At 35.6% G+C, this 138,947-nt stretch overlaps 9 protein-coding genes, 1 long non-coding RNA gene and 1 other non-coding gene across 22 annotated transcripts; 7 read left to right on the forward strand and 4 right to left on the reverse strand.

Moving 5' to 3' along the window:
- Positions 1-19,753: 19,753 nt before the first annotated feature.
- LOC112770464 (uncharacterized) lies at positions 19,754-21,790 on the reverse strand. The gene has a single exon (XM_025814817.1). It carries the CDS (start codon positions 21,788-21,790, stop codon positions 19,754-19,756), a length of 2,037 nt encoding a protein of 678 aa, XP_025670602.1.
- Positions 21,791-36,096: 14,306 nt separating this feature from the next.
- On the forward strand, positions 36,097-38,168 carry LOC112772246 (ras-related protein RGP1). The gene is made up of 3 exons (XM_025817145.3): positions 36,097-36,534; positions 37,183-37,678; positions 37,815-38,168. The coding sequence occupies exons 1-2, from the start codon at positions 36,308-36,310 to the stop codon at positions 37,640-37,642; spliced, it is 687 nt and encodes a 228-aa protein (XP_025672930.1). The 5' UTR covers positions 36,097-36,307; the 3' UTR covers positions 37,643-37,678; positions 37,815-38,168.
- Positions 38,169-38,422: 254 nt separating this feature from the next.
- Positions 38,423-39,260, reverse strand: LOC112772245 (thaumatin-like protein). Its single transcript, XM_072224250.1, has one exon. It carries the CDS (start codon positions 38,993-38,995, stop codon positions 38,423-38,425), a length of 573 nt encoding a protein of 190 aa, XP_072080351.1. The 5' UTR covers positions 38,996-39,260.
- A 2,153-nt stretch (positions 39,261-41,413) lies between these two features.
- LOC112770926 (clustered mitochondria protein) lies at positions 41,414-57,212 on the reverse strand. Of its 2 annotated transcripts, none has more exons than XM_025815409.3 (28): positions 57,011-57,212; positions 56,624-56,919; positions 56,411-56,472; positions 55,692-55,881; positions 55,453-55,593; positions 55,173-55,335; positions 54,897-55,090; positions 54,703-54,807; positions 53,397-53,532; positions 53,103-53,231; positions 52,141-52,513; positions 51,621-51,725; positions 51,275-51,393; positions 50,740-50,848; positions 50,560-50,658; positions 49,463-49,597; positions 49,146-49,316; positions 48,591-48,677; positions 48,079-48,213; positions 47,717-47,863; positions 47,043-47,111; positions 46,133-46,291; positions 45,485-45,541; positions 45,364-45,404; positions 45,002-45,121; positions 44,479-44,788; positions 44,296-44,403; positions 41,414-42,238 (listed from the first exon to the last, which is right to left on the reverse strand). In XM_025815409.3, the coding sequence occupies exons 2-28, from the start codon at positions 56,910-56,912 to the stop codon at positions 41,765-41,767; spliced, it is 4,227 nt and encodes a 1,408-aa protein (XP_025671194.1). In that variant the 5' UTR covers positions 56,913-56,919; positions 57,011-57,212; the 3' UTR covers positions 41,414-41,764. The 2 variants fall into 2 exon arrangements, with proteins under 2 accessions (XP_025671194.1, XP_025671195.1); XM_025815410.3 differs by having other exon boundaries at positions 55,173-55,329; positions 57,011-57,188.
- Positions 57,213-77,952: 20,740 nt separating this feature from the next.
- Positions 77,953-81,701, forward strand: LOC112772262 (uncharacterized). The gene is made up of 7 exons (XM_025817168.2): positions 77,953-78,386; positions 79,401-79,574; positions 79,660-79,752; positions 79,824-79,892; positions 80,472-80,678; positions 81,170-81,295; positions 81,401-81,701. The coding sequence occupies exons 1-7, from the start codon at positions 78,144-78,146 to the stop codon at positions 81,545-81,547; spliced, it is 1,059 nt and encodes a 352-aa protein (XP_025672953.1). The 5' UTR covers positions 77,953-78,143; the 3' UTR covers positions 81,548-81,701.
- Positions 81,702-82,486: 785 nt separating this feature from the next.
- LOC112772264 (uncharacterized) lies at positions 82,487-88,659 on the forward strand. 6 transcript variants are annotated; one of them, XM_025817173.2, is made up of 3 exons: positions 82,487-82,630; positions 87,776-88,125; positions 88,289-88,659. In XM_025817173.2, exons 2-3 carry the CDS (start codon positions 87,819-87,821, stop codon positions 88,303-88,305), a joined length of 324 nt encoding a protein of 107 aa, XP_025672958.1. In that variant the 5' UTR covers positions 82,487-82,630; positions 87,776-87,818; the 3' UTR covers positions 88,306-88,659. The 6 variants fall into 6 exon arrangements, with proteins under 6 accessions (XP_025672958.1, XP_025672956.1, XP_025672957.1 ...); XM_025817171.2 differs by having other exon boundaries at positions 82,490-82,630; positions 87,767-88,125; XM_025817172.3 differs by having other exon boundaries at positions 82,491-82,630; positions 87,773-88,125.
- On the forward strand, positions 82,489-87,542 carry LOC112772261 (putative pentatricopeptide repeat-containing protein At3g08820). Of its 6 annotated transcripts, none has more exons than XR_003187437.3 (3): positions 82,489-82,630; positions 83,517-86,137; positions 86,494-87,542. XR_003187437.3 is itself a non-coding variant. In XM_072224252.1 (2 exons), the coding sequence occupies exon 2, from the start codon at positions 83,696-83,698 to the stop codon at positions 85,724-85,726; it is 2,031 nt and encodes a 676-aa protein (XP_072080353.1). In that variant the 5' UTR covers positions 82,490-82,630; positions 83,380-83,695; the 3' UTR covers positions 85,727-87,542. The 6 variants fall into 6 exon arrangements, 2 of the variants coding, with proteins under 2 accessions (XP_072080353.1, XP_072080354.1); XR_003187438.3 differs by having other exon boundaries at positions 86,794-87,542; XR_003187439.3 differs by having other exon boundaries at positions 86,850-87,542.
- Positions 88,660-96,617: 7,958 nt separating the features above from the next.
- TRNAM-CAU (transfer RNA methionine (anticodon CAU)) lies at positions 96,618-96,701 on the forward strand. The gene is given in 2 exon segments: positions 96,618-96,655; positions 96,666-96,701. It is a non-coding gene; the product is annotated as a tRNA-Met (tRNA).
- Positions 96,702-104,372: 7,671 nt separating this feature from the next.
- LOC112770465 (uncharacterized) lies at positions 104,373-104,951 on the reverse strand. Its single transcript, XM_025814818.1, has one exon. It carries the CDS (start codon positions 104,949-104,951, stop codon positions 104,373-104,375), a length of 579 nt encoding a protein of 192 aa, XP_025670603.1.
- A 1,290-nt stretch (positions 104,952-106,241) lies between these two features.
- Positions 106,242-106,686, forward strand: LOC112772655 (uncharacterized). The gene is made up of 3 exons (XR_003187590.2): positions 106,242-106,355; positions 106,449-106,504; positions 106,583-106,686. It is a non-coding gene; the product is annotated as an uncharacterized lncRNA (long non-coding RNA).
- Positions 106,687-116,823: 10,137 nt separating this feature from the next.
- Positions 116,824-131,801, forward strand: LOC140181469 (uncharacterized). Its single transcript, XM_072225069.1, has 11 exons — positions 116,824-116,921; positions 121,651-121,883; positions 121,966-122,534; positions 122,599-122,755; positions 122,837-123,011; positions 123,144-123,321; positions 123,613-123,681; positions 123,856-124,212; positions 124,441-125,105; positions 125,280-126,042; positions 131,766-131,801. The coding sequence occupies exons 1-11, from the start codon at positions 116,824-116,826 to the stop codon at positions 131,799-131,801; spliced, it is 3,300 nt and encodes a 1,099-aa protein (XP_072081170.1).
- Positions 131,802-138,947: the final 7,146 nt, after the last annotated feature.

Below are 138,947 nucleotides of genomic sequence, written 5' to 3' on the forward strand. Positions count from 1 at the left end.
TGGGTGATTTTAATGAAGTACTATTCTCTCATGAATCTAAGGGTTGCCCCTTCTCGAGTCGTCATGCAGATCGGCTTGCTGCCTCTCTAGGGGATAGTAATCTGTTTGACTTGAAGACTATTGGAAGACAGTTTTCTTGGTACAGAAGGGTTAAAAATGGTGTTGAGGTGGCGAAAAAACTTGACCGGGTTTGTATCAATAGTGGCTGGCTATCTCTCTTTCCAGAGGCTTACGCAGAAATTTTAAATAGGCTTCAGTTTGATCATTGTCCTATCCTAGTACGCTGTACAGGTCGTCCCCAACCGAAAAAGAATAGACCTTTTCGGTTTATTGCAGCTTGGGCAACTCATCCGGGGTACATAAATATTGTGAACCAGTCATGGCAGGCTGGCTACAGAGAGATGCATGGCAAGCTTTCAGAAGTGCAGAAGAACTCTTTGGAGTTTAATTCTAAAGTGTTCGGCAACATTTTCGTTAGGAAATGCAAATTGGAGAGACATATTAATTTTCTTCAGAAGCGACTTGAAGTAATGAAAGATTTGTCTATGCGGCAAAAAGAAAAACAGCTAATTGAGGAATTTAATAACACGCTTGTGCAGGAGGAACTTCTATGGTTTCAAAAATCCAGAGAGCAGTGGGTAAAATTTGGGGATAGAAATACCAAGTTCTTTCATGTCCAGACTCTTGTGCGGAGAAAGCATAATAAGATTCATGGTCTCTTTCTTCAAGATGGGGTGTGGGAAACGGACCTGGATGTCCTTAGAAAGGAAGCTAAATCCTTCTATAAATGCCTATTCTGCCAGTCGGAGGATGTAGACTTAGGTTGTCTTGGTGATGTGCCGCTGCCTTCCCTGAATGATGAAGCCTGTTGTAGCCTCACAGCGCCAGTTACTCTGGAAGAAGTTAAGTCGGCTGTTTTCAGTATGCATTCTTTTAAGGCGCCGAGCCCTGATGGGTTTCAGGCTTTCTTCTTTAAAGAATACTGGAAGATTGTTGGTTTTGATGTTTGGACTATGGTTCGTCATGCATTCTCTGGTTTGGATATGGATCCAAGGATGATGGAAACTCTTGTGGTTCTTATTCCGAAGGTAGAAAACCCGGTTTCCATGAAGGATTTCCGACCAATTAGTCTCTGTAATGTGGTTTACAAAGTTATAACGAAGGTCCTGGTCAATAGACTTCGTCCCCATCTCAAAGAGATTATTGGGCCCCTTCAAGGAGGGTTTATCCCGGGGAGAGGAACCCCTGACAACATCATTGTAGCACAAGAGGTTCTCCATTTTATGAAGAAGACAAAGTCAAAGAAAGGCACCCTGGCCTTTAAGATTGATTTGGAGAAAGCGTACGATAGAGTGGATTGGGGATTTCTGAAACAAACCCTGGTGAGTTTTGGCTTTCCTCCTTCGACAGTCAATCTGATTATGCGTTGTGTCACTGCTTCCTCACTGTCTATCCTCTGGAATGGGGATAGATTAAATAGCTTTACTCCGAGCAGGGGTCTTAGGCAAGGAGATCCTATATCACCGTATCTGTTTGTATTGTGTATGGAGAGATTGTCCTGTTCTATTAATCAGCAAGTTGATAAGGGCTTGTGGAAGCCAGTTGCGGTTTCTAGAGGGGGTCCAAGAATTTCTCATTTGATGTTTGCCGATGATTTGCTTCTTTTCTGTAAAGCTGAAAGACAACAAGTTCAAACTGTAATGGTAGCTTTGGAAAATTTCTGCAGAGCCTCTGGGATGAAGGTTAATGTGGAAAAATCTAAAGCGCTATGCTCCAGGAATGTTTCAGCGACAAGAAAAGAGATTTTCACTGGAGTCTCCTCCATCAGATTCGTCCAGAACTTGGGCAAGTATTTAGGGGTGAACCTTAATCACTCTCGGGTGACACGTGCAACTTTCAACGATGTTTTGGACAAGATTCGGGGAAGGCTAGCTAGCTGGAAAGGGAGATTGCTTAATAAGGCAGACAGACTCTGTTTGCTCAACTCGGTAGTGACTGCGATTCCTACTTATCGCATGCAAGTATCTCTCTTTCCTAAAGGGGTAACTAATAAGATAGAATCCATGATGCGAAACTTTCTATGGAAGGGTCAAGCTGATGGTAGAGGCCTGAATCTAGTTAACTGGAAAGTGTTGGTCACTCCTAAGAAGTTTGGAGGTCTGGGAATTAGAGATCCTTTTTGTGCCAATATTGCTCTTCTTGGAAAACTAGTTTGGCAACTTTTTCACCATTCCGACAAGCTATGGGTTCAACTGTTGACGGAGAAATACCATTCTTCTAAGGCTGATTGTTTTAGTCAGTCTCGAGGAAGGGGATCTTATGTTTGGAAGAGTATATGTCGAGCTTGGGATATCCTGAAGGAAGGTTTTAGTTGGTGCATTGGGGATTTGGAACAGAACTTTTGGTTTTCTAAATGGAGAACAGAGGGGCGACTATGTCAGGAGATGGATTATGTTTACATTTCTGATTCGGATCTCAGGATCTTGGACCTTTGGTCATCTGGACAGTGGAACCTTGAGAATATCTATTCTCATCTGAATCAGTCTCTGCAGAGCAACATTAACTCTTACAACCCAGATGTTCAAGCTGGTTCAGAGGTCGGTTGGTGTTGGACTGGTGCAGCCTCAAAGGTTTATGATGCTCATAGTGGTTATTTGTGGCTCAGTAAGAAGATGTTTAGTTGGGAGGATAGGGGTAATTGGCTTTGGCTTTGACGTCAACATGTTCCAGAAAAGCACAAATTTTTGGCCTGGCTATGTCTTCGGGAGGCTCTTCCTACTGCTGCATTTCGTTTTAGGAGGGACATTTCGCACACGGATAGCTGTCCACGATGTTTCTCAGGTCAGGAATCGGTTTTACATTGTATTCGGGATTGTCCAAAAGCCCAACTTGTTTGGCAAGCTTTAGGGATCTCCGATCAACCAGTGAATTTGATGAGTTGGTTCTTATATAATAGCAAACAGCGCCCTTTTAGATTCTTTTCTGGTCTCTGGTGGATTTGGTGTTCGAGAAATAACGAGATCTTTCATCCTCACGAGCATTGGACCACAGACAAGGTGATTGGTATGGCTTTGTCCTTAGAAAAGGAGCTCCGAAATATTTTTGAGTTGCAACGACTATCTATCCCCTCAACCATTAGTGGCTCTTGGATTCCCCCATCAGTGGGTACCTTTAAGATTAATTGTGATGCTAGCTATCCTGGCAGTGGTGCTCGAGTTAGTTTTGCTTGTGTTAGCAGAGATTGGAAGGGAAGGTGGCAACGAGGCTGTCTGGGAACAATTGAGAGTCGTAGCATTTTGCAAGGAGAGTTGTTTGCTATTTGGAGAGGCTTTCTTTTAGCATGGGACTCGGGACAAAGAGACATTATATGTGAGACAGACTGTGTGGAGGCATTTACTATTGTCAATAATTTACAAGATTGCTCTGGGTTTATTAATCCTTTGGTGTTAAAAATCCGAGATATTATGTCTTGGAAATGGCGTGCTGATCTTCGGTTGATCTTGAGAGATGCAAATACAGTAGCAGACATCATGACAAAGACTGCAATGAGGACTATTTCTCCCCAAGTGGAGCTTCCATTGCCTTGGAAGGAGTTTGAGAGTAGTATTCAGCGGGACTGCCTTTCTTAAGCAGTTTCTTGTTTTTTTTTTTCTTTCTTAGTTTTTGTTTATTTTCTTTTAAGTCACCAAAAAAAATTAATATCCATAATAAATTAAAACGCTTAATTTTTTCATAACAATGAATAACACAATTAGAAATTCTATTACTAAAAATATATCAATCGATAAGGTCTGCTTCTGTTTTTTAAAATATTTTTAAAAACTTTAAAAATGTCTCTAATATTTAATTTATTTTAATTTTATTTTTGATGTTTCAATTATATTTTAAATATATTTTTTATTAATTTTTTAATAATCAACTATTAGTCACTATTATTTATTTTAATCCTGATCTTAAATTCAAAATTCCATTAATCTATGAATTTTTCAATTTAGAGTAAAAATTAAGGTTAAAATTAAAAAAGGTTAAAATTGAAAAAAATATACCATTAAAAGAGTAACAAAAGAGTATAATTAAAAGATATTTAAAATAATTTAAAAAAAAGTTAGTTATCTAATCTAATATTATTTATTAATTTAATACTTATAAAAAATGGAGTGAGATTGATTAAATTGCTTAATTGAAAAATTGTTTACATAATTTACTTGTCAACGCTTTTGTTTTTCTCTCCCCTTCCAAATGTAAAACAGCAATGTTGGCTTTTTTATTGAAATAAATATAAAAAAATTATTATTTCCTTAAATACCATGAATCAAAACTTTTTTTAAAATGCACAACACCAAATCATGAGAAGCACCTACAAATTGAAAATAGCCTCCATATCAATGCTGATATTTATAAAATGATAGAAGTACCCACAAATTAAAAATAGCCTCCATTTCAGTGTTGGCGTCCACGAAATGGTGGCAGAAATCCATTTTATGTATGGCGCTCACGAAATGGACTTTTCAGGTACAGCGAACGCGAATTCGGCCATCACAGAGGTGATACCCACGAAATGGAGACAAAGGAGAACTCAAGGGGTCAGACGCGAATTAGACCCAATTTATTGGTACCAAACACGAAATGCAACAATTAAGTTGTAATAATCTGAAAGTATTGGCTCTCCACCACTGTTTTCACGTAATGATTTATCTGTTGAAAATATTGACCATCATCATTTTAAAATAATGTTCTATCTGAACTAGGGGTATTCAAATTCAAACCGATCCAAATTAAACCGCTCATCCAATCCAATCCAAACCGAAACCGATTAAAATAGCACTAATTCGGATTTGATTGGATTCTATTTTTTGCAAACCGTTGGATCGGATCGGATTTCAGATCTACTTTTCATAACCGATCCAATCCAATTCAAACCGCACAATGTGCTATAATATTATTATTTTATTATTATATTTACAATTATGCTTATAACATGTTCAATTTGTTATACATTTTTATATTATTCATGTATTATTATTATTTAATAAATATTTTATGATCAAAATATTATTGATTTGTTTATTTTAACTAACCTATAATTTTATTTCTATTGTTATGTTATCGTTGGCTTTTTAAGATATTGTTGAGACTTGTTACGTTATTGTTAATTATTTAAAATTTGATGTTGAGACTTGTTATATGTATTAATTTTTTTAATTTACAAAACCGCAAATCCAATCCAATCCAAACCGCTTGAAATTGGATCGGATCAGATCGGATTTTTTTTAAAACATCATCCAATCCAAACTGCACCGCAAGTAAATTAGTGTTCGGATCGGATGAGTTTTTGACTCAAAACCGATCCAAACCGCACCGCGAACACCCCTAATCTGAACCACCTGTATATATTCCTTTCAGTTTTTTTTTTTAATCATTTTATCGCTATATTTTTATTATTAAATTTGTATGTAACATTATATGGTATGAAATTTTAGTTTTAATTTTATTTTTTTCACATGTGATTTTATTTTTATATAATTTGCTATTATTTTTATAATTAGTTATAGCAAGTTCTTGACTTCAATAAAGGAAGAGAGAGTTCTAATAGGAGTAAAAAAAATAAAAAAACAACAACAAAATATACATTAACACACATTTCACATTTATTTTTTATTTTCACCTACCATATCATATACAATAAAACATCAAACACTAACTACACAATAATTTATTTAGCATTGCCATCAAGATTATTGTGAATTAAAATTTTATTATTATTCACCACATACAAGATCGAACACCGTCTTCCAATGATATTAAGTGAGAAGAACTAATTGCCTAAAAAATGAAACTAATAAGAGAGCAAATAAAGAATCAATTGCTTAAACGATTGTAATTCCAGTCACGCACTTAATTAATTAAAGGAAAAGTCTAGGGAGCCAGCAACTTTATTAAATTCTGGCCAGCATGTAACCAGCAAAGAAAAATGAGCCATTTGATGAAATCTCAAACCAATCTCACACCATTAAAATCGTCATTGATGGCTACTTGATGGCTAAAAATCACAAAAGTTGCTGTCACCTATCACTCCTCTTAATTAAATTATGTAATCTTTGATCTACCGGATATACTATAGTTTAATTAAGTTAGTTAAACCACCAATTTGATAATTTGAAACGTTGATTTGTCAAAGATTAATCTTTCTTTGTCATGGGATTTCTGGCTCCTTAAGAATTAATTTTGTTTGATAAGTACATTTAAAATGGGGGATATTTTTAACAAACTATTTTTTTCCTATTTAAAATACTGGTTTTAATAAAATTAAAACGAGGAAGTCCATTTAATATGTGCCAGAATTGGAATGGCCCAATTTATGTGTGCCGCCATTGACATACCTATTTCTTGGATGCCATTTATGGAATGTTCGAGCGCAGCTTTAAGATAGAGGCTATTTTTAATTTGTGGGTGCTTTCATGATTTGGTGCTGCGCATTCTTCTATGCGTATTTAGAAAAATAATTTTTTTTTATATTTATTTCAATAAAAAAAACCCAGTAATGTTCCCTCAGCATTAGCCATAATCACTGTTTTCTCTCTTTCTCCAAGAGAAAAACAACGCCGACATCATTGCTTCATTCATACACACTACTCGAAAGATAATACCGTTTGCTGTCGATCTGTTCCTCCGGTGACCCTACTCTAATGCCGATGAACATTCTCAAAAAACAAACAGAAAAAGAAAGAAATTTGAGATTCAAAAAGAAAAAATGAAAAGGCAGAAAACACTTTTCACTGTGTCTGAAGAGAAAAAAAATCCAAACAAGATAATGAAGAAAGAAATGACGTCATCCAGCTCGTGGTGATTCCACCGTCGTGACGATCGCCTCGAGCACTGCCAGGGTCAACTCTTTTGTTTTTAATTTGTAATTTTGAACAAATTTTGTCGAGTCAACTCTTTTGTTTTTAATTTATAATTTTGAAAATCAGTTTGTTTATAGATACTTTGTTTCTTTTATTGTTTATAGATACTTTCTTTTATTAACCAAATGCATGCTACTTTTAGTATCTTCATTATGTCGGTCTATCCTAGAATGGAATTTTGAAAATGAAATAGAATTTTAAAATGAAACATAATTTGAAAATAAAAACTTTCTATTTTTTTATAATATAATTTAAATTGACACACTCTGTCTGAAGCTTATATAAATGCTATATCTAAAAATAAGAAGAACTAAGTACTTTCTCAACGATGGATCCTTGGGATATGATAACCTAGATGCGGACGTGAGTAATAATCAACCACCTCAGCTACAGCCGGATAGAAGAAATATGGTAGAGCAGTGTGCCATTGACGTGGGTGGCAATCAACCACCTCAACTACAGTCTCGGTCCCAGCCCAAGTCACAGCCTGATGTAAGGGAGATTACAGATCAGTTTTTCACGGACACGTGTGGTTATCAACCTCAGCCTCAGTCTCATTCTCGGTTCAATATGGTTGTTGCCGGAAACTATGCAGCCTCAACCTCAGCCTCAGCAGCTTCTCACTGACGTATGTGGTTATCAACCACCTTGGTCTCAGCCTCAGCTTCAGTCTCAGTCCCACCCTCATCCTCAGCAGTTTCTTGCTGACGTGTGTGGTTATCAACCACCTGAGTCTCAGCCTCAGTTCCAACCTATGCAACCTCAGATCTGGACTTGGAAGGAAAACAAAGCTTTTGAGTCATTTATTGTCAATTGTTTTCAGGATGCTAAACACAACCGCTGGGAGTTGGTGGCTGCCCTGGAAAGACCCCATCTCTAGACCCCGGCTCAACTGCAAGAATGCTTCAAGAAGCTGATGAACAACATCAATGTCATCCATAACAGTTATACTGAAAACACTTTTCTAAATGCTGTAACAACAACCCTGTCTCCATCCCATCATCAATGTAACAACAACAATCCCACCATCACCGCCTCAGGTTTGTATTCTACATATTTTCATTTTCTTTTTATTTCATTATTTATTTTTAGCCTATACATATTTTCATTCTCTTTTTCTACTCTCTCTCTCTTTCTTTCTTTCTTTTTAATTACTTATTCTATATTTTTTTTCTTATAAGTTTTATGAACAAACTGTATAAACAATGAACTTTTTTTTCCTTCGATTTGTTTTCTGAATAAATAAATTATTTTAAAATTACAAAACGGTATATTTTTCTTTACAAAAAGAGTCAAAATAATCTTATATCAAAAAAAAAAATTTAAACTGACAAATTTTGGAGTACTTGGTAGTCAAATTATTTTATCATTAAATAATTTGCAAAGTGTTAATAAATAACACAAACATTTGTTTCGTTTTTTTTTAAAGAAAAAAATTATATTGTTTATATAAAATTCATTTATTATCAAATAATTTGTTTATTTCTATCATGGCAGGGCGGAGGTAGTCGTGGCCGCAACGCAAATGGCAGCACCAATGGAGGCAGCAACAAGGGAACAAAACCAATCTGCCAACACCAACAATACAAAGAAATTTTCTTGTTGGACTGAAGATGAACATAGGTATTTATTATTATTAGGGATAAATATTATTTTGGTCCCCAACGTTGAGGGTCCGAATCGAAACCGTCCCCATCGTAATTTTTGATTTAAAATCATCCTTAACGTTTTTTTTTCGTATTAAAATCGTCCTTTTAATTTTTTTTGGACAAAAATACCCTCACCACTACCAACACAATTACCTCCTCTACCACCATCACCAACACCAACAGCACCACCACAACCACAACCAACACCAACACCAACACCAACACCAACACCACCACCACCACCACCACCACCACCAAACAGAAACAGAAAGAACACCAAACAGAAACAGAAAGAACACCAAACAGAAACAAGAAAGCAGAGGCGAGGCAGAGGCGACAAGGCGGCGAAGCAGAGGTGGCGAGGCGGCGAGCAGAGACGGCGAGGCAGAGGCGACAAAGCAGAGGCGGCGAGCAGAGACGGCGAGACAAAGGCGGCGAGGCAGAGGCAGAGGCGGCGATCTCCAATGACGATGGGACCACCACGGCGACGGCGGCTCCAAGCTTCGCCGCCGCCGTCCCCCACCCCCACCCCGCGTCCTTTCCCCTTCCCCCCACCCCCACCCCGCGTCCTTTCCCCTTCCTCCTTCATCGCCGCCGTCCCCTTCCCCCCTTTCCCCTTCCCCTCCCCCTCTGATCTCCCCTTCCCCCCACCCACACCCCACGTCCTTTCCCCTTCCCCCCCACCCCAAACTCGCGTCCCCTTTATTTTCTTCCTCATCTTCTCCAGCTTCTTCCACTTCCCCTCCTCTCTCTCTTCGACGCCGGCGCTGTCCCCCCTCCCCCCCCCTTCCCCTTCCCCCCTTCCCTCCCCTCCCCCTTCGAATACCCTCCCTCCACCCCCACGCGTTTTCTTTTGTTTTTTTTTTTAATTTTATAATTTTTTTTATAGGGGTAGTTTATGAATAAATTAAAAAAATTTATTAGAAATGACGATTTTAAATTTAAATACGACTTTAAGGATGATTTTAAATCAAAATATACACCAGGGACGGTTTCGATTCCAACCCTCAACATGAGGGACCAAAACAATACTTATCCCTTATTATATTATTATTATTATTATTATTATTATGAAGAGTGATAGGAGCCAGTAATTTTTGTGTTTTATAACCATTAATTTGCCATCAATAATGTTTTTAATGGTATGAGATTATATTCAATGGTAAAAAATCACTCACTTTTTTTTTGATGATTAAGTACTGGCCACAAAATACAAAAGTTGTTGGCCCCTAGACTTTCTCTATTATTGTTATTATTATATTGCTTCTTTTTTCCTTTTTTTCATTTATTTATTTATTTATTATCTAGTTGAATATTGGTGTTTACACAAAAGAAGAAAGTGAAACAACTAGTATTAGCATATAGGAGCACTTCTCTTGTTTTAGATATATCTCTACTTTGTTTTACGTTGCCTACAATATATAAGTCTAACATTCTTCTTTTGTAAATCCGACTCTGCTTCACTTCATTGTTTTCTTCTTAATCAAAGCTTTCTTATGTACCTCAGTACCTGTGCATCAATAACTACCAATTTGAAAGAGCTCTAAAGTAATTACAAATGAGGCATAGTTTTGTTGATTGCTAAGTTTGTTTTGTTTTGACAATGGTTGACTGGTTGACATAATAACATTTCTAGTTGGACTGAAAACCAAAATAGAAAAAAATTATTACTAATTAAATAGTTTATGTTTTTGTTTAAAAATTTTTAGTGTAAAATTTGTTAATACTTATTTCAAAAATCATGTTTTGATAGATTATTTGTTAGAGGATACCAAACAGAAGGTACAAATTGGTCAAGAATTTTCAAATATTATGTCAAAACAAGAATTTATCAACAAATTGTTAGTCATGCTCAGAAATATTTTATACGTAGAAAAAGATTAGCTAAAGGAAAAAAGTTAAGAAAAAATATTTATGATGTAATTTGATCATTATAAGTCATTTCTTTACTCTTAATTAGTTAGACTAATTCAATTTTCACTAATATAAGAAATATTAAATTGGCTACTTTAAACTCTCTATTACCCATGATAGTTACACTATTTTATTAGTTGTTTTCCAATCTAGAAATTGTACCCTAATCCAAAATTTTTAATGGATGGAGGATTTGCTTAAAGGAGGAAGAACATGTAAATGGAGTAAAGATTTTTATTTAGGTTGAAAAATGAAAATATAGGATAACATGTATCTAGTTCGAATTAGTTATTAGCTTAGTTTTCTTTAATTTTTTATGATGTGAATGTGTGCCAATTCCAAGGCATTATAATAGCTTAGCTAGGTTTCTAAAAGCATAGTTGTCAGAACCGAATCGGTGATCGAATCGGTCAAACTACTGGTTTATTGGTTCAACCGATAAATTATTGGTTAAACCGATAAATTATTGGTTAAACCGATAAAATCGGTCTCACGTAAATATAAAATATAAAATAGTTAAAAATTTAAAATTAAAATTTGAAATACATATCTTCACTAACATTTTATGAAGAATCAAGTCTCAACTTCTAAAAATAACTAATATAAAAAAATCATAAAATTTATCAGTAATACTACAATAGTATCTTAATTTGACACAATAAAAAAATAATTAATTCACAAAGCCTATTATTTAACTATAATATCAGTAGATTTTAACACTAATATCAAAACAAATAACCTTAATCACAATACTAGCATTGAAATAGATCAAGTAAATTAATAAATTTTTAGTGAAATTTATATTTATATTAATAATGGTATATAATTAAAATATAATTAATTTAAAAAATAAAAAAACAAAAATTAAATTAAATTAGATATTTATGTATTTGTCACATATAGTAATAAGAAGCGCAATGACTAAGTGGCAAGTGGAAGACGCTTTTTCTCAAGAGGTTCTTGGTGGAGACTTTTTAACAAAATTTTCAAGCCGGTTCGGTTAGACCGATTTGCTCTGGTTTTCGTCGGTTTTGATCGGTTTGATCCGATTCTTATCGGTTCACACCGATTTTCTTTCTTAAACGGTCCAAATAGTAAACCGAACTGAATTAGGGTTCGGTTCACTAATTTTTCGGTCGAATCGATCGGTCCAATTCGAGTTTTATAACTATGTCTAAAGAACAATGAGGTAGGAATATGCGACTTGTCTATGAACAGGAACATTTTAGATGTAATTGTAATTCATAACTTTTCTTATTAATAATATTCGACTCCCTAGCTCTCCGGCTTTGATGGCAATGCCGAAGGGAACGATGGGCTAGTTCGATAGTTTCTATCTAGAGTCTTGATAGCTAAGCCGAAGGGAATTTTGGATGGGGGATTATTTTTTCAAAAAGTTATTAGTTTACAATATATTAATTATAAGAACTTTTTGAAAGTATTTGATCCATAGAAATTAATTATAAAATATTTTTATATAATTTTTATACTGTTATTAATGATTACTTTTTTATATTTTATTTGCTTGTCATTTGAAAAAAGAGTTGAGAGTTAGTATAAAAAGAGGTTAACACAAATTAGATTATAGACGAAGTATGACACTAATTAATTTGTTAAGTATTTATACAATTAGTGAATTACTCCAACTTACTGTGATGTATTTACATGGTATCACTAATAAAATTTTGTTTTATTAATGTTATTATTGTCTCTTTTTCATGAATCAAAATAAAAAAAAATATTATTTGTACATTAAAATAAATAATTTTTGTAATTATATTTTTGTTCTTACTTATCGTGAAGTCTGAACCATATGTATCATGGCAGCCTTAAATAAATAAATGAAAGCAAGATATAATAAAAGAAGAAAATGATTTTCATTCCACAAAAAGAGAAAAGAAAAGACATTCATAGAACAAAAGTTATACTAGTAGGTCACCGGTACATTCGCATGGCCTTAATCAAATTATTTTCTATTAAATTTAATTTTAATAATTGTAAATGAAGCGGATAGAATGACTAAATTAGTGTTATGATTGATAATAATAATAATAACAAATATTTGCTTCATAAGAGTAGTCCTATATTAGGATACAAAATTACAAACCTTCTTTCAAAGCATTTGTTGTATCAAACACCGTATCCTTAATTTAAAAAAAACACATAAAATATCGCTTTTAAAATAAAAGTAGATTTTGTAGTTGACTTTATAAGATAGCAACTTGTACATTTTATTTCTATGTGAAGTAAAAGATAATTTAATAAATCAATTTTAAGATAAAATTAATATAAATTCTAACAAAAAAAAATTATTTTTTAGTTTAATTTATTATTATGATTATCTTATCATATTTTTATTTTTTGTTACATATTTGTACAATTTAAAGATAAGAACTTATATATATATATATATATATATATATATATATATATATATATATATATATATATATATATATATATATATATATATATATATATATATATATATATATATATATATATATATATATATATATACCATAAAAAATTTATAATTCACAACTATTTATCTTCTTTTTCTTCTTTTAACAATACAAGTGTTTCATAGTTTTTTTCTACTTCTTTTTTTTAACTATAGAATGCATGGAGGATAAAAAAATAGTGAAAATTATTTGCCACCACTTCCTAGGTTATACCAAGAATTTTGTAAAAGCATTTCATTAGAATAAATTGATACTTTTTAACGTTGATGTGTCTCATGAACTAATCTTTGTAAATGAAGAGAATTATTTAAAGATAATCAATATCCAATATTAGACGATAGCGACTTTTATATTCCACAGCGTATTATTAAATTTTTTAGTTATATCTACTGTACGCAAAAGTTTTTCTATGAAGATATATTTCAAGAACTATTTTTTGAAAGAATTTCATCAAAAAGAGTTTAATGATGTTCCTAATGATCCATCAACCAATGTTGTTCCAAATAATAAGGTTTATACGTTGCATAATTTGTTTTATTATTTTTCCATGATTTGATCTGTTTATTTTATTTTATTTTAAATCTCTCGAATTTCTTTTTCAAATTGTAATTTTTGTTTTATTAATGATCTTGCCTGGAAAATAGATCGGCTTTCACTCCTTGAAATCAGCCGAGCTATATGTTACAAGGTTGGACGTCTGTCCCTTCAGGGTCCGAGCTTCTGATGTTCGTTGTAGAGTATAAGAACGTGAGCAATGCAGAGGAGGTGGAGTGTACCTGCAAGGACATTCCGATGCTTAAGTCAGTAATGGTGTCAAGTTCGGAATAATCAAAAGATACTTTACCTTCTCTTTTATAGATATTTACTCGTCCGTTGCATCTTTAGATGACTATTTGTCCGTTTCTGATGATTGGTTTGGTAACCGACTTTATTCTTACCGTTTGAGACGTCGGTTATAATAATATTGATTTTGCCGAGTTATAGCTCATAAGGGCCGAATAATAACGGCAGATGACGAGTTATGATGATGGCTGGTTATGAGGCCGAGTTATGATTTGTATTAATGGTGACCATATCACAGCCCCCAAGCTTAGCCTGAGGAGGATTTTAATGAAGCAGGTTGAGCTTTATTTTTGATGAGTTATAACTCGGCTTGTGTGGGTTAGTGGATGAGCCCCCAGATCAACTTACTTCATTAAAAGATGGTTAAGTGTTTTGAATTTTGGGTACGTGGGGAGTCGTGTCCGTTATTTTTTGAGGAAAGAGAAAGAATGATGGTTGCATTTAAGTTTGCTGATTCCCAACGTTGGGTTTACTGTTTGATGTGGCTTTGGGAGTGGGGGTTATTATTTGGAACTTTCTGTCCTTTTAATTGCTTGAATCCCTTCAGATCTCTCGTTTGTCTTTGTTTGCTGTTTGTTATATGCTTGCTTCTTTGAAGAATGAGCAAGAGAGGTATGAGTCTTCTTTTCTGGTTCTGATCCATTTCTGCGTTTTCTTTTTTCTTTCTTCTTTCTGCTACTGTCTTTGACTCTAATGGGTTTTGAGAAAGAGAAAAAGGATAAGGTGGATTGGTCCTATGATTGGGTGGGGGAAGATGTTAAGTCACGGGTTTCACTATTTTTTGATGATGCGGCGGTGAAGGAGGTGGATGTGAGTAGAATAGTGAGGGCGGGTTCTGGGGTGAAGGTGGAATTGTTACCATGTAGTGTAAATGATAGGATTTATCACCGAGAGTTGGGGTTTGGGTTCTTCTACATGCACAGTTGTGTGCTTGAAGAGTTGCGGGTTAGGCTTCCGTTTACTGAGTTTGAGTGTCAGATTCTTAAGCAGCTCAATTGTGCTCCTTTACAGCTTCATCCTAATGGGTGGGCTTTCCTGAGATCCTTTGAAGTTTTAATGGAATATCTAGAGGAAGTGCCGTCTGTGGATTTATTCTTTTCTTTATTTCAAGCTAAGGGGGTTTGGAAGGGGGGGTGGGTGAACTTCAATAGTACTCCCGGATTTGGGATTTTCAAACTTTACAAGTCTTCTTTTAAAGACTTCAAAGAGATGTATTTTAAGGTTAGGAGTGCAGAGGAGGATTTCCCATTTTTTATTGATGAAAATCTTGCTGAGAAATTTCCTCTCTTTTGGTGCTCGGAGCCGCAAAATATACTCGGCCCAGAGGTGATTTCGCCGAGGAATGAGTGTCTGATAGAGTTTTTGGTGGAGAATGTTGATCGGAAAAATTTGATATTGATGTATGAGTTGCTGAAGTGGGAGGATGATAAAATTGCTGTTGTAGAGTATTTAGGTGAGTTTTTACATTAATGTCCGTCCCCATTTTTGTTTTCTGAGAATTCTGACACCAATTTGTTGTTGTAGGTGGAAAGTATCCAGGTGTTTCTGCTGCATCTTTGAGGACGCGGTTCAAGAATAAGAATCTTGAGAAGGAGGTATCGTCGTCAAATGCCAAGAAGGTTGTTGCGACTGGCGAGGTTTCGCAGCCTCGTCAAGGGCGGAGGAAGGTGATTGTGAAGAAGAGAAAGAAATCCGACCTTGTGGAGCTATCAGATGATTCTGATGAAAAAGAGTTAGTTGTCCCTCTGGAAGAGATACAGGCCTTTATGGGAAATCAAAAAAGGCTTCACGAAGTTTCTGAGGAGAGCGAGGCATTTTCGGTGTGGGAAAAAGAGTATCCGTACATGGCTGTGGTGGACGAGTATTGCCAATCGTCTGCTGATGTGACTCTTGCCAAGGAGGTCGGGGATGTGGCCATTGGTCAATATATGCAGGTAATAAGTTACTGATTTTACCTTATTTTTCGTTTGGTAATCTTATGAGTTTATTTTGCTTTCTAGGTTGTTGGGTTGCGCCTTGCAAGTCTTGGGCGAAGTCAGGAGTTGAAATATAAGGGAGTTGCTTCTGAAAAGGTGGAGGTGTCTGTTTTGAAGGAGGAGTTGGTTAAGTGTAAGAATCTTGCTGCTGAGCTTCAAGCTCGTTTGACTGAGACTGAGAAGTTGTTGAAAGAGACTAGGGAAAGCTATTCTAAAGATGTTGAGGATTTGAAGAAAAAGGAAAGCGATTTGGTGAACGTGCAAAGTCGTCTGATTGAGGTGACTGCTCAGTTTAAGGATATGGAAAAGAAAAAGGCGGATGAGATTTTGGATTCGTTCGTTGAAGGTTTTGAAAGGGCAAGGTTGCAGGTTAAGTTTCTGGTTCCTGAAGCCGATATTTCTGGCATGGATCCTGGGAAGATAGTTCGAGATGGTCAGCTTATTGAAGATGATGGGGACGCAGAGGATGGGGCTGACAACGTTTAGAAAAAGTTTCTTTTGAACTTGTTTTGTATAAGTTTAATTTGAATGTGTTTTGTAAGTTGATAACAGTATGGCTCCTGTTTTTTGAACTTTTGTTAGATTGACTTGTATGAATGTTGAATTTGGTGCTTTTTATAAAAGCTGTTTGTGACTGTTCGGATTTTTTCCGAGTTTATTGGTATTTCTGGTTTGAGTGTGTTATTTGATTTGTAGCTTAGATGAGTAGTGGTATTTGTCCGAGCTATATGGATAGATTGATAAGATCAATTTGATAGAGTAGCAAAGATAAAACATTAGTCGTCTCATTTATATTTGAACCTTTTACATACAAAGGTGCAGGTAGGCTAGCCTCGTTAAAACTCTCCAAGCAAAACCCTTTAGGATAAAATCTTGGTAGTAGGAAAAAGAGTACAAGCCTGTCCCTGTCTTTTTTAACTATAAAATTTCTTTAGGGAAGACACGTTCCATGTATTAGGCAAGATTTTGCCATCTAGTGACTCTAGTTTGTATGCTCCTTGGCCGAGTGCTTTGGATACTCGGTACGGGCCATCCCAATTGGCTGCGAGTTTTCCATGTGTTGGTGGTTTCCGAGCAATTTCTGTTTTGCGGAGGACTAAATCTCCTGTGACGAAGGATCTGTTTCTGACCGTCTTGTTGTATTGTCAAGCTATTGCTTGCTGCGCTGCGCGCTGCCTCAATGTGGCGATTTCTCTGACTTCTTCGATGACGTCGAGCTCGGATCTCCGAGCTTCCTCTTGATTGTTGATATAAGTTCGGATAGAGTTCTGGGAGATCTCCAGTGGTATCATGGCCTCTGAGCCATATACCAATCGGAACGGCGTCTCCTTTGTTGATGTTTGTGGGGTGGTGTTGTATCCCCAAAGGACTTCAGGTATTAGCTCGGCCCAGAGTCCTTTGGCGTCATCAAGTTTCTTCTTTAGTGCATGTAAGATGACCTTGTTTGCGGCCTCAGCTAGTCCGTTCGTTTGAGGATGTTCAACAGAGGCGAAATGTTGCTTTATTTTTAGATTCTGCAAAAAGTTTGGAATTTCTGATCGGCGAACTGGCGACCGTTGTCAGTTGTAATATGCTTAGGTATGCCAAAACGGCAAATAATGTTTTTCCAAAAAAATGTAATCATTTGTTGTGATGTTATTTTCGCTAAAGGTTGGGCCTCCACCCATTTGGAGAAATAATCAATGCCGACAATAAGAAATTTTACCTGGCCCGGTGCCGTAGGGAATGGCCCGAGTATATCTAGACCCATTGGTTAAATGGCCAACTAATGTCCGAGTGATGTAACTGTTCGGCAGGTATGTGTATCAGTGGTGCATGTATTTGGCAATTGTTGCATGACCTGATTTTCTGTTGGCTGTCCTGCTACAAAGTCGGCCAGAAAAATCCAGCTCGAAGGATCTTTGATGCTAAGCTCCGAGCTCCGGTATGGGTGCCGCAGATTCCTTTATGTGCCTCGGCTAAAGCAATGTCCGATTCGGGTTTGTTAAGGCATTTGAGTAGGGGCCGATTATAACCTCTTCGATATAGTTCTCCATTGAGGATTGTAAAGAAGGATGCTTGCCGTCGAAACTTTTTATTGTTTTCGACCCCGTCTGGTACTACACCTGTTTCTAGAAAGTGTATGAAGTCGTTCCTCCAATCTGTTACCTGTGACACACTTAACACGTTTATCAGAGTAACAGTGGGTGATGTTATTGTGAACTGTTGTAGTGTAGATAGTTTGGACTGGGTACTGCCGAGCTTAGATAAGAGATCTGCTCTCTGATTTTGTTCACGTGGAATGTGTTCTATTTCAAATTTGACAAATTTCTATGATAATTTCTTTACTAATAGCAAGTATTTAGAGAGTAGAGGATCTTTTACCTGAAAGAGGTCATTTACCTGCTGTACGACTAACAAAGAATCACAATATACCTTGATCGTCGATATTTGAAGATCTAAGCAGAGTCTGAGTCCGGCGAGTAATGCCTCATACTCGGATTGGTTGTTGCTTGCTTTGAAAGCTAAGTGTATTGAGTGTTCCAAGATGAATCCATCTTCGGCTTCGAGACGAATTCCTGCACCACAGCCTCCATGATTTGAAGAGCCATCCACGTATAAAATCCATTGTTTTGCATGATCTTCCTCGAATGGTATTGTAAGCTCGGCAATGAAATCCGCCAAGAATTGTGACTTGATAGGTCCTCTGGAGTTGTATCTTATGTCAAACTCGGATAATTCGACTGCCCATTTTATTAGTCGTCCTGCAATTTCTGGCTTGTGTAGCACTTGTCTTAATGGGTGATCGGTTCTGACATGGATAACGTGGCTCTGGAAATAAGGTCGGAGACGTCGCGCCGAGAATATAAGTGCTAACGCGAGCTTCTCGATCCTTGGATAATTGAGTTCGGCCTGGTGGAAAGTTTTGCTAACAAAGTACACTGGATGCTGAACTTTGTTTCTCTCTGTAACAAGGGCTGAACTTATCGCCCAATTAGTAACTGACAGATATAGAAATAGATCTTCCCCTTGTAGGGGTTTTTGTAGAATCGGCGGTTGTGAGAGTGTTATTTTTAATTTTGAAAAGGCCTTCTCACAATCGTCGTTCCACTCGAATTTATTTTTCTTTTTAATTGTTTTGAAAAAAGGAACAGAAGTTGAAGCAAGGCAAGGAACAAATCTGGAAAGTGCAGCGAGTCGTCCTGTTAGGCGTTGAACTTTCTTGACTGTTTTAGGGCTGTCCATTTCCAGCACTGCTCGGCATTTGTCTGGGTTTGCCTCTATTCCCCTACATGTTAGTAGAAAACCTAAAAACTTACCCCCTTGAACGGCGAAGGCACATTTCTCGGGGTTGAGGCGCATGTTGTACCGGCAGATCTGGCCGAATATTTCTGTAAGGTCGCTGATGTGATTATGTCCGGTTTTCGTTTTGGCGACCATATCATCAACATAAACTTCGATATTCCTGCCGATTTGTTTGGCGAACACTTTATCCATAAGGCGTTGGTAAGTTGCACCTGCGTTCTTTAATCCAAATGGCATAACTTTATAACAATAGTTACCGAAATCAGTGATAAAAGCTATTTTATCTTGATCGGAGGGGTGCATTAATATTTGATTATACCCTGAATACGCATCCATAAAACTTAAAGTAGCATAGCCTGATGCATTGTCTACTAAAGAGTCTATGGATGGTAGGGGGTAAGAATCCTTTGGGCATGCTTTGTTTAGATCTGTGAAATCGACGCACATGTGCCACTTACCGTTTTGTTTTCTTACCATTACCACATTGGCTAGCCATGTAGTGAATCTGATCTCCTTGATAAATTCGGCGTTGATGAGCTTTTTTGTTTCTTCTAGTGATGCTCTCTTTTTTTCCTCGCCGAGTTTTCGTTTCTTCTGTTGTACTGGTCGGACTGCCGAGTTTATTGCTAGTTTATGACTGATAATTTGTGGATCGATTCCGGGCATGTCTGATGGTGTCCATGCAAAAAGGTCGGCATGTTCTTGCAGGAAAGTTGTTATTTCTGTAACTCAGATGCATTGAGTGAGGTACCTACAAATGTGAATTTATTAGGGTTATTGTTGAAATACACTTTTTGTAGTTCATCAGAGGGTTTTGGGCGATCGAGGAAATCAGCTCTTGGGTCCAGTTTGGCTAGCGTGTGCTCTTTTTGGTTCAGGCCAACATTGTTGACTTGTTGCGTGGAGCGATTTTGGAATTTCATGCTGATGTTGTAACATTGCCGTGCCTCTTTATGGTCGCCATGAATTGTTCCAACCTGGTTTTCCTGCAGAGGAAACTTTACACAGAGATGAACTGTAGATACAATAGCGCCGAACTTATTTAAAAAGGGTCGGCCGAGAATAATGTTATATGGGCTGAAACAATCGACTACTAAATATTGAATATCATTAGTTTTTGAAAGAGGTTGCTCACCCAGTGTGGTTTGTAACCACACTGATCCGAGTATTGGAACTCGTTCTCCTGAGAAGCCGACCAGGTCTCCTCCTGTTGACTGTAACACGTTGTCGCTGAGCTTCATCTTTTGAAATGTGGAATAAAACAGAACGTCGGCACTGCTCCCGGGATCCAAGAGCACTTTTTTTACTAATAGATCCCCTATCTGGAGGGTGATTACCACAGGGTCGTCCAGATTTTGTATATTGGATTTAAAGTCGGCCTGTGTGAAAGTGACTTCTGGTTGTGGGTTAGTGATTGCTTTGTCTTGTTTCGGTCCTTTTACCGAGCATATTGCTCTGAACGATCTTTTCCTTGCTGAGTTTGTGTATCCCCCACCTGCATATCCTCCTGAAATACAATTGATTATACCTCGTGGTCTTTCGTATTGGCCTGAAGATGCCTTCTCTTTTCCTCGGTGTTGTTCAGAGAGGTCGTTTGTTGTGGAACTATGGCCGCGTTTTTGGATGTGACCACCGATGTATTTATCTAGGTGACCTTGTCTTGCTAGTCGTTCTAAGAGATCTTTGGCGATCACACAATCATCGGTATTGTGGCCATGTTTCTGGTGGAAAGCGCAGTACTTTGACTTGTCCACGTTCTTTGCATCCTGGTATGTGCCGGCCTTTCTTGGAGGCTTAATTAGTTTGGAGTTCAAGATCTCCTTGATTATGTCTTCCCTCTTAGTGTTAAACTGCGTATAAGAATCAAATCGAGGTGTTAGTTTAAAACTTTTCTTAATGGTCGAGTTCTTATCTTCTTCACGGAAGTGTGACTTGTCAGACTTCCGAGCTTGTCTGAGCTCCTCGATGTCAATTTGTCCTTTCGCTTTCTCTCGAAATTCTGCTAGGGTCTTTGGTTTTGCTACTGCGATTGTTTCCTGGAACTTCCCGGGTCGGAGGCCACTTTTAATTGCGTGCAGATGGACCTCGGGGTGGGGATCTGGTATGTTGATTGCGATCTTGGTAAAGCGAGTCATATATTCCTTTAAGCTTTCGTTTGGTCCTTGCTTGACAGTGTTCAGGTAATCAGAATCGTGCAAGTATATTGCAGATCCAGCGAAATATTCTTCAAATAACTTCGCCAACTGATGAAAGCGCGAAATGGAACCTGCAGGCAAAGCACACAACCAATCAAGTGCAGGACCGTCTAAATAATTCGGAAAACAACGGCATAAAACTATATCTGATGCACCATTGACGATCATTATTGATCGGAATTTCTTTAGGAACTTCCTCGGATCTCCGAGTCCATCATAAGGCGTGAGAGTTAACGGCAGAGTGAACCTCTTCGGCAGTTCGAAGTTCATTACTTCTTCTGTGAAGGGGCCTACAGGGTCCTCGGACTCTTCTGTCTCGTCTTCGGGCTGCTGCCCTTCGTGTCGAGCAGTTTCTGAAACATGAGTCGGTTGCGACTGATGTTCCTCGTCTTCCGCCTGTTGGCGATGAGTATCGTTGTGCTCAATCCGAGCATGATTTAGCTCAGCAATTTGAGCAGCCATTATTTGGTTCTCGTCAGCCATTCGTTGATTAGCTTGTTGTAGCTCAGCTACCATTTGCATAAGTTCGGACAGTGAAGGAGGCGGTACGTCAGCCATGGATGTAGATGGAAGTGATGGGACCAAAAGAAAAAATGTGATTTCCTCGGCCCCACGGTGGGCGCCAATTGATCTTGCCTGGAAAATAGATCGGCTTTCACTCCTTGAAATCAGCCGAGCTATATGTTACAAGGTTGGATGTCTGTCCCTTCAGGGTCCGAGCTTCTGATGTTCGTTGTAGAGTATAAGAACGTGAGCAATGCAGAGGAGGTGGAGTGTACCTGCAAGGACACTCCGATGCTTAAGTCAGTAATGGTGTCAAGTTCGGAATAATCAAAAGATACTTTACCTTCTCTTTTATAGATATTTACTCGTCCGTTGCATCTTTAGATGACTATTTGTCCATTTCTGATGATTGGTTTGGTAACCGACTTTATTCTTACCGTTTGAGACGTCGGTTATAATAATATTGATTTTGCCGAGTTATAGCTCATAAGGGCCGAATAATAATGGCAGATGACGAGTTATGATGATGGCTGGTTATGAGGCCGAGTTATGATTTGTATTAATGGTGACCATATCAATTAATAATTAAAATTTCATGTTCACAATAGTTGTTAGAAGAAAAGGTGATGAACAAGATATCAACTTGGCCTAGTGGAACAGTATTCAGGTTTGAATTTCATAGTTGCTTAGCTTATTTTTTAGTTTAAAAATTGTCTTTCAATTAGTGATAATAAATACGGTTTTTTCACGCAAAAATAAAAAAAAAAGAAATAAATTAATAGACAAATTACTGAAATAAAATAAATGGTAATTAAAATTACCCATATACAATTTTTACAAAAGATTACTCATATACTTTTTTTTTCATAATTATATGTAAACCGTTGTAGGGTATAGCAGTTTCTGAAAGAGGTGAAGCAAACATAAATCATTGGAGGCAACAACGGTTTACATTAATATGTTATTCATTGCTGCACTGTGTAGCGCAGATTATACACATGTTTATAAAGGGTATATGGCTAACAAGTGTATTTTCTTTTGTGTTGTTTTGGGTATATAAAATTTGTTTTAGTTTATCACCGTATTCTTCGTTCGAGTAGGCCAAGAACTAATCTATTGCTGTGACTAATCCATTGCCATGCATAAGACAATTTAAATTTCTAACGGACTAATGAGCTAACAACTAGACCAACCTAACTTAATTAATTTGTAACATGAATTAAAATTAAGTTGTTTTATTAAATTTTTTTATAATTATAGAAAAGTGTATACAAGTAATCTTTTTGAAAAAATTATATATGGATAATTTTAATTGTCATTTATTTTATTTAAATAATTTGTCCTAAATTAATGTGCTAACATGCTTATTTTACTTAATCCTCCTATAGTCCTATGTTACTATAGTTTTAAGGTGTGGTTAATTTTTGTATTTATATCTTAATACTAATCTTTTTATAATCGTAACAAATTTGATAAAAGGTAGAGCCTAAATGCTTGTATATATTACTAGCAGGTACTTGTTCAGTTACTTTTCTATTGTTTTTAAGAGATTAATTTTTATATTTTTATTTTTAAAATTATAAATTTGATAAAATAATTTTAAAATTTAAAATAAATACTATTTAAAAATAAATATAAAAATTTTAAAGTTATTTAAATTTTAGAATATATAAAATTTATAAATTTAAATTAAATAAAACATTAAAAAATTTTATTATATCATTATTATGTGTAACAAAATAATGATAAACATTTATAAAGTAATTATTTATAAACATTATATAAGTTTATTTATTTATTTTTTCAACAGTTAGGATTGAGATTCAAATTCAAAATCTCTAGATGAGAAAGGAGAGATTATGTCATTCGAGTTATGAAGTAAAGATAAAATATTATATTCAAAGTGTAAATCCCGCTAAAATCGGTAAATAACTTGTTAATAGATTAAATTTTATTAGGAAAGCTAAAATACAAAACTAATATCAAAATAGGATAGAACTCGTCGAAACGAGAATTTTGTTATCAATTTTGATAATTTGGCCCAAAGTTAGACCGAACGAACCGAACCAGTCGAACCGGATCCGAACTGGACCCGTGGGCCCAACCAACTCACTATATATAATGAGCTGAAGCTCATTTCATTCCATTCAGCATGCAGAACACGCTGGGCAGCAACCTAAATGGGGAAGAACATGTTGAAGATTCCAAAACCCTTGATTTCATTCAAATCCACATAACTTCTCGCTTCGAGCTCCGATCGTCACACCGTTTGCGGCTACGCGTCCGCGGCGTCGAGCTCTACAAAGCCCATAACATTGAAAGGTAAGAAAGCCACATTTTCGTTCTCAATTTTTCTATTTCTAGTTCTGAATTTATTGGGCTTTGGTGTTGAGATTTTGTATAATTTGGTGTTTTAGGCTCAAGTTAGCTTCCGGGACTTATGGGCTCAAGCTATTGAGTACATGGGTATGGTAAGGACACTCTAACCCTAGCTCAATCTTGTATTTACTATGAAAAAACTGAAATTGAAACATGTATATGTATTAGGTGTAGATTAAGTGGGTATATATGCATTGGAATTGAATTGGAAGTACTTGGAGGCTTGTTGGTGGTCAAGGCTTATTTTGGGCTGTTTTGATTGAGCTTGGAGGGGCTGTAATTTTGTGTTGTGAGGCTGCCTTGGGTGAACTAAGTGATCGGCCAAGGTATGATTTAAGTTTCGCACGTTTAATATTTACGGTATTGTGAAAACTTAGGTTAGAGGAACCATAAGATAAGTTGAATTGTTAATTGCATTTAATGAGTAGTTTGTAATGCTGTTGGAATAAATTATTGATGAGCATAAATTGGAATTATGAGGTTTGAGGTTATCAATTTCATGTTTTTGGACTTGCTTATAATGGGTTGTGCTGATGTTGATGTTGATGGATTATGGTTGGTGATTGTTAATAAATAGATGTTATCTCAAGTTGATGTTGATATGTGTTAATGAAGGGTTGGGTTATGTAATGGAATTTATTTGTTATAAGTGTTCTTGTAATCATTAAAGAAGAATTGATATATCTTGATATATTGGGATCATTGTGTGGATTTTATGGAATGGTATGGACATTAATGTACTAGTGGTTGGTTATGATGGAGTAAGACTTGTTATGTTGTAAACTTGCAGGTTTTGCGAGTGGAAAATGAGAATTGGTGAAAAATGGGGTTTAGGGTATTTTTGTTAAAATATAAATTTTGATGAACTTTGGTAGTCCATATCTTGCTCTACAAATTTTGAATAATGATGAAGTTTGTTTTAAATTAAAGAGTGTTTTATAAGCTTGAAATTGATATAAAGTTTGCGGAAAATCGAATTTTGTAGAGGAAGTTATGGATGCCGGAAAGTTGGTGCGAAAAACTGAAATTTTAAAGGTTGCAGCAGAACCAGGTATTCTGATGTGTGCCCACGCACATAGCTGTGCGCCCGCACACCTGGTATTTTTCATAAAGTGTGCGTACGCACACTCTTGTGCGCACGCACACGCCAGGGCGAGTCTTCTGTTGGTGGCGCCAGCACAGGTGGGGCGCTCGCACACCAAGTGATGTGTGCGCACGCACGCATATGTGCGTATGCACACGTCCTGCTTTCTTTTTCGAGCTTTGTGCACGCACAGGTGTGTGCATACGCACACGCCCTATTTTTCAGCACTTTATTTTTCTATTCTAAACATGGTTTTAGACTCTAAAACCCTTATTTTTGCCCTGTTAACCTTAGATTCTACTAGCATGCTTAGTAACTAGCAGAAGTTAGGATTTTAGGGTAACTTGGGAATGAAGAAAGAAGTAAATATGATAAGTTATGTGAAAGGGAAAGTGACTATGGAATGAAGTAATGATGCCATGGCTTGATACATGACTGAACAATGATTATGAATATTAAATGGCTTATTAAGAATGATATCTGAGATACGAGTTTTCCTGGGTAAAAACCGTGGCTCGCCACGGCGTGTTCCAGGTTGAATCTCGATACTCTGTTGACCCTACATCGTAAGGGTGACCGGGCACGTATAAATTTCCGGGTATGGATAGCCCCCATTGAGTGATTTATATGATGATTGAATGTGAACTCTATGCATAGACTCTTGGGGATGCGCGACGGGGGACAGTCTAAGGTTTTCGGACTTGTCGGGTTGGCTAGATAACTGACAGATGGGCCCCATCAGCCATAGGACAGGCATGCATCATATGCATTTGTTTGTTTTGATTGCTATGCATTTCCTGGGTTTGCCTAATTGATATATATCACCTGCTACCTGTTATACTTGCTATTTGTACTATCTACTCATTACTTGTGCGTGAACTTGTTTGGTTGCTTGTTTCTATTGCATTGTGGATGATGGAGGAAAAGGAGAAATGGTTTGGTGTTAGATTAGGATTGAAATTGAGTAAGTTAGGTAGATTTAGAATACCTACCCCTATTTATGGTTTCTGTTTAGTAATTAATTTGGATAACTGAATGAGGGAGCTCTAGGATTGCCTATGGCATTTTCAGAACCTTATTTATTATACGCGTGGCACTTTTACCATGCTGAGAACCTCCGGTTATCATCCCATACTATGTTGTTGTTTTTCAGATGCGGGTTAAGAGGCTCCTCGCTAGGCATCTGGATCTTGAAGCGAAGTAGTTCCTGGATGTATTTTGGGTTTCTGTTTATATTTATGTATATATATATTTAGCTTACTCTCCAAGTAACTTGTGTATGCTGCTCCTCATAGAGGTTGAGGGAGAGATAGGGGCTTATTTTGATATTTTGGTATAATTTTGGGATGCCTATGTATATATATATGTATATATGTTCTTCGGCCAGCCTTGGCTTCGCAGGCTGAGTCAGGAGCTAGTTTCATTGTATTCTTGGCTCTCTTTTCATTCTTTTGCTTATTTATATCTATAATCTTTAGGTTTTTTAGCACGCAAGTAATACTGTTCCCTGAGTGTTGCACTTTTTATTTTGCGATTTTGTTTTACCCTTTTTCAAGGCTCCTAGTTAAGTATCTCTTTTCATATTATATATATATTTCCATCTTTAGAGGTCGTAATACCTTACTTTCTCAGTCTTATGACTTAAGCATAAGATTAAGTATGGTAGGGTGTTACATTATGGTATCAGAGCAGTTCGTTCCTATAGAGCCTGAGGACGGACTAAATATGCTACTGTGCATTCTCTGTGTATATGTCTATGTGCTAGTAGGATATCTAACTGATATAAGTAGCATACATGTTCATGAGCATGCATTTGGGACTGTTAAGCACTAAACTTGAGATATTGAGACTGATCACCTTAATATCAATTGTTTGGAGTGAACAGGGACCAAATGTCGACTCGCGGATCCGAACGAGGTAACCGGAGGGAAAATCCTAAGACTGAACCGATGCGAGGATCCCGAGATGGAAGCTCGGGTGCTGGTACGAGCAATATAGGTCAATACTATAGGTCCATGACCTTTACTGATTTCCTCAAGAGTGGTCCACCCCGGTTTAACAAAAATGCCAATGCATTAGAGGCTGATCGGTGGTTTCGAGATGTGGAGAGATTCTTATACACTCAGCACATACCAGAAGTACAGTCGGTGAAAATAGTGACTTACATGTTGGAGGGAGATGCTCAGAAATGGTGGCAGGAGTTATATCACACCTTGCAGATGGAGTTAACAGATATCCCTTGGAGTAAATTCAAGATGGAATTTTACGGGAAATATTTCTTACATGCGATTCGCATTGCAAAAGAATTGGAGTTAATGTAACTTAAGCAAGGAAATATGGCTGTTACTGACTATACCCATGAATTCGACAACTTGTGTCATCTCTCAAGAGTTTGTCAAGAAAACCCAGTCGACTATGAGGCGTGGAAGTGTGTTCAGTATGAGAAAGAGCTTAGAAGAGACATCTTCAACTGCATGAGTCCGCAAAGGTTAACGAATTTCCCTGAATTGGTTATGAAAAGTCAATTCGCAGAACGTTACTCCATGAAGTCAGCAATATTACAGGAAGGCCATGGAGAGACTACTCCGGATGAGCCGCATAGAGCCGGACTATGCATATGTTGCAAGTGTGGGAAGCCGGGGCATATAGTTCGAGACTGTCCACATAAGAAACGTCGGGACGCAGTCGAATCCGATCTTCAGACCCGAGGTAACCATAAGCTAGCAAGTTGAGTTTTTAACTACCTTGCGTATCATTAATATATGTATGAACCATTTGTGAAGCACAACAAGTTTTGATGATCGTGGAGTCCGAGCCGATGGTTAGTCAAAGACTACTAGATGTTGAGATGGAGCGATACTTAGCTAACTTAGATGAGAGGCTACGTTCTTGGAAGATAAGAATCAGAATGACGAAATGGAAGCCGGGTGAATTATACCTAAGGAATTAGAACCATTGAGAGCTATGTGGAGTTACCGTTTGAAATCTAGTGACGTTAAGATTTCAAGGAAAAGGAATAGAGCGAGTTCAACCTTTAGTTGTTAATTGATTGAGAGACAAGTAGAGGTGAGACCGAATTCCTATACGAGAGAGTTTCCAAGACTGTTATTGAAGATGTACCAGAATTTTCACCTTAGAGAGAGCGTGAGTTTGCCATAGGCGTAGTGTCAAAGATCGGATCAGTGCTGATTGCACCACAAGTGAAGACATTATTAGAATCAGTAGAGTTCAAGACCGAGTTAAAGAGAGTACTGGAAAAGAGGATCGTCCAACTAAGTGTTTCTTTGCGAGAGCGTGCCAACTAATCTTCACGACTTAATCTAATCTTTCTCTTATAGCCTACATTGAAAGTCCTATCCTGAACCTTCTTCTGTAAAAGCCCAACTCAATGTTCTTCCGATCTTGTTCCTTACTCGTACAAAGCTTGTCTCTTTTGAATTCAGCCTGAACTCATCCTAATATAATTACATAATTCTTGAGTTCTGGTTATCTGCGGTGTGTGAAATTGCTCCCTTGTGGGAACTCGCATTCCTTTCAAGCCAACTAGAACCTATACAATCCGACATGCCTTATTCTTTCTATTTAAGCTTTGATTCGAACTTCTTTCCTGAAATGCGACTAGGTTTCTCTTCTGGTGTTAGTTCTGTATAGCTCTGGCTAATTATATGCAAGATTCTCTTTTGAATTCTTGTAAACACCGTTCATATACTCGTTCGTCTCTTGAAACATAACATTTCTTTGAAAACTCAACTCGTATTGGATCTTGCAATGCGCGTAACTCTTAGATGCAACTATCAGAGTATCCATCCTTTAAAGCAAGACTTTTGGACACGGAAGATGAAGCATGTAAGTGTGTGCCATCAAAAAGAGTTTTGGAGCTTTAAATTCTTGCCGACCACAAAGCCTATGATTAGTTTACCGCACTAGAAATACACCGGTTACATGGAAACTCGAATATGAAGAGAGCTTTCGAACTCAGAGAAGGATTAACCCCAATTCTAGTAATCAGGATACTCAAACTTATTTAACAACTTGGAAATTAGTGCAATACATTCCCAGAGGGGTTTAGGATACGTATAAATATAACATCGTGAAATGGTAACGGACATCATGAGTGAAAAGTTTCTGGGGAAATGCTTGGATATAAATTTCAGAGGAAGGAAGGCTAGGTAAGTTGGAACTTTAAATTGGATATCAAGGGTGTAACTAAAGGAGACAATCTAAATCTATTGCGGTCTTAAAATGTAGCAAGGACGAAATGCAGAGGTGTAAGAAGACGATAAAGATCTACCAAAGATATCAAAGTCTAGTAAACAGAAGGGAATTATGAAGAGATTTATATGCCTAATGCAGAAATAGAGATTGTAAATCGAGGACTTAGGGAGCACAATATTGATAATAAGGAGCTACTAGGAGTACCAAAGCCGGTTGGATCAAGAAGACACCAAGAGAGGGTTATGTGTCGAAATCGGGAGTTGGAATGAGAAACTGTTGTTCGAAGCTACAAGAGAGGATTTTTTAAGTTACCTTGAGGTTCCTAAGATGTATCACGAATCCAAAAAGATATGTAGAGCAGCCAACAGTGAAGAACAGAGTGACAATATACGTGACTACATGTTCGACGCATGAAAAGGAAAAGAGAGGCCACCAGAAGTTGTGCAAAATGCTACAACCATCGAAGGCTCTACATTAAAGATATCAGAGAATAGCCATCAATTTCATAATAAGTTGCGGAGGACTAGGAAAAAGTTGATACTATTAGAGAATCGTGGATCAAGTGACCAAGCCCATTTTGCCCATCGGAGCAAACTACTTATTAGGAATATCAACGAGACTATACATCAGGGAGAAGGTGAGACTCTACAGTACGTTAAACACCTCTGAATTAATCATAAACTGAAACGTTGAACATCTTAGTTCCTGAATTTGATAGCCGAGACAACGGAGACAAAGCTACGCAAACTTGAGTTAGGATTCTCATTATAAAATCCAACAAAAGAGCTAGGCAAATTTAAGAAGAAGACTTCTGAAGTTGGATGGAAGAAGATACCTATCTCTGAAGATTACTTCAATGAACTAGAGTCGGATAAGCAATCAAAAACAAGGAAGTTAAAACCCACTTCCAAAACAAATTCATGTCTTACAACCTAAGCTAGCTTAAATAAAAGGAGATGGACGTTTCGAGTGACGAGATCAGTTTTAAGAAAACTCTGAATATGTCGAAGGACTACCCACACCTCTTTTCAGATAACTGAATCTGAATTTTGAGGGCAAAATTCCAAATTAGGTGGGTAGGATGTAAACCCCACTAAAATCGGTAAATAACTTGTTAATAAATTAAATTTTATTAGAAAAGTTAAAAATGCAAAACTAATATCAAAATAGGATAGAGCTCGTCGAAACGAGAATTTTGATATCAATTTCGATAATTTAGCCCAAAATTGGACCGAACGGACCGAACCGGATCCAAACTGGGCCAGTGGGCCCAACGAACTCACTATATATAATGAGCTGAAGCTCATTTCATTCCATTCAGCATGCATAATACACTGGGCAACAACCTAAATGGGGAAGAACATGTTGAAGATTCCAAAACCCTTGATTTCATTCAAATCCACATAACTTCTCGCTCCGAGCTCCGATCGTCGCACCATTTGCGGTTACGCGTCTGCGGCGTCGAGCTCTACAAAAGCCATAACATTGAAAGGTAAGAAAGCCACGTTTTCTTCCTCAATTTTACTATTTTCAGTTCTGAATTTATTGGGCTTTGGTGTTGAGATTTTGTATAATTTGGTGTTTTAGGCTCAAGTTAGCTTCCGGGACTTATGGGCTCAAGCTATTGAGCACATGGGTATAGTAAGGACACCCTAACCCTAGCTCAATCTTGTATTTACTATGGAAAAACTGAAATTTTAAAGGTTGCAGCAGAACCAGGTTTTCTGATGTGTGCCCATGCACATAGCTGTGCGCACGCACCCAACAGAAGCGAAAATCTACCTGTGCGTACGCACGCCTCTGTGCGCCCGCACACCTGGTATTTTTCATAAAGTGTGCGTATGCACACTCTTGTGCGCACGCACATACCAGGGCGAGTCTTCTGTTGGTGACGCCAGCACAGGTAGGGCGCTCGCACACCAAGTGATGTGTGCGCACGCACGCATACGTGCGTACGCACACGTCCTGCTTTCTTTTTTGAGCTGTGCGCACGCACAGGTGTGTGCGTACGCACACGCCCTGTTTTTTAGCACATTTATTTTTCTATTCTAAACATGATTTTAAACTCTAAAACCCCTATTTTTTCCCTGTTAACCTTATATTCTACTAGCAAGCTTAGTAACTAGCAGAAGTTAGGATTTTAGGGTAACTTGGGAATGAAGAAAGAAGTAAATATGATAAGTTATGTGAAAGAAAAAGTGGTTATAGAATGAAGTAATGATGCCATGGCTTGATAAATGACTGAACAATGATATCTGAGATCCGAGTTTTTCTGGGTAAAAACCGTGGCTCGCCACCGCGTGTTCCAGGTTGAATCTCGATACTCTGTTGACCCTACGTCGTAAGGGTGACCGGACACGTATAAATTTCCGGGTATGGATAGCCCCCATTGAGTGATTTATATGATGATTGAATGTGAACTCTATGCATAGACACTTGGGGATGCGCGACCGGGGACAGTCTAAGGTTTTCGGACTTGTTGGGTTGGCTGGATAACCGACAGATGGGCCCTATCAGCCATAGGACAGGCATGCATCATATGCATTTGTTTGTTTTGATTGCTATGCATTTCCTGGGTTTGCCTAATTGATATATATCACCTGCTACCTGTTATACTTGCTATTTGTACTATCTGCTCATTACTTGTGCGTGAACTTGTTTGGTTGCTTGTTTCTGTTGCATTGTGGATGATGGAGGAAAATGAGAAATGGTTTGGTGTTAGATTAGGATTGAAATTGAGTACGTTAGGTAGATTTAGAATACCTACCCCTGTTTATGGTTTTTGTTTAGTAATTAAGTTGGATAACTGAATGACGGAGTTCTAGGATTGTCTATGACATTTTTAGGACCTTATTTATTATACGTGTGGCACTTTTATTATGCTGAGAACCTCCGGTTCTCATCCCATACTATGTTGTTGTTTTTCAGATGCGGGTTAAGAGGATCCTCGCTAGGCGTCTAGATCTTGAAGCGAAGTAGTTCCTGGATGTATTTTGGGTTTCTATTTATATTTATGTATATATATATTTAGCTTACTCTCCAAGTAATTTGTGTATGCTGCTCTTCATAGAGGTTGAGGGAGAGATAGGGGCTTATTTTGATATTTTGGTATAATTTTGGGATACCTATGTGTGTGTGTGTGTGTATATATATATATATATTCTCCGGCCAGCCTTGGCTTTGCAGGCTGGGTCAGGAGCTAGTTTCATTGTATTCTTTGCTCTCTTTTCATTCTTTTGCTTATTTATATCTATAATCTTTAGGTTTCTTAGCACGCAAGTAATACTGTTCCCTGAGTGTTGCGCTTTTTATTTTGCGATTTTGTTTTACCTTTTTTCAAAGCTCCTAGTTAAGTATCTCTTTTCGTATATATATATATATATATATATATATATTTCCATTTTTAGATGTCGTAATACCTTACTTTCTCAGTCTTATGATAAGCATAAGATTAAGTATGGTAGGGTGTTACACAAAGCATTCTTTATCTTCATGAATAATTCTAAATCTTTATATTCAATTTATTAAATTATCTTTAATTTTATTACTTTGTTTAAATTATTAATTTATACTTTTATTATATTCCTTCATTGTATTACACACTATTATTTCTCTTACTATTATTCTTTATACACATATCTATCATTATCTCAACACAACTGTTATATTGCCTTGTTCTCCTTTTTCTTTTTTTTTTCTCCTCCCACATTTTTTTCACCTGATTGTAATTAATTATCACCAAGTACTATTATCATAATTTTCAATATGATCTATCACTTTGATCTATAACAATCCATTATGTTAACTTTTATGAGTTGTTAAAGTGTTATTAAAAGAATTCGTTTTTATTTCTTTTGAATATCTAGATTTATAAAAATAATATTTTTTATTGGCGTGCGTGTTAAGTAATTTTATTGTTCTATTAATAAAAAATTTAAGACATAAAGCATTAAAAAATTTTGTTCAAATTATCAAAATTTAATGTTGGTAATCTTTAAAAACTAATATAAAAATATATTAATTTTAACTAATATAATAAAAATAGTATATTATTGTAAGTTTTTAACTAATAATTATAAATTTAAGTTACAATTTAATAAAATACCTTAAAACAGATGGTTGTCATTACTTTTCATATTTGACTGCTATTATATAAATCTTATGTTTGCTTTGTTGTGCACATTAATTAAACTATACTTTATTATTTCATTTTGTATGTTTTGAAATAATGTTATCGTACTATAAGGATGACATTAGTTTTTATAACTAATGCGAATTTTTTGACTATTTTATTTGTTATTTAAATACTATTCATAAAAAATAATTACTTAAAGTAAAATACTATATAAAGAAAGATAGGAAACTTTTGAATTTATCATTCGAGTTTGTTTCTTAATTCTCACTTGATATTACTCAAATTTAATAGGTTGATGGTGATGATTCTTTTTATTAGTTAAAAAAATTTAACACCCTCTCTCTCTTTGGCTCTCTTAATTTTATTAAATAATTTTTTTTAGATTAAAATATTTTTATCTTCTTCTGTAATAAGTATTTTTTAAATAATCTAATACATAAAAGTTTATTATATTATTATATATTATTTTTATACCACAAAATAAAAGGTAAAACTTTATATCTTTTTTTATTACTTATTTTATTTTATTTTGGCTATTTAAATTAGCATGTATATGATTAATATATTTTCTATTAGTTATGCAATATTTTTACAATATTTTTTTTAGTTCAAATCAATATACATTTAAAAAATTATCTTTAAATCCTAAGCCATGTAATTCAAAAATCATTGCATTCATATTTTTTTAAATTTCAAAAAAATAAATTTTTTTGTATTATTATAATTAGTTGAATGGAGAAATAATAACAATCACATCATAATTTTAATTAATAAAGTAAAATAATTTATCAATTTATATTAAATTATTAATTTTAGTTACACGTAAAAGTGAATAATACTTTAAAAATAACTAAAAAAAATTAAAAAATCTTATGTGAATCAACATGTACATAAAATATTATGTGAAGATAAGTATAAACATTATGATAGTTAATAAGTAATTACGAAAAAATAAAAAATAATTATAAATTTTAAGAGTTGAAATAGTAAAAAGAATGAAGAAGAAAAGTAGATATTTATTGGTTATTCCTCTTGAATATGATAGAATTGAAAAAAATATAAAGACAAAATTAGAACATAATTTGAATACTAAATTGATAGTTTTTTTAAGAGAATCCTCGAATAAATAAAAAAATAATATTAAAATAATTAAATAAAAATTAAAGAGAAAAAATACAAGTAAGTAATCAAAAACTACTTTTTAAAATTGAAGTTATTTATTCATAAGTATGTTATGTCACCAAGAAGAAATAGATTATTACCCTCAAACATATGCAAAAGTACAGACATAATAATAAAGTTGTAATTTGAATATGGAGTAAAGTATCATTTTTGTCTCCAACGTTTGGAGTATGTCCCAAAGTTATCACTAATGTTTCAATCTTTGTATTTAAGTCCCTAATGTTTCAAAATTGACTCAATGGTGTCCTGCCGTTAGGGATCCGTTAACAGAATTGACGGCGGGACAAAATTGAGACGATTTTGAAACGTTAGGGACTTAAATATGACGAAAACGTTGGGGACAAAAATGATACATAGAAATAAATTTTAGTTTTATCCTTCAATAATATCAATTTTTTTACTGTACATAGTATTCAATTATTTTTTAATCACATCTAAGGAAATTATACTTAATCATATTACTTTCTTTCTAAATAAATTTATTTTTTTATAATTTTACACGAAAAAAAAATGACAGTTGTGGTTTTCATCGAGAAAGAAAAAGAATAGTCATTCATAATGGTGAAGGTGCGCTTTGGAAACGTAATACGCGTGTTAACACGCTTTTGTGGGTGAGGGTAGCTTTTCTATTGGGTTTGGTCAACTTGTAAGACTTGTAAGTCAAAAAAATTTGTATGCGTAGCATAACTGTTCCACTAATTCCATAGGAAAAAAATTTGCCTAAACAAATTTTTAATCTTTATAAATTGTTTAAAATTCGTTTTTGGTCTTTGAAATTTTATTTCTAGTTATTGATTATAGAAAATTCAAATTTTTTATTATAGAATTTATTCTTAATTTATTTCATTAAATACTAATGTATAAATTACATGGTGATTACATAATCAACTATAATTAAATTCAATTAAGTTGGTCTAATAATTTATTGCCACAACAAAAATCTCCCGCACATGTTTGCGTAAATTCACGCTTCTTCTTTTTCTTAAAAATAAAAATTTAATATCAAATTTAATATATTAAAATAAGTTAAAACAATTAAAACGAAATTAAAATTTAAAACACCTAAATTTTCTAGGATCAAAACGGAAAAAATACAATTATAAAGACTAAATTAAAGAGAAAAAAATTGTTTTTTTCAAAAGAATTTTATTTTAATTTTAATGCACTGATAGTTAAAATATTTTACATAATAATTCAATCATATCAGTTTTTATAAATGGCTATTAATACCATCAATATCAGAAATAATTATATTTATTGATGCCACATTATATAATTAGATATACACCTAAAATTGATTTGTAATAATTATGTATCAAAATTAAATTCAGCTTATGTAAGTCATAAAAAAATTGAAAATGAAAAAGCAACGCTTTCCGTGGCAGTAACCGTTGTGAGAAAAAGAAAACACGGAAGCGTGATGAAGACACGAGAAAAGGAGACAGAAACAGTGTGATATTCCACTTCCCATTCCTTCCCTCCGTTTCCTTCTCAAAATGCGTATCCAACTACCGCCTTATAAAACACTCTCTCTGTGGCTTCCAACGTGTTCTTTGCTTTGTTTTCGAAAGGCGCCATGGCTCACTGGCAAGGTGAATTGGAAGAGGGAATCGATTACATGTTCAAGATTGTGATGATTGGCGACTCTGGTGTTGGCAAGTCTCAGCTCTTGAATCGCTTTGTTAAGAACGAATTCAACTTGAAATCCAAGGCCACGATCGGGGTTGAGTTTCTCACCAAGACGGTTCTCATGGATCACAAAGTTGTCAAGGCACAGATTTGGGACACTGCTGGTCAAGAAAGGTCCATTTTTTTCTCTTTGATTTGTTCATTTCTTTGCTTATTAGGGTTTTATTCCATGAGCTTTTTTGTGATGAGCTAAAATGATCGTATTTAGATGGATAGAACTATGAATATAGCTGAATTCTGTGCAAGATCTTATCTTCTTTTGAGATAAGAAGACCATCCCTGTAATTTTAACAAGATTGATTAGTGCTGAGACTCATTTTCCTGCTCAATTTTGTTTACATTTTACATCTTTAGAACATAGCTCATTTTAATATAATCAAATCGCAAGACCCTTGTGAATGATGGTCATGGAACATAATGTTCATCAAAGCTCTTAGAATATGTTTCTGGATTCTTGTTTATCGCCTTACACTGCAACTAAATTTTGGCGAGCGTGTTATGAATTTAACTTGTTTACCAATATCCACATTAACTAATAATGCTGACTTCAGTTTGTTACTTATGTACTTGAATGTTTGCTGATATTCTTGCTAAGAATGTCCTTGAAATTCTAGTCAATTCATTTTCTTACAACAATATTGACATTTACTTAGATTTTGTTCCTGAGTTATGAGAGACCAATAGTGTTAATTCATGTACCTTAATGAGAAAATGCTCAGTTGTTCTTTTTTCCCCTTCTTGTGATGTTGGCATTCGTGACAGATACCAAGCAATTACAACTGCATACTATAGAGGTGCAACTGGCGCCTTACTAGCATATGACATAACCAACCACCAAAGCTTTGACCATATTGAAAAGTGGTTGGAGGAGCTGAGGATGCATACAGATAAGAATATAATTGTCATGCTTGTCGGCAACAAGTCTGACCTTAGTTCTGCTCGAGCAGTGCCGGTTGAGGCAGCCAAAGACCTTGCTGAGAAGGAGAATCTCTTCTTCATTGAAGCATCGGCACTTGAATCCAAAAATGTGGAGTCAGCATTCCTCGGTCTCCTCTCCCAAGTATATAGAACTGTGAGTAAGAAGCACATCATTTTGGATGGAACTGAATTGAATTGGGATAAAGTAAACCTTGAACTTGGAGGAACAAAGATTAAGATCCCATTACAAGAGCCTGAATGCCAAAAGGCTAAAAGGATATTCAATTGTTGCAGCATATTTTGAATTCTTTTTTTCACCCGGTGCCGCCATAATCTTCTGGTAAGTACTATCCTCCTCACTTCAAGCGCGTGCTAGTGTGGATTCTACATATAGTCCTTCTACCTCTAGTATAAAATATGTGTCATCATCATAGCTATATATTAGAAGGTTAATTTATAGCTTGTGTATTCACTAGGCAAATCATCTTTCCTCCAACTAACAAGAATTCGGGAGAGACGGTTGCAAAGATGAAGCAGCTAACGAGTTTGTGGGGATTTGGACAAGGTGACCTCATTAATATTAAATTTGAAAAAGGTTTATGTTCTTCTGTAAGGATTAATGGGGTTTGCATATTGATGGAACTATTGTTCATACATTGGTTTTGATTTGATGGATCTCCTAGGTTTCTTTTTTCTTTTTTTTTTCTGACTATCTGCATCTCATTTCACAGATTTTTGTTTCATTATTTCCATCATAACCTTATATTTGGTATTCATTTGTTGTAATTAATTCCTTATTTTCTTAATTCATAATGAGTTTATTCATAATATATTCATGTCTTCATGTATGGTATAACATTTCCGTAGAAAGTATACTCTTAAAGTGCAACCTAAAATGAACTTTGTGTAAGATCAAATCAAGGTTCCTGAAATCAATTTATATAGATTGTATATAAAAGAATCTACAAAATCTAGAAAAGAAAAGAAGTTACACAAATCCAAATGTAAACCCCCCCCCCCTTTTCTCCAAAAAAACAAAAAAAAAAACCTGAAAAAGATAATGTCTATTTTACCCCTCCCCTCCCTAACAAAACCTAATTAAATAGTCAGCTCCTTGGCAAGTGAAAGTGCTGGTTGAATCATCATAGGCATAGCTATAAGCCTGAGGACAAGAAGCCTTGAACACCTTTGAATAGTTTGTTGGTTGGCACTTATTTGGGCTATTAAAGTCTCCAGTGCAACAATATTGTGGCTTGTTGAATGCCATACATGCACTCTTACAACCAACAATTTTCCCATTTCTTCTCAACTCCAATCCACTTGGGCAGTTTCTGTTCAAATCCGAACGGCAAGTGACAGCCTTGCACTGACCGGATCCTCCGGAGGGGAAGATTGACACTGGCATGTTGTAACCATCGACAAGGCTAACGTCATAAAAGTCCCCCTCTGGGCTGTCTAGGGTAAACTCTGCTAGCGAAGCTGGTGGCACGCCCCCGGCACCATCACACTTGAGCTTGCCTCCGCAATCACCGGTGACGCACAATCCACTACCAGAGCTATCAAAAGAGCATCCTCGTCGACCCCAAAACCGGCCAGACCATGCTTTTGGTGCAGTGATGTTTACAGCTTGACCAGATCTTAGTTGAACCCCCCCCATCCATGAGTTGTGGCTTTCCTGATGCTGTTAGGATCCCAGGCCAAATTGTATTCCTGCATCTATTTTGCAATATAAAAACCGTTGCGTCCACTCCTGAGAAATAAAAGGGTAATAAAAAAGAGGTAGATTGTCACCAAAGCTGTAATAAACCTAGGAAAAGTAAGTTGTGTAACAACTGATATGTAATTATCATTACCTAATGAGAAGGATACCATGAGAAGAAAGAAGAGGTGTTTCAATGCCATTTGAGATGCCTTTTTGTTGTTTCTAATTTGTTGCAATTTTATACTTTTATACTTCACGACTTGCATGAACCAGTAGGCAATACTTATAAGCAAAGGTAAATGAGGAGGTTCAACAAACACAATCTTTACAATGAGAGAGATAGGGCCAAGTTTTCTTGACGACATGACAACTGTCAAGCTTGGCAATTGAAAGAATCAACATGTTCCCAGCACTTTTTTAATTCAGATTCTACATTGTCCGAAATTTTCTTAACTGAAATTAAAGAAAAGGAGACCAAGTCATTGAGCTGGGAACTAAAAGAGAATCTATAAAAGTTCACCCAACTGATTATGAACCCTTGACTACATGCATGTCATATATTTTTGGGCTATTTTGTCTTGAATAATAACGTTAATCTTTCTGTTGCCAAAAGTCTACAGGTAGGAAGAGGTAGGTTATATATATATGGATGATTAATATGGGCCTATATTAAGAAAATGATAAATTTTTCTTGTACATCCTCCTAATAATTTTCTTAATTACCACTAAATATAGGAAATTTTTACTACTTATATTTCTAATATGATGTATTCTAGTTTCATTTACTCGTTGTTGAGTATTAGGAATATGGCATAGAAGACGTATAGTTACTACTCTTTTGGTGATTTTTTAGTTCTAAGTTTTTTTAGTTCTAATCTTCAAAGATGGAAATGAATAATGGGAGATCTTCATTGTGAATTGTTAGATGATTCAACCAAATATATCAAATTATCTAAAGATTCATAATGTTATCTTTATGTAAAAGTACTATCATGGGAGTATCTACGGTGAATAATTAACTGTACCAACATAGAATCAGTAAAATCTATAAATTATTTTGATCTCTTGATTAATTAGATTCGAATGCCAAAAATGAAAAATCTTACTGCTAGAATATTTGTATACCTTTCATGAGATTTCTATCAATTCAAGTCAGATTAGTCAAGTTTATGCTAATAAGATTAGAATGTAGTGGTTAGATACTAGCCAGAAATATAAATAATTGAACATTTTTTTCTTTTTAAAGGGGAAAACAAATTGGTGAATCATCTCAATTGCTGAGTTGCCATACAGGCATACGGATACAGGTATGCCTTAGGTATGTTTGGATACATATTTAATAAAAAAACTGTTTTACAATATATATATATATATATATATATATATATATATATATATATATATATATATATATATATATATATATATATATATATATATATACATTTTGAATATGTGTTGGATACAATTAGATTTTTTTTTTTCAAATTAATTCAAAATAAACAGCTAACCAAGTAAGGGAGCTCTTTTTCAAAAGGTAGAAACTCACGACAAAATCATTAAAATTGTTTTCTTGTAAATATTTTATACATTTCATACATATTTTATATTTTTTAACAAAATAATAAAATGTTAAAATATTAAACCTTTTATAATAAAAAAAATTTATCAAATATTTTTACTGTAATCATTACTTAAGATTTTAGAACTTTAACACTTTATTTCTTTGTGAATTACATATGTAAAATAAACTGGTTATAATATTACACAAATGTCTTAAATGAAATTTTGTTATGGTTTTGCCCTTTTTCAAATCTATGTAAATCATTGCAACTGATAACAAATTAGGGTTTTCAACTAAATCATAACGGGCTGTCATGACTTAGTTTGGAACATGCAACTGTATAAATCGTAAGAAACTATCACAATTTAACATGTGAAAAGGAAATTATAATGGATAATACAAAGTGAATATATACATAGAATGCAGAATGTTGGCATATTTAATCGTAAAACTATGGAAAAGTCTAAAGAGACAACTACAACATAAACCAACTCAAATCAATTTGTATTTTCATTTGTAGGTGTTAGAAGAGGGTGAAAAAGGTTGATATGCATTCTGAATCTGGAATGTCATTGAGCATGCTTAACCCCCTTATTTATGTTTCTGTGATACATTATATCCCCTTTGACTAATAATTTCAATATAAATAATATCTTGATTGATCAATCATGATTCAAAACTTAGTATAGGTTCCAACATTCTTAAGATTAAGTATTGTCCAAAGCCTACATTCCGTAAATTCATAATACAGCTAAATTAGATGTTATTTTAGAATGGTTATAACATACTAAACAAATTCCTTATCATAATGACAAATGAATCATAAAGAATTTATGTAGAAAGAATTTATCAACCACTATTGATCACAGTATAACAGTGTCATACAATATCAGCGGCACAATCTTCAATTTGTAATATGCAATGAATGAGCCACAATTCAACTGGCAGCTAAATTTGTTAACAGAAAATATGTTGATATGCAAATTATAATCCTATCCTCAAATCCAAATTTTATTGTGGTAGAAAATTCAATTATGCTTATATATCTCAACCACCTACATCCAACAATAGATGTTTTCAACGGCTATGACCCTAAAAAAAAAGGAAAATTCAAAAACGTAGCTATTGCCAACTAATCAAAGCTTAGTTTATCAAAAAATTCAAGCCTCAACCTTTGGTTTTGGTTTTGATTTCTGTTTCTTTGCATCCAACGATGCCAACCCTTTCCCCAGTCCAGCCGGAGTTTGTTCTTGTTTTTGCGTCGGCACTGATTGGTCTTTTGTAGCATCTGCTGGATCACTTGAACGAACGCCATTCTTCTTTACTCCATTGACATCCCCATTGCCCAAAACATCGGGAGCCACGCCGGAATTTATGATGTTGAAAAGCGGTGTGAGCGGAGGAGGATGTGATTGTACTTGTACTTGTACTTGAGAGCGCACCACCAGGCCCCTGGCTGCTGCCTTCTTCCGAGCTATGGCAGCTGCACGTGCAGCCCTTTCATCGACTCCCCTTCCCCTGGGGAGGGTCTCAGCAATCATTGCAGCATTGACAGATTTATTTGTGGGTGCACCTGAACTTCCAGATCCCCCATCTGTAACTGCTTGGAATGCTTGTACAAACTCAGGACGTGCCTGTCAATTTCAGTGGAAGTTAAAAGAATCAGACAGAGATAAAAGCGCAGAACAAAGATATGCTTAAGATGATCTAAGAACAAAGTGAAAACATCTGTATCAAGGTTGAAAATCTGATAGCTACAGTAATGAATATTGATATCAAAGAACATCATTCTCACTGGCATTAAATATTCAGTATTAACTAATAGCTATAGCCCACAAACAACATCTATTATAATATATAAAAAGAGAAATTGAAGTAGTGTTTAACAAGCTAATGCCACCTAAATTTTAAATTTTCTATGAATTTGTCTGTCAACATAGAGCAAACAACCTATCTATATAATCATATTTAGAATATCATAGTAAATAGCATCTACGTAACCAAGCTATCATGAATTTCATAATTTCTCATGTTAAATTCTTCAATTATATAAAAAAAATTATATTATAGATATTAGTTTATATCAAGGGTCTAAATTCTAATATTGTATGTCCTACTTGTTGAGTAAACTATATTTTATAAAATTATAAAAATTATTTAAAAGAAATCAAAGTAATATTAAAATAAGCTAATGACACCTAAGTTTTATGTAACCAACATATCAATTTCATAATTTCTCACATTAAATTCTTCAATTATATAAAAAGATTATATTATAGATATTAGTTCAAATCAAGGGTCAATTCTAATATCAAGGGTCAAATTCTAATATTTCATGTCCTATTTGTTGAGTAAACTTTATTTTATAAATTAAAAAAAATATATAAAAGAAGAGATTAAAGTAGTACTACAATAAGCTAATGATACCCAAGTATTTTAAGTTCATAAGCTAATGATACCTAAGTATTTTAAGTTCTATATAAAATTATCACGTTAACACTAAATTTAACTTTTAACAACATAGAGAAATTATCATAAGCTTATAATAATGGTAATAAAATTTGAAAGACAAATCTATGAATGAGTGTGATGACTGAAAACACTTTGTAAAAACTGAAAATTTTGTGTATATTCATAAATGAATAGGATTGTATGTTTTATTTGAGTGTTATACATATATAGTTTCTATCCTATACTAAAAATGTCATAAAATGCAAAAAGTAAATCCATATATTTGTGAATCAATTCTAAGCCAATACTTAGAAAAAGAAAATAAAGGTCAAACATGTTATGTTATAGGTTTATACAAAATATGTAAGAATGTTTATATATAATACAGTATTTACCATATGTTTTAAAATTAGATAAATAATTCTATCAGAAAATATTTTGTTAAAAAACTTAAATTATTTTATTTTTTAACATCAAAGAATATTCTCATTTTATATTCTTGTATTTTTTCACGCAACGCGCAGGTTTAAATTTAATGATAAATAAAATGACAAATCAACAAAAGAAAAGGAGCAACTCTCAAGAGAACATCAAGAGCCTTCCTGGCGGATGCCGGATTCAAAGCTTGATCGTTTTGCTTTTGAGGCATTCACCTGACAAAATAAGGTGTGGAAGATAACCAGTACATGGAGTGAAAGTTTCTGTTGCTACCAGGTGCTGAAAAGGAACATAAGGAGATGGAACATGGATACAGAACTTTTCATGTTTTTCAAAGTAAACTATAGAGTATTGACCCCTCCACGGGGAAATACAAAGAAACTTCACTATGATCAACGAAAATCATAATAGTTGGTCAATGATCAAATCACTCACAAAAAGTCCTCCCTATTGCAAAGATTTACCATCCAAGAATTTATGAATGTTGGCAAAGGGCAGCTCCATGCAAGTGTCAACAACGGATTCCATAGCTTGAACTCATGACCTCAAGACTCCATGGATAGTTGTATAAAACTTACACACAACTAAATTGCCAAGTAATATTTCACCTTACTTGAATGCAAAAATTGTACCCAAAAAGAAAGAAAAATAAAATAAGAGAGCCGGAAATTTTGGAGAACTGAAATTTTCTGAACCTTTCTCGGGGAATAAATAGAGACTCAATCCCATTTAACCAAGGGAAAAGTAAATACTAGCAGTGAAATGTGTAATTTCATTCAACCAAGGGAAAAATATACAGTACCTGTAACTCACGAATCTTAAATGTATTTATCCAGTTTAGAGACTCCTGTGTTTTTGGATCATCTTCGCCAAGTTGTTTGACAAGTATCTCAAATGTTTTCTTCTCATGCTGTCAAACCAAATGCAACATAGGCTCATGACCTAGTAATAGTAGAGAGTAGAAAACAACTCACGCCTTACATACCTGCAGAGAGAGCTTGAATGCACCCATAGAGTTGAATATAATAGCAAGAGCATGATAACAAACAGCAGTTTGAATATGTTTCTCGCCAAGAAGCCGTTCATTCTTCTTTAAAGCTTCTTGTAGATAACGAAGAGATATGTTCATCTTTTTCAATTCCTTATACATCATTGCTACGTTTACGAAAGTTGCGGCAACATCAGGATGATCAGAGCCTGATGATAAACTTAACAGGAGCAAAGCACGAGTCATGTAGGGAAGGGCAAATTCAGTTTTTTCCCATCCATGATAGTAGAGTGCCATATTAGCATAACTGCAATGAACAAAATTTCAATCGGGGGTTCTAGAGCATAATGTTTCATAACAAACACCAATTTTTCTGCAACACTATCACAATAATTTTTTTTCAGCCACAACATCCGATTTTGCTTGGTAAACAAAAAATTCACACGGTAGAGGGATGCATATACAGAACCCCAAAATCATTATGGAAATGAAGCAAGCAGAATAAAAAAAAATAAAGTACCTGTGAGCTGTGTCAGGATGATCTAGACCAAGACAAGTCTCATTGATAATCAACTCTCTTTGCTGTTGTGCAACAGCCACATCCATCTCTCCAGCATGATACGTAATCATTGCAAGATACCTGAAATTTAATAATTCATAATTAGCTCAAATATTTCAGGACCATATTCAAATATCACATGGCTCAAAAGAATGCTTGTTATAAATTTTCAAATTGTAAGCATAGCAACTGCAAATCAAATACACAACAATTTCAGATCCATTACCAAAATTTTAACGGCAATGCAAGCTAATTATGATTAGACTAAGACAAGAGGATAAAATTTAAGGATCATGCTAACATGATAGAAACAACTGACATACCGACAGCAGGTAGCAACCTCACAATGCATTGGACCTGTAACCTGCAGCACAATGTACAAGAATTATTATTTTATGCACAACGGCCATTCAAATACAGATACAGAAATACAGGATTTCGTACCTGTTGAAGAATTTTAAATGCCTCAGTAAATAGATCGTAAGCTTCATTGAGTGATCCCTGGATCAAAAAAGTAATTACCTAAGTTATTAAATTTGTTGTCAGAAAATAAATCATGCATCCAACTCCACAATCCACAAAATCGACTTTTACGCTGAGAAACACAGTTGTTCAAACACTGTACAATTCCCCAGTTTACACACAAAATAAGAATTACCATTGCATTACCAGTGATGAGTACAAGTATGAGAATGCTATATTAAGGTGCAAAATTACTTATTAACCAACTCAGAAATTGAAAAAATAAATGACACTGACAAATCTAAACACTACTACTAGTATGAAAAAAATAAAACAAAAACCTTTCCCATGTAGGCTCATGTATATGGATTAAAGAATACCATGGTGTTAAATACTCAGAAGTGGACCGGCGTAAGACTAAGGAACACTATAAATAAAATTAATAAGGAGAAATAGGATTTAAGTAGCTTGTGTATATTATACGTTTGTGATTTAAAATTTCTGAAAAATATGAAGTCATTTTAAACAATAATTAAAAATTATGTTATGTTTTCATAAGTTCAACAAAACAGTCCCAGGAGTAAATAAATGTGATCATTCTACCAAAGAAAAAGGGATCACAGTAAATACAGCTGACATATGACTTTTTGCTGCATCCGTAAGTTTCTTGGCATCTGAACAAACTGGAACTGAATGCCTGACAACTGGACAGAGATCCAAGATATCTGATGGTTGGAAGGGTGTTGTAGAATTAAGATCATATTTACGAGATGCAACAGTTATACCAACCTGAAAACCAAACATTAAAAATATTAACAGAATTAATATCAAAGTTATTCACAAAATTAAATCTTTTGTTTGTTAAGGAGTGCTGACATTGAAATGCATTAACTTAAGCTTAACAGGATTAATATTGCAGAGAATCATGGTTAATGGCAGAAGTAGATAACACTATTCAACAACGATGAACAGCAGAGGTAGTGGATGATGTCAAGATCCTATCAACAGCTATTAACAAGTACTATCATAGCACAACATGAGAATAATTTTTAATTGTTATCAGTTTGCATACATCATTTGCAGACAGTGGGTTCAGGCTTGCAGTGCACACAGCACATAATAAAAAAAAATATCTGCCCTATAATAAAGTTACAAAATTGATATTATTTTCATATCATACAGAGATAGTTTTACCATATCCTATTCTTATCCTTCTTTTCTTTAATATTTCATATAGACAAGGTTAAGATGAGAAATTTTTTCCCCCCAGAAAAGAGCTTACCAAGTAAGCAAAATCTAGACCAAAGAATATATTTTTAATAATCCACAATTCTTAGAAATAAAGAAGATACCACACAAAGGTATCAACAACATACAACATACGGCAGCACGTGGAGCCAACACCAAGTATATGCAGGTTTAAGGTTTATCCGAAACATCAGAAACATGTAAAGACCAGTAAAAATAATTTGTACAACTAGGACTGTTAAAAAAATTATAAATAAATAATCAACATGAATTGACTGAGGCTTATACTTACCTTCCGACAAAGATTACGTATAACACAAATTTTCTTCACACGTGACCTTGAATCCTCGGGTAACTCAAACTGCAGCAAGTTGAATTTTAGTTCAGAGATATATAGCAAAGTATCAAAAGAGACAAATAGTTAGATTCAATGGTGAATTTATGGACCTAATGAGCAAAGCCCACACTGACTATAACCATAGCAACTCATCTCATTTGGCTAAGCGCAATCAAAACATGATATGCAAATGCATTCACGCGTACCCTGACCAAACTGAAAACACCCAAAATCATCATGTCAACATCATCCCACTGAGCATATTGAACTCATCGTAGGCATTAAGCATTAACAACAAAGATTACGTATAACACAAATTTTCTTCACACGTGACCTTGAATCCTCGGGTAACTCAAACTGCAGCAAGTTGAATTTTAGTTCAGAGATATATAGCAAACTATCAAGAGAGACATAGTTAGATTCAATGGTGAATTTATGGACCTAATGAGCAAAGCCCACACTGACTATAACCATAGCAACACATCTCATTTGGCTAAGCGCAACCAAAACATGAAATGCAAATGCATTCACGTGTACTCTGACCAAACTGAAAACACCCAAAATGATCATGTCAACATCATCCTACTGAGCATTATTGAACTCATCATAGGCATTAAGCAATAACATACCTTGTATTTGCTCATTGCAAATTCTTGGATGTCAGACCATAGAGATTCAGAGCTTATTTTCGTGTACAAAGGTTGACTCTTCCTTGAACCCCCCTTGCTTTTCCATCGTGCTCGTCCTCTAGAATTTTTTCCTGCTGATTGTTGCTCCTGTAAATAAACATGGATGAATGGCTCCCAAGGACCTCATAAGAGCATACATGACATGCTAATTAGCCAGAGCCTCATAGTTTATAGGGTTTGACAGAAATAAAAAGAGATAAGGAAAAAAAATAGTTTGTACTCAGATCAATTCAAGGTCAAGGGATCATAAGAAAAGAATGGTTAATAAATATTACAAGGAAAACAACCATATTTGGAAAAACCTTTTTTGGAGTCCTGGATTGTATGCCATTTGAATCTGGTTTCCCAGCAGGAGCTTGACAACTTCCAAATATGCAGTTCAACAAATGAGATAATGCAGGAGCAAGATCATGATCCTCTGTGTCTCTCAATACATCCTGAAAAGTGTAAATTGCAAAATTTGATCTATTACAAACCTGCTGGTTTAAGAGAAGTGATTTTGAAAAATGATGTGCCCTATATAATATTCATGTTTATACAACATTTTTAACCAATAATGTAATGAAAGCCTCTAGTTAACTTGATATTTGGAAACAGAACAGAGTTTCAAGAATAAACAAATTAAAAACTCAAGCACTCACATACACATACGAACATTCATAAAATTGGACAGCTCCAATTTACACTGATTCTTACAGAAAATAACAGGACTTAAAAATAAATAAATAAGTATTAAACAAACGACAAAGGAAAAATAATTTAAAAATTAAAAGAGGCAAATAAATGTTAGAAGAGTAGAGAGCAATTCTAGCACCTTGATAATATGTTTGGATGATCTGACAACAATCTCGTTAGTGCAAAGATCCCACATATGAGGAAGATGTTTAGTCCCATCAGCCACCTTTTACACAATGATAAAAGGACAAGTAATGTAAAAATTATAAAAGGACAAGTAAAAGGAATACCAGGAAAACCATGAAATAGATTGGAACATAAAATTCAGATGAAACTCCCAGAGAAATCATTGCAGCAATATTAACCAAACCAGGGTACATAGGCTACTAGGATGGCTCTTAAAAATAATATATTTTTTCATGTGATCATTTCAGGTAGAAACAAATTAATGTTTAAATGCAGCATTTAATAAGACATTTCTCTTCATGAATTTCTTTTTTTTTTAAGTTATCAAGACAATATTTCTTGAGAAGCTTAAAGTAATCTCGAGGGAAAAAAAAAGGGCACAATTTATACTTTTTCTAGTTCTTCTTTTACAGAAAACTAAAAAGTACATGGAAACATGGTAAAAGTATAAAAACTAAAAAGTACTTTTAATAATATACACAGATTCAGACAAACTCAAAGTGCTTACTTTGCCAATATACCGAACATTAATTCCACGAGCATGAAGTGTTTCTGTTAATGACTGGCCATCCATAGGTGTAACGTCAAGCTGCCAAAGATCTTGTATAATGTTTGGAATCACCACATCAGTAAGATATTGACCAACTTTCCTCACATTGTCTTCATCAGCAGCAATTTCCTGGTGGTATGAACAAACATGGCAATATAAGAATATCACGAAAAGGATGCTTCAGCAGAGAGAGACACACAAATATAGATACACATGGAGGAGGAATAAAACTATTGTTAGGCATAGTTATATGTAAATAAAGATTCAGAAGAAACCTCTGGGCTCCCAGCTAGTTTGAATTCAGTGAAAACATTAGGGTTAAAAACTATTTCATCACAATTATCATATCCCCCAGCAGATGCAGATGAAACTTCTTCGGCATTCTCAGTTGTCTTCTCATTTGTTAACTCCTGCAAAGAGGAAGCAAAAGCACATAAGCACATAAGCACAAATTTAGAGTTGTAAAAGGGAAACATAATCTCTGAGAAAATATCCCATATTCCAAAAAGTCATAAACCGTTAAAAGTATAAAAACCATTCATGTGACTTTACTTAACAACTTGAGTTTGTGAGAGAGAGTTAAAAACATGGTATTTGAACTTCTATGACCATGTGTTCAAGAGTTAGATCCTGGTTTGCTCCCTTTCTTCTAAATAAAGTTAGACTTAATCACAAAGTAGGATAATCCTATACAATATTTCATGTATCAAATTCAGACTCTTGAGTCGGGACTGTGTTGCCTCTACCCCTAACAGTATAAGCTTTGGGGTCAAAATGGTTCATGACATAAACTAATAAATAGCGACACCATTTGACCTGATGCTGTTTTGAATACTCAAATACACACACAACAAATAATCATTCGACAAATGCAAACAAACATAACCAATGGATCCAAGGGAAAAGGAACTGCTGAGATAGTCCTGTATTTTTCTTTGGAAACACAAGGAAAAGAAGCAACAAGTGCCCAAGAATTAATGGTAATATTAACAGTATCATATGTGCTAAATTACTTTTTTCCTTGAATGGTCTATATAAACTATAAAGTATCTAAGAGTCTTTATCATGTATTCTAGCCCCACAGATTCTGGAAAGGAAGTGTATAAGCACCATGCTGTAAATGTGCACACATATGCACATGCAACAAAGTATGATCACCATTAGATGAAGTTGAAAGTAGTAGCTTATTTTTCAAAATCAAGGTGGAAGGGAGGAGACTCCTATATAAATAAATGGTACACATCATCTCATATGAACTAATAATTAAAAGTCCACATTATTCTAGAAGGAACAGGAGCAGAAAAGAATTCGCTTCAGAGAAAAGACATCTTAATCAAGTAAAGGGAAACTAATAATAGGCAACCAATTTTACCTTATTGTCAGCATCAGCTTCATTTTGAAAATTAGTGGCCAAGTTATCTGCACCTTCAGAATTAGTCTCCTTGGATTTTGATTTCTCTGATGCTTGGGCCTATTCCAACAATAACAAAAACCATCAAAAACTGGAAAAAGAAAATCCTCAATGTTATAGACAACTGAGTATTGCAGTTACCTGGCAAAAGGCAGCAATTAATTCTGATCTCAATATACAAAACCGGGAACCAGGTCCAGTGTAGTTTGCATCTCGAGGAGTTACCCGCAACAAATCTAAGATATAGTGCCTGATTTGATTAAATAGAGAAGTAAACAATAATTAGGAAAAGATAAAATAAAATAAAATGTCAAGTTTGCACTACACTAAAGATTTATGTTGTAAATATATATTGTTGAAAAACATCCTATCTTATATATTCATTAAACATTCCTCAATCAAGAATAACAAAAGAGAAAACCAGAATGGAGTAACATAAATCAGAAGTGTCTAAATCACAACCCTAAGTATATTAACTGCAACGATTATGATGTTACTTAACTATTGTTGATGAACTTTCTACTGATTAGTATTCAATAACATTCTTCAAACATAAATAATATAACCAGAAATCATGCCTATCCTATGAACCAGTAGCAAATCAGCAGAGAATAGATCACCAACTACAGTGATAGACAGTATTAAAAATAACAAACAAAACCAGAATAGAAACTACCTGTCATCACCGCCAACAATTCCCTTGCATTCCACTGGTGCAGCTAATTTGAAAGCATTTCCAGATCCATCAAGGACTGAGTGTTCTTTTAAATGAAGGCATTTGGCAGCCTCCGATACCTGAAAACAAGAAAAGAATAAAAAAGATCTTTTATGAAAATTTCATTTGATAGAGTAAAGAATAGCAATGCCTAAAAGAATGTTTATTTAGAATTTATGGATACTTATATTTATTTATTTTACCTATGTAAGAAAGGTTTCACCGCAAATCAGTGTCAATTAAAGCCTAAAAGTCAAATAAAGTACACTCACTGAAAATAAATAAACTTTCAGCATCTCTTCCTTACCTTGGAATGAAAATCTTCATTCCAGCAAATTTTCTTCCCATTGTCAACGGAGCCATACTTAAGAGACTCCGACTTGTCGCCTTGAAGAATGCCTGGTAATACACTCTGCAGCAAAATATGTAACTTGAATCACAACAGAGATTTAATGGTGAACGGGATTTATACATTAAAAAAGCAGTAAATTTAGTTTCATTTTCAATATGAATAAAGAAGTATAATATCCAGCAAGAGTCTCCATGGAAAGAATTCTACATTGAATAACAATGTGGGATCATTGATAGCAACCAACAAGACATGTGGAAATACATTTGTATATTTATTTATATTTACATTATTTTTTTATTAAAGAAAAATATCAGCAATACAACACAAAATATGTTCACTAAAATTGATGAGACAACAAATTCAAATGTCCCAGCTTCCTCTACAAATAAATTGGCATCATAAACTGAAACCATATATAATTCATTGCATTTTCTTGAAAGAAGAGAAACTTAAACTTCAGATTCACAACACACACCTGAGCAACCACTCTGTGACCCCTGTAGTCAATTATAGCCATAGCAAGATTGTAGAGTCCATCCACGTCAGCTTCCTGGTAAGCTATTGTGCCCTTCAAATCATTATTTGCTGAAGCATAAGTAGCCTGCTCACTCTCAGCCAACTGTGCCTCAGGTGAGATCTCTTGAGCAGCTTCCACCCCATTATTAAGATCTTCGGAACTTGAACCGTTGCTTTTTCCCCCACTGGGAACCTGAGAGTCTGAAACATTTTCAGAATCTTGCCGAATGTCTGTGCTCTGTATATTTGAATTAGAGTCTGTGGATTTCTTTGAGAGCTGCTCAAGGTCGGCATCAACAGCAAAACTAAAAAATATATTGTTGTGTACATACCTATTTCCAAACGACGTTTGTCAAAAGACACTGATTAGGCAAAACAACTTACCATGAACCTTTAACTTTAATGGAAGAAGAAAAAAAAGCACAGCTGATAACAAGAAATGACTGGTTACAACAATAACAATTTCTGTTCAAGTTGTAAACAAAAGAAAGGACTATTGCATTTTGTACCATATTTCTTTTAAGATATCTCAGAGCCATGTATGTCGGAAAATAGAGTAGATGTCCTTGATATATGTATTATCTTAGAATGTCAATGAATATCTCTTAGGACTAATTTTAATATTTAATATATATCATCATTTGATTACAATTTTATTATTTGTTTAGAACTGAATTAGGGGTTTCTGTTTCCCTATTATTAGGATTAGTGACATGCCTCTTGTAAAACACATGGCACAACAGAATCATGTCAGAATTTTTAGGGCCTTATATTTTTGTTTTTGTGCTCCAACCTAAACCCACAATCAATAAGGACCATTAATTTCAGAAGGGAAATCTATGAGAAAGGATAAAGAAATTGTAAAAAGTGAACAATATGTTAAACACATTTAATAGAATTAAGACAGTAGCTCCCACTAACATGTGAAAGCATTCCGGGTCACTTGGGTTTATTGGAGGAATGCATCCGTTGATCACTCCAATAGCACCATTAGTTGCTGCATCAACAAAGTCTGACGTCACCTTGTAACGTGCTCTATCCCTTATCATCCTGCAGTAATGCATAGCTCACACAAGCAGCAAAGATAAACAAGTCATCACCAACAGAAAAAAAAAAATACTAGAAAAATCATACTTATAAAGACAATGGGTTATTGGGAGTAAAGATTTATAAAATTTAAAATTAAAATAAATAAAAAATAAAAAAAGAGGCTACCTCTCCTGAAGAGTTGTATGAGGAAATTCTCGACAAGATTGCAGCTCCTCGTTCCAATCCCTTTGCATGCCCATTGGTTCACTTCCATATAAAAGGGTCAATGAATTCTCAGCCCTGGCCGGATCACGAGTGTGATCTGTCAACAAAAGAAACGATTACAAAAACATCAAGATAGCATTCTCATGTACACCTCTCATAGTACTAAACTGTAGTGATGTGCCAAGAAGTAATAAATAAATATACTACATTAGAGAGAGAGAGAGAACAGATCCATCAACCAAGGAAATTAAAATGAAATTACATGCCATTGATGGTTAACTTCAGAGTCAAATAAGTGAGAATAATTATGAAATATTCCATCTAATAACTTAAACCAACCCAAGTTTCCTACTTGCCTTCCATCAACAACAAATGAATTTTAAATCATATTAAAGTTGGATATGTGTATCAAATATTACTCCAAAATACTACCAGGATAGACTAAAATCTTCAAAATAGACTTCTGTTCAACAGTAGTGTCATGCATTAAATTAATAAAAAAAAATAATGACATATCTTCCTAGGCAAACTATTTCATGGAGCTTCCCATGAATAATTTGAGGAATGAGTGATGGAAAAATTGTAAATACATGAAATAAGCACGTTGGCAAAATCACGAACAATAAAACTTGTCCCGGGGAAAATTTTGAATTATTTGTGACACCTCTATGGAATAGTTTGCCATCTTCAATCCGTCATCCTTAGCATCCTCCTAGTTTCCAAATGAGATAGATTTTGAAGTTTTTTACGTTCTCAAGATATAAAATGCATTTGACTTTTTACCTTGTTTAGAAATTAGGAGGACGAATTAGAAGTGTATATTGTTGCATAAGTGATTACCACTTTTTTGTGTTTTTTATTTATTTATTCTTTTTTTGGGGGGGGGGGGGGAGGGGGGGATGAGATAGATGAGAGGGGCTGTTCTGAAAAAGAACAAGGCATAATACCCTTTTTTTACCCCTAGGATTAGTGTTTGGCATCTATTTGGTCTAACTCATGAACTTTGGAGAACTTCTCCTCTTAGTCATGTTGATAGATTGGAAAGCAATGCTTTATAGATAGCTCTACTTTTGGTTGTTTTTTGCTATTGTACAGAGGATCTCTTATCCTCCTTATCCTTGTAATATTCTTCTATCAGTCTTAATGATATTCTTATTTTATCAAAAAGAACATGGAAAACCAGCCCAATTATCCCAACTAGAGAAGCAGACGTTACTATAACTGACATAAACAATTGAAGATATAACATTGATTAAACTGAGCTCACCGGGAACTGGGTATAACCCAAGCCACGAATTAGGTGGCAGCAAGGATTGCAAATTTTCAAAGGGATGATGATATGCCCGTCTTCGATCCAAAATTTCACGGAAAGCTTCAAATTACAAGAAAGGGAACCAGTATTATTTATTAAGTCGCACATTTGATAAACTTGCATCAAAGGCCTTTCTTACAACTCATTACCTTTCTTGAACTTGGGGCTAATCTTTTGTAAGAGAGCAATAAGGGTTGTTGCTTCCCATGTAGCTTTGCTTGGCTTCCAGTCAAAATTGTTTGCTGTGCTTGAGTTGACATAAAACACCCTTGTAGTTCCCGTTATACAAAATGCATTACCCTCCAATGTTACCACATCCAAATAAATCAAGTCTCCAACAAGCCTGAAAATCATAGAAGCCTTGTTAAAATGCCTACCTAAAACAAGGAGGTGAAATCCTATTAAGTGAAGAGATTTCGGGTTACCTTCTATAGCTTGGAGGAGGATTGAAGGATGAAAACACTATGCTCTCCACACACTTGACATCTTTCAATGGGGACGGTAGTAAATTACCCAATGAACCAGAAGGATCCTCCATAAAACCAAGTCCGTCAAGGTCTCGAACTTCAGTTTTTGAAGAGTCTGATACTTCAAGAAATGCAGAGGCGGACTTGTAACGATATATTTCAGAGATGAGGTAGAAAATAGTACAAAATATCAATTAGGACAGAAAAATCCAATGAAGACAATACAACTATCATATACCTCTGGAGTTTGCAGCTCTGTTTTGTAATGTTTCATTCTGCTTTGCAATTACAGATGAGAATGAAGCACGGACATTAGAAAGAGAAAACACATCTCTAGTTCGGTGAACATGAGCCCTTATTGATCTATCATCATACATTGCTGCAAAAAGCATTTTTTCCACAATACAGCACCGTACTGTTAAACAAATGTCTAAATTAATTCATTGCTTCAAAAACCCTAAGTCCGTTGAAAATTACCAGGAACCACTTCCAATGAGCAGCCACCAGTAGTAATATCAGCCACATCCGAAAGTTCATTATAATCCTCCAGGTGATGAGAGGATCCATCTTTTGTGTGTAAGATCAGGTCATAACATGTGACGAAGCCCATCTCTGGAGAATCAAGAAGGAACTGCCTTACATCAATGATGCTGTCTCCCGGGTTCAACTACGGATCAATTACAAAAAATCAGAGCATTCTTTTCAAGATAGGTAACAGAAAAATCATATGCAGCTAGCATGTGAAACCCCACAAGTTAATAGTATCAAAAAAATAAACAGTTACAAACAGCAAACTAAAACATATGCATAATTAAACCTCTGGACTCAACTGTGAGTCATTTAAAGTTTAAACAACATCCTGGAACAGACTTTTCAAGATAGGTAATCAACAGTTCAACACATCATGCGGCTAACATGTAAACCCCACACTATAAATACCATCAAATGGAATCAACCATTATAAATGCAGAATCAAACACATGCAAAATTAAACCTCTGGGCTCAACTGCGAATCAAGTAAACAACACTCAGAACACTCTTTTCAACATAGGTTATCAAAACATCATGTCGCTACGGTAACCTCAAAAAATAAATACCAGCAAATCAAATCAACTATTACAAACGCAGCAAACATATCCATAATGAAGCATCTGAAACAACAACGTAAACAGAACCTCAATGAAAAATTAACTCACATGTACTTCAAGCTTTTCCCCAGTTAGTGTTTTGACAGGAACAGCGTAAAGATTATCCTCACCTGCACAGAACACTTAAACTTCACAATTAAACCCTTAAGAATCCATTTTTTTAACTATTCACTAAAAAAAAATACCACAATTAATATAACGGCTTCTGAATTGAAAATGATGCATAGCAATCAAAAAACCAAGAAAAAAAAAAAGGTTGACCTTGCATTAGTTGTGCCTCTGAATTATGTGTTTCTTCCTCCTTCACGTTCTGAGGATTAGAACTAAATGCAGATTCAGTTTCAGCCGCAATTGAATCAGGTTTTCCATTTTCATTTTCCGAGTTTGCTATTGCAGCATTATTATCCTTTGCAGGAACGTGCTTCAAGGAATTTGAAACGTCATTGGAAACAGTATTATTATTAACATTACCATTCGTAATACTACCGTTATTGCTATTATGATTACTGGTTCCTTTTCTGCTCCTTCCCTTGCTTGATTTTCCAGCCATATTTCTCCTGAGAAAAAAGATAAAAACATCAATGTCGAAGAGATTAAAAAAAAAAAAAAACAGTGCATTGAGAGAGAGAGAGCGATGTGAGTGTTTACCAGAGCGAGCAAATGAATGAAAGAAATGTGAAATGTGAAATATGAAAGGAAGAAGGGAAATAGTTGGTTTTTTAGAGAAGAAAAAGAAGCATGATTTATATATAGAGGGAGAGCAGGGTTTTAGGAGAAGGGCGAGGTTTTTAGTTAGAAAAGAGAAAGGGTGACACTTTTTAGTTGTGAATAGTGCGGCCAACAAGGAGGTATCAATACTTTTCCATTTCCACTTCTTTTGTTGGTGGGCTGGCTTTGGGCTTCTCTGGATGCAATTTCATTTCATCATTACTTATTCCAATGCTTTAATTTTTTTTCTATGAAAATAAAAAAAAAATATATTTTTTCTATAGAGAGTAAACTACTAAAAATGTTACTAAATTATTAAATTGTTAACGAACTCATTTTAAAACTTGTTAATGAGAAAATATTCTCAAGATAATTTTGAGAGACATTTTTGTGAAGATTTTTCTATTTTTTATTTTAAATCAAAATTTTTACTAATTTTTTACAAGTTTACTTATAACTAATTTTTTACTTTGAACCAAACTATTTTGGCAGCCGATTCTCATGTAATTCGATCGATCAATTCTTAAAACTATGGTAGCAATATATAGAGTTTAAAATTAAATTAAAATTTTTATATTAAGATGGTATTTTTTCAAATACTTTTATGTAAATAATATTCGGTGGTCGAATTTACAAACATTCTCTTGTGATTTATGAGTAAAATTTTTGAATTCTCTTATTCTTATGTTAAAACTTATATGGACAATAGGACAAGAACAATCTAACATGATAAAATTTGTCTTTAGGATTTCTTTATTTCATGGTAAAAGATATTATTATAAATAATTGTCTTTATTAAAAAATATACTTTGAATAGTTTTATTTGTTAGTGTTATTATATACTTGTATTCATTCTTAAATTAAAATAATATAACCAACATTATTAGGGCAAAAAACAGAAATAAGCTAAGGGAGAAAATAATTTACGTGAATAAGCCAAAACGAAAATTGCTTCATGAATTCACCAATGCAGGTTTATTCGTAGTTGATTCGAACTCCATTTCTACATAATTCGAACCAGCTTGGTTCGAATTATACACAAACACATGCACACACTAATTCGAACCAGCTTGGTTCGAATTACACACAAACACACACTAATTCGAACCAACTTGGTTCGAATTACAGTAATTCATGGTATAATTCGAATTATACTGTTAAAAAATTAATAATTTATTAAAAAAATTTTATTAAAAAATTAATAATTTAAAAATTAAAAAAATATATATTTTATTTCATACGTTAAAAAAAAGCTAACAAAATATTTAATTACGAGACTTCTTTAAAATATTAATGAGCTATCAATTCGAATTCCATACAATACTTTTCTGTCCATTTTTAATAGCTCATGATAATTTTTTAATAAAATTATTTAAATTATATGGTGAGATATTACATAATTCGAATTACGCATAGGGAAGTTCGAATCACTCTGATTCAAACTATATGGTGAGCAATTCGAATTCTATACAATACTCATGAATATTTTTTAATAAATTTATTTAAATTATACCACAAAAAATATTTTATTCTATGCAAAATAATTTAAAAATGGCTTAAAAAATGTTAGAAGTACTATAAAAATTTGTAATGTCCTAATGACTTAGGACATTAAAGAAATACTCTACATAGTCACTAATAATTTAGAAATTAAAGAAAAAATATTTTTATCATATTTTTACCTAAATCACTAGAATATTACAAACTTTTATAGTACTCATAACATCTTTTAAGCCATTTTTTAAATTATTTTGTATAGAATAAAATATATTTTTTAATTATTTTGTATGAAATAAAATATTTTCTTTTATTTCTAAATTATTATTGACTACGTAGAATATTTTATTTAAAATTTGAGTACATGCATGTATTTACCTAAGTTATTATAACATTACAAATTTTTATAGTACTCCTAACATTTTTAAGCCATTTTTTTAAAATTGTTTTGCATAGGATAAAATATTTTTTGTAGTATAATTTAAAAAAAATTATTAAAAAAATTTATTAAAAAATATTCATGAGCTATTAAAAATGGACAGAAAAGTATTGTATGGAATTCGAATTGATAGCTCATTAATATTTTAAAGAAGTCTCGTAATTAAATATTTTGTTAACTTTTTTTTAACGTATGAAATAAAATATATATTTTTTAATTTTTAAATTAGTAATTTTTTAATAAATTTTTTAATAAAATTTTTTTAATAAATTATTAATTTTTTAACAGTATAATTCGAATTACACCATGAATTACTGTGTGTAATTCGAACCAAGCTGGTTTGAATTAGTGTGTGCGTGTGTTTGTGTGTAATTCGAACCAAGCTGGTTTGAATTAGTGTGTGCATGTATTTGTGTATAATTCGAACCAAGCTGATTCAAATTATGTAGAAATAGAGTTCGAACCAAGCTGATTCGAACTACATATAAACGTGCATTGGTGGATTCATGAAACAGTTTTTGTTTTGGCTTATTCACGTAAATTTTTTTTTTTTGGCTTATTTATGTTTTTTGCCCACATTATTATCTATTAAAACTTTACATTTTATAACATGATTTTCAAACCTTTAAATTTATAGCCTTGTCATTATAAAAATCAATGGGTTGTTCAATATTTATCAACAACATCTCTAGACACCAAAAGTAAGTATTAGATTGTGTAAAGATAAACTATAACAATTTATGCCATTCAATAATTCTAGATCAAAGGCCAATGAGTTATAGCTCAAATGGTATAGTATCTCCATACTCAATTAAAAGATTGCGGGTTCGAGTCTCCTATCTTTGGTAAAAAAAAAAATAATTCTAGATCAAAGAGTTTTAGCTAGCTCTTCATATTTTATTTATAGATACAAATTGAATCAAAATTAAGATATAACTTTTTTTTTTGTCTATTGGGATGATAGACATTAAAGATAAAGAGCCAATATATTTCTTGCTTTAAAAAAATTCTTTTTGAAAATATGTTGTATAAAATATTTGGGTAAAAAAATAAATCAGCTCATTAAATGCCTAGTTTAAAGTTAGTTATGCTCTTCTTACATGGCTCTGAAATAGATAAAAGATTATTTATTATAATATATTTAAAATAAATGAACTAAAATTAAAGAAAAAGATTTCTATTGAGTTACCATTTCATGTTTTGCTTCACTTTCTATTCTTTTAATCAGTTTCTTCCTAGTCCAATGTTGCATCCATGGTGGTCCAAGAGTTTTATCCACCAACTTATTCTTGTACGTGTATTCATGAAATATATGATCATCAATGCGAAGAGGCAGCCATCAACTGCAAATTTCTGTTCAATCAACACTAGGAATGGCAATTTTCTCCGACAGGGCGGGTATCCACGGGTTTTTACCCGCCAGGGGACGGGAATGTGAACATTTTTTCACCCGTAGAGGGCGAGGACAGAGATCCGCAAAATAAATGGGGCGGGGGGTAGGGACTAGGGAGTAGGGAGCAAGGTCCCTGCCCCGTGGAGACTCGTATAATACCTGCATATACAAAATGACCAAAATATCCTTAGTATATATATATTAGTTCTAAAACCCTAATTCCTAACCCTCTCCTCTCTACCGCCCGTCACTCACTTACTCTCCTCTCAAAACTCAGATTCTCCTTCTCCCTCTCCATTCCTCCTCCACGCTCACCGTTGCTTACCGCCGTCGTCCACTCTCACTGCCTTAACGGCTCCACCTCTCATACTCAAGGTCATTGTCTCATCGCCGTCGTCCACTCTCACCGCCTTCAAATTGGAAGCATGAATATGAATATTTTTATGGTTCGAGTAATTTTTGGTGTTTGATTGATTTGGTTTGGGTATAGATTATAAACTTATGAGTTATGACTAAATATTGTTGGTGATGAAGATTATGATTGTAATGATAATTGAGGATTTTTTTTATTTCTCTGATTTTTTTACTTTTTAAAGAATCTGCGAATATCTGCGGAGACTCCGATCCCCAGCGGATATGGGGTCCCTGTTACTCGTCGCGGGAAGAAAGATGGATTATGGGTGGTGGGGACCGGGGGGCAGGGGGCATGTCCCCGCCCCAAGGGGTTCAACACTCATGTCAATCAAAGACTTTGTTAAAAGTAAAAAAAGAAAGTCTTTGAAGTTTTCAATAACTTTATTATGCTCCTCATTAATTTATTTATTTACAATTTTGTTTGGATAACACTCTCTTATAACAGCAACAAAAATATTTTAATAACACAGAAATAATGTAAAAAATACCGAAATTTGATTTACAAATTAGATTACAAAATGGATTTTCACCATATGCATTTAAGCCATGGGCATCTCTTATTTTGTCAAGGGTGATGTAAATTACACTGTATTGCGTGTCCAGTGTGCTTTTGTACAAATTAAATAAATATGCCAATTTTTTTAGGAGCTTATAGGACACATTCAAAGTTGAGATATGCCTCATAGCAACAAATCCCAATTCTTCGACAATAACTTACTTGTCATTGCTCATCTTGTTGAACAAATCGGAAATAAATTTTGTGGAGTACCTCAAATCATGAGTTTTTTGTAAATAAATAAAAATTATGTTACATAACTATATTTATAAAATAGAAATGGATTGTTCTAACATATATATGCTTACTTGATATTTTGGTCCTTTTTTCTTTGTGATTTTTCTCTCAGCAACTCTCTTGATTGTCATTTTTCTGTAAGGAATAAAAAAATAGGTTAATAAGTAACAGCAACACCAAGTGCACCTTAATTCACATGAAATATACTGAAAGTTACATCAAATGCACCGAAAGTATTTCTTGATTACATCACACAAACTCAGTTAAAAAAGACATGTAAATCAATCAAACATGCACAAAATAACACCAGAAGCACTACAATAGCATTATTCTATGGGATAGTTATAGTAAATCCATGAACAAATCCCTCAAACTTAGTTTCAAAACATGCAAATCCCTCAAACATGGACAAAAATATATGCAAATCACTCAAACATGCACAAAATGATACCATAAGCACTACATTAATATTTTGTTGTCTAGTTACAACAAAAGAGGATAACAATACCAATTGCACGAGTTAATACTTAAATTGGCCCCTGAAATTTGATCCCAACTCAATTTAGCCCTCAAGGTTTCAATTGACTCTAATTGTATCCTGAAATTTTGACACGTGCCTCAATTTGGCCCTTACGTTGTTTTTCGTCACCGGAAAGCTGACCTGGTAATTTTAAATGACACCTGGCACCGTAGCAGTTATATGACGTGGTGAAATGTTTGAAGGCATCAATTTAACCCCTACAAATTTCAAATAAAACCTAGCAGCCCCAATTTTCCCAAATCACAAGAGTATCTCCAAGAGTTAAGAAGAATGTTAGGGAGTAGCAGCCAAGACTCAGGTAGCTCTAGTAGAGCTCGTTTGCATGGTGGCTGAGTGAAGAACGCACACCGTGACAGAGGTGGAAAGGTTCTGCATTGGTGCAGTTGTGGGTTGCGTCCTATTCTTCCATGGTCTAGGACGGATTCCAATCCAGAAAGACCATTTTATGGATGCTCTAACTATAATGTGAGTTAGTTGAATTGTTGCAAGTTCATTGTATGTCTTATTTCTCAAATTCTTGTTGGTTTTGTAGTTGCTCTTCCTCTCAATTTTTTTGGATTTTTAGTGTTGTAGACTACCGGTAAGAGATGGTGCAGCTTTTTTAAATGGGCAGATGTTGTAGAAGAAGAAGACATAGTTGACAGAAATGAAAGTTCAGTTAGTGAAGACCATTGAAAAATATCTCTTGGATGAAAAATTAGTGCAGTTGAAGCTGAAATTAGAATATTAAAAATGTGAAATATTATATTGTATGTGTTTGTTATTATTTTTGGATTTGTGATTGTAGCTTATGGATTAGGTGAGATGAAATATATGTAACTGTGATATTAGTTATGTGAATGAAGCATTGTTATGTATTTGATGACAAATTATGTTCTCTTGGTAATAATATATCATGTAAAAATTCTTTAAAACTGAGATTATATGAAAGAGGAGGTATAACTTATGACCAAATAAGTATCAAAAGAGCATAGTTTGATCAAATTGGTCAAGCGGTTATGAGTCCGTATATGAAGACAAGATCAGGAGCTGGCTCTAATAATTATATATGTAGTATGCACTTCCATTAGTGAATAAATTTAAGTGTATAGTTTATTTGTGAAAACATTGAATATAAAATAATAACTTCGGCTCTCAATGATTATCTTCTTTGTTCCCATGAAAACAAAGATAGAAAAGATGTTATGACAAGAAAATCTAATAGTCCCTTTTGTGGTTCTTGCACTTGACAGAAGACCCACAAATAAAATCCCATAATCAAAAGATAGTCATTCATTTAGTAATTCATAGTCATTAATCATTGTCAATATCACATCATTAGCAATATATAGCAGTATCTGTATCATACTTTAAATATCATAGATAACATAGTTTCAAAATATCCTAAACCAAAATAGATTACTCTACATAACAGAGTATCAAAATATCAAAAGAGCATGGTTTGATCAAATGCTCTCTATAAAATATATTTTACACAACTTCCAGTCAACATTGCAAATTGTTTTCTATTTGGTTGTTGGTGGTTTGAAGCTCGGGGTGGGGATAAATTTCATAAACTCTGTCAAGCATGCAGCTGTCTCAAAACTTGCTCCTTGCATTGGGTCTACCTTAAAAGTTGTTTTCCTCTTAGATTGCAGCTTGTCAGGCCTTGTCACCTATTGTGAAGGTGGAGATGGGTTTGATGGAGGGACCTAGTGAAATTATTAATAGAATTAGTGACCAATACAACTCAATAAAAACCAATCAATATATAATCAAATAGTATCAATCAATTGGATCTAACCAATATTTACTCGTGTATTATAAACCAATGCAAACTAATTAATAGTTAATCAAATATTAGAAACCAATCACTACCTGTTCTTAATTTTCTGGCTGTGAGTAAGTGGGTTGGGTGAGTACAATCTCTAAAGCGTGTGCATCATCAACCGCTTGAAGCGGTGCTAATGAAGTATTTTCATTAATCTCATCAACTTGTGTGTTAGCAGTAGTAACATTTGCTGGATCTGTAGTTTCTCCAGCCTTAGAACCTTTTTCTTTTGCAACAACAACTGCTGCTGCATTAGCAAGGGCACTAGCAAGATCATCAGCCTTCCTATGAGCGCAACTCCTCTTTGTATGCCCTCTCTTACCACAGCAAGTACATGTAAATTCTTTGTATTTTCTATTCAACTTGGTTTTAGTTTTTGATTTCTTAACACTAGATGACTCTTCATCAGCGTCCTTCCGTCTTTTTTTGGTTATTGGCCCTGGCTTTCTCTTCATTTTGGGTGCATGAGGCCTATTGTGTTCACTTCTCTTCCAAAGATTCTGGCCTGGTATTGGATTGAGAGAGTGCTTGTAGGTATCTCTATAGACTTCCATGGTCAGCCAATAATGACAGAAATTCTCAGGATTTCAATTTATCCTTGAGATGGCTGCACATGCATGGACACACGGCATGCCTACAAAGACAGATGTTATGAAATAGTATCTAACATTCTATTTAAATAGAGACCAATCACTAGAGACCAATAAATAGTTAAACAAATAACAACACTTAAATGAATACAAACCAGTCACTATCTAATCTAAACTATGTTTAATCAAATGATAAACAAATAGAAACAATTATTGGCTACTTCAGTACCTGTTATTTGCCAAAATCTACAAGTACAGATGCTCTTTCCTAAGTCAACAGCCATGTTGGTAGGCTAACCGTAGATCTCAAATCTTTGATACTCTTCATCTTCACTCTAAATCGGTGTCCATTTTTTAGATTCTTTTCAGATTTTTTGTAATCGGTGTCCATTTTTAAGTTCAATCTGTCTCATGCAATCCTTAATCATTCTAACACAAATTAATTCTACCAATACAATTTACAACTTGCTGCCAATGGAGCTTAAAATACAGAGTTGAATATTGATACAAATTTATCTTATATAAGTTCTAACTCATCAATTGGCAAGAACAGATCCATATACCAAGAGTCAGATACATTGCTACAATTTGGACTCAACAAATCAAGTATAAATGAAAAATTAAAGTATGTTCTAATAGTCCCCAACTTCAGAAAATTGTTCTCCATTTTTTTACCTTACCAATAATATTTTCATGACCACTAAATGCATCAGAAAATTTATCAGAAAATTTAACAATGTCACTGTATATCGAGTAACCTAAAAAAGCAACCTTATAGTAATAACAGGTTTTCTTGTTTTGTTATTATCAAGTATTAGAAAACTCATAAGCACTAAACTAAAGAGTTGCTATAGTAATACAATTGTCTAAATATATGTAGTTGTACAGTTATACTATTAGAGAAACATGAAAGAATAAGATTGTCCTTTTAAATTGATGAAGGAGTAATACAATTGTTCTAACAATGGTTGCTCCAATAAATAAATATATGTAATTTCAACCGAAAAATACTGGACAAATATTAAAGAGTTCCGTTTATAACAGATTTCACAGTGAAGCAGAGGTTTCATTCTTGTACTTTAAGTAAAAAGAACGGGAAGAAATAAAGAAAAATAAAAAAAATAAACAAGACAATTATTCATGTTCGATCTCTAAATCAATGGATGCAATATAAACACTAAATGAAAATATTAGAATGACTCAATATTTAATTTGTGTCTGTTTATGATAAAAAAAACACTTGAGTGTTCTAGCACTTGTTAGTTATTAGTCTTTACTAAAATTGTTGTGAAATACTTTATTTTTACAAGAAATTAGGTAGTCAACAATTAAATTAAAATGGGATATGAAGGAGTAAAATTATCATTTTAAAATAGAATATGAAGAATCAATGCTACTCAAACGGACAAAGAATTGAAAGATTCAATTGATCAAAGTCACATACATGCAAAAAAATTAAACCCTAATATATAAGAACTCTATCATCATCAACAACCATAATCAACCACATTCATCCAAAGTTTCATTGATGAAGTAGAGTGAAAAAAATAAAAAATAACGAGTTAATAGTCAAAATCGTCCCTGAAAGATATCCCGATCTCCATTTTCATCCCTGAAAGATAAATTTAATCAAAATCGTCCCGAAATATTTAAAATTAATCACGTTAATCCCTCCGTCCATTCTATCACTAACAGCATTAAATTAGACCCCCAACCCAACGATCCAATAACTTTCCTTCTCCTCTACGTGTCTCAGCCTCCATGCCAGTTCCAATAGCTGCTGCCTCTTCATCGATGCCGTTCTTCAAGTAATGGTATTTATTCCAGCTTGGCAGTGTCCATGGAAAAGCACAGATAAAGACCGACACAAGCAGAGCAGATCGGTGCAAGTTGCAGTGGAGGAAGAGACCACGTTCTACCATAAGCCAGCAGTGATGATTGAGGAAGAGAACAGAGAGGAGTTAGAGGGTGCAGCAATGGCGATCTCTGCATCATTGGGTGGAGGGTGTTCCGCAAAGCAGCAGCTACCTATTCCCAAAATGCCAACCTTTCAATCGGAATCAAATGCTTAACATAAAACTAAGGTTTAATTACTCTGTTGGTCCCTATAGTTTCGCGAAATTTTCAATTAAGTCCCTATACTTTTTTTCCTTTTAATTGGGTCCCTATACGTTTTTTTTTTAAACTGGGTCCCTATTAACGTTAAACGTCAAAAAAACGTTAGTGAATTGTGAAATTACTTTTATACCCTTAAGGACTTAATTAAAAAGAAAAAAAATATAGGGACTTAATTGAAAATTCGGTAAAACTATAAATATTCAATGAAAGATATTCCTATAATCCCTATTCAATGATTCTAAGACATGAAAAATATTCCTATAATCCTTTTTATTTTGTCACTATCATTCTTTTGCTTATTTATATACAAATTGTACCAAAAATACCTTCTCTTTTTTTTTTTACTTTCAAAATACCTTATCTTAAGAACCTAAAAAAAAGAATGGATAAAATGAAATAGAAATAGTAGTAATAAGCATATATAAAATTCAGTTTTCATCCTTCGTATTTATTATGATAATGTAACATTTTATATTTGTGTGAATTCATAGAATATAATTTGTGTATTTATTATATCATGGTACACAATAAAAACCACAAGACTATGTAATTTGTGTTATTGAAATTTAAAATCTGAAAATCAGTTCTTGTGTTGCAGCCTCCCACTCCCTGAACTAGCATAGAGATCAATAATAACATTGATAACGGACGATTTTGAGCTGAGAAGGATTCTGAGAAAGCAGACTTCAGTTCATCAGGTGTCCCAACAATTTATTGCATAAAGTAAATATATGCAACCATATATGATCATATCAAAGTTTTGAATATCAATGCCATATACACAATTTTGGAGAGTAGTTAGGGAAGATGGCTGCATATAACAAGAAAAATAAAAATTAAGTTTACATTATATGAATATGTCACTGTAAATGCAAGCTTAAAGATGTGAGGTGTTGTACCTTCATATATGCATCTAAATCACGGTCTGGCATTATTCTTGCTTCTTTCTCTCTTCTATTTACTTCCTTCAAAAGCTCTTTCATACAAAGAGAACAAAACATCACTCAAGCCAATTTAACTAAATCAAGTGTTTCCCTAACTGTCATCTCTGGAATATGAAGATTATATTGGCTTACATAAGCCGAGGATTTTTGAGGAATGAATTCTTCTAGTGTGTGTCTATTGTAAAAAATTTTCACTTTTACCTATTAAAAAAGATATAGAATGCATGTGAAAATGGAACAAGCATGCAAAAGATCCATTTTAATTTAAACAAGTTATCACATTTTGAAATGTCAAATAAATTAAATAGAAACTATCAACTATTGAGTTTCATTCCACCTCATTCATAATTAATTCCTTTGTGGTACTATATATTAGCAAACAAAAAAATGCTATGACAAATTAATGCAGCAATGCTTGAAAGATTCAATATGGCATGGCATGCAGATGTCACTTTCAAACACCAATTATTATAGAGAAAATTAGTCAAGAAAAAATTACAAGAAAAAATGCTAGAGATTCAGAACCTTGAGAGAATGGTCAAGTCTTCCTATCAGAGCTAACAATAGTGTTGTTTTGCCACTTCCTGGAGGGCCAAGCAATAAGGTCATCCCGAAAGAGAATCAAGCATTGAAAACAAATCAGTAGTACAATCAAGTTTTGAATTATGTTACTGAATACTGATCATCAAACCCTAGATAGAAACAAACAATAAACAAGTATTCAAGTAATCATGAAGTAAAACATATGCAATTGACGATAGACTCAAATTTCTTTACAATCATGATGCTGAAAAGTGAAAACTAATATCACACCTGTTGTGAAGTAACCAGCACGGGGAGCAGAGAACAGGGGTGGGTTATGCACCCTGTGAATGAGGGATTAGGGGTTTGCCACTTCCATTCTCCTTTCACGTGTTCCTCTCTTTCAGATTTTGGGTAATCTGAACTGATTTTGGGTGAAATCACTATATTAGGTTAGGGTTAACAGCGGGGCTTCATGGAATTGATGCTAATCAAAGTTGATTCTGCATCACATTGAAGAGATCAGATGTCAATTGCAGCTATCTTGACAAATTGCAGCAAACGGAGAAATCGCAAGTAATTTGCCGTTGCTATCTTCCGTATTTCCTGTAGTGGGCGCAGTGAGGTGACGCGAGGCGAGGCGAGGCACGGTGAGGGCTTCGACGGGCAAACAACGCAGAAGACCACAGAACAGAGCAACGCAGAACAGAGCAGCACATGGAGAAGGATGCGACAGACGGACGACCACTAAGCCTCCGCCACGGACGACGACGACTATGGATGAAGACTACGGACCGATGGAGAAGAAGTGCAGTGCACACGACCTTCAAAGAGCAAGTTAGGGCTGGATAGGGCTTTTTTTCTTTGGGATAAAATAAGAAGGGTTCTTTTGGTATTTTAAAAAAATAGATGTATGGTCAACTAGCTATTTTAACTAATTCATAAGAATATTCGTTTTTTAAATAGAATATTCCGTTATCTTAAACGTTATACTCACGGTAGGGACTTAATTGAAAAAAAATTAATGTATAGGGACCCAATTAAAAGGAAAAAAAGTATAGGGACGTAATTGAAAATTTCGCAAAACTATAGGGACCAACAGAGTAATTAAACCTAAAACTAACTAATATTTTGATTACCAACAACACCAGTCCCTGCAGCATTCTCAGCACCACGTTTCTACTTGTTAATGTCCTCCTTTGTGTGAGGCGCATGTGCCAAATCAGAAGGCACGGTGGTCTTTTAGCTCTTATGGCTTTCTTTGGTTCCATCTGTGGTGGCAACTGGTGCGGTATTTCACAACCACACTTACTAATTGGCAAGTGCACCGGGTCGTACCAAGTAATACCTTACGTGACTAAGGGTCGATCCCACGAGGATTGATGGATTAAGCAACAATAGCGTTTGATAGGATTAGTTAGACAGACAAAAAATAGTGTTGGGAGTTCAAAGACATTAAACAATAGCAAAAATATTAAAGAAGGGCAAGTAATTAAGTTGGGAATAATATATGGAGAAGACAGTTAAGGTTTCAGAGTTATCTATTTTTTGGATGGACTTTTCTTATTAACTATTTTAATCATGCAAGATTTAATTCATGGCAAACTATTTATGACTAGACCCTAATTCCTTAGACCTTCCTAGTCTCCTCTAAAATTCATCAACTGCCAATTCATTGGTCAATTAATTCTAATTAGAGGGTGATGATCAAATTCTAGTTTATATGCCACAAGAATCCTAATTATCCAAAAATAAAGGGATTATATGTCACGTATCCCGTTAAATACAAACAATTAGAAATTCAGGATAATGTATTTTCAAGCTATTCTTCAAGTAAAGAGCTTTTCCAAGTTTTACAAGAACTCAAATAGAACATGGGTCATACTTCCGTTCCACCCAAAGTCATAACATAAAGAACGAAAACAATTATTGAAATATAAATCAAAACATGAATTAAAATAGAAAAATAATATTATCAATCCATACAATAGACAGAGCTCCTAACCTTAACAATGGAGGATTAGCTGCTCATGGAATATGAAATGTAAATTTGTATGGAACAATGTTGTGAAAATTGTTGTTCTGGAACCACCCTATTGGGATTCCTTTTATAACTAATCCTAATTAATTAAAAATCAAATTTCTAAAATTAAAATTAAAATAATATCTTTTCCTAATTTAAGATTTGAATTTAAATTTGAACTAATTAACAGATCTTCAGTTGATGGATGGGGACCACTTGTTCTGTCCATTCTGCAGCTTCTAATCTGTGTTTTCTGGGCTGAAAATTGAGTTAAAACAGCCCAGAAATCGCCCCTAGCGTTTTTCTACATTTTCTGCACGTGGCGCATGTGACGCGTTCGCGTCGTCCACGCGTTCGCGTCATTTGTGCATATTCCAGTCCACGCGATCGCGTCAGGCACGCGATCGCGTCATTGCGATTTTCTCCATTCCGCGTGGTCACGTGAGCCATGCGTCCGCGTCGGTATTCGCTGGTCATCTCCTTGGCTTCTTCTCTTTCTCTGCAGAAATTCTATCAAATTCCGCCAAATGCTACCCAAAATAAACAGTATTGCACAAAACTCAAAATAGCATCCATAGTGGCTAAAATATAATTAATTCTTAATTAAACTCAACAAATTAGATACAAATTCACTAGAAAAAGATAGATAAGATGCTCACGCATCAGCAACCACCTTGTCACCACCCTTGGGAGACTTGAAACAAAGACCTCCATATATTATATCAAAATTTCAATCTTTGAGCAATTGGGTTCTGGGATTGAAATATCAAAAAACAAGAAATGGGTATAAAATAGCAAGTGTGTATGGTCATCTAAATCAGGAATTTATAGAGAATAAGGGTTTCAGTATTGGTGGCAAAAGGAATAATAGAAAGAGAGGGAAGAGGAGGAGAAAAGGAATTCTGGGATTGGAACAAAGAGAAGAACTGCGGGCAAGCACCGACAGAATCGTGGTAGAGGAACGTATAGGGACTGACGGCGACGTGGAACACCTTGCAGGGTGGCGGCATGGTGGAGCTTCAGGTAGAAGATGAAGAAGCTGTTGAATGTGGGAAGAAGGAATGCTGTTTCTTGCTGGATTTGGGTTTGGGTTGGATTGGAAGCGGGTATGATCCGGATCTATTTTGGGTTGTGTTGTCAAGCTAACTGCCACATCAGCAAACTTAACGTTGTTAGTGACATAATAGACGGAGGGACTAACGTGATTAATTTTAAATCTTTCGAGGATGATTTTGATTAAATTTATCTTTCGGGAATGAAAATGGAGATCGGGGTATCTTTCAAGGACGATTTTGACTATTAACTCAAAAAATAACCCACAACCAACATTTTGAAAAAAAAAACAGAGCATGGTATGTTGAGAGCAACGATTTTGTTACTAACCTATTTTTGAAGAGATGGTGACTCCCAGGTAATTAATCTTCACAATGGCGGGGGGGAGGGGGAACACGTAAGGAAATCTCCAAACCTCCGTTACAGCGACTCCCATGGTTCTTCTCTGATGGGAATGTATACGAGGGGAGGATGAGGAAGAAGAAGGGTCAATTGGGGTTTCACTTGTGAAGTGGTTAATATTTGGGTTTTCATTTAACCCATTTCTCGTGTCAAACAATATCGTTTCTAAATTATTTCGGCGCCAAGAGTAAAACGACGTCGTTTTGAGAGTGCTAGGTGTCATTTAAAATTGTCAGGTCAGCTTTCCAGTCATGAAAAATTACGTAAGCGCCAAATTGAGGTACGGATAAAAATTTCAGAGTACAATTAGAGTCAATTGAAATCTTGAGAGGTAAATTGAATCGAGGTCAAATTTCAGGGGCCAATTTGAGTATTAACTGCCAATTGCACATCTATTTAGGCAAAATGCATCGAAAGTTGTTACTATTACTACATACAAACTCAGTTCAAAACATGCAAACACTCAAACATGTATGAAAACATATTTAAATTCCTTAAACACATGCAAATATAGGTTAAAATATACGAAAAATACTACAATAATATTTTTACATCGACTTAACACAGTTATCACCAAATGAACAGTATATGAGAACAGTAATATCTACTTTAATGCAAGAACACAAAATGAATCTACTAAATAAACAAAAATATGACTATCTAGTGTTTCACGATTGAAAATGCGAAAGAGAAAACTGAAAAAAAAAATGAACGATTAGTAAACACTACCTTCAATAATCTTTTTATATTCTATTTCTGTGTTTTTTGGTGAAGATTTTAAATGTAGCTTTGAGATTTTCTTGAACTTTTGCGAAGATTTTGAGAGATTATTTAGAGATTTTGAACAATGTTTAAATAAGTTTGTTTCAGTTTTGACTTTTGATCGAGAGAGATGAAGCATTTTTCATATTAACCTTTGTGCTACTGAACAATTGAATGGGTGCGTGTTTATACGCTCTTTAATCCGATGCTAGCTTTTATTAGATTTTGGCCAACTTAATTAGAATTAGATAACAAAAAAACTTGTATATATAGTATAACTGTTTAAAAATAGTATAGTAAACGAATTAAATTTTCTAAAATGTTAAAAGATAAAAAACTAATTTATCTAATATTATAAAAATATAGGAACAATTTGTCAAATTGTTTTATTAGAAACTAATTGATCTAATACAAATTAATTCTGAGACCAATTTAAAATCACTCTTATTTTATTGATGCATTTCTTCTATCTACTTAAATAGCGTTTTGTGTATATGAAATGAGTTCTTTTTATTTATTCATCTATTTTATTAACCTAAGTTACTTTTATTTTTTTTTCCAAGAGTAAATAAATTTGTTTCGAGAGAAATCTGAGAAAAGTATTTTGTGTATTATTCAGGTTGATGAAAAGTACAATGTACAAGGAGTATATATAGGTGCCAGAAGAATTAAAGTAATAAAAGTATAAAATCTTACAATTAATAATATGCAGATATGTTATATAAATATAAACGATACTAACTAATCTAAAATGATTCTAATAATTCTCTAATGATTCTCTAACATCCCCCGTCAAACTCAAGTGGGAGCTAAGGATACCATCTTAAATTTGGATAACAAAGTCCGGAAACGAGTCAGGTGATGAGCTTTCCTGAAGATATCAGCAGTCTGATCCAGTGTTCCAATAGCAATGAGACGAACAACATCAATAAGGATACGTTGCCGAACAAAGTGACAATCAATCTCAATGTGTTTGGTGCGTTCATGAAAGACATTATTATGGGCAATCTGAATAGCACTGCAGTTGTCACAAAAACATCAATAGGGTACGACTGAGGAGCACCCAAATCTTCGAGAAGCCAACAAATCGAGATAATCTCAGCAGTGGTGTCAGCAAGGGCATGGTACTTAGCCTCTGTGCTTGATCGAGCAGTGAACTTTTGCTTCTTAGCACGCCAAAAAATGAGAGCGTCACAAGAAACAAACAGTAACCAGTTGTAGAACGACGATCAGTGGGATCACCAGCCCAATCAGCATCGGAATATGCCTGAAGGGACAATGAGGAATGGGCAGAAAAATAAAGGCCATGAAATAGAGTGCCTTTGATGTAGCGAAGATTGCGAAGAACTGCCGCATAGTGAGTAGTACGAGGGGCTGACAAGAACTGACTAAGTACATGAACTGAATAGGCGATGTCTGGTCGGGTGACAGTTAAGTAGACGAGTCCTCCAACTAGCTGTCAATAGAGAATAGGATTATCCAAAACAGTGCCATCCATAGGAGTAAATCGAACATTAGGCTCAAGAGGAGTTGACTCAGTGCGACTATTTGTAATTCCGGCTCGAGCAAGAAGATCTGAAGCATATTTAGCTTGAGAGAGATAGATGCCATCATCGGTGGATATGACTTCTAGTTCTAGACCAAGAAAATAGCTAAGAGAACCAAGATCTTTCATCTCAAAAGTATGCTGAAGGGACGCCTTGAGATCAGAGATACCATCAGCATCATCTCCAGTAATGATCATGTCACCTTCTGTTTCAAATCTCCATTAAAAAATGCATTCTTCACATCCATCTAATTGAGAGACCATTTTTTAACCGTAGCAATGGCAAGAAGAGCTCGAACAGATGTGAGACGAGCAACAGGAGCAAAAGTCTCTTCATAGTCAATACCATACTCTTGCGTATAACATTGAGCAACCCATCATGCCTTATAACGGTCAATAGAACTATCAGAGCGAGTCTTGATCTTGTATACCCATCTGCTTCCCACAACTTCCTGGTTAGAAGGAGAATCAACCAAGTCCTAAGTATGTGCTTTTTCAAGTGCCTGTATTTCTTCCTGCATTGCTTGTTGCCAATTTGGATTTGTGGAGGCTTCTCTAAATGACTTAGGTTCATGTTGATGAAGAATAGTAAAAAAATAATGATAATCAAGAAGATTAAGAGGTGGATTTCTCACCCTAGAACAGCGAGTAGAAGGAGGAGGCATGACGGTAGGAGTAGGAGCGTTGTCCGGTCCGGAATCATCGGAAGATGGAGAAGGCGGAAGAACAGGAGGCTGTGGAGGGTGACTCGAGATCGAACCTGTAGAATCATCACTAGGAAAGTGATCAATATTTGGGTTAGTGAAAAAAGGTGACTGAGTAGGAGAAATAGACTCAAAGGAGGAGAACCGAGAAAACATGTGATGCTCCCAGAAGACAACATGACGAGATATACGAATACGTTTAGAAAGAGGATCCCAACAATAATAACCGTTGTGTTTAGTGCCATAACCAAGGAAATAGCACATACGAGTCCGAGGTTCAAGTTTAATATGTTCATGAGGCTAAAGAAGAACAAAACAGGCACAACCGAATACTCAAAGAGAGCTATAATCTGGGGAGGTATGATAAAGACGCTCAAAGGGAGTAGCATTACCAAGAATAGAAGAAGGGAGTCTATTGATAACATGAACAGCAGTAAGAACAGTTTCACCCTAAGTACGCTCAGGACACGAAGAAGAAAGAAGCATTGCACGAACAGAGTCAAGAATGTGACGGTGTTTGTGTTCAACTCGGCCATTTTGTTGAGATGTACCAGGATAAGAAAACTCAGACAAGGTACCCTGTTATGCAAGAAAGGTTAAGAGTTTGGAATCACAGTATTCCATAGCATTATCACGGCGAAAAACCTTAATGACTTTGGAAAACTGAGTTTTAATCATAGTGGCAAAGTTAATATAAATCTGAGGTAACTTATGGCGATTGGTCATCAAATAAACCCAAGTAAAGCGTGAATAATCATCAATGAAAACAATAAAGTATCGAGCTCCTCCCATGAAAGCGGTGGGAGTGGGATCCCAAACATCAGAGTGAATGAGATCAAAAGGAGAGCAAGCAAGAGAGGAATTATTGTGAAAAGATAAAGCAGGTTGTTTGCCAGTTTGATAAGAAATGCAATCAAAAGATTCATTAGGAACCTGACCCAAAACACCTTGGAACACAAGAGGATGTAATTTTCCTAAGGAGCTGTGGGCAAGATGTTGATGCCATAAGTGAAGGGTAGATGGAGAAGAAGCAGCACAAAGATTTGGTACAAGAGGAATATGAAGATTCTCGACTTCAAACAACCTTCCAACCTTACGTCCAGTCCCGACGACTTGTCCCATCCGACGATCCTGTACACGACAACTAGAGATAGAAAAAGTGACATCAAAACCCAGATCAACAAGTTGACCAACAGAAATAAGATTAAAGTTTAAGTTGGGAATAAAATAAGTATCAGGAAGATTAAGAGTCGACTGGGAGATAGAACCCTTGTGTGTTGTGTGCAATAAGGAACCATTAGCAGTATTAACAGAGGGTCCATTTGTAGTGGTAGACAGAGACGAGAAGAGATTACGCAGTGGAGACATGAGATTAAAGCATCCCGAGTCAAAATACCATTTAGAATTACCTGGAGGAGTCGAAAGAGTAGCAGGGGTATTACCAGAAAGGGAGAGAAGACACTGAGGAAGAGACGCAATATCAGATAGAGAGACAGGAGACGGGTTGAGAGGAGCAGAAGTGGTAGATTCAAGAGTAGCATCAACAGCAGAAGCAGGCTCAGGACGTGGTGGGCGAGTAGGACAGGTAGTAATCAAATGTCCCGAGAGCTGACAATAATGGCAGCTAATATGACCTTTTCTGGTGGCATGTGTGACATTCAACAGAGGGACAGACGGAGAAGAGGTGCCCAAAACGGTTACAATTTCGACAGAATTTATTCTTTATGTGTGTGGTAGCAAAAACAACTGACTTTTCCATAATAGCAGATACAAAGATCACGGAGAGGAGAGAAAAACTGCAACTTGGGAGCCGAAAATGAGAAAACGGAGGGCAAAATCGGAAGGAGCTCACCAAAAAATCTTAGGGAGGGTCCCACTGGTCTGCCACGTCAGCAACACGTCAATGCCACGTCAGCAAAGCGGTGGCACGTGGCAGCGTCTGACTGGAGAGAGGAGGCACGCTGGCGCTGAGCTAGACGCGGGTCGGCGTTGCAGGTCGGGCTGGGTGGAACGCGGGGCGTGTTGCTGGAGGCTAACGGTGTGACACGTGGAGGCTTGCGGAGCGTGCGATCTGCACGAAGATCCAACGGCTGCTGAAGCTTCTGGGCAGAGAAGAATGGGTGTGGCCAGTGATATTTTGGCGGCGCGTGACAGCGCATGTGGACGTTTCTGGCGGCGTGGCGGAGTTCCTTGTACTCGTGAGAATGAGACGAAGACAATGATATGGTCTTCTGGCGGCGCGTGAGGGAGCGTCCAGTAGCGACAGGCGGCAAGTGTGGTGGCGTTGGAAAGCTTGCAACGAAAAGAAGGTGAGGGTAATGGCGGTGACAAACCAAGGCGTCGGGAGGAAGTTGAAAACTGAGTATGAAGTACTGTCGGTGAAACAAGATAAAGGAGCTAGAAACCAAGTGTTCCTGGAAAAAAAAAGCCTAAGCTCTTGATACCATGTTAGAAATAAGAGAGAAATATGAGAAAAGTATTTTGTGTATTATTCAGGTTGATGAAAAGTACAATGTACAATGGGTATATATAGGTGCAAGAAGAATCAAAATAATAAAAGCATAAAATCCTACAATTAATATGCAAATATGCTATATAAATATAAACGATACTAACTGATCTAAAATTATTCTACTAATTCTCTAATGATTCTATAACAAAATTAATCTAGTCAATATATATTATATGTTTCCAGTCATTCGTTTTAAAAGCATCCAATTTCAAACCAGAATGCAACTTTATAAAATTGGATTCTTTCTTATTTTTTTTTATTTGAGAATATAAAATATAATTTTTTATTATATATTTTATAGGTAGAATTAAAAAATATATAAAAAATATAAAAAATAAAAAATTATATTTCATATTATTCATTAAAAAAATTGAACTATTTTTTAAGATTGAATTTAATTTTTAAAACAAAATAAAACATGACATGAAAACAAAATACAAAAATTAATATTTTTTTTATTTTATTTAATAATAAATTAGAATAAATTATAAAAATTTAATTTATTTTATTTTTTTAATTTAAAAATTAAAAAAATATAATAATAAAAATATCATTATTAAAAATAAATAAACTAATAAAAAATAAAAAATAAATTATATATTAATATTTTTATATTTTTAATAAATATAAAATATACTAATTAAATATTTTTAAAAAAAATATTTTTGTCTATATTTTATTTACTAAATACAATTTTATCTTTTTCGTAATTTTATCTTAGTATTTGCACGTAAACAAAAGCAGTTACGCATACTAACTGTATATACAGTTATACACGCAAGTGGGTAGTGGGTAGCTTCCTTTTTATTTTTTCTTTTTGGGGTAGCGTGGGGCCCCAATAATAAGAAAAGAGTTGAACATTGTATGGCCATTGCACAGTCATCAAGCCCCGCCACGCCCTATAAGTAAAGCACAATGAAAAACAAGCGGAGATCCAAAACCCCACTCAATCTCCCGCCTTTTAAACACTCACAATTCACTAATTCACAAATCCCACGACACGCAAAGCAATGGACCTTCCCGTCGTAGATCTCTCTCCGTACCTCGCCGCCTCGCCCGCCCAACTCAGTCCCGAACTCACCGCCCTGTGCGGCGAAGTGAGCCGGAGCCTGAGGGAGACGGGAGCGCTTCTTGTGAAGGATCCACGGTGTTCCGTTGAAGACAATGATCGCTTCATAGACATGATGGAGAGATACTTTCAGAGCCCTCAGGATTTCAAGCAGCGTCACGAGCGCCCCTACTTGCATTACCAGGTAATGCTCCCTACGATGAAGAATTTTTTTTTGGGAAGAGAATGAAGACTAGTATGTAATCTATCTTCAAATATTAATAAAAATAAAATGATATATTTTTATAAATAGGTATTTAATTATCTATCAAAAGAGAATTTTTATTCTCTTCAACATTTTTTCTCTCTGCCATAGCATGCAACTTTTTTTTTTTAAGTTTAATTTTTAATTCTAAGGTTAAATGACCAATTTGGCACAAAAGATTTTCACTTTGATATTAGTGAAAAGAGTTTAGGGTTTAGACGGTCATCCAATTGGATTCATGAATTTTTTAGTGGTTTTGAAAATAGGTAAATTTATGGTGATTTGGTATGCGGGAAACTCTCTTTTACTTAATGTATGAAAATTAAATTCGTTAAAGAAATTTGCCCTGACCGCCAAAATATTAAAAGATGTTTGATGTTTGTTAAAATGCATTGACCGTCATCTTTTGTGGAATAAACCTTCCAGAGATTTCTAGATTTTTGTATGTGAATGTTTGATAATTTGTTATTGACGTGTGAGCAATTATAGTTGTAAAGTGTCTTGCAGTTCTCAAAAATGAAAATTCCTTGCGTGATCCTTCAGAATTTTGATAAATTCTTTGCTTAGCTATGTGGCATGCTAATCTCTGAACTAGACAAGATATGATAAATATTTGTAATTTTAAAGGATGATGTTAGAAGCTTTCTAATTGGCTAACATGACTGATGCTATTTAATATTTTTATTACTTTTCAAGTATGAGTTTATTGTTTTCTGATGAGAATCTATATATTTGATGATTAACATTATCACTTCAGCACTGTTGTAGTAGCAAGCATTGTGCTGCTAACTTTCTGATAGTTGACTTAAGGTTGGAGAAAATAGGATTCATACATTGCCTCAATTTTATTTGCTTTTCTTTATTGTCGTCTGATAGTTTTGAATTTTGATGGCAAAGAGAATATATCCTGGATGCATGATAATCATGAACACTTTTTACAAATGGATTTGTTAGGTTGGGGTTACACCGGAAAAAGTAGAGGTTCCAAGAAGCTTGGTCGATGAAGAAATGCAAGAAAAACTGAAAGCAATGCCTAAAGAATACCAGCCACATGCTCCTGTTGGGCCTGATCTCAAATGGAGATACTTTTGGAGAATTGGTCCTCGACCATCAAATACCCGTTTTAAGGTGTCATGTCTATCATTTATTTCCCATAAAAGCTATGTGTTGTTAGCTTTGATTCTTTGTTCCTAATGCTATCTGAATTTTGCAGGAACTCAATGCTGAGCCTGTCATACCTGAAGGTTTCTCTGAATGGAAAGAAACCATGGATTCCTGGGGAAACAAAATGATAGCAGCAATTGAAGTGAGTTGTTTAAGTGTTCTTTCATACTATTTCTCACGTGAGTTATCTAAATTTTGATATTTCTATCTTAGGTGGTTGCTGAAATGGCAGCTATTGGGTTTGGTCTTCAGAAGGATGCATTCACTTCTCTTATGAAGCTGGTGAGTATGTTTGACAATTAGCGAACCCTTTTCTGCACACTTCCCAATAAATTGCTTCCTGGTGGATCTTTTTTTTTTTTTTTTTGGCCTGTTAGATGAACCATTGACAACAACACTAGACAACGCATTAAAAGCAAAATTAAGTAAAATGAGTTGATAAAAGAATTATTTGTCATACAAGAAATAATGTTGAATGCCAACTAGTAAGAATAAAGATTATCGAATCAACACTTCACTTGCAATTACACATCCTCAAGTTTCAAAATGCTCCCTTATTTTGGCAGTCTTCTACTGTAAGAGTTGCAAGCAAAGCATACTTTGATATTTATCCACTATTATCTGTAGTTATCTATCATATGCAAAGAAAGGCACATAGACCTTTGTTGAACCTCCAAAATGAGCTGGATGGTTTTCTTGTGGGCATAGATATATTTTCGAATTGTTTCATAATCGAATGATTCCTGCTTGGCAGTTTTTGAACTCTCAAACTCAGCAATGACTTCATCTTTTTCTAATTTGTTTTTTTACAATTATCTGTGATTTCTATTCACTGAAATCTCTTGTATTGTCATGTACCAGGGCCCCCATTTGTTAGCTCCCACAGGGAGTGATCTTCAAAAATATGGTCAAGAAGGAACAGTTCTTGCAGGATATCACTATGACCTTAACTTCCTAACAATACATGGTAAAAGTAGGTTTCCTGGTTTGAATATCTGGTTAAAAAATGGACAAAAGGTTGAAGTGAAGGTTCCATTAGGATGTCTCCTTATTCAGACAGGAAAGCAGGTAATTTTTAAAATCACCTGAATCTACTGGTATTTCAATGGAAAGAATTCAAAGTTTATATTGCAACAAGAAACATTTACTTAGCCAACTTACATATCCTTGAACTATTTAATTTACTTGACTCAATTAACATCTATATTCTATCACATCATAGAATGAGTATCTAAACTTTGGGTCTTACTAATGAGGAGTTGAGGACCCTAAGGCCCCTTGTTACGGTTAATAGAAGATAGTCTTTTTAGTTTTTGATACATTGAAAGCTTCTAAAAGTTTAATTTTCAATAAAATCTTGTCAATTTTTGTAACCTTGACAAGGGCGCTAAAGACACTTGTTAGCAAAGTCCTTAAATTTTATATTGTTTTAGCCTCTAATTGTATTCTTGTTGCTTCTTGTGAGCACAAGCATTTACATAATTTGACATCCCTCCATGATGAATGATATTGACTCTTGAAATTATCAATGGCCTTGTCCACGTGACATCAAATTTCAGATAGAGTGGTTAACTGGAGGGGACTGCATAGCTGGCATGCATGAGGTAGTAGTCACAAATAGAACTGTTGAAGCAATCAGAACAGCAGAAGAGCAAAAACGTAGCTTATGGAGAGTCTCTTCAACGGTGAGTGAGGATAGAAAGATGAAATCTTTGATTGTAAGAGCTCATTGAAAAAAGAATTTGATGTAGGTTATACTGACTTGTAACATTTTTCTCTGGTACATGTAGTTGTTTGCCCACATAGCTTCTGATGCAGTTCTGAAGCCATTGGGACATTTTGTGGAATCGCCATTGGCAAGCAAATATCCACCACTTTGTGCAGGAGAGTATGTTGAACAAGAGCTTGCAGTGATCAATCTTAAGGGACAAAAATGACAGCTTTTCATGTTCGACAATTGTAATAATTTCATAATAAAATTGGGATAAATTATGATTGGTACAGATTATGGTTTCATTGTCTCAAGGAAAAACTATTTGTGGTTCCAATGCAACTAAATTATTTCAATACATAAAATTTCTTTATATTTCAGCTTTTCGTCACCCTAAAGCATACAGTAAGTACAAAGATATCAGGAAAGAGAAGTGCTATGAAAATCCACGCAATTCAAAGTGCAAAAGCAAAATAGTAGTAGCGAATAAATTATAAATCAAATGATATAGTTTTTCCATAATCTATACTCATTTAAGAGGTCGCAGACTCTATTTTTAGTTAAAAAAATTGTAGTAAATGTAAAAATATTAAAATAAGGAGAAAAAAGTGGAACTTCACTTCGTTGTGGGATAAGAGGAAGCAGAACTCGGACCTTCAAAATGTAAAAAAAAATTACCCAGAACAAGAAAAGCGGAGAGTCCGAATTCCACGCTGCAAATCGGACCATGCGAATCGAACCCTCCGATTTGTGTACTCTGAATTTTCCTCTGATTTGTGTATTCTCACAATTTTAAAAAACACAAAAAATTATCATATTAAAGTATATCAATCATTTTGCTTTCATATCAAAATTTTTTAGCCTATCTACCCATTGGAAAATACATAGAATACATGCAAGTAGAGCGTGGCTTCCAGCTACCCTTTCTTCTCCTTCTCTTCAGTTGAGACTTCAGAGAGCTGCCACCTGAAACCCTAGCTTCTCCACCACCGTCCGTCGAGCTCAGGCACCACCTTCCTCGTCTGGTCATCCGCCCTTCTTCTTCATTCAACAATCGCACCCCCTTCCTCGAGCTCGGCATCAGTCCCTGGTCTTCGTCTGCTCCGTCGGGCTCAAGCACCACCATCTTCGTCTGGCCGTGGTGCTTGAAGTTTCCAACCCACCAATAGCAACATCTTCCTCGAGCTCGACGCGTTGGAGTCTGCTTTTCGTTTGTCAGCCGCAGCTTCTTCCAATCCACCGTCGCCTGCCCTCCGTCTTCAGTGAGCTTCTGCCCCTATGCTTAGACTGCTCAGAAGTCAGAACGAAGGTTTACAATTCTGCTAGTGCTACTCATATTGGTTTCTTTATTTTTTTTGGTTTGAATTTTTCGTTCTTGGTTCTTTGTTCGTCGATTTAGGATTCTGCTGCTGCTAGTGTTGTTCAGATTGAATTGTTGAATGATTACTTGGTTAGCTCTGTTCATTGCTACTGTGTTGTGTTGAATTGTGTTGTGCTGGACTCTGTTTTGTTGCTTGAAAATAATTTAGCTGAACTTATTTTTGTTGCTACTCTTCATTGTTAATCTCTGAAAAAGTTTATTAATATTTTTTAAAATTATGCTAAAAGTATGCTCATTGTTAATTTTTGGAGGAATTTTTAATGTTTGTTGAAATTATGCTGAAATGATGCTCATCGTTAATTTTTTAAAAAGTTTATTAATCTTTGTAAAAATTATGCTGAAATTGTGTTCATTATTACTGCTGATTGTTAATCTTTAGTAAAGTTTATTAATCTTCGTTAAAATTATGTTAAAACTTTGTTAATTTTTGAATTTTTTTTTGTTATTTGACTTTTGAATTTGTATTTTGATAAAATTATAAGATTTTAGTTAATAATATTTTAAATTTAGATGATATTTTAAAATTTATATTAAATTATAATTATAGTTTAATATATTTATTTATATTTTATTTATTATTTTATTATAAAATAATTTTTTTAGTTGAAAACCACATTTAAATCAATTGAATTAGTAAATCAGTGATTAGAATGATTTGATAACCGATTACTTTTCAGAACCTTGGATACAACTCGAAACAGTTAAAATTTTAATGGCCAATATGATGCTCGAAACAAATTTCTGGGTCAACTTGAGTATTACTTCACTGCTACTATTTTCTGAATCCGTTGGTACTTGGTATTGGCAACTGCAGTACAGGGCTTAAGCTGTGTGGCACTGTACAGAGTTGATGCTTCGGGAAACTGTGCTGCTCCAGACGGCGACGACGTTCAGAGACGTAACCTGCATTCGGCATCGTTGCACCACCGCACATGCTATCATTGGCCTGTTTCTCTCTCTTGTCTTGAAATTGCTTCCTGTTGATGACTTCCCATGGCGGCTATGGAGCTCAAGCACTGCCTCCTCCATGGCCTCAACTCCTTCAACCACCTCAGGACTGCCCACTGCCGCCTCCTCCGCCTCTACATCGACCACGATAACTACCTTCTCAACATCATCCTCCAGTATTCATTTTTCTTTCGCAACACGACCTACGCCAAGCGCGTCTTCTCCCAATCCAAGAACCCTAACATATACCTCTTTAACACTATGATCCGTGGAACGGTCTCCAACGACTCCTTCAACGACGCCGTTCTGTTTTACAACTCAATGCGCAGCGCCGGGTTCTTGCCAGACAACTACACGTTCACTTTTGTACTCAAAGCGTGTGCCAGGCTGGCGGATTTTCCGTTTGGCGTCAAGCTCCATTCACTTGTTGTGAAAATGGGATTCGATTGTGACGTGTTTGTCAAGACAAGTCTTGTTTGTTTGTATTCGAAATGTGGGTACTTAAAGGATGCACGGAAGGTGTTTGATGATATTCCTGAGAAGAATGTTGTTTCGTGGACCGCTATTATCTGTGGGTATATTGGGTGTGGCCTTCACGAGGAAGCAGTTGGTTTGTTTAGAGAGTTGTTAGAGGTGGGCGTGAAGCCAGATAATTTCACTCTCGTTCGGGTTTTGTATTCGTGTTCTCAGTTAGGGGACTTGGCCAGTGGAGAGTGGATTGATAAGTATATAACTGAGAGTGGTTTCCATAGAAATGTGTTTGTGTTGACTTCTTTGGTTGACATGTATGCCAAGTGCGGGAGCATGGAGAAGGCGCGGCAGGTTTTTGATGGAATGGTTGAGAGGGATATTGTTTGTTGGAGTGCCATGATTCAGGGCTATGCATCCAACGGGCTTCCTAAGGAAGCACTTGACTTGTTCTTTGAGATGCAGAGGGAGAATCTGAGGCCTGATTGCTATGCCATGGTGGGAGTTCTTTCTGCATGTGCGAGGTTGGGAGCACTGGAGTTGGGGAATTGGGCTAAGGGATTGTTGGATGCTGATGAGTTTTTGTCGAATCCTGTACTAGGCACTGCCTTAATTGACTTTTATGCTAAATGTGGAAGCATTGCACAAGCGGTGGATATTTTCAGAATGATGAAGGGAAAGGATCGTGTGGTGTTCAACGCCATAATTTCTGGACTGGCTATGAGCGGACATGTTCGGGCCACATTTGGGGTATTTGGACAAATGGAGAAGTATGGAATTCAGCCAGATGGGAATACTTTTGTTGGCTTACTTTGCGGGTGTGCCCATGCTGGTTTGGTTAATGATGGTCGACGATATTTCGATAGCATGAGTCATGTCTTTTCTTTAAGTCCTACTATCGAGCATTATGGATGCATGGTGGATCTTCTATCCCGTGCAGGCTTGTTGGTCGAAGCACATAATTTGATCAAGAGTATGCCAATGAAACCGAATACTATTGTTTTGGGGGCATTATTGGGAGGATGCAGGTTGCATCGTGATACTAAATTGGCAGAACCCGTGTTAAAGCAGCTGATTGAGTTAGAACCATGGAATTCAGGACATTATGTTCTCTTATCAAATATATATTCAGCAAGTCGTAGATGGGATGAAGCAGAAAGGGTTAGGTTAACGCTGAACGAGAAAGGAATGCAAAAATTACCTGGGTGTAGTTGGGTTGAAGTGGATGGGGTTGTTCATGAATTCCTTGTAGGAGATACTTCCCATCCTATGTCACAGAAGATATATGAGAAACTTGAAAGTTTGTTTAAGGAATTGAGAGAAGTCGGTTATAGTCCGACTACTGAGTTTGTGCTCTTTGATATAGAGGAAGAGGAGAAGGAGTACTTCCTTGGCTGTCATAGTGAGAAATTAGCCATTGCATTTGCCCTGATCAATACTGGGGAAAATGACATCATTCGTGTTGTTAAAAATCTACGCGTATGTGGTGATTGTCATGAGGCCATAAAACTCATTTCCAAAGTTACAGGGAGAGAGATAATCATTAGGGATAATAACAGATTCCATTGTTTCAGAGAAGGTTCATGTTCTTGTGGAGATTATTGGTAGCATTTTGTGATGTAGACTAGTATAGAATCCGATCTCATTGTTTGCTGCACTTCAAAAGTTGACAAAAGAGTTTCTCTTGCATATGTTAAAATGTTCTGCTAAACCTCCATGAACATTTTGATGGAGGAAAATGAAACATGAGACTCTTGCAGGGACAGACCTTCAAAATTATGGTCAAGAAGGAACTGTTCTTGCAGGATATCACTATGATGTTAACTTCGTAACAATTCATAGTGAAGGCAGGTTTCCTGGTTTGAACATCTGGTTAAGAAATGGACAAAAGGTTGAAGTGAAGCTTTCATTACGAAGTCTCCTTATTCAGACAGGAAAGCGGGTATTTTGAAAATTAGCTGAATCTGCTGGTAAAATTTCAACGTAAAGAATTAAAGCCAATTTTACCTGAATCAAGTAGTGAGCATCTATCTCAAGTTTTTATCAATTGTTAGATTGAATATTTAAACTTTGGGTTTTGCTAATGAGTAAGGCACTTGTTAAGGCTTAATAAAAAGTATGTTTTTAAATCTTCAGTGCACTGAATGCATTGAAGTCTTCAAAATGTTAAAATCTTACTATTTTTTGAAACTTTTACAAGGGCCTTAAGGGCGCTTAATAGCAAGAACCCTTAAAGTTTAAACTGTTGTAGGCTCTAGTTTTATCGTCATTGCCTCTTGTGAGAGCAAATAATTTGAAATCTTTCTATGATAAGTGTCTTGACATTACCAATGGCCTTTTCTGTCCCTTTTTTTAATGTTCCAAAATATGGATAGATTGGTTAACCGAAGGGGACTGCATAGCTGGCGTGCATGATGTAATTGTCAAAAATGCTATTATTGATGCATTCAGAATAGCACAAGAGCAAAAATGTAGCTTATGGGGAGTCTCTTCAATGATGAGTGAGGATAGAAAGATGTAATCTTTAATAGGAATAAGCAAGATCTTAATGATCATGGCACTAGTCTCTCCATCTTTGCTTCATTACATTCTTAAGTCTTTCTTTGATATTCATATTGTTTTTGCTGAGTTACTCCTCACTAGCTTCGTGGATCGTTGGCTTTCTCCTCCTTTAGGTGCAATAAAGTTGAATGTTGATGGTTGTTTGTTTGGTGATGGTACCTCTTAACAGAATTGTTGGTGCAAATTGGGTGCTGGGATTTGTTGGGAGGTAACCTGAAAGCATGGCTTCCGTAATATTGTGCACGAGATGGATTTCTGGGAGGCTTTTTTCTTGCGCCAGTGTCACCGGGCAAATGGGTCCATATGCTCAGTGGCTGATTTTTGCAATTCATAGGCTTCTAAGGCGTGCTTGGCAGGTTTGTTGTGTCTTGATTTCTAGGAATGCAAACAAATGTGCCAATGCTTTAACTTGTGGTGGTGCAGCGCAAAGGAATGACCTCCAAATCGTTGCGTTTCCTCAGTGGTTACGCAACTTCTGCGAGTTGATGCTTATTTGTTTTAGCTTCTAGCTTTTCTTTGTTTCTACCTTCTATACTCTACCAAAATCAAGAGCTTAATGAAATTGACTTTGATGAGGGTTATATTGACTTGTAACATTTGTCTGCCACATGTAATTGTTTACACATAGCATAAGATGCAGTTCTGAAGACATTGGGACATCTTGTAGAATCGCTACAAGCAAACCAATTCTCACCACTTTGTCAAGCAGGAGAGCATGCTAGCTTGCACTGATCAATCTTATTGTAGTAATTTTCATACATTATAGTGTACAAAGCTTTTCAGAAAATATGTAAAAAAACATTAAGAACCATGTAGTGAACTATTTATGATTCTTGCATACATCTTACTATGCAATTCCTAATGTTTTGTTAATTAATAAGGTAATTACAAATGTTATTCACATCATTTGAACCCTATAACTGTTGGTAACCATGCCCCAATAGCATTTGATGTTAATCTCTTACTAGGAGTCTAGGACTATACCTTGTAATAAGCATGACCTTTAGTTAGAACAGCTATAATGCATGACATTTAGTTATTTATCATGTATAAATTCAAAATACGTCTAATTGATTGCTTTGCTAGTAATAGCAGGAAGGAAGCTCTCACTGATAGAAAGGGCTAGAGCAATTAAAGGATGAAGCTTTTTGAATCAAAGGTTCCCTGGTTCTTTCTGGTTTTGTATTGCATCACAATTTTGGGGGCAAAAGGCCAAAGTACACCTTGCACAAGCACTTTCTTCTCTGCCCTAGTGCAGCTCTTACCTTGCAGGACAGCAGTTGCTCCTTTCAGCCCCATCCCACCTTCCGACGACTGCTGTAATGCCGTCATGGCATTAGGTCAACCGTGTTTGTGTTTTCTTGTGAATGGCCCTCCGATATCTGGTGTAGACCGGAACATGGCTTTGCAGCTTCCAGAGAAGTGCGCTGCAAACTTCGAGCCATGTAAATTCCCTCTTTCGTGCACACGTCTGCACATGCATTCAGATACATTATCTAGATAATCAAATAATTAGCTTATAAACAATTGTTATAAATCTTAATGAAAAAATTGGTGATAATGCTTCAAGTTTGAATGATTAACCCGTTATTTTTCTTCATCATGCAGGTGATATCATGAAGTGAAGAGGCTAGAGACTAGAGCAGATATGCATTTTTAGACTCGAGTATTTTTATTAGGCGCCACCTTTGTAGTGCTTCTCACAATAAGGTTGCATGGGATTATGTGATGAATGAAAATTAGGTTGAGTTCAATCCATGTTGCTGTATGGTTACATAGAGCATCATGTGAAAACATAAGTCCTTATCCATCATGCATGTTCTTTCACTATGATCATTCTAATATATATCTCTTACTCCACTATAGCAGCCATGTTCTGTCTCATGGTTATAGTATGCCTTTTAAATGTAAAAAATTCAGACAAGATTTGGTTAGTCTACGCTCTTTTTGTTCTTAAATAAATAAATGTTGGTTGGACATCTCTGTCTCTCTCTCTCTCTCTCTCTCATATATATATATATATATATATATATAACAAAAAATGGTATTAAAACATTAATTTTTAACAGAAATGTTATTTTGACAAATGGATGCCTTTTTTTTGTCTTACACAAATGAATGCTTTAACTCATTCACGAGCAGCAAATGATTTCTCCTGTGCAACCGTTGTGTTGATCAAAAGTTTCCAAATGGGCCATGGAAATTTGCATGAGGGGAGTGTGTGAAACAATTTATCGATTTATACCCGATTATTACAAATCCTTTTAAATAACGTTATAATTTCCATGGTCTCCTGTGGAGAGATAACACCAGCATGAGAACACACAAAATCCTACATAGAGTTACACCAGCATTCTTTTTTTTTTCTATCAATTATATCTGGTGAGACTCAAATCCGAGACCTCTAGATGGGAAGAAAGAGATTATGCTATTTGAAATATAACTTGTTGGTGATTTTAACTCCATCTAAATTGACTAATGAAAAACGCTATTTGAATATAACTTGTCGGCGATTTTAACTCCATCTAAATTGACTAATGAAAAATGAAAGAAAAGTTTGGGACAAAAAATCCATTTTAAATTAGGCAAAATACTTTAGTTTGTTTCTCATGGGCCGTGTAAAAATTTTATCAATTTGTCAAAAACAAAAACGTGACTTGAAAAATAACTCCATCTATTCGATCACAGCATCACAGATTCACACGGACCAATTTTAGGAATTTGTTTGCTTGATCTGAAATAAAAGAAAATGATAAATAAGTTCTTAATTTTTTTATAATAGAAGACAAATCTTTCACCAAATTAAAATACAATTCCTTGACTTTTATAAATGGGAGATACATAATTCCTCTCGTGACGGTTTAAATATGTTATAGAGGAATTTATATGTTTTCTATTTATAAAAGTTAGAAACCTATTTATAATTAAATTTAATAAAAAATTTATTTATTTTTAAGTTAAAAAATTAGAGACTTATTTATTATTTTTTCTAAATAAAAGGTATGTTTACAGGCCTACAGAAGACTAATTGAACAGAGATTTGTAAAATACATAGTCCTTTGCGTTCCTTACCATTTTGTTGACACCAACTCTCGTTAAAAATTAACATATTATTTTGGTGACAAATTTTTTTCATGCGTATTTAAAGGAATAATCATTTTGTTTTATTTATTTATATATAGGTTATTATTATGTATAACAATTAAGATAAAATTTTATAAATGTTTGTAAATTTATTTGTTTTTTTAATTTTATTTTATTTAAAATAGATATAAAAATTTAAATTTAAAGAATTTTTTTGTAGAATTTAATTACTAAAAATTTTTTATTCTATTTTATATTCAATATCTTAAATTATCTTTAATTTTATTATTTTTTAAAATTTTTATTTTTTATTTTTATTTTTTTTACCATTCTCCATATACATATCTATCATTTTTTTACCACAAATTATTATATTGGCTTGTTCTCTCTTCCTTCTTTCTTTTCTTATTTTCCTTTCGCCTTCTCTTCTTCTTCGATCGCAATTAATCACTACCAATCTACCATGTATTAAGTTATAATTATTATACTCAAAAGTAAATACTACTTTAAAAATAAATAAATAAATAATTTCATAACTCTTAACTAAATTATTTACACTCCTATAAATATAATAAAGAAGTAAATTTAACTTCTTTTATTATCTAATGCATACAAAGTTACATTTTTTATTTATGATAAAGTTAAAAATTAATGCTAACGACATTAATACTTTTTAGTTTAATAAAATTAAGATAAAACACAAAAAATAAGGATAAAAACTAAAAAAAATAGAGGCATTTAGAGAAGAATAATGTGAATTTTATGTTATTATGCATAAAAACAGTATAATTTATTATAATATATTTTTGTTGTATCACATCACAAAAAAATAAAATTTATATCTAATTTTTATTACTTATTTTAGTTATCTATGGTTTTTAGATTAAATTTTAGTGTTATTGAGTCATGCATTTTTTAGATAAAAAAAATATTTATCGAGTTATTTTTATTTTTTATAGGAATGTATCTATTACATCATAACTTTAATAGTTAATGTAAATTTTTAAAAATTGAATAAGTTCATATTTATTTCGATTACATTTAAGAATGAATCATATCTCTTTCTAAAGTCTAAGACTCAAGAGTCAATAAATTTTTTCTATATCATTACAATGTTGAGAAAATTTTGTACGATAGTCTTATATATGTTCAACAATTCAAAATAAATAAAAAATAAAATAATTAAATAAAAAATTTTATAAAATTTAATGGTTAAAAAAAAAGATATTTATCAAAAAATAATAAATTAAAACTTAACTGATCCAAAAATAGAAAAAAAAAGAAAAAAATATAAATGTTGCCCCCAACAAAAAAAAATTATAGAAAATTATGTCAGAGAGTGATATGATTAAATGGAAGAAAGATAAGAAGAAAGTACTACATGTATTCTCTAGAATAAGAAAGAAGAAAACATAAGTATAAGTTATGTGTAAAATAAAGAGATAACCAAAATCACTAATGAAAAAAAAATTAACTGATAATTATATTTTTGATCGATTTTTAAGATAATAGTTATATTAATCACTATTTATTAATAGGGTTAAGATGAAAAAGTGGAGATTAGACAATAATTTTTTTTTTATATATTATTATAAATAATACCAATTAATCTTATACATTATGGGAGAATAAATATGTATTTAAAATAATAGTAAGACATTTATGTAAAATGTTTTGTCAAATATTTTAAAAGTTTTTGTTACTTATTTAAATAATTTGAAATTGATATTAGTTAAAATATTTTGTTGTGTATTATATAGAGTATTATTTATTTTGTTAATTTTTATTAAAATCTTAAATATTTATTAATTTAATTAATTTTATGATTATTATTTATTATGAAATTAACCTTTAAACTATTCTACCATTAACACATGTGTAAAAAGAATAAGTATATATTCAAAATATTAATAAATCATTTATGTAAAATGCTTTGTGAAATAATTTAAAAGTTTTTTATATATTTAAATTATTTAAAATTAAACTTAGTTAAAATACTTATGTACTCTACAGAGTACTATTTTTATTGTTTATTTTTGTTAAAATATTAAATATTTATTGTGTTAGTTAATTTTATAAAAATTATTTATTATAAAATAAATATAAAAAGCCAAAATATTTCATAGTTAATGTACATGTAAAGAGAATAAATATGTTCTCAAAATACTAATAAGATATTTATTTAAAATGATATAAAAAATATTTTAAATATATAACTAAAATAAAAACAAACAATATTCCTAAGTGAGGTGAATATTCACTTATGCAAAAATCATTGATAGGTTGGTTGTTTCTAAAAGTCTTAATTATGAATTTTCAAGTGTATATTTCCAAAAACATGATCATTGTAAATATATTTGTATGAAGTTGTTTTTTAATTGCATTACGTCTAATTCACTCACCACATACAAAAATTAACCGCGTATGTCACTTAGTTAAAAGTCTTTGTTCCTAAACTGTGTATTTAGTCTGTCACCAAAAAAAAAAAAAAAAATCACAAAAAAAAACTGTGTATTTAGTCTTGGAGTAGTGACATGTAAAAAAAATAAATTGAAAGACCACACATTTATGAACTATCAAAAAATTATTTTAGATGTGTGTTTGAATTAAAATTTACAAACTAAAATTTTGATTAAAAATATGTTATTGTTATAAATTTAAATATTTTTTGTATTATTTTATTATTTCATGTTAAATATATACATAAGAATGTTAATTTTATATTCTTTTTATATTTTTTTTGTATAGCATTTTTTTAATATTTTCAATATTCTTTATTTTTAGTATTGTTTTAAATTATAATTTTTATTAATTATAATTTTATAATTACTTATAATTAATTTTTTATTTAATTTACCATTTATAATAAAATTAATAATTTATATTATAAAAGAATTACAATAATAAAACCGTACATAAGAGTTACAATGACAAATTTTATAAAAAAAATTTATATTTTTTTAGTACTTTCAATATTATTTTATTTAATACTATTTTAGACTATAATATTTTACTGTCCGTAGCTTTATTATTATTTTATTGTTAATTTTTTTATTTAATTTATCTTTTCTAGCGGGATTAATAATTTTTAGAGTAAATTGTTCTTTGTTCCTCTCGTAGAAAAAGAAAACAAAGAGTAAAATTGATAATAAATAAATAAAATTTTCTCAACTAAAATTATTAACAGTCTTTAACGTAAACTCATTTGTTTGTCTAATAAAATAATTATAGAAAAAATTTTAAGTGGACTGAAAAGACTAATGTTTCAGTTATTTTAACCGTTAATTTAAAAAGGACCGAAAAGATTGAAGAACAAGGTGGATTATCTTACATGGAAGATTTAGAAAGCTAAAAACCAAACAACTAACATTTCAAGTAAAGAGCCAAACCCATGGCTAATTGTCATAAAAAATTTTTTTTAAAACTAATTTTAATAAATTAAGAGTAAATTATTAAAATAGTATCTGAAATTTTATAATATTGACAAAAATAACTTCAAAAGATATTAACGATAAATAATATTTTAAAATATTTAAAAATGTGACAAAAAAAACTAAATGTTAAATATATATTTTAGAAAAAATACTTTACAGATCATATTTTAATACAATTTTTTGCAAATATCATTAGAAAAATAAGAACTTTTCATCTTTAAAATTTGACAATTTTATGTAAAGTAAATTTTTTTAAAAAAATTATTGTGAATGATCAATTTTATTTAAAAAAAAAAGAAAAATCTAAAAATCAAATTTTGTTCTAAATTTTTTTATAGACCTTCTAAATATTTATTCAAATTATTGATTCGGATATCTGTAAGAAAAAAAAAGGTTAAGCTATATTAATAGTGTAGCTTGCTTATTCTCACTGGTATAACTCTATAAATATCATATATTCCCAATGTATGAGATGTAGAGAATAATCACAATTTCAGTACTCAGATAAAACACATTTCACTCTCTTCTTTCTATACTACTCTTTTTCTCTGTCTTTCTTAGCATAAAAGAAACTGAGTATTGCTGAGCTCAGTCCATGATTCTGCAGCACTTCTACAACCAAGTTCACATGGTATCAAGAGCCTTCTTGATCATTCATGGCTATCACGCTTTCCTCTACCAATTCCAAGAATTTTCTGGCTCCAATCTTGGATAAACTTGATGACAAGAACTTTATAACTTGGCAATAATATGCTCTCTTTGTCATCAAAGGCCAGAACCTTGAAGATCATAGCCTCAGATTACACTGCTCTTGATCAGCTCTATGTTGCTAATGGGTCAGGTATTCCCATTCTCAAACATGGTTATTCTTATCTGTATAATCCTATCACTAATACTAATTTCATTCTTAAAAATCTTCTTCATGTTCTTGATATTGCAAAGTATCTTTTGAGTGTGTCTAAATTCTGCCTTGACAATAATTTATTTTTTGAGTTTCATGCATTCCATTGCCTTATAAAATCTCAGGTGACAGAAGAAGTGCTACTTAGAGGAACTCTTAGACATGGACTCTACTCATTTGAGATTCAAATTCTGCTAATGTTTTTCTTGCTACAAGTAAAGCTGGTCTTGAAATTTGGCATAGGCGTTTAGGACATCCATGAATTCAGATTGTTCAAGATGTAATCAAACAATGTAACTTGCCATGCTTAAATAAAGCTGATTTTGTTCCCTTATTTTGTGAGCCTTGCTATTTAGGAAAAATGCATTCCCTTCCCTTTTCTGATTCCTTAACTACATATAATGCTTCCTTGCAATTAGTTTTTATTGATTTATGGGGGCCCGCTTCTATTTCCTCCAGAAATGGTTTCAAATATTACATGAGTTTAATTGATGTATATACTAGGTATACATACTTGTATCTTCTTACTTCTAAATCACAAGCCTTTGATCTCTTTTGTCAATATAAAAGTTTAATGGAAAAACAAACAGCATGCACTCTGAAAGCAATACAAACTGACAATGCAAAAGAATTCTTGTTACACACTTTCAAGCAATTTTTATAGCAAAATGGCATTAACCATAGACTTTTCTACCCTCATACACACCAACAAGAAGGTGTGGTTGAGAGAAAACATAGGCATATTATCGAAATGGGTCTTACTCTTCTTGCCACTGCCAAACTTTCCAAAATTTTTTGGGAAGATGCTTTTTTAACAACTGCTTACTTGATAAATCGCCTTCTCTCTAAGAATTTAAAGATGAAATCACCTTATGAGCTTCTTCACAATATCAAACCTGATTACTTGATGTTAAAAGTCTTTGGTTGTAGCTGTTTTCCTCACTTAAGACCCTACAACAAATCTAAATTGGAACTTAAATCTGATAAGTGCTTGTTCTTGGGTTATGCTCCACAATCTAAAGGTTTCAAAGGTTTCAAATGTTTAAATTCTGATGGTAAGATTTTTATTGCACACAATGTTATTTTTGATGAGCATATCTTTCCTTATTCTTCTATGTTTGATGATAATTTTATAAAAAATGATGTTGGTTTAAGCTCTCCTGTTTCAGGTTCACATTCACCATCTTCTTCACCTCTCTCTCAACCTCCAATTATAATTCCTCCTACTCTTTCACTCACTTCTGATAGTGATTTTTCTTCAATCAGTTATTCTCCTTTGCATCATACTCCACCTCCTCTTCCCCTTCCACCATGCTCCCCTACTCCTCCTTCTAATTCTCACACCGTTGTTTTCTTTTGATTCTACTCTTGTTTGCAAATTAGATAAGGCTATTTATGGCCTTAAACAAGCACCACGTGCTTGGTTCCAAACTCTCAATCACACTCTTCACAAATTTGGCTTTCACAACACCAAATCTTACATAGAATAATAAATATTTTTTAAATTGTATATTTGATAAATAAAATATTTAATTTATTTATTTTAAAAAAATCCAAAACATTAATATAAGATATCATAATATAGTCCAAAACTTAATTAAATATTACTAACAAGCATAGCTATATTTTTGTTTTTGGCAATCGTAAGTATAATTGCCTATTTAGTATTTACTAATCACAGTGAGTGAAAGGAAATTTTCAGCATCTATTAGTCATTTACAAATAAATTTTCAGCTCAATACCAAAAGCAGATATTGCCCAACAGCCCAAGAATTACACAAAACATTAATTATTAATAATTAACTTTATAATAAGGGAAATAGAATGAAACGGCGTTTATCGCAGATTTTTATAAAGAAACTAAAACCCCAACGGGTCACTCTCTTTTTTAAACATGTATGTTCAACATGCTATGCTTATTTTGACTGTCAGCACCATAAAACTTCCCTAAAATTAAACCTATTTTTGTTAACTAAATATTTGATAAAAATGAAAAAAAAAAGTTTAATCAGCACCATAGAACTTTCCTAAAATTAAACCTGTTTTTGTTAACCAAATATTTGATAAGAATGAAGAAAAAAGTTTAGTCATGCATTTTGAATTTTTTTGTTGCTTGATTGTGTTTGGACTGATAATTTATTTAATAAATATTTTTTGTGTACTCTGGAGAGTACTATTTGTGTGGTTAATTATTTTTTTAATTATTTATTATTTTAGTTAATTTTATAATTATTTTTTTATTACAAAACAAATGTAAAAAGTTAGTGTTCCACTATTTATATACATTATGGGAGAATAAATATGTATTTAAAATAATAATAAGACATTTATGTAAAATATTTTGTCAAATATTTTAAAAGTTTTTGTTACTTATTTTAATAATTTGAAATTGATATTAATTAAAATATTTTGTTGTGTATTATATAGAGTATTATTTATTTTGTTAATTTTTATTAAAATCTTAAATATTTATTAATTAAATTAATTTTATAATTATTATTTATTATAAAATTAATAAGGGGTGATGGCGCAGTTGGCTAGCGCGTAGGTCTCATAGCTAAGAGTTATCCTGAGGTCGAGAGTTCGAGCTTCTCTCACCCCATCCAATATGTTTTGGTGAGTATTTTGGGACCTTCTAGGACATTCTAAAAATATATATTTAAAACATTTATGTAAGATACTTTGTGACATAATTTAAATTTTTTTATATATTTAAATTATTTAAAACTAAATTTAGTTAAAATACTTTTTATGTACTCTACAGAGTACTATTTTTATTGTTTGTTTTTGTTAAAATATTAAATATTTATTATTTTAGTTAATTTTATTAAAATTATTTATTATAAAATAAATATAAGAGCCAAAATATTTTATAATTAATGTACATGTAAAGAGAATAAATATGTTACCAAAATATTAATAAGATATTTATTTAAAATGATATGAATAATATTTTAAATATATAACTAAAATAAAAACAAACAATATTCCTAGGTGAGTTGAATATTCAATTATTCGGTGCAAGAATCATTGATAGGTTAGTTGTTTCTAAAAGTCTTAATTATGAATTTTCAAAGTGTATATTTCCAAAACATGATCATTATAAATATAGTTGTATGAAGTTGTTTTTTAATTGCATCAGGTATAATTCACTTACCCCATACAAAAATTAACCGAGTATGTCATTTAGTTAAAAGTCTTGTTCCTAAACTGCATATTTAGTCTTGGAGTAGTGACATGTAAAAAAAAAAAATTTAAAGACCACACATTTATGAACTATCAAAAAATTATTTTAGATGTGTGTTTGAATTAAAATTTACAAACTAAAATTTTGATTAAAAATAAGTTATTGTTTTAAATTTAAATATTTTTTGTATTATTTTATTATTTCATGTTAAATATATACATAAGAATGTTAATTTTATATTTTTTATATTATTTTTATAATATTTTTTAATATTTTCAGCACTCTTTATTTTTAGTATTGTTTTAAATTATAATTTTTATTAATTATAATTTTATTATTATTTATAATTAATTTTTATTTAATTTACCATTTATAATAAAATTAATAATTTATATTATAAAAGAATTGCAATAATAAAATCGTACATAAGAGTTACAATGACAAATTTTACAAAACAAAAATTTATAATTTTTTTGGTATTCTCAATATTATTTTATTTAATATTAGTTTAGACTATAATTTTTTACTGTTTGTAGCTCTATTATTATTTTATTGTTAATTTTTTTATTTAATTTACCTTTTCTAGTGGGATTGATAATTCTTAAAGTGAATTGTTCTTTGTGCCTCTCGCAAAAAAGGAAAACAAAGGGTAAAATTGATAATAAATAATTAAATTTTTCTCAACTAAAATCTCAACAAAAAGTGAATATATAAGCTAAAATTTGTAGTTTTGAGTGAATCTGGTTCAGAGTGTAGAATAAAAAAGAAAGTAATCAAACAAAAAATTAAAACGTTATAAGTACGTTTGGTGCGCATTTTTATTTTTATTTTTATTTTTTATTTTTATTTTTAGTATTTTCTATTTTTTAGATTTTTTGAAAGAAAAAATAAAAATAGTAGTGAACATAATAAAATTTTATTTTCTGTTTTTACCTTGTTTTTATTTTTTTGTTTATAAAATTAAAAAATAAAAAATATTAAAAATAAAAAAAAATAAAAATACAAACCAAATACACTCTAATCACCAAAAAAATTAAAGTCACCAAAAAAAATACACTCTAAAATTTTTTAAACTTACTTTTTTTTAGTCCAAACGCTAAACCAAATACACTTTGAGTGGTTGAGAATTGAGGTGGAATAAAATTAGAATTTTCGTTGGAAATTTGGAGATAGGTTGAGTTGGAATGAATAGTTTATGTTTAAATAATTTTTTAGTTTGAATAATTTTATCTATCGGAATCTATTTTTCATAGATACAACATTATTTTCATTTTTTCGTGAATATATATAAACAACCGTTTACTCTAGGCGAAAGCTAGTGCACTCCAGGCAAAGTAGGGAGTACAGCACTTTTTAAAAGTTAACTTGCTATCAAAAGTAATTAGGTAAATTAAATTTATTTATTATTGTTATTTTTTTTGTCATGGGCTGAACAAACAAACCGACACTAACAAAAAAAAACTAATTCACTCGTTTAACACAGGACTATCTTTATACTAGAAGAGTACTCAGAAAAATTTTGATCGACTTTCTCTGTTATTCTGTTATTGTTAATGTGATGTCTTCAAGCATTTTCACTGTTTTGTTTGCTAGCAGGTGCTTCCACTATTGTTCTGTCTAGTCACAGATTTTCACGCTCTTGAACCCACCCCATTCCACATCTACCATAAATGGACCTTCAAAGCCCGAAAAATTGCTACTATAGAAAAGGAAGACGCTATCTGTCACCGCTGCTGGTTGGCTAACTCCAAACGTAAAACTGATTCTGTAGAAGAACCCGGTCTCCATGAAGGCGCCATGATTCTCAGATGACAACGCAATCAAAGCACAAAATACATGACAGTTACAACAAGTCCATTATCTTTTATTTCAAATTATCCTCAACGTGTACGTAATAGAATGAAAAATTAAAATACAATTATATTTAAACAATTATTTGTATTATTTTTATTAATTTATTAAAAAAATAATTAAATTTTGAAGCTAATTGGTATAAAATATTATATATATAAAACTAAGAAAAATTTTTATTTGTATAAGAATGAGCCTAATAAATAATTATTTTATTTAATATATAATTAAGAGTATTCCTTTCTTTGCTAATGAGTTATAGTTCAAATGACATAGTCTCTATATTCACCTAAGAGTTGGTAAAAAAAAGAATACTTTTTTTTTATTAACTTTTTTAAACATTAATTATTTATTTTACATACAATATAGAAATAAATGAATATAATATTTATTGAGTAGACGCAGTTACGTAAAAAAATTTTATTGTCATAGTATTTGAACCAAAGAAAAAAAAAAGTATTATTTTAAGAAAAACTAATAATATATTTTTAATAATATTCTTAATACAAAATAATAAATTTTAAATATTTTTTTAAATAATATATATTAACTAAAATAATATAATTATCCCAAATAATATATTATAAATATAGTAAAATGACATATTTTAATAAAAAAATTATTAATAAAAACTTATATGAATTTTTGTTTCGCACAAAATAAAATTATTATATGTTTGTTTGCTTTTTACGTTGAATATATGTTTTTTTAATTAAATTAGTATAATACAAAATCTTTTATCATTCTGTTCATATTTAATGTTTTAATTTTATTTCTCACAAAATAAAATTATATATATATATATAACACAAAATTTTTTATCATTGTGTTTATATTTAATATTATAATTTTATTTCACATAAAACAAAATTTATTTAAATTTTAATATTATATACATAATATATATATATATATATATATAACACAAAATTTTTTAGCATTGTGTTTATATTTAATATTATAATTTTATTTCACACAAAGTAAATTTTATTTAAATTTTAATATTATATACATAATATATATTTGATATTATTTTTTTTAAGATTCTAATATATCTTTTTTTCTAGATTTAGTACATGAATTTTTTATTTATTTTTTATGTATTATTTATTTTAATTCTAAAGTCCAATAATTTTTTTTACAGACATGTTGTTTTTAATATTTATATACTATTTTTTTATTTTGAACTTCAGCCCAATATCTGAGACTTACAAAAAAATCTAAAACTTATCAAAAAATGATTAACCTGATTAACAGGTTACCTTTTTAAATCCAGACTATTCAAATAAAATATAATAAATGAAGAGTTCAGATTTACGAATTTACAAGGTGTGCAGCACTCCATACTTAGCAAGGAGCGTTTAAGGATGAGCCGTTTACTCTATTATCTTCTTTGACTTTTTTTTGTGTATAATAACTCTAAATTAACCTAAGGTGACTTCTTCGATGTAAAAGAGATTATCTTTTTACATATGTAAAAATACGGTATATTCTATAATTGTATGACACGTGTTTTTCTAAGGGACAGAATCTGTCTTTGCTAAGTATGTGCAGACATGTTATAATATGTTCACGTGATAAGGCTGATAATATATATACTATTAGTAGTAATTATGTTAGCATAATTGTGAGCTTATAATTATTTTATTGGACAAACAAATGAGTTTACGTTGAAGACTGCTAATGTTTTTTTTACGGTTTATTTTTTCAATATTATTTGTCCAATAAAACAATTATAAGCCCACAATTATACTAACATAATTACTGCTAATAATATATATGTTATCAATCTTATCACATGAATATACTATAACATGTCTACACATAGACTTAGCAAAGATAGATTCTATTCTCTTAATAGAACACATATTATACGGTTATAAAATACATTACATTTTTATACATGTAAAAAGACAACTCCTTCCACACCAAAAAATTCACCTTATCTTAAAACCTCTCTACATAACCAAACGCGAACAAGAATTTATAGATGAATTAAGTGAAAAAGAAAAAGGCCGAGATCACATAGAGAGAGAGAGTGACGTTTATTTATCTAAAATGAGAAAGAAAGAGTTACCTCCAGATTGAGATAATTTGAGAAAGGTTTAGAACTCATGTGTAGTATACTCTTACAAAGAAAGTAACTTCATTTGTGAATTGGTTGTTAAAGACCACTATAACAAAAAAAAAAAAAAAAATCAGTCGGGAGAAAATGAGCTCTAAAGATAATGAATAAGGCAGGTTATTTTATATGAAAGATTTAGATAGCTAAAAACCAAACAACTAACATTTCAAGTAAAGAGCCAAACCTACTATTGCAGACCATTTTGATTGTCAAAAATTATAATATATTTTTTTTTTAAAAATTTTATTAGATTAAAACCAAATTATAAAAAAAATAAATATAAAAAATACATTATAGGAAAGTATTTGATAATTCGGTTAAATTGTATATTTTAAAAATTTAATGAGTATATTACCCATGAATTAAAGTTAAAACTTAAGAATTAATAAAAAATAATTAAAATGAATAAAAAAAATTAATTCCTAACATTCCTCATTTAAAACTTTTAGGAAGAGAGTATTGCTAAACAGTTTCCAATGTAAAAAACTTGTATCTTCTATATGCAATAATACCACCATGCATCATTGCATCCAACTCTTTTACGAACTAGCACCAAAGGATAAAGCAATATGTATCAAGAAAACCTTTAAATGACAGAGACAACTCTTTTGTTTAGCAATACTCTCTTCTTAGAAGTTTTAAATGAGGAATGTTAAGGAATTTTTTTTATTAATTCTTAAGTTTTAACTTTAATTTATGAGTAATCTACTCATTAAATTTTTAAAATATACAATTTGACTGAGTTATCAAATACTCTCGTATAATGTATTTTTTTTTGAATTAAAGGGAGCTCAACACAACATAGTGGAGCAATAAAAAGAGCTACAAGATCATGAATACTCCATATACGAAAAAACTCCTAGTTATCTTCGGTATGGCCATCAACCAAAGGGCTCACCTCCAATCCATTCCTCGGCATACACAAACGACTTGTTTATAATTTTCCGCATACTTGAGGCATGATTTTGGAATAGCCTGCCATTCCTTTCTAGCCAGATTGTCCAGATAACAGCAAAGAACCCAATGAACCACCTCTTTCTCTCAACCTTCCCTGCTGATAAGTTCGTCCAGCATTCGAAGTGGTCCTTTAGAGTAACTGAAAAGCACCACCTCCTTCCAAAGGCAAGCAGCCAAGCACACCACACCTGCCATGTGATATCACAACCAAGAAACAAATCAAGAGCAGTTTCCTCAGACTTACAACATAGCATACACAAATTGTTATTTTGATCAAGAACACGTAGTCTACATAGTCGATCCTTAGAATTCACCCTTCCGATCAACACAAACCAAGACAAGAGCTCAATCCTTGGAGGAACGAACCCTTTCCATATAACACGCGTGAAACTATAGCTTGTGATTTCTTCCGGTAGGACTTCCACCTGCAGCGCCTGGACAAAGGAATTCGTTGAATAAATACCTGTTTTTATCAAATTTTCATACTACTCTATCCTCTATTTCATTTGTAGGCTTGGCTGACTGTAAGGTCTCATGAAGTTGGTTTACTAAATCCAGCTCCTACTGGAACAACTTCCTCCTCCACTGGAAGCTCCAAATCCAGTCTAACCCATCCCAAAACCCACAATCCCCTACAACTGCGCCGTTAAGGATTGAAACCGAGAAGAGCCTAGGAAACATATCTTTCAATACCCCATTTGGTAACCAGCTATCCTCCCAGAACCGGATCGTTCTGCCATTCCCGAGATCCATAGACAACCCGTTTATCATCTTTTCTCTCAGCTGTGGCTCGCTGATTTGTAACTGACAGATATCCTTCCAAGGACCTCCTCGTGTGGGGACAGGCTGGTCGCGCAGCATCACAGCAGGATCCATATTGGTGCAAGAGCAAACCACTTTCTTCCATAAGGGACAGTCTTCTTTTGAGAACCTCCACCACCACTTAAACAGTAGTGCTGTATTTCGAATAACTGCATCACCAACTCCCAACCCACCTGCCTTCTTTGGAGCCATTACTACTTCCCATTTTACAAGCGGTAATCCTTGCTTCCCCTCTTCTGTACTCCACAAGAACTGTCGTTGTAGGGAAATCAACTTCTCTGCCACTGTCTTTGGCATCTTGTATAAGCTGAGGTAGTAAATAGGTAGGCTACTAAGAATCGATTTAATTAGGACCAGCTTGCCTGCTTTGTTAAGGGTCTTTGCTTTCCACAAACTTAGCTTTTCCTCTACCTTATCAATCACTGGTTTCCATGTTTTCACCAGTCTCGGATTTGCACCCAGGGGGATGCCCAGATATCTAATTGGTAATGACGCCTCCGTACAACCTAATAACAGACACATCTTACGGACCCACAGCCTATCACAATTGACCGGGATGATGTTGGACTTCTCAAAATTGATTCTCAACCCAGACATCAGTTCAAAACACCGGAGCAGTCGCTGATAATTTCTGATGGTCTCCTCTTCAGGTGGGCAGAAAAGAATAGTATCATCCGCAAACTGCAAGTGAGACAACTCAATGTTATCCTTCCCAACCAAAAGCGGAGAAATACGTCTGTTCCTGACCGCCTTTCCAATCATCCTATGAAGAACATCCACGACTAAAACAAACAGGAATGGAGACAACGGGTCTCCTTGTCTCAAACCCCTCTCCATTTTGAATGGCTTCGAAGGTGATCCATTGATAAGTACTGACATAGATGCAGAGCAGACACACTCCTTGATCCAGCCCCTCCATCTCTGGCCAAAACCCATCTTCTGCAAACAATATCCACAAAGGCTCACTTGACTCTATCATAAGCCTTTTGGAAATCCAGCTTTATTATCGCGGAGCTCTTTTTCCGTGATTTCAGCCAGTGCACAGTTTCACCGGCGATCAAAGCCCCATCATGTATTTTTCTGTCCTTCACGAAAGCGCTCTGAGTCTCACCTACAAGACCCAGCATTACCTTCCGCATCCTCCGAACCAGAATCTTAGAAATGACCTTATAGACACAACCCACCATACTAATTGGCCTGAGATCCTTTATTTTTCTGGCTCCAGTAAACTTCGGCGCCAGCGCCACCCAAGTGACATTCAACTCGCTAGGTAGTTTAGCTGACTGGAAGGACCCTATCACCGTTCCAGTGAACTCTCCGCCTAATTCTTCTCAACACTTCTTTATAAAATTCATATTATACCCATCACTTCCTGGTGCCTTTGTTGACTCACAATCCCAAACTGCCTCCTTTATTTCTGCGGTAGTTGGCATCATCTCTAACTCTGTTGCCTTTTCCTCAAGAATTTGGTTTACTAGTCCATCCCTGAAACCAATAATCGGCGAGGGCTCCTGGTGGTACAGCTCCTTATAGAAGTCTCGGATAGCAATCTTGATCCTTGCTTGATTCCTTACCAATCTCCCATTAACCATTAAGGCATCAATCTGATTGGACCTTTTTCGCGCTGAGGCTAAATTGTGGAAATAGCGTGTGTTCTTATCCATCTCCTTTACATGTCGAGATATTGACATCTGCTTCCAGTGTAGCTCCTGTCTGATATACCATTTTTTACAGAAGCTCACAAGTGCCTTTCTCCTTGCTTCAACAGTCCCATCAGCCACTCTAGTACCTACCATGTCATCCACTTTCTTTATTTCATCCTCAAACTGTGTAATCCTTTTTTCTATGTCCCCAAAGTTCTTTTTATGCCATCTGCTCAGCGGATTCGTCAAAACCTTTAATTTGTCCATGAACTATACCTCTCCTAAAGTCCTCCATTCCTCTTTTACCATCCTCAGGAAACCATCATGAGTAAACTAGGAGTCCAAACTCCGAAACGGTCTTGGCCCCCTTCTAAATCGTGAGACTTCCATAATCAATGGACAATGGTCGGATAACCCTCTTGAGCCACCTCGCAACCTGTAAGAACCGCAACTAATCAACCGGTTAATTAAGTGATTAATTGCCCAAATTAGATTCCAAAAAGTTAGAGAGAGAATTTGGGGATTTAAAGGTGATTTTTGGACTCAGTGAGTCTTTCTGAGTCAGAAAATGTGCTTTCTACGAAAAACCGTGAAAAATCGCGAACCGGCAGTTGAACCGGTAGAACCGGTTCAAGTCTGCCTGGTACTGCACGAGAAAAGTGAAAACCGTCAAAAAATCTTAGAAAAACATTAGAAATGGAAAACCGGGCTTTAATTTTAAAGATTTGGCCTGAAGTTAGGACAAACGGGCTAAAAACGCTAACGGATTGGACCTGGTCCAAGTTGGGCCCAAGCCCAACATATAAATACACTTAAATGAACCCATTTCAGCCACTTTCACCCTCATAAGGTGGCAAACGGGCCTAAACCCGCCGGGCCGGCCCACGTAACCCGCCAAAAAAGGCGGGCTGGGCTGGAAAATTGGGACCACCAAAAAGCAAAAGCCCGTTTAACCCGCACCGCTTAAACCGCGGGTTTTGGCGGGCTTTGGCGGGGCGGGGCGGGCTTCCCCACCGGGCTTAGTATTGTTTTAGCAAGGGGGTATTTTTACAATTTTTTTACCAAAACCCAACTTCTCCCAACCCAACTTACAAGAGAATGAAGATAAAAATTGAGTGTTTTAGATTATGTTTGTTTTGTTTTAGAGACAATATTGTTAATTATGTTTTGGATTATGTTTATTTTGCTTTGGAAACAATATTTATAATTATGTTTTGGATGAAAACTTGGTTTATAATTATGTTTATTAGATATTTATAATTACAAAGATTTTAATATTTGTGAATACAAAAATTATAATTTGTTTATACTTTTAGAAATTATAATAGTTAAAAGTAAAAAACAAAAGAGATTTTTTTATATCTTTATATATATTATTTAATAGTTAAAAGTAAAAAAAAAGAGGATATTTGGCGGGCTTAGCCCGCCGGCCCGCCATTAGGCGGGGCGGGGCGGGGCGGGGCGGGCTTCCCCGCCTGCCACTCCTACTCATAACCTAAACACAACAGTAGCTGAAGTGAGGAGAGAGGTGAGAGCTTTTCACCATTGTTACTATTCACTTCAAACTTCCCAAGCTCATATCTTGAGCTACGGAGCTCCGATCGCCGCACCGTTTGTGGCTACGCGTTCCTTGTGAAGAGCTCTACAAAACCCACCCAAGAAACCCTCAAGGTAATCAAGAAATCTTCCCAGTTTCTCTCTTCAAAATTTCGGGTTTTATTAGAGTTTTGGGTTAAATGGGTTTTTGTGATTTTGGATGTTTAGGTTTGCTCTAATCCTTGCTTAGCTTTGGATTTGTGTTATCAAATCTGTTGGGAAAGGTAAAAGCTCTTAAACCCTTGTGAGATTATGCTTATGTTGAACCCTAGGTTGATTTGTGGTGATTTATATGTATATAGTTTGATTATTGTGGCTTTGGGAGCTTTTGGAACTTATTTGTGCTTGTTGGAGTGGATTTGAAAGCTTGGATTGTGGTTGGAAGCTTGTTGGTGCTCATTTTGAGTTTGGGTGCATAATGGGAATCGGCCAAGGTATGGTTTCGGTTTCCTCTATGTAGTATATAATATTCATGGACACTTAGGCTAGTTGACCCTAAGATAGAATTGAATGTTGTTGGTGTATGAATGATTATGTGTAAATTGATGTTAATTGTTGGTATCCTTGGAATATTGTGATTAAGGATATTATGGAGAATTGTTGGTGTTAATGAGTATTGATGATTAGTGTTGTTGATGAGGTTGTTGGTATTTAATGATTGATGATGAATAATGATGTTGTTGGAATTTAATGATTATACAGGTTGATGAGGGATGTATGATTTATTGTTGTTGATGAGGGTTTGTTGATGTGGTTGATAATGGATGATAAATATTGATATTTTTGGTAATTGAAGGTGAGTGTTGGGATTGTTGATAAATGGTTATATTGATGTTGATAGTATGATGTTGGAGTTTGATGTTAAAATTAATAATGATGATGGTTAGTAAGGGTATTATTATGTATTTGATAGTGAGAATTGATGATTATATATGGTGGAGTGGTAAACTGGATATGGAAAATGGTAAATTCTGATATGTGATAGAATTGATGTGGTTTTGGTTGGATTGGGTTATGAAAGTTGGTAAATTGAGATTCTTGTGAGTCTTGGTAAAAGTTGACTTTTGGTAAACTTTGTCTAATCATAACTTATGCCATGGTTTTCAAAATCTATTGAAATTAGTTTAGCATTAAAGCTTATTGAAAACTGTTCTAATCGATATAAAGTTTGTAAAAAATTAGAATTTGGTAGAGGAAGTTATGATCATTCAAAGTTGGTGTTAAAAATCTGAAATTTTCCAAAGTTGCAGAATTTCATTACTTCTGATATGTGCGGGTGCACACGTCCTGTTTCTCAAAAATTTATTTGTTTTCAACTATTTTTTCTTTTCAACAAGGTTGTAAGCTTCTATAACAGCATTTTAAGACGATTGGGCCTAGTTTTGAGTATTAGAACATGGGATATAAATTAAGGGTTCTAGTACATGATTTTAAGGTAAATTAGAAAACGGAGGCCTAGGTTTCTGGCGTGCTGAGAATGGTTTGACGTTAGGTGAAGGATGATTGGTATATGAGATGAGGAATGATAGACTTTTGGTATTTGGAAACTGAGTTATAAAGGGACAGTGGTTGAGATGAGTCGGGGACTCGGATTGAAGTGATGGATCTATGTATGCTGAAAATACTTTTGAAAACCATTGAAATAATATTTTTACATGATATTTTGAGACGCTATGCGCCTGGCAGGGACGGTGGTTAATCCCGCTTACGTTGAGATGTGAGGTCTGAGGCAAGAATATCCCGCCCGCATCCCTTCGGATCTATAGGGCGAGCAGGCGCCGGTACCTGGACAGTGATCCGGGCACTATATCTCGGGGGTTTGATAAACCCCATTTTGAGGGTTTATCTTGTATCGATTTCAGGGGTTTTATCAATGATTCCACACGCTTTTCATATGAAAATACAAGACTTTGTGTTCCTTTCCTAACTTTTGCCTCATGGATGAAAACATGCCTATTTTGCACTAAATTAGATACATTTCTAATCTTCTCTTGGTGCCATTCGATGCCGTGACCTGTGTGTTAAGTGGTTTCAGAATATAGGGCAGGGATGAACCGGAAGATGGAAGGAGAATGGGCGCGAAGGAAAGGAGCATGAGAAATTGAGCTTTGGAAACTTCAGCAAGGGCGCGTGCGCGTACTTGGCGCGCCCGCGTGGATTGCGCAGCTAGGAGTCAAAGACAGAACCCAAGCCACGAGCCGGCTTGTGTAGCGGCTAGGCCACAACCCCCCATGGGCGCGCACGCGTACGCTGCGCCTCCGCTCACATTGCAAGATGCCCCAGTGGCGCGCACGCGTGCTTTGCGCGTGCGCGCCGATGCTCGAACATGATTTTTTTTAGAAGTCACGTGACCTAGGCGTGGAGACAGTTGGAGATCTCATCTTGGGGGAAGTGCCTTGGCGGGAAGAGCTTAAGAAGACCAAGGGTTGAAGGGTTAAGAACTTTTGGCTCATTTTTAGATGGTTCTAGATTTTTTTTTCTATTGTTAGTTACACTCTTGGGTAGAGAGAGAGAGAGAGGGAGATTCTAAGCTCTCATGAGGGTTCATCTTCATCCATTTTTCTAAATTTTCCATCACACTTTGGTGAGATCCATTGCAATTCTCAATTTACTTATTCATGTTATAGATCTTCTTCTCCAATTTCAATTAGTGCTTGTAATTGCTCAATCCTCATAGATCCTAGATTCAACTTTGTAGTTTTGGATTTTCTTCAATTTCTTGAGAAGTTCATTTCCATTGTTGTTCTTTGTTAATTGTTGTTAGTTCCTTGTGTTGAAGCACTTTCAATTCTACTTCCTTCTCATTTTTACTATGCCTTTTATCCTTGCTCATCAATTGTTTGATAAAATGCCAACATTAGTTATGGAGTAAAAGTTTCTTACTTGGCATAGGGTTTGGGTCATTAGAAAGAGTTGAATAGTTTATGTCAATTGTTGATTTGGAATTAGAAATTGCTAATTGACTTGGAGTTCACTAAAGCTAGATTTCCCTAAGGTGAAAACTAGGACTTGTGACTCAAGTTAGTTACTCTCATTTGACTTTCCTCTATACCTAGGGGTTGACTAAATGAAGCAAGGCCTAATTGTTGTCATCATTGAAGGGACTATAAGGATAGAATTTCTAATGCCAACCCTAGGCCAAGTCTTCTAAAAAAATTGATTGCTTGTTTGTCATTGATTTTGCTAAACCTTCAAAAGAACCACAACAAGGCTTCCTAATCAATAAGATGCATGCTCTAGCAATTCCAAGGGAGGACGACTCGGGGGACTAGTACTCTCGGTTATAGATTGTAAGATTGTTTGATGCGAAGTTTGAATGTTGATTAGACTATACTCACGATTATATCCATTATTGAATTCTATATCGGCATGATAAATTTTGTTTATCAAAATGGCGCCGTTGCCGGGGAATTGCAATGGTGTTATGTTATTGGTCATTGTACATATGTGAATAGTGTGAATATCTTGCTTTTTGCTTTATTTGCTAGTTGTAGAATTTTATTTCTCTTATTTTCCATTATCTTTTGATTTTTGTTTTCTCTTTCCATTATGAATTCTCATTTTGGCTATGAGTGTGATTACAACTATGTTGTAGGTGATGAGGACTATAATGGAGATGTGTATCAAAGATGGAACAACAATTCACAAAATCGGCCACCATACAACCAACACAACCCACCATACAACCAACAAAACTCACAAAGAAACTACCAAACATACCAACCACCACATCAAAGACCACCACCCAACCAATCACAAGCTCCTCAACTCACATATCCAACCGCCCCCTCCAACCAAGATGAAACACTCCGGACCATCATCCAAGGCCAAAAAGAACTACAAAACACACTTGCTTCCGGTCTCACCGGCCTCACCTCTACACTACAAGCTCTTCTTGCACGAATGGACACATCATCAAATCCCACTCCTCAACCCCCAATCCAAAGCGTCATTCCCTCTCAACCTCAACCCAATCCTAAGGGGGGCATCAATGCCATCACCTTGAGATCCGGAACACAATTAAAAGAGAAGGGAGCAAAGGATTCAAATCCCATCACAATCACTCAAGAGGAGGAGAGAATAGATATAGAAGAGGTAGTGGAAAAGGAGACACCACAAGTCATAGTTGAGGATGAAACTCAACCAACAAAAGAGACCCCCAAGACTAAAAGAACCTTGGAAGAAGAAATTGCTCAACCACTCCCATTTCCAACACTTGCAAAGAAAGCTAGGAAGCGCATAGAACTCGACCCCAAAATGGTAGAAATGTTCAAGAAAGTTGAAGTAACCATCCCCCTCTTTGATGCTATCCATCAAGTTCCTAGATATGCAAAATTCCTTAAAGATCTATGCATGAACAAGGATAGAATTCTTGAATTGGAAATCATCCCATTGGGGAGTTCTATTTCCGCTTTAATGGGAGCATTGCCCGAGAAGTGTGATGATCCGGGCCCTTGTATGGTCACTTGCACCGTCAATGGAGTTCAATTCGTAGATTTTATGTGTGACCTCGGAGCATGTGTTAGCATCATGCCTCTCTCCGTCTACCGGGTATTGAAGCTACCACCACTAAAAAGGTCGACGGCGAGATTTGTCCTAGCGGATAAAAGCATAATAACCATGACGGGTGTTGCGGAAGATGTATTGGTGAATATCAAAGGGTTGGTATTTCCGATTGACTTCTATGTCCTTGAAATGCCATCAAGTGAAACCGAGAGAGCATCATCCATACTACTTGGAAGACCATTTTTGAGAACTTCTAGATTTAAGCTAGATGCTTACTCGGGAACATACTCATTTGAGATAGATGGGAGAGTCGTAAGTTTTAGCCTAGAGGAAGCAATGAAGCATCCACCAGAAAATCACTCTCTATTCCGGTGTGATCCAATTGACAACATTGTTGCCGAAGTGCACCTTGCAAAGTTAGATGAGAAGTACATGATTGAAGAAGCAAATGAAGATCCAAGCAAATTAAACACCACACACCATACAAACCATCCGGAAACTCAAACATCAAATCATGACAAAAAGATGGAATTGAAGCCACTACCCCCCACCTAAGGTACTCATATCTTGATGAAGCCCAAAAGCTCCCCGTGATAATCGCACAAGAGCTAACTCCTCAACAAGAAGAAAAGTTGCTAGAGGTATTGAGAAAAAATAAAAGGGCAATCGGGTGGAGTTTGGCGGATCTAGTGGGAATAAGCCCCCAGGTATGCGAGCACCGCATATTCCTTGAAGAAGGAGCAAGACCGGTCCGACAACCTCAAAGGAGACTTAATCCAACCATTCTTGAGGTGGTGAAAAAAGAGGTCACTCGGCTACTTGAAGCGGACATCATCTATCCTATCTCGGATAGCGAGTGGGTAAGCCCGGTCCAAGTGGTGCCAAAGAAATCCGGGGTGACCACAATAAAAAATGAAAGCGGTGAACTTATAGCAACAAGAGTGCAAAATTCTTGGAGAGTATGCATAGACTACCGGAGGTTGAATGCGGCCACAAGGAAGGATCACTTCCCACTACCGTTCATCGATCAAATGCTTGATCGACTAGCCGGTAAATCATATTATTGCTTTCTTGATGGTTACTCCGGATACTTCCAAATACACATTGCTCTAGAGGACCGAGAAAAAACAACATTTACTTGCCCCTTTGGAACGTATGCTTACAAACATATGCCATTTGGCCTATGCAACGCACCGGCAATGTTTCAAAGATGCATGATGAGCCTATTTGCGGACTTTCTAGAGCAATGTATGGAAGTATTCATGGACGACTTTAGCGTGTACGGTGATTCATTTGATCATTGCTTAGGTAACCTTGAAAAAGTCTTAGAGAGATGCACCAAAACAAACCTTGTCCTAAATTTTGAAAAGTGTCATTTCATGGTCAAATAAGGCATTGTTCTGGGGCACATAGTTTCAAAAGAAAGCATCTTCGTAGATCCGGCAAAAATAAATGTCATATCTAGTTTACCTTACCCCTCCTCCGAGAGGGAAGTCCGCTCTTTTCTTGGACATGCAGGATTCTACCGGAGATTCATCAAAGACTTTATCAAGGTAGCCCTACCTCTCTCTCGGCTACTGCAAAAGGACACTGAATTTGAGCTAAGCAAGGAATGTATGGAAGCATATGACAAACTTAAAGTGGCATTGACACAAGCCCCTATTGTGCGAGGACCGAATTGGGCTCAACCATTTGAAATCATGTGTGATGCTTCGAATTATGCGATAGGGGCCGCGTTAGCACAACGCGAGGGTAAGACTCCCTATGTCATAGCTTATGCTTCAAAAACATTAGACGGAGCCCAATCCAACTACACTACTACCGAGAAGGAACTCCTAGCTATTGTTTTTGCTCTGGACAAGTTCCGAGCCTATCTTCTTGGTTCTAAAGTAGTAGTGTTCTCGGATCACGCGGCACTAAAGTATTTGTTGGCCAAAAAGGAATCAAAACCGAGATTAATTTGTTGGGTGCTTTTGTTACAAGAATTTGACTTGGAAATCAAGGATAGGAGTGGTTCCCAAAACTTAGTGGCGGACCATTTAAGTCGCCTCGAACACACAAAAGGCGACACCACTCCTATCAATGACTCCTTCCCTCTAGATAGTTTGCACGCAATCTCGGAAATAGTTCCTTGGTATGCCCCGATAGCAAACTACTTGGTTTCACGCACCTTCCCTCCCAATCTCAACAAACATCAAAAGGATAAGCTGAAAAGCGAATCCAAATACTATGTTTGGGACGATCCCTATTTGTGGAGGTGTGGAGCGGACCAAATAGTGCGACGGTGCATACCTCAAACCGAATTCCAAGCAATCTTAGACGCTTGCCATTCTTCCGAAGGAGGTGGCCACTACGGCCCCCAAAGAACGGCAAGGAAGGTCCTTGATTGCAGATTTTGGTGGCCAACCCTTCTCAAAGATTCTTCCCTCTATTGCAAATCTTGTCCCCAATGCATTCGGTTTGGAAATATTTCTAAGAAGGACGAAATCCCCCAACAAAATATGCTTTTTTGTGAAATCTTTGATGTATGGGGAATCGACTTCATGGGACCATTTTCAAATTCCAATGGCTTTCTCTACATCTTGTTAGCCGTCGATTATGTGTCAAAATGGGTGGAGGCAATCTCCACCCGGATGGATGATGCCCATGTTGTTTATTCTTTTGTGAGGAATAATATCATTTGTCGTTTTGGCTCCCCAAGAGCAATCATAAGTGATCAAGGATCCCATTTTTGCAACAAAAAAATGGACGGCCTCATGAGAAAGTATGGCATCATACACAAAGTCGCCACGGCCTACCACCCTCAGACAAACGGCCAAGCCGAGGTGTCTAACCGGGAAATTAAACATGTGTTGGAAAGGATTGTGAAACCGAATAGGAAAGATTGGAGCACTAAACTCTCCGATGCACTTTGGGCATATCGAACGGCTTATAAAACACCCATTGGCATGAGCTCTTTTAGACTTGTATATGGTAAAGCATGCCATCTACCGGTAGAAATCGAACACAAAGCTTATTGGGCCATAAAGGAATGCAATATGAACTTGGGTGGAGCCGGAGTAGAGAGAAAGCTTCAATTGGCGGAATTGGAGTGCTTGAGATTAGAAGCCTATGACAATTCTAGACTCTACAAGGAAAAGATGAAAGCCATTCATGACAAGAACATTAGGAGAAGGGAATTTGGACCCGGTGACCTAGTGCTCCTTTACAACTCAAGGTTGAGATTACTACCCGGAAAGCTTAGATCAAGATGGGATGGACCTTACCAAGTAGAGAAAGTAGAACCTTACGGGGTCTATCACTTGCGCCACCCATCAAGTCCGGACATTTTCAAGGTGAATGGGCACCGTCTCAAATTGTACCATGGTGAGCAAAGAAAGAACTCCAAGGAATTTGAAGTGTTCCTCTTGAGGGATGCATCTCTTGAACAAGAACTTTGAGCTAATGGATGTCCAACTTAAGGACGGTAAACAAAAGTGCTAGGTGGGAGACACCCCACCATGGTAAGATCTACCATTTGTACATAACCATCGAATTCTTCTTTGATTGATACTTGTTTACTACTTGACTTCATGTTGGGTAGCTAGGTGATCGATGAAGTTGTAGTTAGATTTCGTTTCAAATTTTGTTTCATTTGTAGAGTTCATTTGGTCCTTTATCATGTCAATACATCCTTCTATAGTGCCTAAAATGGTTGTTTGGAGGGTTGGAATGCTGAAGGTAGTGCGAGAACATGCAAATTTGAAAAAGGCACCCTTCTGCGCGTGCGCGCACCTAACGCGCACGCGCCCATGAAGCATTTCCGACCACCCACGCGGACGCGCGATGTGCGCGGACGCGCGGATTGCAAGAAGTACCCCTCCATACATATTCCAGAGAGTTAGGCCACTCTCACGCCCGCACCATGCCTGAGGCACAGGCTGCTCACACGTGCGCGCACAGGGCGCGTACGAACTCCCTGACAAATCCTCAGATCGACGCGCTAGCACACCTCGCGCGCGCGCGCCGATCGCCCCTGTGCACTCCTGGTACATATTCCAGAGAGTTAGGCCACTCTCGCGCCTGCACTAAGCCACCAGCCCACCACCTCTGACGCGTGCGCGCACTAGGCGCCAACGCGCCCACATGCCCACAACGCGAGGCACGCGCACGCGCCCGTGCCGCACACGCGCCCCTTGCCCCTGTGAAAGCCTGGTACATATTCCAGAGAGTTAAGCCAACCCCAAGCCCATCTCAAGCCTGGGGCATAATCACAGTGCCGCGCGAGCGCATTGTGCGCGCGCGCGCCATCGCTCCGCCCCGCTTCCTTGCGCTAACGCACCCCGTGCGCGCCCGCGTCTGATGACCGACGTCAATATAATGGGGAGCACACTTGCCCCCTTCATTCTTCTTCCCCCTTTTTCTTCTTACCTCCTCTACTACCCATTTACCTACTACTACCTCTCCTCCCAAACAACCACCCCCTACCATCACCTCCGGCGACCACCTACCTCCGGTGGCCCCTACATTGCCCCCTCTATTCTCCATCATTCCAATCCACAACCTTCCCCCCATACCCCTTTTCCATCTCTCTCGAGGTACTATACTAGGCTCCCCTCTTACTCTACTTCTCCCTTTTGCTTCTTAGTCAGTTAATTTCATTCTCTTTTAGGTAGTCTTTTTTTTTCCCCTCTCTTTTGAGCCCCTCCTTTCTTTGGGGTGTGTTTTTAGCTCCTTTTCCATTTAATTCTTCATGGGCACTTGGGTCATAACTTCTCTTGCATTGATGGATGAGATGTGTTGCATAATTTTCTTATAACCACTGTGCATTGTAGTGATTAATGTTGGTTTGTAGAATGTTACATTGCTCCCCCCCATCTATTTACATACTACTAAAGGATGCACCCCAAGTGTTTGAAGAAATGCATACATGACACTTTTTGACCTCATTATGACTCATTGCTTCTTAACTAGTCACTTTTGGGTGCACCTTCACATTCTACAATCCACCCACTCACCATTTCATAAACTGCTTCCCACTTTTGGTATTTGAGGGTGTATGCTTCTCATGCCTTCTCCGTGCATGCCTACACTACCCCTATACCACATGCCAATGATTTGCCTTGCTCATCACATGTTATCTTCGTTACATGTTGCAGCTGTCATGTAATAAGGATACCCATATTCTTAAGGCACAATTTCTCATTTGCATAATCATATTCAATTACGCTTCTTTGGGTTTGATGTTATCTCCTTTTCTTACTATCACAGGATGGTCATCAAAAAGAGCAACGGGAAGGCCCCGAAGAAGCCAGCATCCAATAGCGCACGCCAGGAACTAACGGCCAAGCCACTCCTAAAGAAGGCTAAGGGCCCCGTTGATGTTCTAGAGAAGGACAACCCTCCGAAGGATCCAAACAAGTTCCCTAACCGCTACTGCGAACTTGTTTACTCAAGGATGATTGAAAGGAATTATCATCCGGAGCCCCTTCTGGTCCTACCGGCTCACCTCACTCCGATAGTGATGCCACACATTAACCGGAGGCAATGGAGGTTCCTCTTGAGGCAACCCAAGGAGGTCAACTTATCGTGGGTGGTGGAATTCTACACCAATTACCACTCACCCCTTCTCACATCAATCTTTGTGCGCTGGAAGCAAGTGTCAATCACAGTGGAAGCCATCCGAGGAGTCCTTGGGATTGGGCCGTTAGCGGATGGATATGATGCCTATCAAGAAGTCTTGACAGCATGCGCTGACCGTGAGTTCGATTGGAACGCCGTCCTCCGCGTAATTGCTTCACCCGAAGCATGTTGGATTCGGGGGACCATAAAGCAATGACCAAAAGGTTTAGATGCACGCTACCTCACTCAAGAAGCCACGGCATGGGCCCAAATTCTAGCTCACTACGTGCTCCCAAGCACTCATGGGTCATCCATTACCGCCGAGCTTGCCTTATTGATATGGTGCATCTTAACCGAGAAACCGATCGACATTTCGCATGCCATTCGCCAATCCATGGGGCGCATTCATGCCAAGGGAAATCTACCATTCCCCGCTATGGTGACCGAATTAGTGGCGGCAGCCGGCGTCCACCGAGAGGCTAAGGATAGGAGGACCTCAATCCCGGTCGAGGGTGATATTATTCCGACCAAGAGGTGCCTCAAGCCTCCGGAAGTCACCAAGGACATTGGACTACCCACTCCTACTCGCAACACCACTACATCTTTCACGCCACAAAAATCTGCCACCCAACGCCTTGAAGACCTTCACAAGAAGTTGGACCGTTATGAGAGGCGTAACCAACGCCGATATGCTCACGTGAAGAAACTTCTGAGCATTGTCACCCCACCTATGGAGGAACCAGATATCTCCACATCCACCGCAACTTCAAGCGGAAGTAGCGATGACAACGGAGATGAAGGACACTTGGGGGTCGGCCATTGCCAACCATTGCGCATCACCTCTAGCACGGAGGACCGTGCTAAGTTTTAAGTGTGGGGAGGTCGGCCGACCGATCTCCGTAGGTAACACCCAAATAAATTTTCGTTTTCTAAACTCCTTTGTAGTAGGATATGTTGCATGATTAGTTTTTCCTTGATATCATTTGCATGATAAGTCACTTGGTTGGAACAATGAAACTCTCTCTTAGGAAACTAATACTTTGGGGCAACATTGACATTGCTAATTTTGAATATCTTGATGCCAAACTTGCTTCAAGAACTGTATTTTGGAACATGAATTTTGAGTTAAGAACACAAGCTAGTGAGCTTTGAGCCTTGTTTTGTGGCTACATCGTATAGTCACTTATTTTCCTTCTTGTGTGCAATTGTTTCCTCTCTATGAGTATAATCCTTGCTTTGTTTGAGTCTATATGTCCATTATTCCGTGTATTCATGTATTTATATGATTGAGGCCATCATTTCATTAGCCCACCTACCAAATAGCCTTACCCTCTATCTTCCCTTGTTAGCCAAAATTGAGCCTACGCTTAACCCACTTGTTCTTTAAATTAGCACATTACAAGCCTAAAGCGGAAAACCATAATTGTCCTCATTTGGATCTTTGATTAGCTTAGGCCAGTGTGTGTGTGAGTAGCATTCAAGTGTGGGAACCTTGGGACATTGGGGGAATACAAGGGGTAGTTTTTGGGAAGTGGGTACATACTCATGTATTGGTCAGATGTAAAACCTTATGCATTGATGCTCTTGTAGATAGAAAAAAAAAATGAAAAAAAAAACAAATGAAGAAGAAAATAGAAAAGATAATATGAAAAGAAAGAAAAAAAAATTAGAAATAAGAAAGAAAAAAAAAGAGAAGAAGGAAAAGAAAAGAAAGAAATAAAAAGGGGACAAAATGCCCTAAAGCAAAGTGCAACTTAATAAGATCAATGCATAAGTATTGTGAAATGGAAAAAAAAATAAAATAAAATACATGAGTATGTGAAAAAGTGAAGAATGGGTAGTTAGAATATAACTCAATTGTATAGGATGTCATAGGTTAGGTGGAAAGCTTAAAGCTTATCAAAGATTCAAATTTCAAGCTCACTTAACCATTTATGCATCCTACCTTAACCCTAGCCCCATTACAACCAAAGAAAAGACCTCATGATAGATGTATGCATGCAGGAAATATATGTTGATTGATTAGATGAGGAACAAATCTTGGAAAGCATGATTAGGAGGAAATTGAGAGAATCAACCCTAGACACTCGAGCGAATAGAGTGTAAACACTTCCGGTGAGGGTTCGATGGCTCTAATTCATGATTCCCGGCTCTCACGAGCATGCTTCATGCAAAGTTGCATATATTGCACTTGATGCTCAAAAATTGGTGAATCCCATATATTGACCGCCACCGTGCCCTATATGCTTGCATATATCTTAGGAAGGTTGATTTGTTCCTAACCAAGTAGATGGTAGCACTAGTCGTAGTTGCATTCACGTAAGTAGGCTGCACCTCAGGAGTCTTATGCCTTTATGATCCTTCGGTCTTTTGCGTTTCTCTTGCATTTCTCTAAGCATGAGGACATGCTAGAATCTAAGTGTGGGGAGGTTGATAAACCCCATTTTGAGGGTTTATCTTGTATCGATTTCAGGGGTTTTATCAATGATTCCACACGCTTTTCATATGAAAATACAAGACTTTGTGTTCCTTTCCTAACTTTTGCCTCATGGATGAAAACATGCCTATTTTGCACTAAATTAGATACATTTCTAATCTTCTCTTGGTGCCATTCGATGCCGTGACCTGTGTGTTAAGTGGTTTCAGAATATAGGGCAGGGATGAACCTGAAGAGGGAAGGAGAATGGGCGCGAAGGAAAGGAGCATGAGAAATTGAGCTTTGGAAACTTCAGCAAGGGCGCGTGCGCGTACTTGGCGCGCCCGCGTGGATTGCGCAGCTAGGAGTCAAAGCCAGAAGCCAAGCCACGAGCCGGCTTGTGTAGCGGCTAGGCCACAACCCCCATGGGCGCGCACGCGTACGCTGCGCCTCCGCTCACATTGCAAGATGCCCCAGTGGCGCGCACGCGTGCTTTGCGCGTGCGCGCCGATGCTCGAACATGATTTTTTTTAGAAGTCACGTGACCTAGGCGTGAAGACAGTTGGAGATCTCATCTTGGGGGAAGTGCCTTGGCGGGAAGAGCTTAAGAAGACCAAGGGTTGAAGGGTTAAGAACTTTTGGCTCATTTTTAGATGGTTCTAGATTTTTTTTTGCTATTGTTAGTTACACTCTTGGGTAGAGAGAGAGAGGGAGATTCTAAGCTCTCATGAGGGTTCATCTTCATCTATTTTTCTGAATTTTCCATCACACTTTGGTGAGATCCATTGCAATTCTCAATTTACTTGTTCATGTTATAGATCTTCTTTTCCAATTTCAATTAGTGCTTGTAATTGCTCAATCCTCATAGATCCTAGATTCAACTTTGTAGTTTTGGATTTTCTTCAATTTCTTGAGAAGTTCATTTCCATTGTTGTTCTTTGTTAATTGTTGTTAGTTCCTTGTGTTGAAGCACTTTCAATTCTACTTCCTTCTCATTTTTACTATGCCTTTTATCCTTGCTCATCAGTTGTTTGATAAAATGCCAACATTAGTTATGGAGTAAAAGTTTCTTACTTGGCATAGGGTTTGGGTCATTAGAAAGAGTTGAATAGTTTATGTCAATTGTTGATTTGGAATTAGAAATTGCTAATTGACTTGGAGTGCACTAAAGCTAGATTTCCCTAAGGTGAAAACTAGGACTTGTGACTCAAGTTAGTTACTCTCATTTGACTTTCCTCTATACCTAGGGGTTGACTAAATGAAGCAAGGCCTAATTGTTGTCATCATTGAAGGGACTATAAAGATAGGATTTCTAATGCCAACCCTAGGCCAAGTCTTCTAAAAAAATTGATTGCTTGTTTGTCATTGATTTTGCTAAACCTTCAAAAGAACCACAACAAGGCTTCCTAATCAATAAGATGCATGCTCTAGCAATTCCAAGGGAGGACGACTCGGGGGACTAGTACTCTCGGTTATAGATTGTAAGATTGTTTGATGCGAAGTTTGAATGTTGATTAGACTATACTTACGATTATATCTATTATTGAATTCTATATCGGCATGATAAATTTCATTTATCAGGGTTCCCATATGAGAAATCCGAAGGGCGACGTCTCCATGGAGATGTGTCGAGTTGGCAGTTGAACCGACAATGTGATATCACAGCCAGTAGGGTAGGCATTCATCATATGCATTTCCTATCTGCTTGTTTGCTTTGTCTACTTGTAATGGTTTGCCTAATTGAATAACATGCTTACTTGCTATTTGAATTATTTGCCATATATGCTACTACTTGTGCTTTACTTGCTTTGAACATTATCTGTGTTTTCTGCTGGGATTGAGGAGATTCGGAAGGCGGTGGCGATGGGATCGCATGGAGGATCAGTTGGTGAAGGCTGTGGGACAGCGGTGTTTGGTTAGAATAGAAATCCCTTAAGATAGATAACCTGGTTTATTTAAGTCAAGTTGGTATATTATGCTTAAATGTTTTAGAATGCTTTAAGTTGAATCTTGTGATTGATATGAAGCTTAGGATTGCCTTTGGCGTCCCGGGGTCTTATATCCTATATCACTGGGAACTGTTACCATACTGAGAACCGCCGGTTCTCATACCATATTGTTGTTGTGTTTTTCAGATGCAGGTCGCAACCCACCTCAGTGAGTTGCTTTGGTTGGTGACAGGAGAGGAGAATCTTGGATCATTTTGGAGTTCTTTTTGGTTTATTTTGTTTATACATCTCTCCTTTTGTATTTTGTTTTGCCTAGAGGCATGTATTTGAGAGAATAAAACTTGTATAAGCTGTTTTCACTGTATGGTTTTGTATATCAGCATATGGCTAGCCGGCTTAAACTCCGCGAGTCGTGACTAGTTCCCTATGATATTATATACTTATCTTTTGTTATATCTTCTCTGTTCTTATGCTTTAAGCTAGTAGCTCCGTTAGTACGTTTGTGTTTCGAAATTCTGTTTTTGAGCTATATCTTTCATCGGGCTTCTAGATTATACTATTCTTTCTATATATATATATATATATATATATATATATATTATGTATGAGTTTAGAACTGTCGTAATCTCTGATTGACCTTGGCTTTACGACGCGAGGTAAGGCTTAGGCTAATTAGGGTGTTACACTTAGTGGTATCAGAGCGGTTCGTCCTCGTGAGCCTGAGGGATGGACCGATTGTGCTTCATTGCATACTCTGTGTGTCTTTTCTTTGATGCTATTAGGTTATCGATTTGATATATGCATAACATGCTTGTTTGTGAGTGCTTGTTTGGGATAATTAAAGCACTAAACTTTTGATATTGAGACTGATTACCTTGATATCTATTGTTTGGTGTAGACAGGAATCCTACATGGCTACTCGCGGGCGAGGTCGAACGCGTACACGGGGAAGTAGGAATGAGCAACTAGCTGACAATCACGCCGAATTCATGGCGGCGATGGCGAATCTCGCTAACACCATGGAAGCTAATGCTGCTGCGACTCTGCAAGCAGTGCAGAGATTGGGCCAACCAACTGGAAATGGCAACGGAAATGGGAATGGCGAAGGGAATACCAATGATAATGCTGAGGGTAACGGCGATAACACAGGAGGAGTTCCAGGCTATAGAGCGTGCTTTACAAGCACAGCATGTTCCTCTAAATCAATATGTAGAGTTTGCCGCTTATCAGCTAGCGGGAGAGGCCCAGCCCTGGTGGCAAGTTGAGTGTCGTTTGCTACAGCTTCAGAACGCCGACATTCCATGGGAGGTATTCCAAACGGCTTTCTACAATAAATACTTTCCTGAGTCTGCAAGGGAAGCAAAGCAGATGGAGCTAATGCAGCTGAAGCAAGGTTCCATGTCTGTGGCAGAGTACACCAACAAGTTCGAAGAGCTTTGTAGGTTTTCTCGGGTATGTCAGGGAGACCTGGAGACTTTCGAGAGCTGGAGGTGCATTAAGTACCAAAGGGGCTTGAAGGACAACATTATGACTGCTGTGGCTCCTATGGAGATCCGTGTCTTCTCTGACTTGGTGAACAAAGCAAGGGTAGTTGAGGAGTATGCCAAGACAGTGGCGGCATCTAAGGACACTCATGGAGGGAGCTCTAGTCGTAGGCGTGACAAGTATTTTCATCCTAGAGGACAAAGCTTCAAAAGAGGGGGATATACTCCTCAAGGCCAAGGGGGCTTCAGAAAGAACAATCAGAATCAGTTTCAGTATGCTAAAGCAGAGGAAATCAGAGTAAGAGTTCTCCGGATTTAGCTTGTGATCGTTGTAGACGTTTTACCCTTATGACTCATGTAAGATTGGTTTAGGTGGTTGCTTCAACTGTGGGTTACCTGGCCACATTGCGAGGGATTGCCCTCGTGGGAGGAATCAGAATGCGGGCCAGAGTCAGCATCAAGGTCGAGTCTTTGCTGTGAATGCCAAGGATGCTTCCAAGGCGGATCCTTTGATGAAAGGTATATGTCTAATTGGTGATAAATCCTCAGTTGCATTATATGATACTGGAGCTTCGCATTCGTTTATTTCATTTGCTAAAGTTGAGGAATTAGGCTTGAAAGTATCAGAGTTACCTTTTGATCTACATGTACATACTCCGCATCAAACAGTTATGACTAGGTCAGGTTGTAGACAAGTAGGTTTCAAGCTTGAGGGTAGAGACTTTGTACACGATTTGATCTGTTTACCAATGGTGGGGCTGGAGATGATTTTGGGGTTTGATTGGTTGTCGAAGAACCGGATTTTGTTGGATTGCTTTGAACGGACAATTCGGTTTATGCCGGAAGGAGAAAATGGAGCAGTGGTAGCTACGGGGTATTACCTGAACTCTGTAATGGTGCATTATAGTGGGGAGGAGTGTCAGGGTTATATTCTGTTGGCTGCTAATGCGTTGGGCGATGCCCAGAACTTAGATCAAATTCCGGTGGTTAGAGATTTTCCAGAAGTGTTCCCGGAAGATATCCCTGAGTTCCCACCTCAAAGGGAAATTGAGTTTACGATTGAATTGGTGCCGGGAGCCAGACCAGTATCGATTGCACCGTATAGAATGGCTCTTATAGAGCTGGCAGAGCTAAAGACTCAGTTGGAAGAGCTTCTGAATAAGAGGTTCATTCGACCGAGTGTATCACCATGGGGAGCGCCAGTTTTATTGGTGAAGAAGAAAGATGGAGGGATGCATTTGTGTGTGGATTACCGACAGTTGAATAAAGTGACAGTAAAGAACAAGTACCCGCTGCCAAGGATAGATGACTTGATGGATCAATTGCAAGGAGCTGGAGTGTTTTCCAAGATTGATTTGAGATCCGGTTACCACCAGATAAGAGTGAAGGAAGATGATATCCCTAAGACTGCCTTTAGAACACGCTATGGACACTACGAGTTTGCGGTAATGTCTTTTGGGTTAACGAATGCACCTACTATTTTCATGGATTACATGAACAGAGTGTTTCGTCCCTTTTTGGACAAATTCGTGGTGGTTTTCATAGATGACATCTTAGTTTACTCTAAGACGGTAAAGGAGCATGAGGAACACTTGAGAATTGTACTGCAAATCTTAAAGGAGCGGAAGTTGTACGCTAAGTTGTCAAAGTGCGAGTTCTGGAAGGAGGAAGTAAAGTTCTTAGGCCACGTGGTAAGTAAGGGAGGAATAGCTGTAGATCCTTCTAAAGTAGAAGCGGTGATGGAATGGGAAAGACCGACGACTGTGACGGAAGTCAGAAGCTTTTTGGGTTTAGCCGGATATTACCGGAGATTTATCGAAGGATTTTCACGGATTGCGCTACCAATGACAAAGTTGACAAGGAAAGAAGTGCCGTTCGAGTGGACGTCAGAGTGCGAAGAAAGTTTTCAAACGTTAAAGCAGAGATTAACTTCAGCACCTGTTCTAATCCTACCGGAACCGCGTGAACCGTTTGAGGTATATTGTGAGGCTTCTTTGAAGGGTTTGGGTTGCGTGTTGATGCAACACCGGAATGTGGTGGCTTACGCATCGCGTCAGCTGAGACCGCATGAGGTGAATTACCCCATTCATGACTTGGAATTAGCGGCAATTGTGTTTGCATTGAAGATTTGGAGACACCACTTATACGGAGTAAGGTTTAGCGTCTTTTCTGATCATAAGAGTCTCAAGTACATCTTTGATCAGAAAGAGCTAAATATGCGCCAGAGAAGGTGGATGGAGTTGCTTAAAGATTATTATTTCGAGTTGAGTTATCACCCTGGAAAGGCGAACGTGGTAGCAGACGCTTTGAGTCGGAAATCTTTAACAATTGCTTGGATGAGAATCAAGGAAGAAGAACTAGTGGATAAGTTTGTAGATCTTAAGCTGGATATTAGTGAAGTTGCCAGAAGAGCTTGTTTGAACCAGTTACAGATTTCAAGCACGTTTAAATCAAAAATACAAAGGGCGCATCAAGATGAGCAGAAGTTTCAGCAATTGTTTCAACCAGTTGGTGATAAGAGACGCGAAGAATTCACTAAGGATGATGAAGGGTTATGGAGATACAAGGGAAGGATTTGCATACCAGATGTTGGGAGTTTGAGGCGAGACTTGCTGTTGGAGGCTCACAACAGTGGGTTTTCTATTTATCCCGGGAGCACGAAGATGTATTATGACTTGAAGAAGATATTTTGGTGGCCGGGGATGAAGGGTGGTGTAGCTACAGTGGTATCCAAATGTTTGACCTACCAGAAAGTGAAGATAGAACATCAAAAACCGTCAGGAATGCTACAACCACTTGAGATTCCTCAGTGGAAGTGGGAAGGAATTGCTATGGATTTTGTTACCGGTTTACCGAGGACTAGGTCGGGGTTTGATGCGATTTGGGTGATCGTAGATCGCTTAACCAAATCCGCTCATTTTCTGCCTATCTGACTAAACTGTTCTATGGAGGAATTGGCAAGATTATACATCAAGGAGATAGTGAGGTTGCATGGTGTGCCGTCAAGCATAGTATCGGACCGTGATCCCTGATTCACATCAAGGTTTTGGGGAGCTTTCCAAAGAGCTTTCGGTACGAAGCTATGTCTTAGTACGGCGTATCATCCACAAACAAATGGACAATCGGAAAGGACTATTCAAACGTTGGAAGATATGCTGAGAGCATGTGTGTTGGATCAACCCGGGAGTTGGGATCGTTACATGCCATTGGTGGAGTTCGCATATAACAATAGCTTTCATGCAAGCATTGGGATGGCTCCGTATGAGGCTTTGTATGGACAAAAGTGTCAGTCTCCACTTTGTTGGTATGAATTTGGAGAAGTAAGTGTTTTGGGTCCAGATTTGATAGCAGAGACTACTGAGAACATTAAGAAGATTCGTGCAAGGATTTTAACTGGCCAAAGTCGACAGAAGAGTTATGCGGATCAGAGAAGGAAACCCTTAGAGTTTGAAGTGGGAGAACACATATTCCTTAGGGTTACACCGACAACTGGGATTGGAAGAGCAATCAAGACCAAGAAGTTGAACCCAAGATATATAGGACCGTTTGAGGTTTTGAAGAGATTCGGGCCGGTGGCATATCAAGTAGCTTTGCCACCTCATCTGTCTAACTTGCATGACGTATTCCACGTGTCACAGCTCCGTAAATACACGTCGAATGCGGCTCATGTGTTGGAGCCTAAATCGGTCAAGTTGAAAGAGAACTTGACTCTCCAAGTGACACCAGTGAGGATCGATGACACTAGTGTGAAGAAGCTGGGAGGAAAGGATGTCCCATTGGTTAAAGTTGCTTGGGAGCGAGCAGGAGTAGAAGAGCACACTTGGGAATTGGAGCCTGAGATGCGAAAGGATTATCCCGAGCTTTTCTCAGGTAATTCAAATTTTGAGGGCAAAATTTCTTATTTGGTGGGGAGAATGTAAGAAGCGCAACTAATCAACCGGTTAATTAAGTGATTAATTGCCCAAATTAGATTCTAAAAAGTTAGAGAGAGAATTTGGGAATTTAAAGGTGATTTTTGGACTCAGTGAGTCTTTCTGAGTCAGAAAATGTGCTTTCTACGAAAAACCGTGAAAAATTGCGAACCGACAGTTGAACCGGTTGAACCGGTTCAAGTCTGCCTGGTACCGCACGAGAAAAGTGAAAACCGTAAAAAAACCTTAGAAAAACATTAGAAATGGAAAACCGGGCTTTAATTTAAAGATTTGGCCTGAAGTTAGGCCAAACGGGCTAAAAACGCTAACAGATTGGACCGGGCCCAAGTTGGGCCCAAGCCCAACATATAAATATACTTAAATGAACCCATTTCATCCACTTTCACCCTCATAACCTAAACACAACAGCAGCTGAAGTGAGGAGAGAGGTGAGAGCTTTTCACCATTGTTACTATTCACTTCAAACTTCCAAAGCTCATATCTTGAGCTACGGAGTTCCGATCGCCGCACCGTTTGCGGCTACGCGTTCCTTGTGAAGAGCTCTACAAAACCCACCCAAGAAACCCTCAAGGTAATCACGAAATCTTCCCAGTTTCTCTCTTCAAAATTTCGGGTTTTATTAGAGTTTTGGGTTAAATGGGTTTTTGTGATTTTGGATATTTAGCTTTGCTCTAATCCTTGCTTAGCTTTGAATTTGTGTTATCAAATCTGTTGGGAAAGGTAAAAGCTCTTAAACCCTTGTGAGATTATGCTTATGTTGAACCCTAGGTTGATTTGTGGTGATTTATATGTATATAGTTTGATTATTGTGGCTTTGGGAGCTTTTGGAACTTATTTGTGCTTGTTGGAGTGGATTTGAAAGCTTGGATTGTGGTTGGATGCTTGTTAGTGCTCATTTTGAGTTTGGGTGCATAAAGGGAATCGGCCAAGGTATGGTTTCGGTTTCCTCTATGCAGTATATAATATTCATGGACACTTAGGCTAGTTGACCCTAAGATAGGATTGAATGTTGTTGGTGTATGAATGATTATGTGTAAATTGATGTTAATTGTTGGTATCCTTGGAATATTGTGATTAAGGATGATTATGGGGAATTGTTGGTGTTAATGAGTATTGATGATTAGTGTTGTTGATGAGGTTGTTGGTATTTAATGATTGATGATGAATAATGTTGTTGGAATTTAATGATTATACAGGTTGATGAGGGATGTATGATTTATATGTTGATGAGGGTTTGTTGATGTGGTTGATAATGGATGATAAATATTGATATTTTTGGTAATTGAAGGTGAGTGTTGGGATTGTTGATAAATGGTTATATTGATGTTGATAGTATGATATTGGAGTTTGATGTTGAAATTAATAATGATGATGGTTAGTAAGGGTATTATTATGTATTTGATAGTGAGAATTGATGATTATATATGGTGGAGTGGTAAATTGGATATGGAAAATGGTAAATTCTGATATGTGATAGAATTGATGTGGTTTTGGTTGGATTGGGTTATGAAAGTTGGTAAATTGAGATTCTTGTGAGTCTTGGTAAAAGTTGACTTTTGGTGAACTTTGTCTAATCATAACTTATGCCATGGTTTTCAAAATCTATTGAAATTAGTTTAGCATTAAAGCTTATTGAAAACTGTTCGAATCGATATAAAGTTTGTAAAAAATTGGAATTTGGTAGAGGAAGTTATGATCATTCAAAGTTGGTGTTAAAAATCTGAAATTTTCCAAAGTTGCAGAATTTCATTACTTCTGATATGTGCGGGTGCACACGTCCTGTTTCTCAAAACTTTATTTGTTTTCAACTATTTTGCCTTTTCAACAAGGTTTTAAGCTTCTATAACAGCATTTTAAGACGATTGGGCCTAGTTTTGAGTATTAGAACATGGGATATAAATTAAGGGTTCTAGTACATGATTTTAAGGTAAATTAGAAAACGGAGGCCTAGGTTTCTGGCGTGCTGAGAATGGTTTGACGTTAGGTGAAGGATGATTGGTATATGAGATGAGGAATGATAGACTTTTGGTATTTGGAAACTGAGTTATAAAGGGACAGTGGTTGAGATGAGTCGGGGACTCGGATTTAAGTGATGGATCTATGTATGCTGAAAATACTTTTGAAAACCATTGAAATAATATTTTTACATGATATTTTGAGACGCTATGCGCCTGGCAGGGACGGTGGTTAATCCCGCTTACGTTGAGATGTGAGGTCTGAGGCAAGAATATCCCGCCCGCATCCCTTCGGATCTATAGGGCGAGCAGGCGCCGGTACCTGGACAGTGATCCGGGCACTATATCTCGGGGGTTTGATAAACCCCATTTTGAGGGTTTATCTTGTATCGATTTCAGGGGTTTTATCAATGATTCCACACGCTTTTCATATGAAAATACAAGACTTTGTGTTCCTTTCCTAACTTTTGCCTCATGGATGAAAACATGCCTATTTTGCACTAAATTAGATACATTTCTAATCTTCTCTTGGTGCCATTCGATGCCGTGACCTGTGTGTTAAGTGGTTTCAGAATATAGGGCAGGGATGAACCGGAAGATGGAAGGAGAATGGGCGCGAAGGAAAGGAGCATGAGAAATTGAGCTTTGGAAACTTCAGCAAGGGCGCGTGCGCGTACTTGGCGCGCCCGCGTGGATTGCGCAGCTAGGAGTCAAAGCCAGAACCCAAGCCACGAGCCGGCTTGTGTAGCGGCTAGGCCACAACCCCCCATGGGCGCGCACGCGTACGCTGCGCCTCCGCTCACATTGCAAGATGCCCCAGTGGCGCGCACGCGTGCTTTGCGCGTGCGCGCCGATGCTCGAACATGATTTTTTTTAGAAGTCACGTGACCTAGGCGTGGAGACAGTTGGAGATCTCATCTTGGGGGAAGTGCCTTGGCGGGAAGAGCTTAAGAAGACCAAGGGTTGAAGGGTTAAGAACTTTTGGCTCATTTTTAGATGGTTCTAGATTTTTTTTTCTATTGTTAGTTACACTCTTGGGTAGAGAGAGAGAGAGAGGGAGATTCTAAGCTCTCATGAGGGTTCATCTTCATCCATTTTTCTAAATTTTCCATCACACTTTGGTGAGATCCATTGCAATTCTCAATTTACTTATTCATGTTATAGATCTTCTTCTCCAATTTCAATTAGTGCTTGTAATTGCTCAATCCTCATAGATCCTAGATTCAACTTTGTAGTTTTGGATTTTCTTCAATTTCTTGAGAAGTTCATTTCCATTGTTGTTCTTTGTTAATTGTTGTTAGTTCCTTGTGTTGAAGCACTTTCAATTCTACTTCCTTCTCATTTTTACTATGCCTTTTATCCTTGCTCATCAATTGTTTGATAAAATGCCAACATTAGTTATGGAGTAAAAGTTTCTTACTTGGCATAGGGTTTGGGTCATTAGAAAGAGTTGAATAGTTTATGTCAATTGTTGATTTGGAATTAGAAATTGCTAATTGACTTGGAGTTCACTAAAGCTAGATTTCCCTAAGGTGAAAACTAGGACTTGTGACTCAAGTTAGTTACTCTCATTTGACTTTCCTCTATACCTAGGGGTTGACTAAATGAAGCAAGGCCTAATTGTTGTCATCATTGAAGGGACTATAAGGATAGAATTTCTAATGCCAACCCTAGGCCAAGTCTTCTAAAAAAATTGATTGCTTGTTTGTCATTGATTTTGCTAAACCTTCAAAAGAACCACAACAAGGCTTCCTAATCAATAAGATGCATGCTCTAGCAATTCCAAGGGAGGACGACTCGGGGGACTAGTACTCTCGGTTATAGATTGTAAGATTGTTTGATGCGAAGTTTGAATGTTGATTAGACTATACTCACGATTATATCCATTATTGAATTCTATATCGGCATGATAAATTTTGTTTATCAAAATGGCGCCGTTGCCGGGGAATTGCAATGGTGTTATGTTATTGGTCATTGTACATATGTGAATAGTGTGAATATCTTGCTTTTTGCTTTATTTGCTAGTTGTAGAATTTTATTTCTCTTATTTTCCATTATCTTTTGATTTTTGTTTTCTCTTTCCATTATGAATTCTCATTTTGGCTATGAGTGTGATTACAACTATGTTGTAGGTGATGAGGACTATAATGGAGATGTGTATCAAAGATGGAACAACAATTCACAAAATCGGCCACCATACAACCAACACAACCCACCATACAACCAACAAAACTCACAAAGAAACTACCAAACATACCAACCACCACATCAAAGACCACCACCCAACCAATCACAAGCTCCTCAACTCACATATCCAACCGCCCCCTCCAACCAAGATGAAACACTCCGGACCATCATCCAAGGCCAAAAAGAACTACAAAACACACTTGCTTCCGGTCTCACCGGCCTCACCTCTACACTACAAGCTCTTCTTGCACGAATGGACACATCATCAAATCCCACTCCTCAACCCCCAATCCAAAGCGTCATTCCCTCTCAACCTCAACCCAATCCTAAGGGGGGCATCAATGCCATCACCTTGAGATCCGGAACACAATTAAAAGAGAAGGGAGCAAAGGATTCAAATCCCATCACAATCACTCAAGAGGAGGAGAGAATAGATATAGAAGAGGTAGTGGAAAAGGAGACACCACAAGTCATAGTTGAGGATGAAACTCAACCAACAAAAGAGACCCCCAAGACTAAAAGAACCTTGGAAGAAGAAATTGCTCAACCACTCCCATTTCCAACACTTGCAAAGAAAGCTAGGAAGCGCATAGAACTCGACCCCAAAATGGTAGAAATGTTCAAGAAAGTTGAAGTAACCATCCCCCTCTTTGATGCTATCCATCAAGTTCCTAGATATGCAAAATTCCTTAAAGATCTATGCATGAACAAGGATAGAATTCTTGAATTGGAAATCATCCCATTGGGGAGTTCTATTTCCGCTTTAATGGGAGCATTGCCCGAGAAGTGTGATGATCCGGGCCCTTGTATGGTCACTTGCACCGTCAATGGAGTTCAATTCGTAGATTTTATGTGTGACCTCGGAGCATGTGTTAGCATCATGCCTCTCTCCGTCTACCGGGTATTGAAGCTACCACCACTAAAAAGGTCGACGGCGAGATTTGTCCTAGCGGATAAAAGCATAATAACCATGACGGGTGTTGCGGAAGATGGAATCGCATGGAGGATCGGTTGGTGAAGGCTGTGGGACAACGGTGTTTGGTTAGAATAGAAATCCCTTAAGATAGATAACCTGGTTTATTTAAGTCAAGTTGGTATATTATGCTTAAATGTTTTAGAATGCTTTAAGTTGAATCTTGTGATTGATATGAAGCTTAGGATTGCCTTTGGCGTCCCGGGGTCTTATATCCTATATCACTGGGAACTGTTACCATACTGAGAACCGCCGGTTCTCATACCATATTGTTGTTGTGTTTTTCAGATGCAGGTCGCAACCCACCTCAGTGAGTTGCTTTGGTTGGTGACAGGAGCGGAGAATCTTGGATCATTTTGGAGTTCTTTTTGGTTTATTTTGTTTATACATCTCTCCTTTTGTATTTTGTTTTGCCTAGAGGCATGTATTTGAGAGAACAAAACTTGTATAAGCTGTTTTCATTGTATGGTTTTGTATATCAGCATATGGCTAGCCAGCTTAAACTCCGCGAGTCGTGACTAGTTCCCTATGATATTATATACTTATCTTTTGTTATATCTTCTCTGTTTCTTATGCCTTAAGCTAGTAGCTCCGTTAGTATGTTTGTGCTTCGAAATTCTGTTTTTGAGCTATATCTTTCATCGGGCTTCTAGATTATACTATTCTTTCTATATATATATATATATTATGTATGAGTTTAAAACTGTCGTAATCTCTGATTGACCTTGGCTTTACGACGCGAGGTAAGGCTGGTAAGGCTTAGGCTAATTAGGGTGTTACACAGCCTGGTTTCAGGAAACACTTCTAACCACTCTAAACTAACCAAAACCCTACCAATTCGACTGCATGATTGCCCTCTGAACCAGGTGAACAAACGATCAGTGATTGCTAAGTCCACTAGTTCCATATCCTAGATCCATGATTTAAACTCTGCTGCAGACACCGTCAAAGAATTAGCTCCCTTCCTCTCCTCCATATGAGTTATCTCATTGAAATCCCCCAGGTAGCAAAACGGGACTTGACATAACCCAGATAGGAAGCTCAACTCTTCTCACATAACAAGCTTTTCCGCCCTATCATGCGGACCATAAACTAGGCAAAAAGCACAAGAAAAATTATTTTTAAGCAACACACCCTCCACACACAACCAATGACCTCCTTTATAGCAATTATTCATCTTAAATACCGTTTCATCCCACATCAATAACAGGCCTCCTGAAGTACCAACCGACCCAACAGACTCCCATTTAACAGCACCATTACCCCACAGTTGCACTATATCAAAGTTTGTCACAACCTCTTTCTTTGTCTCTATCAAGCCTAGCATATGTAATTTAAATTTTTTCCGAAAGTTCTTCAGCATGCTCAGTTTACCAACTCCCGCCAACCCCCTAATATTCCAGGAACTAAAAATCATTTTAAAGCACTTATACACACCTTTTTCTGATTTTTCGGTCTACTCCTTCGTGCTTTCTCCTTCTTCTTAGCCTGTTTTTTCTTCTGCGCAAGTGCCTCGTTCTGTGCCTGCAGTATTGCCATTATGTCATCTTCCTCATCATACTGCACAGCTCCAGATTCCACGGCAAGCTTCCATGCTTCCCGGTTTTCTTGCATTTCAGCTGCCCTTTTGTTATTGGACGTTTCCGGCTCGGCTTCGCTCCCTACATCACAGGGGTCATTCCACAAATCCGCTGAAGCTTCCCCCGTATCCCTCGGTGTAGGATCTACAATCCCCCTATAGCCCCCTGTGCCATTATCCTCCGCAAAACCCTCTTCTTCTTCCGGACCATTCCACCGCTCTCCTAACCCACCACCATTCAACGTTAGTTCCACACGCGGGTCTCCCAGAGTTAGTCCATCCCCTTCCATCTGACTGCACATTATAGCCGTATGGCAGCCAGCATCAGTTCAAGCACAAGCCACCGCCGATTCCGTTCCCCCACCAGAGAGGATCGCCACCAACCCACCATCCATCTCCAATGTTCCCCTCGCATCAACGCCACCAGATCCGTTCCCCCGCTCCTCTTCTCCCGTTTCAGTTCGATCGATCCCCATCCCAACCCTTCGAGACTTCCTGCCTGAGGTACAAGTTAACAGTCCCAGCGACCCTAGCTTGACCCCACCGCCTCCAGGACGAGACACCGACGGAGCTTGGCCTCCTGCTGTAGGAGTCGCCATCGCGCTAACACCCTCCAACATTGAGAGCCATCCACCCGTACCATATGGGTGCGCCGCATTCTCTGACCCGAGGGTTACGCAGGCCTCCCTTCTTCTTCCCGCGATGAGGATGCCGACGCTGCCAAGGTCTCTCACGCTATCAAAACAGCACATCTCCTGGGCGTCACTTTCCCCAACCCGACCCGACCGAGATCTCCCCTTCTCATTGCCTCCATTCTGCTCCATTTCAGATCCATTAGTGAGACCCAACCCCAACCCAGCATTAGTCTTAGCGTATGGGCCTTGGGTATTTGGGTCCAAACCGTCTTCAGTTGCCTTAGGTAACCTTATTTGGGCCCTGGGCCTATTACACTTGTCACCAGCCCCATTAGCACTCAACCCCACCTGAACCTTGCTTGTGATCTCACCCACAGCCAGCACCCTATCCTTATCATAATCCCAGGACTGAGTCCTTTCTGACGTATCTACGGCAAGATCAGCCATTTCCTTTCTAGGAGAAAAATTCGCACTCCTTGCCGTTGCAATTTTCAAATTCAAAAAACCATTGCTCCATTCGTTCAAAATCTCAGACTGAATTACAGCTCTACCCTCCTGCATCTTTTCCACCCTATTCGGCAGGGCCACCATCTGGGCCGTCGTGTCCCAGCCCCCCAACTTCATAAGAGTTCGATGACGGCCAGCCTTACTAGCAATGTTCTCATCCTGCCGTTCCACAGCATCATGAGTCATGCCCCCCGAGGAACCATACGCATCCTTGCCCACCTCCACCTCTATAACAAACACGTGAAAACCAAACGAACCTACAGTTAGTTAGAGCCTTTCAGAAATAGAATCAAAACTCCATGTATCGATTAACACGCGTCCAGCCCAGAACGACGTGGCTGAGCGTGTTCCATCATCACAATCCACCACTTCACCCCAATGGGCACCAATTGCACGGAACGTATCCGCAGTCCAAGCATGCAGCGGGACACCATAACACGCAATCCACACTCTTCTCTTGTCACACCGTTCCTGTTCATGCTAGTGGCACACACGATAAAAAAAACTGTCGGAGTCCATCCTCATAGCTTTCCAGCGCCTCCTCCGCGCTCCTGGCACTATCAAAAATCAACAAGGCTTTGTACCTCCCCAAGTCACAGATTTGAACAACGTGCGACCATACCTTCCGGATGAAGTCGTTCAAAGATCGAAAGTCAATTGCTCTGATGGCGCTCCCAACAACACTCCCATTCAGCCAGACCAAATTATCCTTTGCTACAGATACCTCCAGCTCCTTCGTCTCCACCAACCTCGGACCCTCCTCGAGCGTATGTGTTGAAGTGGCCAAAGATGTCAGTCCTTTCCCATGGTCTCTGGTTTCACCTGCGCACTCCCTTACGTCAGCATTGACCCCCGGCTGCTGATGCTGGATCCTCCTCCCAGCCACCACCGTAGCTGTAGCTCTCCGTCCCTTAGAATCGTCTCTCTTATATTTGGCCTCTCCTACAAAGATCTCTGACCCCTTAGTCGCATGTGATTCATTTCCGCGATTGCTTTCAGCGCTCCTCCCTTCGTAGCATACCGTATGAACGCGAAGAGGTAAACCATCCAATTCCTCATCTTCCTTGAAAGATAAATATCGTTAATCCTCCCCGTCAAAGAAAACAGGTCAAATAACTCTCGTTTCGAAATGTCACACGGTAATTTGTCCACAAAGACGCTGAATGAATCCCGTTCTAGACGAACGTACTCCTCTCGATTCTAAACTCTTGGGTCCTTCTCCAATCTGGAAAAAAGCCTAGACCTACCCTGCTCGGTGTTTCCCCACCCTACTCTCTCTCGCCTGTGGTCACTCATCTTCTCTCGCCTAATAATAACCCCAAAATAATGTAACTATAGCAGCATTTCTCACACAATTCATATATAGACCTACTCTGCTCGGTGTTTCTCACACAATTCGTATAATGTATTTTTTATATTTATCTTTTTTATAATTTGATTTTAATCTAATAAAATTTTAAAATAATTTATTATAATTTCTGACAATCAAAATAGTTTGCAATAGTAGGTTAGATACTTACTAAATAATTTAAAATAAAAAATAATTGAGAATTTTAATTTATTTTTTTATTTATAAAATTTTTTTTGTATGTTTTATTTTTTATACTTTAAAAAATAACATATATTTAAATTTGAGAATTTTTTAATTACAACTTTGATAATTATTTTAGAAATATACAATTTTAAATTTTTTTATTATATCAAAAGTACAAAGCCAACAAGATATTTTTCAAAGACAAAAAAAATTTTAAAGAGGCAAAAATCCCATAAATCAATATGGAGAGAATAAACCGTCAAAAAAAATATTAGCAGTCTTTAACGAAAACTCATTTGTTTGTCTAATAAAAATAAGAGAAAAATCTAAAACAGTCCTTGACAATTATCTTAAAAGACAACGAGGTTCTTGAAAAAAAAAAATTCAATCCGGCCCCTAACAATTACCTCGAAAGGACGAGACCCCAATGTTCTTTTTTTTGGCACAGGGGCTAATCTGTCCAAAAAAAAAAGATCAGGGGTCGAATTGGGTGTTTTTTTTCTTGGAAGTCTCGTTGTCCTTTCGAGATAATTGTTAGGGGTCGAATGAGATATTCACTCATAAAATAATTATAGAAAAAATTTCAAGTGTACTGAAAATACTGGTGTTCCAATTATTTTAACCCTTAATTTGAAAAATGTTTAGAGCTCATGTGTAGTATACTTTTGAAAGTAACTTCATTAGTGAATTGATTGTTAAAGACCACTATAAAAAAAAAAAAATCGGTCGGGGGAGAATGAGCTCAAAAGATAATGAACAAGGTGGGTTATCTTATATGGAAGATTTAGATAGCTAAAAACCAAACAACTAATATTTCAAGTAAAGAGCCAAACCCATGGCTAATTGTCATCAAAACAAACTTTTTCAAAACTAATTTCAATAAATTAAGAGTAAAGTATTAAAATGATATCTGAAATTTCACAATATTAACAAAAATAATTTCAAAAAATATTAACAATAAATAATATTTTAAAATATTTAAAAAATGACAAAAAAATTAAATATTAAAGATATATTCTAAAAAAAATACTTTACAGATCATATTTTAATAAATTTTTTGCAAATATCATTAAAAAAATAAGAATTTTTCATTCTTAAAATTTGACAATTTTATGTAAAGTAAATTTTTTTAAAAAAATTATTGTGAATGATCAATTTTTTTTTTTAAAAAAAATCTAAAAAGAAAAATTTTGTTCTAAATTTTTTTTATAGAACTTCTAAATATTTATTCAAATTATTGATTCGGATATCTGTAAGAAAAAAGGTTAAGATGTATTAATAGTGTAGCTTGCTTATTCTCACTAGTATAACTCTATAAAGATCACATATTCCCAATGTATGAGATGTACAGAATAATCACAATTTCAATACTCAGATAAAACACATTTCACTCTCTTCTTTTCTGTACTACTCTTTTTCTCTGTCTTTCTTAGCAAAGTGTCGCTGAGCTCAGTTAATGATTCTGCAGCACTTCTACAACCAAGTTCACATGGTATCAAGAGCTTTCTTGATCATTCATGGCTATCACGCTTTCCTCTACCAATTCCAAGAATTTTCTGGCTCCAATCTTGGATAAACTTGATGACAAGAACTTTATAACTTGGCAATAACATGCTCTCTTTGTCATCAAAGGCCAGAACCTTGAAGATCATAGCCTCAGATTACACTGCTCTTGATCAGCTCTATGTTGCTAATGGGTCAGGTATTCCCATTCTCAAACATGGTTATTCTTATCTGCATAATCCTATCACTAATACTAATTTCATTCTTAAAAATCTTCTTCATGTTCTTGATATTGCAAAGAATCTTTTGAGTGTGCCTAAATTCTGCCTTGACAATAATTTATTTTTTGAGTTTCATGCATTCCATTGCCTTATAAAATCTCAGGTGACAGAAGAAGTGCTACTTAGAGGAACTCTTAGACATGGCCTCTACTCATTTGAGTTTCAAATTCTGCTAATGTTTTTCTTGCATGATGTTGGTTTAAGCTCTCCTTCTGTTTCAGGTTCACATCCACCATCTTCTTCACCTCTCTCTCAACCTCCAATTATAATTCCTCCTACTCTTTCACTCACTTCTGATAGTGATTTTTCTTCAATCAGTTCTTCTCCTTTGCATCATACTCCACCTCCTCTTCCCCTTCCACCATGCTCCCCTACTCCTCCTTCTAATTCTCACACTCTTGTTTTCTTTTGATTTTACTCTTGTTTGCAAATTAGATAAGGCTATTTATGGCCTTAAACAAGCGCCACGTGCTTGGTTCCAAACTCTCAATCACACTCTTCACAAATTTGGCTTTCACAACACCAAATCTTATCCATCATTATTTGTTAAAACTGATAAATCATCTACTATATATATTCTTGCTTATGTGGATGATATTGTTATTACTGGAAACAACAATGATCATATTGAATTTTTAATTTATCAACTGAACTCTTTGTTTTCAATTAAAGATCTTGGAGTATTACATTACTTCCTTGGTTTAGAGTTCAATTTTCTTCCTTCTGGTGATTTACATATCTCACAATCCAAGTATGTTAGTGATCTATTACAACGTGCTACCATGCATAATTCAAATTCTATCCCTACTCCTATGTTACACACTACAAAATTGACACAACAATGTTCAGAATTCTTTGAAGATGCCATCTTATATAGGCCCTTAGTTGGTGGATTACAGTATGCCACCCTTACTCACCCAGAAATTGCCTTCTCTGTGAATAGAGTAAGCCAATTCATGCACCAACCACAACAACAACATTGGCTAGCTGTCAAGAGAATTCTTCGCTATCTCTTAGGTATGGTTGATCATGGTATTCAGTTCAAAAAGAACTCTAATTCAGTTTAAATACCATATATTCTCAATGTATCAGACACATTTCACCCTCTTCTCTCTGTACTACTCTTTTTCTCTATCTTTCTTAGCATAAAGGAAACTGAGCATTGCTGAGCTCAGTTCATGATTCTGCAGGACTTCTACAACCAAGTTCACACGAATACTGTCATAAAATTCGGTTCAAATTAATAAACCATTTGCTAATACAAAAGTTATTTTTTGTTACTTATAAAAAATTAAATATAATATTTATTAGTTATTTTTGTTGTATTTTTAAATTATTCAAAAGTTATTTTGACAAATACGTTTTTTAGATATATTTTTGTCCACACTTAAATCTTTTGAATACCAATGTAATATTTAACTCATAAAACAATTAAACACAAATTAAAAATTCAAATAAGAAGGAACCACAAATTTAGTGGTCAGAGATAGCAAAAAAAAAAAATTGTGGTAGAAATATTGGCAATTGAAAAACCACCTGTTCTAATAAAGAATTTAGAATTGCGAAAAATATTGATTAAATCGGATTGTTCAGTGAAAAAGGAGTCCAAAACTGTGAAGATAGAT

Source organism: Arachis hypogaea, chromosome 18 (assembly GCF_003086295.3).
Source record: "Arachis hypogaea cultivar Tifrunner chromosome 18, arahy.Tifrunner.gnm2.J5K5, whole genome shotgun sequence".
Lineage (NCBI taxonomy): Eukaryota > Viridiplantae > Streptophyta > Magnoliopsida > Fabales > Fabaceae > Arachis > Arachis hypogaea.

Excerpts from the sequence above, each read along its gene's own strand:
- LOC112770464 (XM_025814817.1), bottom strand. The coding sequence starts at position 21,790 with ATGGCTGACGTACCGCCTCCTTCACTGTCCGAACTTATGCAAATGGTA.
- LOC112772246 (XM_025817145.3), top strand. The coding sequence starts at position 36,308 with ATGGCTCACTGGCAAGGTGAATTGGAAGAGGGAATCGATTACATGTTC. Across the intron at positions 36,535-37,182 it reads GACACTGCTGGTCAAGAAAG|ATACCAAGCAATTACAACTG; the intron begins GTCCATTTTTTT and ends CATTCGTGACAG.
- LOC112772245 (XM_072224250.1), bottom strand. The coding sequence starts at position 38,995 with ATGGGGGGGGTTCAACTAAGATCTGGTCAAGCTGTAAACATCACTGCA.
- LOC112770926 (XM_025815409.3), bottom strand. The coding sequence starts at position 56,912 with ATGGCTGGAAAATCAAGCAAGGGAAGGAGCAGAAAAGGAACCAGTAAT. Across the intron at positions 55,336-55,452 it reads CAGAGCTGCAAACTCCAGAG|TATCAGACTCTTCAAAAACT; the intron begins GTATATGATAGT and ends CATTTCTTGAAG. Across the intron at positions 47,112-47,716 it reads TTGCAATGAGCAAATACAAG|TTTGAGTTACCCGAGGATTC; the intron begins GTATGTTATTGC and ends AACTTGCTGCAG.
- LOC112772262 (XM_025817168.2), top strand. The coding sequence starts at position 78,144 with ATGGACCTTCCCGTCGTAGATCTCTCTCCGTACCTCGCCGCCTCGCCC. Across the intron at positions 79,575-79,659 it reads CATCAAATACCCGTTTTAAG|GAACTCAATGCTGAGCCTGT; the intron begins GTGTCATGTCTA and ends TGAATTTTGCAG. Across the intron at positions 79,753-79,823 it reads AAATGATAGCAGCAATTGAA|GTGGTTGCTGAAATGGCAGC; the intron begins GTGAGTTGTTTA and ends TTTCTATCTTAG.
- LOC112772261 (XM_072224252.1), top strand. The coding sequence starts at position 83,696 with ATGGCGGCTATGGAGCTCAAGCACTGCCTCCTCCATGGCCTCAACTCC.
- LOC112772264 (XM_025817173.2), top strand. The coding sequence starts at position 87,819 with ATGAAGCTTTTTGAATCAAAGGTTCCCTGGTTCTTTCTGGTTTTGTAT.
- LOC112770465 (XM_025814818.1), bottom strand. The coding sequence starts at position 104,951 with ATGGACAAATTAAAGGTTTTGACGAATCCGCTGAGCAGATGGCATAAA.
- LOC140181469 (XM_072225069.1), top strand. The coding sequence starts at position 116,824 with ATGGTGACCGAATTAGTGGCGGCAGCCGGCGTCCACCGAGAGGCTAAG. Across the intron at positions 116,922-121,650 it reads GATATTATTCCGACCAAGAG|ACAGGAATCCTACATGGCTA; the intron begins GTGCCTCAAGCC and ends TGTTTGGTGTAG. Across the intron at positions 121,884-121,965 it reads TACCAATGATAATGCTGAGG|AGTTTGCCGCTTATCAGCTA; the intron begins GTAACGGCGATA and ends ATCAATATGTAG.